Raw genomic sequence first — 144179 nt, 5'->3', positions numbered from 1 at the left:
TTTGCTGTCTGTGACTGATTTATTTCTGATTTTTATGTTTATCTCAGTGCAGTTTTTAGGGCCTATTATCATTGGTGGATTTGTTTATTGGTTTGGTTGCTCTCCTCTTTTTTTATTATTATTTTTTTATTTTAATAATTACTTTTTATTTATTTTTTTCTTTTTTTCTCCCTTCTCTTCTGAGCCGTGTGGCTGACAGGGTCTTGGTGCTCTGGGCTAGTGTCAGGTCTGAGCCTCTGAGGTGGGAGAGCCGAATTCAGGACACTGGACCACCAGAGACCTCCCGGCCCCATAAAATATCAATCGGTGAGAGCTCTCCCAGAGATCTCCATCTCAACGCTAAGACCCAGCTCCACCCAACGGCCAGCAAACTCCAGCTCTGGATGCCGAATGCCAAACAACTAGCAAGACAGGAACACAACACCACCCATTAGCAGAGAGGTTGCCTAAAATCATACTAAGTTCACAAACACCCCAAAACACACCACCAGACACAGCCCTGCCCACCAGAAAGACAAGATCCAGCCCCACACACCAGAACACAGGCACCAGTCCCCTCCACCAGGAAGCCTACACAAGCCACTGAACCAACCTCACCCACTGGGGGCAGACACCAAAAACAATGGGAACTACGAACGTGCAGCCTGCGAAAAGGAGACCCCAAAGACAGCAAGTTAAACAAAATGAAAACACAGAGAAATATGCAGCAGATGAAGGAGCAAGGTAAAAACCCAGCAGACCAAACAAATGAAGAGGAAATAGGCAGTCTACCTGAAAAAGAATTCAGAGTAATGATAGTGAAGATGATCCAAAATCTTGGAAATAGAATGGAGAAAATACAAGAAATGTTAACAAGGACCTAGAAGAGCTAAAGAGCAAATAAACAATGATGAACAACACAATAAATGAAATTAAAAATACTCTAGAAGGGATCAATAGCAGAATAACTGAACAGGTATTCAGATAAGAACAGAAGAACAGATAAGTGACCTGGAAGATAAAATAGTGGAAATAACTACTGCAGAGCAGAATAAAGAAAAAAGAATGAAAAGAATTGAGGACAGTCTCTGAGAACTCTGGGACAACATTAAACTCACCAACATTTGAATTATAGGGGTCCCAGAAGAAGAGAACAAGAAAGGGACTGAGAAAATATTTGAAGAGATTATAGTTGAAAACTTCCCTAATATGAGAAAGGAAATAGTCAAACAAGTACAGGAACTGCAGAGTGTCCCACACAGGATAAATCCAAGGAGAAACACTCCAAGACACATATTAATCAAACTATCAAAAATAAAATGCAAAGAAAAAATCTTAAAAGCAGCAAGGGAAAAGCAACAAATAACATATAAGGGAATCCCCATAAAGTTAACAGCTGATCTTTCAGCAGAAACTCTGCAAGCCAGAAGGGAGTGGCAGGACATATTTCAAGTGATGAAAGGAAAAAACCTACAACCAAGATTAATCTACCTAGCAAGTATCTCATTCAGATTCGACGGAGAAATTAAAACCTTTACAGACAAACAAAAGTTGAGAGAATTCAGCACCACCAGACCAGCTTTACAACAAATGCTAAAGGAACTTCTCTAGGCAGGAAACACAAGAGAAGAAAAAGACCTACAATAACAAACCCAAAACAATTAAGAAAATGGTAATAGGAACATACATATTGAAAATTACCTTAAATGTAAATGGATTAAATGCTCCCACCAAAAGACATAGACTGGCTAAATGGATACAAAAAGAAGACCTGTATATATGCTGTCTACAAGAGACCCACTTCAGACCTAGGGACATATACAGACTGAAAGTGAGGGGATGGAAAAAGATATTCCATGCAAATGGAAATCAAAAGAAAGCTGCAGTAGCAATTCTCATATCAGACAAAATAGACTTTAAAACAAAGACTATTACAAGAGACAAAGAAGAACACTACATAATGATCAAGGAATCAATCCAACAAAAAGATATAACAATTGTAAATATTTATGCACCCACCATAGGAGCACCTCAATACATAAGGCAAATGCTAACAGCCATAAAAGGGGAAATTGACAGTAACACAGTAATAGTACGGGACTTTAACACCCCACTTTCACCAGTGGACAGATCATCCAAAATGAAAATGATCAAGTGGGGTTTATCCCAGGAATGCAAGGATTCTTCAATATACACAAATCAATCAATGTGATACACCAAATTAACAAATTGAATGATAAAAACCATATGATCATCTCAATAGATGCAGAAAAAGCTTTTGACCAAATTCAACACTCATTTAGGATAAAAATTCTCCAGAAAGTAGGCATAGAGGGAACCTACCTCAACATAATAAAGGCCATATATGACAAACCCACAGCCAACATCGTTCTCAGTGGTGAAAAACTGAAACCATTTCCACTAAGATCAGGAACAAGACAAGGTTGCCCACTCTCACCACTATTATTCAATATAGTTTTGGAAGTTTTAGCCACAGCAATCAGAGAAGAAAAAGAAATAAAAGGAATCCAAATCAGAAAAGAAGAAGTAAAACTGTCACTGTTTGCAGATAACATGACACTATATATAGAGAATCCTAAAGATGCTACCAGAAAACTAGTAGAGCTAATCAATGAATTTGGTAAAGTAGCAGAATACAAAATTAATGCACAGAAATCTCTTTCCTTCCTATACACTAATGATGAAAAATCTGAAAGTGAAATTAAGGAAACACTCCCACTTACAACCAAAAGAATAAAATACCTAGGAATAAACCTACCTAAGGGGACAAAAGACCTGTATGTAGAAAACCGTAAGACACAGATGAAAGAAATTAAAGACAAAACAAACAGATGGAGAGATATACCGTGTTCTTGGATTGGAAGAATTAACACTGTGAAAATGACTATACTACCCAAAGCAATCTACAGATTCAATGCAATCCCTATCAAACTACCAGTGGCGTTTTTCACAGAACTAGAGCAAAAAATTTCACAATTTGTATGGAAACACAGAAGACCCCGAATAGCCAAAGCAGTCATGAGAAAGAGAAATGGAGCTAGAGGAATCAGGTTCCCTGACTTCAGACTATACTACAAAGCTACAGTAATCAAGACAGTATGGTACGGGCACTAAAACAGAAATATAGACCAATGGAACAGGATAGAAAGCCCAGAGATAAACCCATGCACAAATGGTCACCTTATCTTTGATAAATGAGGTAAGAATATACAATGGAGAGACGATAGCCTCTTCAATAAATGGTGTTGGGAAAACTGGACAGCTACACGTAAAAGAATGAAATTAGAACACTCCCTAACACCATATACAAAAATAAACTCAAAATAGATTAAAGACGTAAATGTAAGGCCAGACACTATAAAACAATTAGAGGAAAACACAGGCAGAACACTCTATGACATAAATCACAGCAAGATCCTTTTTGACCCACCTCCTAGAGAAACGGAAATAAAAACAAAAATAAAGAAATGGTACCTAATGAAACACAAGCTTTTGCACAGCAAAGGAAACCATAAACAAGACAAAAAGACAACCCTCAGAATGGGAGAAAATATTTTCAAACGAAGCAACTGACAAAGGATTAATTTCCAAAGTATACAAGAAGCTCACCCAGCTCAATATCAAAAAAGGAAATAACGCAGTCCAAAAATGGGCAGAAGACCTAAACAGACATTTCTCCAAAGAAGATATACAGATGGCCAACAAACACATGAAAGGATGCTCAACATCACTAATCATTAGAGAAATGCAAATTAAAACTATAATAAGGTATTACCTCACACCAGTCAGAATGGCCATCATCCAAAAATCTACAAACAATAAATGCTGGAGAGGGTGTGGAGAAAAGGGAACCCTCCTACACTGTTGGTGGGAATGTAAATTGATACAGCCACTATGGAGAACAGTATGGAGGTTCCTTAAAAAACTGAAAATAGAACTACCATACGACCCAGCAATCCCACTACTGGTCATGTACCCTGAGAAAACTGTATTTCAAAGATTCATGTACCACAATGTTCATTGCAGCTCTATTTACAATAGCCAGGACATGGAAGCAACCTAAGTGTCCATCAACAGATGAATGGATAAAGAAGATGTGGCACATATATACAATAGAATATTACTCAGCCATAAAAAGAAATGAAATTGAGTTATTTGTAGTGAGGTGGACAGCCCTAGAGTCTGTCATACAGAGTGAAATAAGTCAGAAAGAGAAAAACAAATACCATATGCTAACACATATATATGGAATCTACAAAAAAAAAAAAAAAGAAAATGGTTCTGAAGAACCTAGGGGCAGGACAGGAATAAAGAGCAGACGTAGAGAATGGAGTTGAGGACACGGGGATGGGGAAGGGTAAGCTGGGACGAAGTGAAAGAGTAGCATTGGCATATATACACTACCAAATGTAAAATAGATAGCTAGTGGGAAGAAGCTGCATAGCACAGGAAGATCAGCTCGATGCTTTGTGACCACCTAGAGGGGTGGGATAGGGAGGGTGGGAGGGCGACGCAAGAGGGAGGAGATATGAGGATATATGTATACATACAGCTGATTCATTTTGTTATACAGCAGAAAGTAACACAACATTGTAAAGCAATTATACTCCAATAAAGGTGTTTTAAAAAAATTTTTTTAAGTAAAAAAAACCCCAAAACAATAGCAACAGTCACTTAGAATGTGTGAAAAGCCCAAGCCCTAATGATGGATGGCAATTTAATTTGAAATATCAGAAATACATTCTATGTTCATTTAGAAAATTGTGACTGGGTTACATATCAGGAACATTCATCTATTCACTCCACAAAAATTTATTATCTATTATATGCCAGTAGACCATGGTTCCTGCCTGTGTAATAGTCTGTCTAGCATATGAGAAAGTTTTGTTGTTGTAAACATCTGTGATTATCATATGTTAAATGGGCACCACACTTTAAGAAGAACATAATAAAAATAATAATCATTTTTATTTAGTAACATAATTTCCAAAAAAGTTCATATATATATATTCAGTGATAGTATCCAATATATTTACTGACTGGTACAGCAAGGCTCCAACAAACCAAAATGTAAATAGAATAAGATTGATTTTGGAAGAAATTTGTGGAGTACAGAATCTCAGCCATTATGTCCACTTGTATGTGTGGTTTGAAAGTTTCCACAGAGCCAGGGACAGGACCTTAAAATGGAATGTGTCTCCACACCATAAGCAAGATGAAGGCTAACAAGAAATCATAATATTGGCAAATAGAAATTGATCATTAATTCATATTTACTACATGTATACCATGTGTCAGAAACACATTTGGAGGTATAGAAGAAGTAAAATAAGTCCTAGGATGATAGCAGGAATTTGGAAGGAAAGAAACAGGATGATCCAGAAGGAGAAAGAATAAATGAACTTCAAGGAGATGTTGTGAAGGACATTTTTCACAACTATCACAGCTATTTCCTCTGTGAAGTAGTCAAGGTAATCTGTTAAGAGAAAACAGTGCAGCATTAAGTGCAAAAGTTGTTAAGAGTAGTAAAAAATTACCAGCATAGGGAATGGGTAAGGATATGTTAAGATTTGCTAGACAATACTGAGAGTCAGTAGTTGGAAATCATAAATGTATAAGGCAGGCAATCAACATGGTTATATGATTTGTTTCAGTATTACTCAATGCCTAGTTCCAGGATCAGAACAAACAGATGGTTAGATTATTCTAGAATTGAGGATTAGGATAATGGAATAACAAGGTCATATGAGTGTTGAGAACTGAGAGCACTGGTGAGAGAGATTCAGCTGAAGTACCATGGGTTGACAGCTGGATTGAATAAGGAAATGAAGCCAAAGGAGGCTTATCGATCAAGAACATATGAAGCAAAGAAAGTAGAAGAATCAATGAGAGTGAAGAGCAGCTGCTTCCCTGCATAAAACCTGCAGAAGGGCATTCTGCGGCCTGGAAGAAGAGTTTAATTTACTTCTGATAACAAGGCTTTCTATAATCATGTTTGCCTAGCCAGTTCATTTCTTATTCCTTCCCCCAAATACTCCCAGGAATCCACATGTCCTGGCATACCCAATGACTATGCTGCTTCCTGTTTTCAAGTCACTGCTGTTCTTTCTGAAGAGCTCCTTCTCTTCTCCTAAATCCCCATTCACCTGATGGACTTCTCAGCCTTCAAGACTCATCTCAAGAATCTTTTCCTTTTTAAAGTCTCCTGTGGTAATCTGTCTGCAAAAAAGAGCTGCCAATTTTCATCCCATCCCAGTACACTCATGCCATTACTCCAACAAAAAACCCTTGATTATGGGCAGGCCAATAGAATGCTAAAGAACTGGCACTGTACCAGTTCCAGCTTAACACAACTAGCATGCTATAAATTTCAGGCTATCCTGCATGGAGTACAGACATCATGCAGAGAAGAAGGCCAAGGGAGGAGAGTTGACATATAGCACCCATACCCCCAGACATGTAAATAAGACCTTCCTGGCCCTTCCTGCCCATTTCAGCCACCAGTTGAATGCAGGTGGAGCCCAGTCAACCCACAGAATGGTAAGAAATAAATCAGTGCTATTTTAAGCCACTAAATGTGGGGTTTTAGTTATATAATTATAGATTAATGATATATCTCCCATTTTCAACTCAAGTGCAACTGCTCAAACTTTCCACTGTATCACACTACTGTACCTAAAATATATCTCTATTATTTTACTTATCACACTAGGATTGCAAAAAATGTTTGCATATCCACTCCCTTCCTATTCTGTGAAATATCTCAGTACAATTTTGTGTGTATATATATATATATGTGTGTGTATATATATATGTATATATATATATACATATATATATGTATATATATATACATATATATATATGTATATATATATATACATATATATATATATGTATCTCCTAAATCTTAGCACACAACATATGATAGATACTCAGTATATGATGTGAACTAAGTTGAATCTAAATTGAGTTAGTGGGAGGGAGAGAGGGAGAAATAAAGACGCTATGCTCAGTCACTGGAATTTCATGGTTAAATATTTCACAAGTGGAGCAGTTTCTAGAAAAATATGGGAACATGTTGGAGGTGAAGTTGGCTCAGGTACAATCTAGGAATTGAGGTAAGAGTGGGTGCATCATTGAGGATGTGGACTTGTGGCCTAGTATGATGATGGAATTTGTGTAGAGTGGAAGATGGTGATCCTGAATGGGGAGAGATTGTGAACTTCAGAAAAGGAGAGGCTGTGAGTGACATGTTTTCACAATTCCAACAATGCTCTTAAAGCAACAGTGGACAATTAAGATGATGAGGGTCCAACCTTCTGCCCAAAATACGCTCAAGAGAGAAAAAGTAAATCTGTACTCCACAAGCGTATTATAAGTAAGTATATTATTCTGGTTTTCCAATCAGCCATTTGAGTGCACCTTCTCAGTCTCCTCCCCCTGAATCCTTTTGTTCCATAGCCACTGAAAGCTTTCTGCTCAATCCTCTTCCCTACACCTATTCTCTGGGCTATCTGAGTCACTCTTATGGCTTCAACCATCACTTAATCTGAACTTTCTCACCCCATATCTTTCATGAGCTTCAGGACTGTTATTTCCAATTCTCTTCTGAATATCTCCACTCTCTGGTCTTTCGGATATATCAAAGTCAAGACGTTAAAGCGCAAACTGATTATTTTCTATTCAAACCATGATTTTCCTCCTGTATTTCCCAGCCCAGTAAATGGCATCACTGCCCACTTGGTCAGTACAGAAAGAAACAGCACAATGGTTACAAGCTTGGGTTCTGGGATTAGTCAAATAGAATGTGCTTGAATCTGTCCTTCATAGATTACTACCCACATGATAACTGGCAAATTACTTAACTTTTCAAAGCTTCAGTTTTTGTCATCTGTTATAATCCTCAAAAGCTTGTGAAGAGGATTAAATAAATGCCTATCCAAACCCTCAAAACGAAACATGCAAACTAGACCTCTTGAAGCCATCCTTAACTTTTTCCCCTTCCCTTAGCACCCGACTCTCCCAAGCAACTGACCACAAAGCTCTATTAATTGCTTCTAAAAGGTATCTTGGGACTTCCCTGGTGGTCCAGTGGGTAAGACTCCAAGCTCCCAATGCAGGGAACCTGGGTTCGATCCCTGGTCGGGAACTAGATCCCGCATAAATGCCGCAACTAAGAGTCCGCATGCCACAACGAAGATCCCGTGTGCCACAACTAAGACCTCGCGCAGCCAAAATAAATAAATAAACTTTTTTTTTTTTTAAATAGGTATCTTAAAATATGCCTTTGTCCATTGTCACTTTCACTGCCCTAGCATAATACTGAAACGTACTTCAAATGTCCATTACTAATCTAGCCTAAACTGCCTTTCACACCAGTGTCAGAGATAGCTTTTCAAAAATACAAATCATATCACATCCTTGTCTTCACCTTCAAATTTTTTCAATTGTTCATTTCCCACAAAAGTAATGCCAAACTAAAAAAAAAAAAAAAGTAATGCCAAACTCTTTAGAATCTTATATTTGCCATCTTTCCCTGATTTACCTTTACAGTCTAACTGTACATCATTTCTCACCATTCCCTAGATTTTACACTGTCATTCTCCAAACATACTCTTCTGCCTTCATGTCTATTTCCTTTCCTACATACTCAGTCCTCACTTCTCCTCTGAGAATTCTTGCTCAGGCTCAAATATGATTCCCTCTGTGTTGTCTTCTCAGAACCCCCAAGGACATAGATTGCTCCCTCATCTGTTTTCCCTTAGTACTGTATACAAACCTGTCATAGCCTTTATCACACTACAGTATAGCTATTAATTCATTTGTCTATCTGTCCAGCTATACTCTGATCTCCTCCTCAGAGACACGAATAGTGAAATATTTATTATGGCATCACCAATCTCTAACATAGTTCCTGGAATATACCAGTACATGTGAGATGCTCGATAAATTGTTGAGAGAATGGATGAATGAATGAATGAACAAAGAAACTATGTAGCCTGAATGGTTCTGGCTCTACATTATTTAAATATGAATTAAATCCAAATAGTTCCAGTACATAAAAAGAGAAAATCCTGAAACTTAGGCACTAACTTGAAATACATGATCTACAAGTATTTTTCCCAGCTCCAAAATTCTGTGATATTATCATAAACTGAGCTAAAGATTTTCTCCAGGCAAGTAGGATTAGAATTTTGTCTGGGACACACAAATTTGTAGAATGAGGTCTAGTGAGTTGTTTAGGGTGTGTTTCTAATTAATTCTATCATATTACCGTTAATAAATTATGTTTTGTGAAGTTTATACTTTTCAATTTAGCAAAATTGAATTATGCACAATAGTTGATATTTCAAAATGATAACATAGGGAAGAAAGTGTTTTTTTTCCTAAAATCTTGTCAGTTTGAGTGACATGTGAGTACCCAGCACTGAGCATCTGTTGGGGAAATCTTATTGTTCTGTGTCTGTCACTAGAAAATTGCAACAAACGTTGCAAGACCTACACACTGAAAATGTTATGATGTGTTTTTAAAACTGCTTTCCACAGAAGGTCCTTTATTTTATTAGAAAATTATAAGCAAACAAATCTTGTTTAATGGCTTTCAAAGTATAAGCACATTTCATGTCAAAATTGTTTTACTCTCAACTGCTTACTTGTGTGAGAAATCTGTCAAGCACTGGTGCCCAAGAAAATAGGGTACCATGGCAGAAGATTTTTTGCTGAAGGAAATAATGTATGCTCAATTAAACCAATACAGCGTGTGTAATGATCTGATTCCATCTTAGGAAGAACTGTCAGCTTTCTGTTCTGGGATCAGAATTTTCCTAATGCCTGGACTTTTGGTGAATTCTATGTAACAAGTGACACAGTCTTGAGCTTGTATCTCAGAGAAAGTTGGGCTCTTATTTTTTCTCCTTTCAATACTCAAATATTCTTGGGAATTTTACCTTTCTTCCTGATATCCTCTCTGTCTCTACTCCTTTTCCATACTGTTTTTAACTTGCTAAATATTTTAACAATTAAATATTCAGCCAGTTTTTCAGGGGAATCAACGGTTGGTTGTGGTGTTATTTTATTTGAGAGTCATTCCCAAGTGCTTTAGCTCTTCAAATATCAAAAAATGTATGCTTCAAAATGAATAGATGCTAATAAAATATGGTGAAAAAATCCTCGAGCACCCCAATGTCCCCTTACAGTCTATGCTATTTGACAAGTTTATACCAATCTGTTTCTGTAAGCAGAGATCATTAACAGAACTTTCCCGCAAAAAAGATGACAATAAATATATAACACTTAAGATGCATGTTTTTCTAGATAGTCTTTAAAAAAGATGACTTCTAAACATAACATAATAATATTTTATGTTACTAAACTGCCATCTACTGTGCTTGTTCACCCAGTACACAATACCATCTTTTACAGGCTTGCCTTTTTCAATGAATATGTGAATTTATCCCCCAGCTGTTTCTTGACATTCTTTCTTTCCCTTGTTCTAGCCATGTGTACTCCTTAGAGACCAGGAAAAAAATTATTTCAACTAATTATAGTCCTACCAAAGCCTTTCACATCATTTAAGACTCTGATTATACACAGTGCCATGAAGACGTGTCAGTTTGAGACAAGAAGAGGTTTAGAGAGGTTTACACTTTGCAGAGTGCCACCTGTCTCCAAAGGGCACAGTCATTAAGAAGCTCCAGGTGCACGTTGTGGGAGCAAAACAGCATAATGAAGTCCTCTGCCTCCTCGTGCACCTTGTGATTAATAACATTCCTCTTCAGTTGTAGCAGATTGTGCACCATGTTCGCTGCAAGAAACCTGGAATACCAGTCTACTTTTCTATCTTTCTCTAAATAGAATAAATTGCCATTTATCTATGACATGAATCAGAAGAATATACAAAATAGGGTATTTCTGATACAATCTACTTTTATAAGAGCAGCTAATAAGCCAACTGAATGATATTTATTCAATAAGCAACATTTAATATGTATCACTGATCGAATTCTACCTGATCCTTTTTATCCTATATCCACACACGTAGAAATATAATTGATATCTGTACTGATAACCCGAAGGCGTTGTAAAATTCCAAGTTGCTTCATGAATCATAGAAATGGGAAAGAAAACTGACATTTATCAAATACCTATTATTTACTAGACATTTTCACTAGCACTATCACATTTTATCCACATAACAGCCTGGTCAGGTAAATATTGTTATCCTCATTTTCATGATTGGATGGGATTGAGGCTCAGAGAGATAATAAGAACCAAAACTTATTGATTGCTTACTATTTTCCTGGCATTGTGTTTATTAATTTAAAGGTATTGCCTCAATTAATCTTCAGACCCACATTATGGAGTAGATGCTATCATTATTCTCCTTTAATAGGGGTGACTCAGAGAAGTTAAATAACTTGCCCAAGATCACACAAATAATATGTAGTAAAGCCAAGATCTGAACCCAGGCAAACTGTTTCCAATGCCTGTACCATTAACACCAACATTATGTGTGTGACTGTACTTTAATGTTAAATGAGTTATATTATTATTTTGTTTTTGAAAATTGGGAATACATGTTTGGTACACGTGGTAACATTCAACTAATCTAACTCCCCTACTAATAGCTATTAATACTTGTTCCTTATTATGCATTTACCGTCAAGCATTTTACATGCGTCATCTTGTTTGAAATTCACACACATATGTAATACTATCCCCATTTGACTCTGATAAAACTGAAGTTTGGAGAATAACAATAAGAATAATCACAGCAAACACGTGGCACTTACTATGTGCTAGACACTCTTCTCTCAAAGAGTTTAAAATATAGTACTTATTTAATTCTGACAACAACAAAATGATGTATTATTATTCCTACTATACAGATGAGGAAACTGAGAGGTAGCATTTTGACCTTTGCTGTGAAAGTGAAGAATTGGTCCCGCTGTGTTTTTTAAAATTACCTCTCCCGTATCCACCCTGGGGCCGTGTCACGTTGGGGAGGGGGAGCCATTGGTGCAGGGCCAGTTTTGTCAGCAGAGCAGAAATTCCAGTCCCAAAAGCCCATGATTTTAACCACTACTCTAAACTGTGGAACAATTTAAAGTAGTCATTCCTTGTTTATTGCAGCAAATGTTAGCAACATGCCTTAACTATAATAGCGTTCATCACAATCAAACATTTTGTTGGATACCCAGTAATATAAATTATGCACATTTGGTATGGAGTGGGAGGGAATCAAGCCTATACAATTTCACACTGGTCAGGCTTGTGCATAGTTTCAATGATGGCAAAAATAAAATTCCTTTCTTCATGTGTTCTACAAATATTGAGTGCTATGTTCCAGGTACTAACATTAAAGAAATAAATAAGATTTACTCACTATCTATGAGGAATTTGGGATACATAAAACAAATAGGTAATTACAACCTAAAGGGACAGTTGCTAAAATAGAGTTTTGCTTTCTAAGCCAAAGCCAAAGCCACAAACCACTATGTGTTACGTTGCCACACAGCCCCAAAAGAGGTTACACACAGGACAGAGCTGGCAAAAAAAGAGGAAGGTAGAAGAGCGTTCCTCCATACTGATAGGGTAAGACAGTTAAAAATACTGTTATAAAATGGTACAGATGACCGGTTTGAAGGGCAGAAATGGAGACACAGATGTAGAGAACAAACGTATGGACGCCAAGGGGGGAAAGTGGCTGGGGGCGGGGTGGTGGTGGGATGAACTGGGAGACTGGGATTGACATGTATACACTAATATGTATAAAATAGATAACTAATGAGAATCTGCTGTATAAAAAATAAATAAAATAAAATTCAAAAATTCAAAAAAAATACTGTTTTAGCAGTTGCAATCATATTTAAAGTTCCAATAATGTTTATGCGTGAACTAGAGGTAGAATTCACTTTCTCTCCCCGTCCCTTACCCACCCCCGTTTAATTCCCTCCATCTATCAGCTCTCATTGTCTCTCCTTGACTTCTTTTTGTGAGTGGGTTCTCTCTATATATTGGCTCTCACACTTCCATTTACCAGCTTAGAAACTCAAATGGAGACAGAACTTCTCTCTCCCAACATTCCTAATCAAATCCTAGGTAATAATTCTGACTGGTCTTTCCTGATGCACATATTCATTCTTCAACCAATCACCATGACCAGGCAAGCTAACACACAGGATTGGCTTATCAAATCAGACTCACACAAATCAGAGATTTTTACCTAGCATCAAGCTTTACTAAAAATTCCAAGAGTACAGGCAATCAAGAGACAAAGATAAAGCAGTGAAAGGTCTGGGACATTCTTGCCAGGTCCTTCCTATCCACTAGCCCAGAATAATAGACAAGACCTGTGTGAAGCTTTGCAGATTGTTATTTCACAGAGTGAAGCATGTAATTTCTAAAACATCTCCATTTTATACCTCAGAGAGTTGTGCAGCTTACATAACATTCTCTTGGGAGGCCACGTCCCATAAATCAATAGATTCCAGATCTACTTACTGTAAGCAATCCTTACCAAGGGAGAGCCTACTCAGGGCATTCTGCGGATAAGGCTCCTCCTCCTGTCTAAAATCATTACTCTATTTACCTGGAAGTCCAGTTGAGGAGATTAGACCAGATCACCTCCCTTCTTTGCTTTTTCCTAGTGCTATCTCTCAGGTCAAGTAAGGGAATGTCACAGGCCAGCTACTTTACTTCTTCCTCCCCTTCAGGAGACCGGGCATTCTGATTGCATGGCCTGGGACAAGAATCCCACACTGGGCTTGGGGTTAAGGGGAGCACCATGATTGACCTTCCCCCCCTAGAAGCACCTGGAGTATGAGATTGCAACAGGAAAGCACATTAAGCAGATATAAACTGTGACTGCTTTGGTCCGGTCTACTATCTGTCCAGATAACAGACTTTTAAGATTTCTAGCAATGTACAACTTTCCTGTTCCAAAACTTTATTTTTCTCTAGATTCTAGCTGTGAAAAACTCTCCAGTTATATCCTGTGGCTCACTGAATGAAGGCAAAAGAACAAGTAGTGACAGCAAAGAATGGGAACAACTAGACTCAATCTTGTGGTCTGTGGGAAAGTCGAAGAAATGCCTAATAAAGCCTCACAAGGAATCTTACAAAGAATATCTCAAGCAAGTATTTTCCATCCAATTCTCTTAATGTCCTCACATCCACTTGCCTACAGAAATTCTAATACAGCAACTGAATTTCTTTAACCTTAGGCAGGGGGCAGAAACAGCTACCCTACTGACTTAATACTCCAGCAGGCATTTTTTTGTTTGGCTAAAACAGTATTTATTTTTAGGTTAAATTGGAATGTCTCTGAATAGTCTGTCACAGTCTCTTTCACTACCTAGTGTCTTACACTGGCCTGCTCTACTCATTTATGCTACTGCCTTGTCCCTGTAAACATTTGAGGTTTTTTTTTTTTTTTTTTTAATTTATATATTTTTATTTATTTATGGCTCTGTTGGGTCCTTGCCTCTGTGCAAGGGCTCCCTCCAGCCGCGGCAAGCGAGGGCCACTCTTCATCGCGGTGCGCGGGTCTCTCGTTATCGCGGCCTCTCTTGTTGCAGAGAACAGGCTCCAGACACTCAGGCTCAGCAACTGTGGCCCACGGGCCCAGCCGCTCCGCGGCATGCGGGATCCTCCCGGACCAGGGCTCGAACCCACGTCCCCTGCATTAGCAGGCAGACTCCCAACCACTGCGCCACCAGGGAAGCCCCACATTTGAGGTTTTTGAGCCATGGTTTAAGGTCTTGACTTCGCTAAACTGAAAATTCTTTTGAAAAGAATGTATACTTAAATTGTTTTTAGTTATTTACATCAGTGTAATGCCCATAATACTCTCTAATTATGCCCATACTACACTTACAACACTACTTCTTAACTATCTCTTTACACATCTGTATTCATTTGCAGTCTGTGAGTTCCTTAAAGAAAGAGGCTGTGATATCGTCCTCTTTGTAGCTACATCTAGCCTTGTCTTGTTGAGTGAATGCATAAATTAATGAATGAATATGCTGTTAGCATCAAGCATCGCATTCCTCCTGTGACATGGGACACCTGTGAAGTCCTGTGTCAGCTAAAATATCTTTGTCATAGATTGATGGTAGACTAACAAATTTTTATTCTGATATGACTTTTCCCACAAATTTGCATGTAATCTCAGTAATTACCCACTTTTTTTTTAAACACACGTGGTCTAGAAAGTATTGCATTAAACTTGCAGCTGACACCTTATACTTGCTTTGCCTTTCAGCCTCCAGCAGGGCCAGCCTCCTTGACCTAATTAGATTCTCCACTCCCACATAGCTAGTAAATACTATAATTAATTTATAAAGGACTCTGAAACACCAGCTGGCAATAATTTCCTATTGCACAGAACAAAAAGAGTATTTAAATTGTAGGATATCTGTGAAATGTATATGTGTGTATACTTACATCTTTTAATCCACTGAATTTCCAGGAATGTCAAATTGTAAAGTGTACTAAGTAAACAATGTTTAATAATTTCGTCATTTCTTTCAGCACATTAATTTTAAATTGTAGAAAGAAATCTGTGCGACAAAAAATTCTTAGAGACGTATATTTGGGGTATGTGAGATTTGCATGTCTATGGATATTCACACACATCCCAAGCACTATAATAAACTATGTTGTTCTTAAAAGAATGTGAAGGAGAAAAAGGTGGACAGTTAGTTTAAGGATTTCTCAATGCCTTGAGATAGTGATGAGTGTAGTGAACATCTGCTGGAGTATTTGGCTGTTCAAGAGCTGTGGTAGGCAGAATCTTTAAGATGGCTCCTAAGATTCTTGCTCCCTGGTACACATGCCCTGTATTATACCCTCCCTTTGAGAGTGGGCAGGACCTGTTAATGTGATGGCATGTCACTCCTTTAATTTGGTATACTATAGAGCAAAGGTGATGGAATCATTTCTCCCAAGATTACATTATGTTATACAAGACTACATTTGTGGTGATGGTGGTAATAGTAATGGTAGTAGCAGGAGCCGCAGGAACAGATTGTAAAGAAATTCTCCTGCAGGCTTTGGCGAAGTAAGCTCCATGTTGCAAGAGGGCTGTGTGATCAGGGCCTGAGGGCAGTCTCTGAGAGCTGAGAGAAAATCCTGGCTGACATCTGGCAAGAAGACAGGGACCCCAGTCCTCTAGCTACTAGGAACTAAATTTTATCAACAACCTGAATGAGTTTGGGAGATGTCCCTTAGCCTCAGATGAAACTGCACCCCCAGCTGATACCTTGATTACTATCTGGTGAGACCCTAAGCAAAAATAAGGCATACTCAGACTTCTGACCGACAGAAACTGACAGATAATGAACTGTGTTGCTTTAAGCTGCTAAGTTTGTAATTTGTTAACACAGCACTAGAAAACTGATATGAAAACCAACTGCCACCCCACAGAGGCAAGTCCCAGAGCTTCTCGGGGACCTGGTGGATCCCATGCACAGTAAGAGGGGGGTATTGTCGAGAGGGTCCTAAAAGGGAGAAACAGGGACTGAGGCCAATAAAATCCTGGTACAGATTTAGGGTGTCCTGCCCAGAAGGGCCTGCTAACCTGGCCAGTCCCCAGCAGACAATAGAACATTTCAGGGCTTCCATTTCCAGGACCCACACAAGATTAGGTTCTGCCTCCCAGGCCCTGCCAGATGGTCCCAGGCACCACAGAGGACTTAGAACATTTGGAGGAAGGTTCTCCAAAGTGTCCCCCACACCCCGTCCCCCAGAGGTGCAGGGATGGGTTAATAGTCCCTATTGCTCAGGTCTAAGGGTGGTAACTGCATCTGTCTGTCCTGGAACTAAGTAGCAGGGGAAACTGGTCCGCAAAAAGAAAATTATGTGTAAGCAGAGACAGCGACAAGAGAGGAGAAAGCACACTGCTTGGATGCGAGATGACTTCTTTTAGTCTCCTTCTGAATCTGTGCTGTATTCTTGCCTTCCTATTCCATCAAATACCTTTTCTTTATAATATTAATTCCCTTCCCCCTTTCATGATTTAAGCCATTTTATTTTTATTTTTGTTACTTGCAAGCATACAGAGCTCTAATACAATATTCGAAGCCAGATTCTTAGCTTTGTAGATTCGGAAACTCAAGTTTATCATTTCCACCAGGGCACATTAACCTCTTGGGGATCAATATGTTAAGAGGACACATAAGAAACTAATATGCACCTCAGAATGTCAATTTATCAATCTATAAAGAGAGCTGTATCTAGAAAGAAAAACTTGTATGGAGAATTCACTCTGGGTATTTCACCATGGTAGGTTAAATGCACTCAGGAGAGGAAATTACCAATCACAGGGTTGTTTGGTGAGCATACACAGTTGTCCCCTGGTGCCCTCGGGGGCACTGGTTCCTGAACCCTAGGCAGATACTAAAATTGGTGGATGCGCAAGTTCAATAGTTGGCCTTCCCGTCCACATCCGCAGATTCAACCAACCTGGGTTATGTAGTAGTGTGTTTATTGAAAAAAAATTTGTGTATAAGTAGACCCGTGCAGTCCAAACTCTTGTGTTCAAGGGTCAGTGATAATGAGAAGAGAATGAGTAGTCTTGAGGGATTTTTCTTTCAAGTTAGGATAATTGAAATTCCTTCTCTACTCTAGGAATATTTCTCTTTGAAAAGTTAGCTGTAGTCCTTGAACTCAAATAGCTTTCTATTCTGGTCATTGCCAGATATATTCTTATATTTTGTCTACTGTTATCCTAGACTTATCTCAAGTCATCTTTCTGTTGACATATGATTCTCCCAGAAAAATTTTACTAACTATAGTTGATTAACTTTTTGGAACTTTAACTGCATGTTATTTACCACCTCTGGCATCTATTACTTGTGAGCCTTTAATTGAATAATAATAACCATTATTTATTGAGTTCTGTTTATCAGGCACCTAAGTGAGCTTTCTCACTTAATCCTTTTAGCAATTCTAAAATACTGATACTATTATCACCGTCTCTGTTTCCTAGATGAAGAAGCAAAATACAAATAGTTTAAGTGATTTGCCTAAGGTCACATAGTTAACAAGTAGTAGAGCTGAGATTTGAACCCAAGAAATCTGACTCCAGAGTCATCATATATTACACCTTATGGCCTTTCACAAGGTCCTTACAGTTTCTAAACCTTGATTTCTTATCTGTAAACAAAGGTAATAATATCTTTCCTAGGGGCTCCCCTGGCAGTCCAGTGGTTAGGATTCCATGCTTCCAAGGTGGGGGTGGGGTGGGGTCAGGGTGCGGGTTCCATCCCTGGTCGGCTGGTCAGGGCACTAAGGATCCCACAAGCTGTGCAGTGAGGCCAAAAAAAAAAAAAACTTTTCTAAAGACTGCTGGGAGTCTAAATGTGACAATGGATGTAAAGCTCTTAGCACACTACCAAATATACAGTAAACAGCTATTATTAAAGTAATTCCCTTGGGAATATGGATCAGATTTGGAAGAGTCCCATTCACCTTAATATCACAAACACAAACCAGATTTTAGAGTGAGTTAATTAATTCTATTTTCAGATGGCTGATCTAAACAGTCACATGCTAATCCTTCCAACCTCAATTCCAAATGATACTTTATTACCCAATTTCTAGTTCTGAGTGCCTTCTGGAGGCCGCAGCCACCCAGCCCTCCATCTTGCAGACTGCATTTATTGCTCTAAAACTCAGTCACAACTTCACACACTCCCCAACTTTGCCTAGGGTAACTGCTGTCCTAGTGACCTAAGAAGTGACTTTCACTTTCCACAAATTCCCAGATTAAAATTAGAGAATTACTTAGTTATGAGTATTAAGTTCACAGATTTATTTATTTACTTAAATTCCTTGTTCTTCTGAGTAAGACCTACTTACTTCAAGAACAAATATCTTATGGTTGCTTGTTAAGTTATAATTCCAGATATTTTATAACACAAGGATTTATATATTATAAATTTTTAAAAAAATTCTGGTCAGTTAAAAAAACATGATTTTAATATATTTCAATTGTAACTCATGCAGTGAATTTAAGATTTGGAACTTTATAAAGTTATTTTTCATTGTTTTTGAATAGCAGATTTTTTGCCTGCATGTGTCTGAACATGCAAGAACAAAATCTGCTTGATTTTTCTGTATTTTAAGAAAATTCTCTTAGTTTAGAAATGTAAACCTCAAAAGTTAGATCATTGCCACCTCAAACCCTCAGTTAACTGTAAAACTGAGAACAGATCTTTTCTTAATAGATTTGTAACACATCTTAATATGAGTTATGGCAGATTCAACATCCCAACTGTAAGAAACCTCAGTCGCCATTAGGGCCAGAAGGTATCCATGTATCAATCATACTCAGAATGTCACAGGGGGGTCTGTGATCACTCCTTTTGCCCCTAAAGTTAGTACAATATTTAGCCAGGATCTACTGGATGAGAAGGATAGGTGAGATATGGTGAAATGGGCAAATTTATTTGTTTACACTTATTGAAGTTTTAAGAAAATGCCTAAACCATAAGTGCCACAGTTAAATGAATTTTTATAAAATGAACATACCTATGGAACCAAACCCCAGACCATGACAAAGAATATTACCAGAACTCCAAAAAGCTCTTAATGTCCCCTTTCAGTCATTATCTCCTCCCCACTCCCTAGGGTAACCATCATCCTAGTTTAGTTTGGCCTGCTTTTGAACTTCATGTAAATGGAATCACATAGCATGTGCTAGTGTGTATCTGGCTCTTTCAATTCAATATTTTTGTGTGTGTGTGTGTGTGTGTGTGTGTGTGTGTGTCTAATAGCCATACTCTTCAATGTGGCTGCGATTTGTTTATTGTCATTGCTGTATATAGAATTTCACTGTGTGAACATATAACAGTTTATTTACCCAGGCTACCATTTATAAGTAATTAGGAACTTCTAGTTTGGGGCTATTATGAATAGTGCAGCAATGAACATTATTATATACATCTTTAGTGAACATATGTGCATTTCTGTGGGGAACATACTACTTGGGAGTGGAATCTTATGGTCATAGGGTATGCATATGTTCAGTTTTAATAGATTCTGACAAACATTTTCCAAAGTAAACAATCAACTGACACTTCCACTAGCAGTGTATAAGAATTCTAGTTGTTCGACACCCTCTCTAACACTTGGTATTGTCTAAATTTTTCATTTTAATCATTCTGATGGATGCATAGTGGTAATTTGTATTTCCTTGACTTGCAGTGCCAGCCAAAACGGAGTAAGACCACTACCGCCTATCTTTCCTACTGATTACAACTAAAAGTTCAGGGCAAAATACAAAAAGCAACTACCTGAGGACTCTAAAAAGTAAACAAAAACAGGCAGATTGGGGAGGAGAGTCAAAACTTAGAAAAATGCCCTGTGTGGTTTTTTTTCTACTTTCTCTCACAGCTTTGACCTGAGGTCTGGCACCCAGTGAAACTGTGGTTTCACAAAGTAAGCAAAAACAGAAAGACATCCCATATTTCTAGTCAGATGAATGGGGAAAGGGAGCTTCTGTGAGCTAAAGTTTGTGGGGGAATACTTGGCTTTTTTTCTCCTTTTTTCCCTCTGGGCTTGACCTGAGAGTTAGGGCCTAGGCTTGAACAGCTACAGCACCAAGAAAAACCCTGTCTTTCTAGACAAGGAAACTGGGAACAGGAGCTTCTGCAGTCCAAAGAATTTGGAGGGAATTCATGTTTTGTTTTGTTTTGGTCTTTTCTCTCACCTCTTTGCTCCAGTGTGGGCCCTAGTCAGAGGCTGTAGCTATGGCACAAAGCTAAAACTCCAAGAGAAACCTCATATTTCGAGCAGGAAAAGGAGACCCTGCAAAACAAAGAATATGAGAGGAATATCAAAAAGGGGTGAGCTGGAGAAGGGAACTCCTTAATTCTATGTATGAATCCACATAAGTCCTGTGCTCACACCTGAACTGACCATCTGCAGGGCAGACAAAAAGCTGCACAGCCAAAGATATGTTAACTGAACTACAATTTAAATTACTACCCAAGTTCCAAAATATTCCTGAGTGTTCTATGTATAGAACAGACTCAAAGCAGCACAATAAAACCTTTGAAAACCGAACTGATATGGAACCAGCACCCAGACTCAACTTGAGATACGAACCGAACTGGATTGACAGCCTCCTAAGACAAAACAAAACAAAAATCAACATTCCCCAAAGACTTTTATCAGGACCCAGAGTCTATGCAACATAAAATCAAAATGTCTTGGAGAAAAATCACAATTACTCGGGAATTCCCTGGCAGTCCAGTGGTTAGGACTCTGCACTTTCACTGCCAAGGGCCTGAGTTCAATCCCTAGTTGGGAAACTAAGATCCCCAAAGCTGCGTGGCAGAGGGGCGGGGGATCACAGTTTCTCAATATATAACAAACTGGAAAAATATGGCCAGCTTTTAAGGGAAAATCAACAGCTACCAACCTCTGGATAACCAAGATGTTACAATTACCAAAGACTTTAAAGCAATTACAATTAGAGTAGATGAAGACATTGTCTCTAGATATATGCTGTACTCTAGAAAAATTCTTACATTTTTGTATCCGAATTAATGACAAAACCTGTGAACCAGAAGGGATTAAACTGTCACACAAAGTAACATTGTATAGCAGTATATATACTGCTAACCAGTGTATAGCAGTAAAATTAAGTACAGCTACATACAAATGTATGCAACAACCTAGTATGATTTAAAAGCACATTGCTGAACGAAAAAAAGTTGCAGACGATTACATAACAATAAACTATCCTTGTAAAGCTCAACCGTTTATCAAAGTTAACATACATGTACACAAACTAAATTTTTAAAAGCAAAGGAATAAACCCAAAATACACGAGAGTGTTACCTCTGGAGGAAAGCAAGGTAATAGAATGGGAAAAGACAGGTAATTTTAACAAAACTGGCAATATCCTAGTTCCAAAATTGCTGGTTGGTTCCCATGTGTACAATGCTTATCTGGTATACCTATTTACGTACCCCAAAACAATAAGTGTCTAAACGACATCCCGTGTCCATGGTGACAGAACAGAGTTCTCGAGCCTTTAGTAAAATAACTTCTCCAGAAACACGAAGAGCCCACTACACCTCACCCTCTTAGCGCAAGCCGAAGAACCCGCCTTTGCCAGCGTATCACCGTCACTTCCGCCCCCGCCTCCCTAGCTCCGCCCATCTGAGCAGAAGTACTTTCCTTTCGGGTCCTCCCGCCTGTAGGGGGCTCTCCGAGGCTTCTAGTGCCACGGAGGCCTCCCGCCTAGGCTGTCCCGGCGGCGCCTGTTAGTTTAGCTCAGAGAATTTATTTGCATTGTAAGTCTTTCGGCTAGGAAAAAATCTCACAGGCATCTTATTCTGGAAAATAACGTTCAAACTCAATCCCGGCCGAGGGTTTTCACTGTCAAACTCTGTCGCAGTGGTGGGAAGGAGTCAGGCAGCGTGGGGACAGCCGCGGAGTGCCAAAAGTCCCCGGCCCGCTTCCTCTTGTAAAGACGCAGCTGCGGGAGGCTGTGGTGGCGGCGTCCAAGATGTCGACGAAGAATTTCCGAGTCAGTGACGGTGACTGGATTTGCCCTGACAAAAAGTGAGCTTATGAAGGGTCCCGAATTGGAGCGGGGTTGATCGGTAGAGGCTTTCTCGAGTCGACTGGGCATCTTCCGTTTTTACGGTCTCTGGTACCACCAGCCGGGTGGAGGCGGCGAATTGCCGGCTCCCGGGCGGGAAGGAGGCTCTTAGTCTCCTCACTATGAGGTCTTTCGGGAGCCTTTGTTTTGAGTATGTTTCCAGCGTCTCCTAGATCGTGTCTCTCCAAGTCAGCCAGTTGTTTTCGGGAGCGAGATGGCCGCCCTTTTGCCCCACACTCCACCCCCCGCCCCCGGCCAGGTTTCAGCGGTAAGGAAATCTCCCTAATCGTGGCCAGCTCGGTGTCTGATCTCCCCCACGTGACTTTTCCCTGCAGAACTTGACTGTTGTTCGCGGAAAGCGTTCATTTCTTGAACTCATGTTTTTGTTTCTCATAATTCACCTTTTTTTTTTTTTCCCTCCAATTCAGACTTTCCGTACTGTTGATACTTTTTCCTCCCGAACACTATCCTCTTTTGGTTGGGGACATTCTGATTTTTTCTTTATTGACCTTTAATTACCTCACCAAAATTAGACCTTTCGCCTCGTTAGAGCCGAAACACATGAGCCTTGTGTTTTTGCCTGCTCAGCCCTGGAGAATGCCTGCTTCAAAGAAGCACGTGTTTTAGTAACTCTGCTGAAACCGGTGTGCTCTATTAAATTGTTAGTACTATTTTATTGATGGGTCCTCAAGTAGGTCTACCTATTTGGAGAGATACGAAAATTACTACGGAAGGTAATTGTCAAAAAATTGAAATGCACAACTCATGTTCCAAAAAAAAACATTTGATTTCTTAAGCTAGCCACAGATAGCATGTGGAGTTCATGGTAGTAAAGTAAAAATTTTGAAGCAAATAAACCTAGGTTTAATTCCAGTCCTATCGCTTATGGATCATGGAACTTTAAATAGGTTATTTAACTTTGCTTAAAAAAAAAAAAAAACTAAGGTGGAAGAGCTCCCTTACAGTGATATAACATAGACTGTATGTGTAGAGCAATAAAATGTAGCAAATACTGGTTGATAGCTATGGATAGTAGTTTTGAAATCAAATGTCAAAGGAGAGTAAGTCCTTATTTCCCCAGCATTTGCCTTCTATTCATATTTTAAGCAGTTTAAATGAAACATCATGTTTTTTTACATAAAAAATTGATGGCTCTCGATTGCATAAAGATTAAGATGACTTGAAGGGTCTCGAGTCTAACCATTTTGAATAGAACAAACAAGTGATTTTGTGTTGTTGGTTATGTGTAGAATAATGTGCTTTTGACAGTGTCATTAATGACAGTATACTCAAATATTTGAGGTAGGTTTTTGTAAGAGAGTACATTTCAACTCAGTTACAAATATATGAACAGGGTAACTTCAACAATTTGTATAAATCCAGAAAACATTTTCAGAATATATTTTCAATGCTTATTGGAGTCATAAAGATATTCTTTAGGGGGGAATAACAACCTCAAAATTAATTGGAGTGCTTCAGTTTAGTGTCCATTGCATATTTCACAACTTTATTTCATACTAGTATAACACCTAAAAAATAATCAGCATTTTAAAATTTAATCTGTACATGTTATTCAGAGCATTTAGCATGCTTTTACTGACATGCAGATGCACTGTGAAGACCATGTTAGTGAACCCAGTAAGTTTTTTGTTTTTGTTCGTTAAATATTGGTATAAAGTGATAGGTTACTTGATGTGTTGAGATTATTGGTTGTAGTTTTTCAACCAGGTTTCAGAGGTTGATAAATATCCCCCAAAACTCAGTTTTCTTTTAATTATTGAACCTATTTATATTTTTAGTCAGTACAACCTATCTCCCTTTGTTTTTTACCATCCCACCTCCTATTTCTAACAAGAGTATTTTATGAAGATCTGTGAAGCCGTATCTGACTTAACCCATTTTCTCCCCCTTGGTTCACCCTTAGGATTTTGTATTTCTTATAATTCTTATTGTATCATCTTATTTTCTATACGAAGAATTACTTTAAAGTTTTATTGAACCCCCGGTGCTTCATCAGTAATTGTTCAAGTGGACTCACATCTCACTTAAGCTTTGTGAGGGGATTTCATTATAATTAATGATATGTGCTAATAGGACACTGAGGCACATAGATCCTAAGTGACTTACCAGGATCACATAATTGGTGAGTGAAAGATTGGAGTTTCTTATCCTCGACTTGTGACTTCAAATCTTGTATTTTTTCCATCTAAATTTTGAGGGTTGGTTTTTGGGGGGTTTTTTGTTAACATTGACATTAACATGAAAAGAGATGGTGGTAGAAGTTCTGGACCCAGGTATATAGGGAGGACACATTAAAAAGTTGTGTAATAAGATTTTTAAAATTATATAAGTTTAGTAGATGTCTGTATAAATATTTTTTACTTTATTTTCAGATGTGGAAATGTAAACTTTGCTAGAAGAACTAGCTGTAATAGATGTGGTCGAGGTAAGCATTTAAGGAAGCTTCCTTTAAGACTGTGTATACAGATCATTTCTTTATTTTCTCAGATTCATACTTCATTTTTCTATTCTTCAGAGAAAACAACTGAGGCTAAGATGATGAAAGCTGGAGGCACTGAAATAGGAAAGACACTCGCAGAAAAGAGCCGAGGCTTGTTTAGTGCTAATGACTGGCAGTGTAAAACGTATGTGTTTCAAATTATCGTCCTCACTTTTTCCCATAATAATATATCTAGCCACTACTTGTTAATATTACCTACTCTTACTAGTCACATTGCCAAGCCAAAGTAACCTTTAAATTAAAGGTCTGTTGATTATTATTGTCTATATCTGACATAGTATAAAGAACTTTTAAATTCTATTTTTTAATGGTAATATTAGTTGTTACTAAGATGAATTATGTATACCAGTAAACAGATGCTTAAGGTGAGCTAACATTCAAAAAAAAAAAAACCGAGAGAAGGGTATTTAAAAGCACTAAAACCTATTTCTTTCTGTTAAAAAATCTCAAAAACTTTTAGCCTGTATTATTAATGTGAAATATACCACAAAATTTATTTTGCCTGTTTGCCCAGTAATTTTAGAATCATAACTTGCATACCATAGATAATTATTCCTAATTAGGTAGGTTTCTTAATATTTCTGGTTTTCACATGCTGTATTGATTTTTCCAATATCCATCTTTTCTGTTAAGCAGATGAATCAAATACACATGAAAGAAGACTGAATCGGAAGAGGGTCTTACACAAATTTCTGGTCTTACAGATACTAAGTTAGTATTAGATAACTTTCCAGCAAGATTAGTTGTTGAATTTGAGATCCAGTGCTTGAACTGATTCTGCAAAACAGATTTTTTTTAACATTTGGAAGGTATAACCTCACTCTTGAGGTGAATTTGGAGACTGGGAAATTAGTAGACCCTTTCGTTTAAAGTGGTATTTTTTCCCCCCTATGATGGCAGACTCTATAGATATAATTTGTCATTGATTTCTCATAAAATGACAAAGGCAGTCTTCATGCTATATAGGTTTTGCTTCTCTGCTTAAGTAGTTCAGTCTGTTGGTACCATACTCTCTCTTCAGAATACATACATGGGTACATTTTCTTTGTAGCATCCTTAGTACACATTCCTTTATGATAGTGAGTTCACTCTACTTTTTATTTTAAAATTTTAAAAATTTACTATTTGTCTTATGTTATAGTCTACTAATTTGATATTTTTCACTTTTAAAGTTGCAGTAATGTGAATTGGGCCAGAAGATCAGAGTGTAACATGTGTAATACTCCGAAGTATGCTAAGCTGGAAGAAAGAACAGGTAAGATTCAAACGCAGTCCAACTAAATGATTTTAAAAGAACTAAACATTGAAATTAATAATTATACCACCTCATAAGAACACAGTAAATGAAGATTGTTTATTCTTCCCTTTTTTGTGGGGGCGGGGGCCGCTGCTTTGGGTCTTTGTTGCTGCACGCAGGCTTTCTCTAGTTGTGGCGAGTGGGGGCTACTCATCGTTGCGGCGCGCAGGCTTCTCATTGCAGTGGCTTCTCTTGTTGCAGAGCACAGGCTCTAGGCACACGGGCTTCAGTAGTTGCAGAGCGTAGGCTCAGTGCTTGCCGCACGCAGGCCCTAGAGTGTGCAAGCTTCAGTAGTTGGGGAGCATGGGCTCAGTAGTTGTGGCTCGCAGGCTCTAGAATGCAGGCTCAGTAGTTGTGGCACACAGGCTCAGTTGCTCGGCATGTGAGATCTTCCTGGACCAGGGATCGAACCAGTGTCCCCTGCACTGGCAGGCGGATTCTTAACCACTGCGCTAGCAAGGAAGTCCCTGCCCTTATATTTTTTTACCTTGTTTTTTTTCCCCTCATCCACAAAGTCATCTTTTGTTTGATAATTTCACAATTTACAAAGTACAGCATCAGGAGGCCTTATTCTTACAAGTAGTCAACATTAGGATAGTTTTAGAAATGCTTTATTCCTCACTCTTTCCTCTGCTGGTCTAAATGTTTGTTATTAGTAATGATAGGGTAGTACCATTTTTTTAATTCATTTGATATCCTAGTATGACAAAAAAGAGCATGGGGCACCATTTAAAGTAATTGTCTAAAGTTTAGGCAATAATTATCAAATTTGGCTATACATTAGATTCATTTGAGAAACTCTGAAAATCCAGATTCCAAAACAGAGCTATCAAAGCTCTTTCGGGGTGAGTCCCAAAAATCTGCAGGTGATTCAGATAGTGTTTGGTAATCATTGGCCTAAATAATAACCTGTCATTGGCTCTGTGTGTTGTCAGTGGTGGGGTGAAACTATTTGCTTAATAGAATATAGTTTTCCCATTATCATCAATTATTGTAACCACATTATCAGTGTACTTCACATCTGATTTTATCATTCAGCAACTTGTACAATCAAAGGCTCCATTCTGTATGTAGTCACCTTGTCAGACCTAGACTTAGTAAACTATCTCCCTGTTTTCTTTTCCTCCCTGACTTTAGACAATTCCATTCTCTGTATAGACTAAGACCTAAATAAGGGTCTCCCTTTTTTTCCTTCCCTTATCTCTTTAAGGTTTACATTATTTCCCCTATATTTTTAATCTATCCCCCCCACACCCCTTTGGTTCTTTATTCTGTCTCCTTTTTGGTTTTATTTTCGTGGCCACAGAATGTTGGGGTTCTTCAAGGTCCAATTCCTGAGCTCTGTTTTTTGCTCTATATTTTCTAGGCATTTTCTTCTAAGCCCTAAGTTTAAGTGAGCATTGGCACACCAGTGAGAACCAAATTTATGTCTCTAGCTCAGACTTCTTTGACCTGTATATTCAGCTGCCTATTCAACATCACCCTGTAAATGTCAAACTCATTATATCCAAACTGAATTCATGATTTTCCCCCAGGACGTGGCCCTCTTTTAGTGATCTCTTTCTCATGATTAGTACCACCCACCATATGCTTGTTACATAAACCAGAAACTTAGGTGTCCTTCTTAATAACTCCTTCATTTCTCCTGTACCCCCAAAAGTCTTTTCCATCATTACCCTAGGCAGAGATACCACTGTATCTTGTTTCTTGGAAAAAGAGCCATCTTGTTGGTGTCTGTACATATTCCCCTCCTGCTCAGTTGCAGCCAGGGGTTTTTTGTTCCAAACTAAAAACTCCATTTGTGTAAAACCATTTTGATTGCTTTTAGGATAAAGTCCAAAATCTTTCAACAGTTAAAAATTGTTATTCCTAAAAGCGTTTTATTTATTCACATTCTCTTTGACCTATTTTGTGACTTCTTTAAAAGTTTCACTAATGCAAGAGCTATAGTGTAACAACTGAAGTTGTCAAAGTTTGTTTGATAACCTCACTTTCCTTTACTCATTATCTTTTTTCTGTCATTCTGGCGTCTTGACTCTTTCCTATTTCCCCGTATATAAGTAGTTGTCTTTTGCTGGTCACTGTTGAAGATGTGAGCTAATACATACTGTTGCTCTCTAGTTTCTCTTTACTATTTGTTCTGTTTACTAATTAATCAAAATACAGAATCATAGAGTTTTCAAGTTAGTATCTCACTTCTTCCTTTGAAGTACATGTTATATTCATCCCCTTTTCTCTCTTCATTTCCATTGTCACAACCCTAATTCAGGCCAGTTTTAGATCTGTGTTTGATCCTTTACTGGTCCTTGCTCATATTTTTACATTTTTTGAGACAAATTTTAAGATACGATTTTTATTTTAACACTTGCTAAAAACATACGGAGATTCTTGGTTGCTTGTGTCATCTAAATTGTATTATAAAGCCTTTTAAAAAAAATCAAAACTCATTCTTTAAATGGTACCAGAATTGTGGCGTTTCCTATACTAATATATTGAAGAAGTATTTTTTGGCCATTGGGCAAGGTGCTGGGGATACTTGAGTGAGCAAAACAGACATGTAAAGGCAAGGATTAATGAAGTCTTCTTTGAGAGAGCAATGTTTAAGCTAAGAAGTGAAAGTAGCAAGTTGAGAGATCATTCTAAGCAAGAACAAACAGCTTGTGTGAATCAGGCCCTGAGACTTGAAAGAATTTAGCATATTGGATGAATTCCTAGGAGCTCCAGAAATCACTTCAGAAATAGGCAAAGGCCATGTAAATCATGGTAAGGAGTTTTATTTTATTCTAAATATAACGGGAAGTAACTGAAGGATTTTTAGCAGGGAGTGACACGTCTAATTTTCTTTAAACATTACTGGTTTATGGAAAAAGAATTAGGGGGTGGGAGTGGCAAGAGTGGAAGCAAGAAGACCAATTTTTACAGTATTCCCTGAAGAGCTTCAAACTAGTAGAATGAGGGAAACACACATAAATAAGCCAGTTATTCCTCTAACTCACTTATTATTCAGTAGAAATGATGCTGAAGTGTTTTTTATGATAGAGCTGCTATATTTCCCACGTATAGGGAAAGAGTTCGTGAGGTGTATTTGTTGTGTGGGTTCATACAGCATACCTTAATAATCTCTTTATTGTTAGCAGATTGTTTAGGTTCTTTTTCTATGGCCTATGTGAGAGAACATGAAAATAGCTTTGTATTTGCTATCAAACTCACTTTAAAGTAATTTTACTTAGATACCTATGCAAAATCTACCTCTATGAGTTACTGTTCACTTTCTAAATCTTGGTATAATTGATTCTTTAGCTCCCCATATTTGCCATACCATTTTTTAGCTTTAGATTGAAAGCCTATTGATAGGATTGTTTTAATATGTCTACATTTCCACATATAAATAGTCCAGTTTATCAGGCGTTTTTCTGCACTGGCCTTAAAAACAATCATTCTGTTGTATCGTAGTTTTTCTTTTTTTTTCTTATGCGAATCATTTTCTATCTAGATCCCGTGAATTTTTTTGTCTTAATTTTTCACCAACTTCGAAGTATTTTGAGGTTTAGGTCTTTACTGTTAGTCATCTCTTACAATTTGTTTATCAAACTACTCGTACCTTAGTCTCAGGACATACTGATACAGTATTAAACATATATGTAGAGACAGGAAGCTGTATTGTTGAATTATAACTTTCTGCAGTGTTCATATTCCAAAATTAACATTGAATTTGAGCTGTTTTGAGGTGAACATATACCCAGTTGTACTTGTTTCTGTTTCTTTATATTTGATACTCTGAAAAACTAGAGCCAAGATTTTACTAAGGAAAAGTTGTTATTGGTATTTAAGACACTTTTCACTTTTGTATCATATGCATAGAAACAAAAGGAAATTCTTGGATATTACAGTTGGAGTCTATTTTGTCTCCAGAACAAGGTAGGAGGAGGAGGAAAAAAGGGATGATATCTAGTGATATCCAAGGATAAACACTGATACATTGCAGTTTTCACTGGTACAAAGTACAGTGAAGAAAGGAAGGATTTTGTATTAATGTGATTTTTTTTTTTTAAGAAAGTTAATTTTATTACATTATTTTGTTGGGGCAATTACATGCTCTCTACTATTTGTTTGTGGCTCTTTTATGAAATGATGAGAGGGTAAGTGATGAGTTTTTTTAATGTCCGTGATTGACAGATTTAAAGTCACAAATCTTGAATTTTTAAAAAATACTTTTTTGTCTATAAGTTTATTTAACATTTTGCTGGTTCATTAAATCCAGGAATCACTCTTTATGTGCTGGTACTGTTCTGAAATATGAGGTAGTTAGATTATGTTACTCTTAACCACATCTCTGTTTTTTTTTCATTGGGAGATATTTTCAGAATTTCTCATCTCATTTTCTCTAAAACTAACTCACTTTCTTATTCCAATCTCTGTTAAGCCTACATCAGAGATCTTTCAGTCTAAATTGTAGATGTTAGTTGTGACAGCAGACAGTAATGGTTGCTGATCCTGATTGCTTTTTAGTAGCATATTTTCAGTTGAGAAGTTACTGGCTTCTTCAGAAAACCTGAGTGACTTTTAACTGTATTTAAAACCAATTTGGATGTCCTTTATTGTGTCATTATATTTGTCTATATAATTAAAAATTTTCCAAGCTCTAGCTACACTTTAGCCCAGCAAAATTTCAGTGTATCAAAAGATTTCAGACCATTTTCAACTAGTAAACAGTAAAATTTGATAGTTGGTTCTTATTGAACCCACTTCTCCCAGAAGAATTAGGATAAACTACAGAGGAAAGTCCGTTTAAAACTTGGTTATAGCAGAGGTTTAAGGAGATGTTTTCCACCCATATGTTCCGTGCATTACTAAAGTCATACAGGACATTTTGAAATTGAGAAGAGCTATAAGTGTAGCCACGGGACTTCTCCAGCTATGGTATGTAACTTTGAGACTGTTCTCTATAGTGATTTGGTGGGGGGTTTTTTTGTTTTTTTTTTTAGACCAGTAATTTATTAAAGGGATAGACAAATGTCTGTGATAAGATTTTCTTTTTTTCTATTGCTTGTAAGTGATTCTGACATGTTTTTGTTACTTTGATGAATTGTTATAACAGTATATGCCCCCCCCCTTTTTAGGATATGGTGGTGGTTTTAATGAAAGAGAAAATGTTGAATATATAGAAAGAGAAGAATCTGATGGTGAATATGATGAGGTAAGCTATACATTAGTGTGCAGGTTGAAAGCAACTTAGAGAAACATGTTAGAAAATACCTTGCAAAAGGAAAATATTAAATGTATCTCATTTTTGTAAGTACACTTTGAGTCTTTTACAGCAGCTTACCATTTTGTAGGAAATCATAATGGACTTAAACATATAATTGACATAAAAATGTATATTAACCTAAATATATACAAGTAATTTCTTTGAAAAAAAGTATTTATTTTAACAGTTTCAGCTAACAGAAATATTATGAAACTTTTTCTATAGTTTGGACGTAAAAAGAAAAAATACAGAGGGAAGGCAGTTGGTCCTGCATCTATTTTAAAGGAAGTTGAAGATAAAGAATCTGAGGGAGAAGAAGAGGATGAGGATGAAGATCTTTCTAAATATAAATTAGATGAGGTAAATTATTTCCTTATATTTCCCCGTTGTCTTATTCAGGCTATGGGATAACATATGAATGTCTTTGACAACCTTTGGCCCATGGTGAAGATGTGTTCTCCAATGTAATCATTTGTTTTCACAAAGATTTTGAGCTTCTGCTCTGCCAAGCATTATTCTGACTCTGGAGATACAATAGTGACTGAGACACAACCACCCTTCTCTTAAGGGAACTTAAATTCCAGAGGGGGAAAGACATAAATGAACAAGATAATTTAGATAGCAATACTGTGGTGAAGACACATGATGTGATAGCAGAGCATTAGAAGAGCTACTTTGGTTTTAGTGGATGGGGGATTTCTGAGGCAGTGGAATTTGAGCTGAAACTTGAGTGACAGAATGATATGAAGGAGCCTGCTGTAAGAGCTGGGGTCAGAGCACTTTTAAGGCAGGGAGAACAGCAAATAAAGTTTCCCCTAGCAGGAAACAAGCCAGCACCATCCAAAAAATCATACATAGGCTAGTGTGGTTAGAGCAGAGGGGAGAATGTAATGAGGGAGTCAGCAGCCACATTAGGTCTGGTGATGTTTTTTCTGTGGGGCCTGAGTGTAAAATTTTATGGATGAATAGATCCAGATTAAGGGTACTTTGGGGACTGAGCATAGGATGCCCTTGAATGCAGCTGAACAAATCAATGTGAAACAAGTTTTAAAAACAAACAAATGAGATATTTATCTGATCTGTGTTTTAGAGTGATGACTGTCAACATATTGAGATACTTGGGAGGCAGAATGGATTCGCAGTTAGGGAGACTACCTAAAAGGTTATGGTAGTATACTAATGAATGAAGTTCTGAACTAAGACTAAGGGAGCTGGATTCACGAACTTTTAAGGGAGTAAAACTGAAAATTTTTGACAGCTCATTTGGAAATACATTGTGATGAAAAAGAAAATGAGTATGACTTCTACATTTACTTCTTTAAATGTCTGAGACAGTCATTAAGTCTCTTTAGCTGAGATGAGGAATGTAGTAGTCAGATTTCAGGACTGAGAATGAATTTGCTGAGGTGTTAGCTATATAATAAATCCATATGGAGATGTCCAGTACACAGAACTATTCATCATTCCTAGATAGCATGGATATCTAAATGTCTAAATATAATTGACTCTGAGTTTCCGTTAGGATGAGGATGAAGATGATGCTGATCTCTCAAAATATAATCTTGATGCCAGTGAAGAAGAAGATAGTAATAAAAAGAAATCTAATAGACGAAGTCGCTCAAAGTCTCGGTCTTCACATTCACGATCTTCATCACGCTCATCCTCCCCCTCCAGTTCAAGGTCTAGGTCCAGGTAAACGGGTACAGGTCAAGGGTAACACCAGTCAAAATGTCAGTATCTAACTTCTTTACTTATAAATTTTGTTTTTCTTGACTAAATAAGCTTTCCTTTTATTTCAGAGTTTTCATTCAAGTCATCTTTTATAAGATAATTTTTTCTGTCTTAGTGCCGTGAAGTTATTGTCCTGTATTTTCAGAAATACAAAATTTTAATATTAAACTTCCTTAAGTCCATTTTAACACCATGCCTTTTATTAAAATAGACTTTAAAAATTCAATTAAATCATTATATATAGTGATACTGAGTTATCTAAGGAGATGGTTTACATTTAGAAATTTTAAAGTAAAGGGAAGATTTATATTTCCCACTAGTACAAAAATTTTCTAGGCATTTAAGTTGTTGCTTACTACACAGTGTTTTATTTGGTATATGTGTTCTGAATAAAGAAGCAAATTCAGCTGTATTCTATTGTCTTAATGCTCATACTTAGAGCTGTCCAGGAATAAATTAGAAGATGTAATTTGTGTTGTACTTGAATATTATTTTGTTAGTAATGTAAAGTTTTAATTGAAAAAATCCCTCGTTGTGCAATCGACAATAAAAATGAAGTTTTGGTTGAGAAAAAGCAATACCTTATGTAAGCAATCTTCCCTTGAAGAACTCCTATTTAGTTAAGTGAAACTATGTGCCATGAATTTTAACTGTATTTGGGAATAAAATATTAGCTAATTGAGTAATTAATAATTAGATAATTGTTAATTGAGTACTGTAAAGCCTGAAAGCTTAAAAGAGTGATTATAAAGATAATTTTAAGGTAAAAATTATTGTTTTTCTGCAGATTATTATTTTCAGGGACAAATTAAGTGTATAAATTAGTAAATGAAATTTATTTCATTTGTTGACTTTTTAAATTCAAATGGACCATATCTCCCCTATGTCATTTTTCAGTAATATAATTACGTAAAACAGTGACAGGATTGTCAATGTAGTTTCTCTTTAATTCTCTAACCTTTGAGTAGACAGAAAAACCTGTAGATTTAAAAACGTACACATATCAACATTTAAGCTTTATGCTAGATAGTGACTAAGAAAATAGAAGGATTTTTAAATTGGAAAAGGGAAATTGATGGAAATATTTCACAGAAGTTAAATATAAACTTCAACATCCAGTATTCCTGGATGTGTAAGTCCCGGGATACTTTTAAATATTTGTGAACATATAAAGTATTCAGTGTTAATAAAGTGATAATGCTGGACGTTTTTATTTGTACAATCTCGAATGATTTTTAGAGAAATTTTGTCAAACTTGGAAAGTAATAGTTGATTATTTTCAAAAATTAATCTATTACCTTAAGTTTTGGCATAAGTGTTAATACAGAATAAAAGTTTAAAATAAACCTTAAAATACTGTATTTTGAAAATATATGTCCCAAATAGTATTCTTACTATATGAAAATGAATTCTAATACATATTTTTCTTTCAGTGTTCGTATCACAAAGCTTAATTAAATGGTCCTGGAAAAAAAAAATCCTTCCATGTTGTTCCAGGTCCCGTTCAAGAAGTTCTTCCAGTTCGCAGTCAAGATCTCGTTCCAGTTCCAGAGAACGTTCGAGATCTCGTGGGTCGAAATCAAGGTGAATGAGGTAGCATCTCTCTGTAAAGCAGAGAGAAAAAATATTTAAAGGCTGCAGAAGGCGTTGCTTTTTTTTCCTCTTATTTTGCTTCTACTTGTCAATTTTATTTTAGCATTAGAAAACTAATGCACTTGCCTCAGCTTAATTTTCTCACCGTGAGACGTTTCCATTGCCAGCAGTGTGCCAAGACATTCCCATGATTGAATTAACATGGTTATTTTGCATTATGCAAGGTTTGCTATTTTTGTGCTAAACTGTGATGAAGTAGGAAGATGGAGCCAAGTCTTATCACCAAATGTCTGTTCATTAAAGTTATTTTGCAGTAGTAGTTAAAATAAATTGAGATATGCAAATAAAAAGTTTACTCCATATTTTAAAAGGAAGAAAAATAACTGCCTCAAAACAGATTTTGTTTTGCATGGCAATTGTTTCAATATTTATAGAAATAATTTTGTCATTTATATTAGATGAAGTTTCTGGAGGGTTTTACTTCCATTTATCTGTAATATAACAATATTGTACACAGTATGTATAGTATGTAAGAAATACAGACACTTCTTAAATTCCACAAATTAAATCAAGAAGTTTGGTTGGTTAGTCTAGGTAGGATGTGATCTTAAAGTAAGCATTCTTGTTAACTTCAGGTTGCATTTAGTTAGACCTGCAGAGGGAAAATAATTTGTAGAGAAGCAAGTGAGAAACTAGCTTTTAGTCTCTTGAAGTTTTTTCTAGTCTTGGTCAAAATATACTGCCTTTCTTTTTTAATTTAATTTGTTTATCTATTAAAGGCAGCTAACATGAATAAGAGATCAACGAAAATTCCACTTGTGTGGAAGTACACTGAAGTGTAGTGGTAGCTATTTTAGTAAAAATAATTGCTTAACAGCTTATTTTGGAGCCAATCTGTAGCATTAGAGGGCAACTGTAATTTGAGAACATTAAGGAGAAAAGAATGATATGCACACTTGTATTAAGCCAATACAAAATAGAGAGCAAGTGAGATTATTGTTATTATTATGTATTATCAATGTTTCATTTCTTTTATTTGAGTGCTTCTTAGGTGAAGATCCTTAAGTCCTAGTTCCCTTTGGGAAGCACTTTAATTAAGGTTTACAGAACAGCCTTCATATTCTTTTCAAACATTTTTTTCATTGCTTATAACTTTCCAAAGAATTCTCCTTTTGGGCTTTCTGATTTTATTTTAAGCCCAAAGGTGAATTTTTTGGGAAGTTTGAGCTAAATTACTTCAACCAAAATATGTAAATGAAGAAAAAAATTGTATTTAAACATTTGCGCATTTACCTCTGCCTGAAACATGTGAATGTCAACACTTCATACTTCATGGATAGTAATCCTTCATAAAAATAAATATTGTTAATATAAATCAAGTTTTAAAGTTATTCATTTTATTTTCCTTTGAATACTTAGCGATTTAATAGCTACTGTTCTTTGTCATTTTGTCCCCCTATTCCTGCTTTTTCTACAGCAGCTTAACTAATAAGTTGCATAATTCCACAGCGAATTGTTATGCTTACTTTCCTCAGGAAGTTGTATGATACATATTTTTTCCCCAAATGGAAGGATGTAGTTTCTAGACAAAGTCATGCAAATGCCCACCTGTTAGCTTTGCTATTTATGTATACTTTAAAATGAAAGCCTTAAATTTTAAAAGAAGAATTTAATTCTACTTTAAAACATTAAGCTGGTTTTTAATTGTAAGTAATGAGCACTTATCTTAGAATTTTTTAAAGTGATAAAATTAAAGTAAATTATTTAAGTAGAATTATTTCATGGTTGAACCAGAAGTCTTCTGTTGAGTAAGCAGTAAGTATTCTTTCTTATAAAATTTTTATAGTTATAAATTCTGTTTGTTTATTTTTGGAGCTATTAACTAAACCATCTGCCTGATTTCTTCTTTTAATGAAATGTTTGATTTGTTTCTCAATCAATGAAGATCCAGCTCCAGGTCCCACAGGGGCTCTTCTTCCCCACGAAAAAGATCTTACTCAAGTTCATCATCTTCTCCTGAGAGGAACAGAAAGAGAAGTCGTTCTAGATCTTCTTCATCTGGTGATCGCAAAAAAAGACGAACAAGATCACGGTCACCTGAAAGGTTTGGGTTTCTGTAGAAATAAGAATGGGTGTTCTTAAGTGTGTTTAATAGAGTAACTGAACTTCTCAGTCAAGGATTAGATTTTCATTATCTCCTTCGTTCCCACTTCAAATTATTCTTTACAACTTTGGACTTCAAAAAACAGATAATTACTTTGTTTATCCTTTGTGCTTTGATCAGGTTGTTTAGAAAAGATCAAACCACTCTCTTCACTATTTGATCATTTTGTTTAAATTTTTATTTTCATATATAATTATTATAGCCAACTCTCGGTTATTTCTGTCTCTTAAGATTTTAATTCAGAAGCTGTGTGTTGACGTAATTTAGAGGTTGATTTTTATAAGTATTAATTTATGCTATTGATTTTACATTAAATATTAGAAACCGTAGGATTCTAGGGCATCTAATAAGAAAATTAACTATTACAGATCATTGGAAATCTGTCCTAATTTAAATATGTATAAATGCATTTCCACAACAAATTATTGTTTCGTGCCCTTTATAAGGAAATTGTTCTTGTAGCTAATACATTTTTCATCTTTCAGTCCAAGTCCTTTTTTTTGTAGAGAAAGACCTTTACTAGATTACTTTATCTGTGTTGACATTTTTAAAAGTGGGAAAGTGTGTCATCTGTCAGCCTTTTCTGCAGCAGGCTAATTAATTATTTGGATTTATTATTTTTCTCTTGGTTCTGAATGTCTACATAGTCATTTTAATGGCTTCCTTAATAATCTTTGCAAATTTTTATATCCTTTCAGCTTGTGAAAGTAAGGATTAGATAAAATCTGATTTTTGCTGTGTTCAGTGCTAGGATTACCTCTACTTGTACATAATGACTGGTTTTGCATCTTCCCATTTTGGAGTTTAGATGTTAAGGTTACACACAAGTAGTCTCATTTCTGTGCATTTGTTCCTTTGTAAGAAAATTACTCCATACTTCAATGAAACTCATTCTGTTGCTTTTTTTCCACGTCTGCAAATTTTTATCTTAGCCACATATAATCCCCCTAGTTTGTTGTCATCTAAACTTAATGAACATGTTCTCTATTCCATAAGCCAGGTGATTGGTGAAAACACTAAACAACCCTGAGCCCAGGGCCAACCCCTCGGAACACCACTACTTTACCCAGGTTGATATATTGCCTTATTCATATTAGCTGCATGAATATAATCCTGTAACTAATTGTACAATCATCTTGTGTGACCTAGATTTCCAAAACATAATTATTTATGGATATATATTTGCATACACAGAAGCCTTGCTATATCTATTTTACATATAGACTTACCACATTATATACAGTGTATCAAAGAGAACGATTAAGTCACGCTGCCATCACCAAGTTTATATGTCTTTGTTGTATTAATCTGTAGTTTTATACAGTTTTGCAAGGCTTTCTTTCATTACCTTAAATAATTGAGAGGTGGCTATATCTTGAGAGATTTTTAAATTATGATTGCACTGCTACTGGGCTCATATCCAAGGTCTAAGTACTAGTTAATTTTATGTGTATAAGTTTATATCTCAGATTTTAATTATTCCTCTTACCAGTGTAATGAGGTTTAATTTTCATATTCTCAAAGTCTTATGAATGCTGATATTCAGCTCCAGCTTACCAGATTACCTGCTTTCTCCATTATGTCTTACAGGCACCACAGGTCACCTTCTGGATCATCCCATTCTGGTTCCCGTTCAAGTTCAAAAAAGAAATAATGAATTAAAATTTACATCTTAAAAAAAAAAAAAGTCCAGTACAGTGCATGAAGCATATTTTTTAAGAAGTTGGTGTCTTACTTGGTCAGAAGTGCTAAATCTGCTAGTAGAGGTGCATGCCTTTCATTGCTTTTCAGAACAATACAGCTGTGTTTATTTGTGAAATTAAAAGTAAATGGTATTTTAAGCCATAATGTCCCAAAATAGATGCTTTGTTTATCATTCATTATTTACAACCATTTGCTTCATTTAAAACCATCTCAGCTATAACAAAGTACTTTGTTTTTTAATTTGAACTCTTGGTTTTCTCATCTCCAAATATGAGCATTACCTAGGCTTGTCTGGACTTTGGGCATGGAAGCAAGACTGTGGTAAAGTAGTTGGAAACAATCTGTTTATGTTAATCCGGGAAAAGGAGTCAACCTGTTTATGTTAACCTATGTGATTCTTATTAACTAGTTGTAAAACAGTCAACTGGAAATTTCTTTATTTTGAAATTCCCTATGTTAAGGGTGCCTTAGAATCATTGTTTCTCTTTTATCCAGTTTTACTTTTTGCACCACCAAGTTTAATTTTGTGAATTGGAGAGGAGAAAGGTGTTATTTATTTCTCCTTTTCTGACACGTAATTTTGAGCAAGAATGCCAAACAGTTCATCTCTTCTCTACTAATATGGTTGATGAGAAAAACATCTTAGTTTAAAATGTTTAATATTTTTAGGAGCTTTGTGTGATATCCTTTAAAAATCTAGTTATCACATTATAGGCTAGACAGAGTTAAATCATAGTTAATGAGGAACAGATTGAAGAAAGTTTTTGAAGTATATTTCTCTTTGGGTGAAAGACCAACAGACATTGTGAATTTAAGTGAACATTTGCTTTGCGATGTTTAACTTTAAACACATTGCATAAAATTTTCTTCTGAGTAACAAATGAATGCTTATTTCCTCATGACATAAGCAGAAATAATTGTTCCTATTCACTTGAAATTACTTATGGCTTAAAATACTTTCAAGGTTTTTTTCTCAAAATTAAAATCTGGTCATTTGAGCTCTGTTCTGTCTTCTGGTTTTAAAAATGGTTTCTCTTAACAGTATCTTCAGTGACAATGCAAGGTAAGTATATTAAGGGAAGTTGACAGTTGTGCTTGGGAACTTTTGTCATGGGGATCAGTGTCCACATTTTTTGTTTTGGGCGGGGGGGTTGTTTGTGTTTCCTTAATATTAATGTTTACTGCAACTAAAAATTAAAATGTTTTAAGGTACTTAGTAGACAGACCAAAATTATATTTGTTTTTATTTTAAAATGAGTGATTTTTCTCTTCAACTCATCTAAAGATGAAAGTGAAATAGCTTACGTAGAAATATTTTGATAATATTTTTACAATGAACTTCCCCTGCTTTTTTTATGTCTTAAAATTTTCTTTGCTACATTTACTGTAGGTTGCACAAGAACTTTTACTCTCTTGTAATTGTGCCTCAGACTTCTTGAAAGTCCACCTTCTAAATTGCCCAGATGATCTTCTAGATTCTACATGTTGTCGTTGGTTTATTCTTGTGCTTTCTGTATTTAAATCTTTGGCTGTACTAATAAGTAAATGCAAGGTTATAAATTTAGCTAATAGTAGTTTACAGACAGTTCAAATGATTATGATTTTATTTGGTTTAACTAAGCTGTACTAGTTCATTTCGTAAGGAAATGATGCTGTAGACAAATGTAAATAAAGCTTGTGAGTCGAGCATCAAGTGGTGTTTGTTAGAAATAAATTAGAATTTTTAAGCTCTGATTTAATGTTCATTTTTAAGCTATTTACAGTCTGGTTTGTTACTTTTGATTGTGCATCTTAAACTCCCTATATTCACTTACCCTTTATGTAAGGTCACCTTATTTTTATATATGAATGCTTGGTTTAAAACATTCCAAAGCCATGATCACTATAACCTTGGACACTGAACAATTTTTGTGACTTTTTTTAAACAGAAGTGAACCCAAATTAGTTGAATACTTTATACCAGAACATAACCTTATTTCATGTGGCAAAAAACATGCCATAGTGTGCTTCCATTAAAACTGTCACTTTATAGCACTCAACAAGTATCCCTTTTAACTGCCAAGGGTTCTTAAATTTCCATGTGGAATCCTTCATCTAAACAACATTGAATGGCTGGTGTCTGGTAATAAATGTCCAAGTTCAGAGCAAGCTCTAAGGATAAGACCATCTCTAGGCATACTTACCAAGGTAAAACTAATCTTTGATTTTTTTTTTTTTCTCATGTTTTCTTCTTGATATTTGGCATCCACAGCTAGTGTTGTAGATGCTGGTGAGAAGGTAGGGAATTTCTCCCTTCTGCCCTACCTAAAAATTTTGATGTAATCGTTAGTTGTTTTGTTTTGTTTTTTAATAGAAATATCATTATAGCTTTCCTGAACTGGAAAACAGTTATTTCTGGAAAACAGTGGAGAGTTTTAATTAAAGACAATTTAAGGTATATAATAGTGATTTGCAGGCTTATTCTTCCTGTCACCTTTACATACTATAGTATATCATCCCCTGTTTTACAAAAAGGAAGATTACAGTTTAAGGAAATTAAAAACTCGCCCAAGGGAGCCATAGGAGTAGCATAATGGGGATTCAACCCCAAGTCTAATGGCAGATTTCAGTATTACCTCTAATAACAACCAAATAACATGTTTGAGAAGATAAATGTTAAGCCAAAATGGTCAGATGTTTTTTAATCTGATTTAGTAAGAAGGTGTTAATTTCAGTCATTTATAGGTAGGTAGATTGGTAGACAGGCATACTATTTTGAAATAGTGGGAAACTCCCACCCAGTTTCCACCATGGTTAGCATATTACCCTGTGATTTTGTCAAAACTAAGAAACCAACATTCATATATTACTATTACTTACAATCCAGATTTTGTTTGAATTTCAGCATTTTTCTATTACTCTAATCCAGGATACCACATTACACTTTTTTGTCACATTTCTCCAGTCTCCTCTGGTCTGACAGTTTTTCATTCTTTCCTTGCTTTTGATGACTTTGACAGTCATGAGGAGTACTGTCTGGGTATACTTTAGAATGTCCCTCATTCTGAGTTTGTCTGGTTTTTCTTGTGTTTAGACTGGAGTTGTGGGGTTTTAGAGCAAATACCACAGAGGAAAAGTGCCCTTCTCACCACGTCATGTCAGGGATACATGATATTCATATGACATCACTGGGGATGTTAACCTTCATCACTTGATTAAGGTAGGAATTGCCTGAAATCACCATTGTAGTTCATTTTTTTCCCTTAATTTATTCCATTCTTTGGAAGCAAGTTACTAAGTGTAGCCCACCTTTAGAGTACGGATAGGGAGAATTCAACTCTGCCTCCTGTGGGGGAAGGCTGTCTACTCATATTTGTAATTCCTCTGTTACAAAGATTTGTCTCCTATTTATTTACATCTGTATGGACTTCCGCATATTTATCCTTTAAGTGAAAGTTCAATGCTATGTTATTTTATTGCTCAAACTGTTCCCAGCTTTGACCATTGAGAGTCCTTTCGGGTTGGCTCTTTATCCTTTGACATGCCTCCATTCTCCAATAAAATGGAAGGAAGGGAAGGAAGAATTGTTGAAGCGGGAGCTTTATCATCAAGTAGGTGAGGGAATAGAATCTAGACCTGTGGTGGTGGTAGTAATGATAGCTTTGACCTTATAGTATCAGGAAGGATGAATCCAGGTAGCATTAGAGCCAAGTTTATAGTCACTGAGAGTGACCAGTAAACACAGTTGGTTTTTTTCCCTAGCCACATTGAACCACATGGATACTTACAGGAGGGTAGAGGGTGTTGTAGCATTGCGCACTTATTAAAAGATGAACGTGTGATAACTCATAGTTCCCAAATGCCTGTATTTAGCAAAATAAAAGGTACTAGCATAAGAAAAATATTTATAATAACTGGTAACTTCCTAAATACATAAATGAATGATTAAAGTGTGTCAAAGATGAAGAATGCTATACAGCATTATCCAAGAGAATAAGAAGACCTGGGGTTTGAAGCTAAAATATATATACGACAGCCCCTTTCCAGTAATCTCAAATCTAGTGGGGGAGTGCTCTTATAAAAATACTTCATGGTGGAAATAAAGTCTGCTAAAGTGGGAAGAAAGTCAGTCTTGTCTGAATGAAGAAGCAAACTCTTAAGGAATTGACTTGAGCAGTCTTGAAGGACAAGTTTATTGATGAATAAGGTGAGCTTTAATTTCTATCTACACTCTTCCCCTGGAGTCAGAGAACCAGATTTGAATTTTTACTTCATGGTACCTGTATGACCTGGGACATCTTTATGCCTCACACACAAGTATACAGCAAATATTGGCTATTAATTTCACTCTTTACTTATGTTTTCAGTTATTTCATATATACTAATACTCAAATGTTTATTTCCTACTTACTCCTTTCTACGGCACCAGATCCATTTCTCTCACTGCCTACTGTGTATCTCCTTTTAAATATCAAACAATTTCACCGTACCTAAATTCTCCCCATGCAATCTGTCCATCAAAACTAGTATATTTCACATCAATAAACACCATTATCAGTAACTTGGGGATCCTCTTAGATTTCTCTTTTGCCTCCCCACTCCATACCAAATAATTCTGACTTACCCTAGAATCGATAGTTCTTAACCTTCAAGCCCGCACTGCTCCATTACTGCTATCACTGCTTTGGTTTATGGGCTAAGATAACTACAGTTGCCTCCTAAATGGTCGTTTGGCCTCCAGTCCTGTCTGGCATATATAGTAGGTTTTCCACAGTATTTACTAAATGCTATTTAACCAAGCAGTGATCCTTTCATTACTCATACCAGGGTGATCTTATTAACAAGCAGTTTCTGTTCATGTAATTTCCTTGCTTAACATCTTTCCTGTGGGTTTCAGGATTAAACTGAAATCCTTTGTGTCACCATCCCTTCCCCCAGCCCTGCCAATTCCAGCAAGCTTGGGTACATAACCTGTATAGCTAGCCACATGAGCCATGCTGAACTACTTGTGATAGATTTTCATCCACGTACAGGTTTCCTATGCCTGAAATGCCCTGCACACTCCTCATTACCATCCCTTTTTCACTTGGCCTTCACGACAATTCAGAACACTAGGATGCCGTCCCTGGTTCCTGAGTTTCCATAGGAATTAGGTGAATTTCTTGAAAGGCCTTACCCAGTATTTCTAGACCTTTCAGTGTTCTCTCACAGCAAGCACTCGGTGTTTGACAAGGGTGTCAATATCTGTCATGTTTCTTACGAGGTTTTAATTTTTTTTCCTCCAATGCTACTAATAAATGCTTATTCTTTACTGGAAAACATTTGATTGCAGGAGTTTTTTCCTGAAGTTATATGACAGCCAGTTACCAAACAGGTCTCATTTTTTTTTTCTATTAAAGTTTAATAGGTCCATTTCTTCACAAGCTGATAAGGTTTGAATTTACTTATCCAGCTATGCTTCATTGTAGTATAGAATCTAGAAATTGCATGTAAACACTGTTCATTGTCCTCAATGTTCTATTTAAAGTATGCCAACTTAGGTTTATTGTAAACAGCTTAGATAAGGTTGGAAACAAAGCCTCACTGGTATACATTTTGAAATCTGTTTTAGTTTCTTTTTATATCACCAAGGACAGAAGCACTAAAAATTATTCTGGAAGTAAGATTTTTTGGTCAATTATTGGTTTTTTCCTAACATGTCTCTGCAAAAATACTAACCTAAGCAACTTTGCTTATGAATTGGTAAATTGAGTTCCTTTAGAATGTATGACTCTTGAACTAAGTGCATTGGGGTGCATCATATGCAAAATAAGCAGTGAATTTAAAAATTAGCCTTAGTGTTCTGGTGTAGGACCAGATAATAGAGGTCAAAATGGTTTAGTGTGTATTAAAATAACTGTCATAAATGTATTTAAGTCTTTAGAACAGTAAATGTATTATGTACTGGTTATAACCATGTTTAATAAGTATGGCTTTAAGGCCTTAAAAGCTTTTAATAGAAGAAAATAGCATAAAATATTATTCATTGATAACTACACCAGTGAAGTTCATTTTACTGGCAAAAATGATTTGGACATTTATTATGAGAAAAGTAAATTATAAGTTATTTGCTCATTAGTGAAATGAAAACCTGAAAATCAAAAATGGAAGTGATTTGGATGAAACGAGTCTGACAAATTAGTCTTTAATTATATTAATCCTCTTAGTGACATTATTACCTCTGTATACAATCTACCTGTTGACTTCAAACCTGCTGAAAATGTTGCCTTTTCAATGATTAAATATTTCACATCAGAATTCTGAGCAGGGAAGATAAATCATGTGCATTCTTGTAATTTGGAATCTGTGGCTATTAGAGCTTAAGAATTTTAATGTGATTCTAGTGACCATGATCAGAGAAAATGAAATATTTGCAACTCTGTAAATGGTGTGGTTGGAATCACAAAATTGCGTTGCCCTTTATTACACTGTTCTTAATACATTAGAATCACCAAAAAGGAAAGGTCAAAAAGTGTTTATTTTCTACCAGAAATGAAGACCACATAAGTACTTCTCAGGCTACATATTCAGTGCTGCAGTACCTGTAGTACTAAAACCCTACAATGGAAAAAATGCTGAGAGAAGATTGGGACGTTTCACTTGTAATAGTTATGTTTTAATATTTTCCCCAAATTAAATGAGTTTAAATCCTTTCAATTAAGTTAAATCCTTGAGTTTAAATGCTTCTCACAAAGCATTCCATATCAAGGTCTAAGCATAGACATGAAGAAAATTAGAGCAGAACTATTCATAATCAAATTGTTTAAAGCTTGTGATAAAGATGAAAAGCAGCCAGAGAAAAAGATGTTTACACAGAAATCATAAGAATGACAGCATTGTCAGAGCAGTGCAAACCAGATCGTGCAATTATCAGCCTACTATTGATATTTACTCCTTCAAGAATATAAAAATACAAATTTTTCAGCTTTTTTCAAAAGCTGAATCTCTAATACAAAAAGTATTGAGATTCTTTTGGCAGAAGAAAACTGGTATCAGATGGAAATTGGGTCTACACAAGTAGCACAGAAAGTGCTATGTAGCTAAATATAGTTATGGGTTTTTTTCCCACTTACTATTTAAGTCTCTTTAAAAGGTAATTGTTTAAAGCAAATACACTGTGAGACTTTTATGTACGAGTAAAATATGCAGCAAAAATTGCTCACAGGTCCAGAGGGGAGAAATGGAAGTGAGCTATTGTAAGGTTATACACAAAGTTGTAGGCATCTTGAAGGTAGTCTGATAAGAGAGATGCTATAAAAGCAACCACTGAACATAACCAAGAGTTATACAGAATACACTTATAAAGGAGGGAAAAAGTGGAATCACAAATAATGCAAAAGGAGGTAGAAAAAGGAAACGTGACAGAAAACAAATAGGCTTGTAGGTTTAAACCCAACCACATCAATGATTGCATTAAATATAAATGATCAAACACCCCCAATTATAAAGTACTGATTGTCAAACTGGATAAATGAAGCAAGACTTACATGATCTTACAAGAAACCCACTGTAAACATAAAGACAGGTTAAAAGTGGAAGGGTGGAAAATATAATTCTAGTAAAAACAGTGAAGAATAGAGGTAAAGAATGTCACATCATAAGTCAATCACAAAAGCATAACAAACGTTTATGAATGTTCTAGTCTTCAAAATATATGAAGCAAAAATTGATAGAACTGCATGGCAAAAATAGGGAAATCCACAATTAGAGATTTCTACACTTCTCAGTAATTGATAAAACAAGCAGGAAAGTCAGGATATAGAAGATGACAAACTATCAATCAACTTGACCTAGTTGATATTTATAGAACACACTACCCAATAACAGAAATCATTCTTTTCAAATACACGTGGGACATTTATGGAGATAAAGTAGAGCACAAACAAGTATATACATACTGTATGATTCCATTTATATGAAGCTCAAGAACAGACATTTAGCTGTTGTGATGGAAGTCAAAATAGTGATTACCTTGTGGGGCATTGTGCTGGTTATTGATTGGGTCGGGGCACAAGAAACCTAGGTTGCTAGAATTGTGTATAAATCTGGATGGTGGTTACAACTGTGTATATATGTTTTTAACAATCACTGATCTATAGAGTTAAGATTTTTGCACTTCGTGTATGAATATTATACCTCAAAATAGTATTCACCTAGAAATACAAATAGCGTAATAGAATAGAATAAGAAATTACAGAGAAGAAGACACACCTATATAGGAGTTTTTCCAGCACCATTTGTTGAAAACATTTTTCTCTATTGAATTACCTTAACACTTTGCTGAAAATTAATTGAATTTGTATTTATGTATGTGTGTATACATATCTTTGTATCTATATCTCTGTATATCTATATTTGTGTATCTATAAAAACATAAATATACTAAGAAACAGAAGCAGCTGTCTATCACAGTAGAGAAAATGTTGGCATTTTGAATCCAGGCACTGCCAAAAGAAGCCCCCCAAATCAATAATCCTCAGAAGAAAAAAAGTGGAATCCACGGTCACTACAGTATATGAACTTCAATGTCCAGTTTTCAATTAAAAATTACTAGGCATGTAAAGAAACAGGAAGAAAAGTTTGGAGAAAAGGCAGTCAATAGAAAAGGACTTAGGGTACCCAGATGTTTGATTTAGAAAAGACTTAAAGCATCTCCTTTATTTTGTTGAAGTGCTAATTATATTGATTAATGTTTGAGTGCTACATCTACCTTGGGTTCCTGAGATAAATCTTATTTGATCATGAAAACTGTACATATTTTTTCCACTCTCATGAAAACTGTACATTGTTTTTAAAATTGTGTTTCTTATAAGATCCTACCTCCATGGCAAATCACAAAAGCCACTGAGATTAGCATTCTTTCTTCTGTTATTTTGGGTAAAAAAAAACTCAAGAGTTTTGCACTAAAATATAAACTCCATAAATGTAGAGACGTTTGTGTTTTTCTTTTGTATGCCTAATGACTAGTATAGTGTCTGACATAGAGTAGGTGCTCAATATTTATTGAATAAATGACTTAAAAACATGCTGAAATTAGTAGTTGGCTCTGTGGAGTAAGAATTGCAGAAAAGGGCCAGATTGTATGAAACTAGTTATTAATTTTTTTATCTATTTTAAGATTTCTTAATAGAAGTTCAGTAGAAGTAAATAGAATAAACTCATCAACACTCGCTAAATATTGACATATGTCGTGAATTTTTAAATGTAAGATACAAGAGGGGATTTAAATTTATGGACTAAAATTACTTCTAGGGCATAATATCAGTTAAAAATATATAATGGGTGAATACATTAAAATCTTTTAAAAAGTTTTTGAATATGTGGTCTTTCAATTATCTGACTCTATAACTTTAATCCTCACTGGTCTATTGATTAAGCAGACACTCGAAGACAGGATGACCACAGTTACATATTAATGATTTAGGCCCCTGCGAAAGATATCAGAGGTCCCTAAGCAAAGCATATATTTGTTATTTACAAATTGCATAGCATGTTATTAACCTTTTGGGCACTAGAGGGTACTGGTGTTTCAGACCAACACAATTCGGACTTTTTCTACTCTGACACCAAAAAAATGGCAATCAGAATCCAACTGCCAGCATTCTATTGTGTGCCTCTTCAGTTCCCCCAAATTACTTGTTTGCAAGGTGAATAGCTACAGCTTAGGATGGGGTGAAGCAAAACACCAAAAGGAGGAAAGTGTTACACAAAAGATCTTAAATGCAACACATTTAAAGCATTGGTGTAGAGGTGAGTTAAGAGAGGCTAACAATTCTTCGATAACTGTATGTCCTTATGCTTGTATCTCTTATGAAATCTAATTTGTGTATATTGCAATGGGGGAAACAAAAGTTTCAAAGAAGTCAAATATTCATAAATAAAAATGGGAATAATTTTTGATGTAACTGGAGATTGGCTTTGCTTTCTTTGATGTATGAATCATAAAAAGGTCTTAAATTTTAAAATACATAGTTACACTAGAATTTTATTGCTGTAACATTAAATTTTGATATGTACTTTCATCCCATTGTTTTGGATAAAGCTTGTTTCTAAGAATACCATCAAAATTATTTTACTTTTCAAAGGACATTTTAGAAAAACATTTTCCCAAGTATGGGTTTGAGAGTAATTAAAACTAATAAGATGAAAGTTTGGGGAAAGATTTAAAAGGTAAACCACTTCATTCCTTCCTAGCTATTCTCATTAGAAACATGACATTTAAAAGAGAAATTTCAAAAGTGTAAAAAATTTTAACAGTAAAACACAAAGTGAAATTAGTGATATGATTAATGTATGTTGTTAAAATAGAGTTTACATTACATTTTTGCTTTTTTCTCCTTTAAAAACTATATAGCCCTATAATGTTTCTTTTTTTTTTTTTTTTTTCAAACTCTCATACAGAATCAAAACAACACCATAGAAAGAAAGAATGCAGGGGAACATATTCCATTCTCATTTCCTACCACTGATTTACACCCAATAACAGTATCAACATGAAGAACTGAACTGACCGGGGCTTGCTCTGAAAGTCAAGCTGAAGTCTGAGTAATGGTCTTCATAGTGCTATATGATTAGGTCTAATTTCTTAAATATGAGGAAAAATGAAGTTTGTAAATAATTTTTAAAATCTTTTCATTTCCCGGTCAAGATGAAGAGGCAGAAAAACCAGGCTTTCCCTAGATTTGAGAACAGCTGGTCTTACCACTGATTTTCACCTGTTGAGAGTGGTTATGGTACCTATGTAAAGTACACTGCTTCAAATAAGAAGATGGAGACTGGAGAATTGCTGAAAGACTTGGGCACATCCTTTAACTTCATGGAGCCTCAGTTACCTCACCTTAAAAGGGGAATAATAATAGCAACAGGACCTTGGAGGATGTCTGGAAAAAAATGGGAAAATGGTTGTGAAACATAAAATATTGGCTTAGTAAAAGATGTTACTAGGCGATTATGCCCATTTTCACTAAATGTGAAGGCCTACATAACATCTAAATGCAATTTCCAGTCCTAATTGCATAGAAATGGACCAGGGGTGGAGAAAGATGGTTGGAGACTTTGTAAGAACTTGCCTTTTTCCTACGCCCCACCCCGCCTTCACTCCCAAAGGCAAGCAGCCTTTGATTTCAATATCTCAGATGCACTGAGATAGTGAAAAAGAGTGAGGTAGTGAGTGGCTGCCACCTGCCTCTAGCCACTTTTGCCCTAGCTAACTTTTTTTTTTTTTAATGAAGGGGAAGAATTTAGGCGGGGGATGGGGGTAGGTTGGTAGTTGGGATTTCTTTATTTTTGAATTCGACCGTCTGATTTTATTTTGTTCTCCTGTACCTATCCCCTTAAATCTCGAGGCACTATTTTATAGTTTCAGTGCGCCCCTGGGGACAGAGCAACTTGGCCCGCTCATGATCATGCTAGAGTTCCGAAGCAGAAAGGGAAAAATGTTCGGGCTCACCTATGCAACGGGAGAGTGGTCCGCTTAGATTGCGCAGCGTCAGGTGAATGACACTTGCCAGCGTTACAAAAGAGCTTCAGGAGGAAGACCTGTTCCTTGCACGAGCGTCTGTGGATGGAGAAGGAGGAGGGCCGGCGCTCAGGTCCGCCTTGGCAACTTGGCTGAGGTGGGGTAGACCCGGGAGACACTGTAGCCCCCGCCGCCCACGGACGCTCCTCTGGCAGAGAACCGGAGGAGGCGCGGAGCCGGGCACGGCGGCCTGGCTGGGCGTCCGCTCCGGCCAGGAAGGAGTTGGAACATTTCGAGAGGAGTCCTCCGGGGGTTTTGCCGAGCCCAGGCGGCCAAGGCATTGGTCGCGCAGCAGCCGAGAGAGGCGCTCAGTTTCTGCCGCACCCCCTCCCACAGCACTTTGGCCGACACCCAGGGGCGCCCCGCCCCCCTCGGGCTTATAGAACCGGCCGGGCACCTCCGCACGCCTGGGAGCCGGACGCTTCCCTGAGCCGACGGCGCGGCTGCCTGTGTCGCCTGAAAGCCCCGCCGCCGCCGCCGAAGTGGCGAAGTGAGGCGGCGGCCGAGCCCCGCATCATGGAGGGCAGCTCCGCCGCGGCCCCAGCCCCAGCCCCGGTCGCCACCGACAGCCGCCGCCTCCCGCGTCCGGTCTGCCGGCTCTCGTCGCTGCTCTCAGGGCTCCGTTCCTTCCTCACCTCGAAGACAGTATGAAGGAGACCCGGGGCCACGCGAGTGCCCCTTTCTGCACGCGCCTCAACCACTCCTACCCCGGCATCTGGGCGCCCGAGCGCTCCGCTGAGGCGCGGAGCAACCTCACGCGTCCCGCGGGGCCCGGCGAGGATTGCGGCTCGGTGTCCGTAGCCTTCCCGATGACCATGCTGATCACTGGCTTCGTGGGCAACGCGTTGGCCATGCTGCTCGTGTCGCAGAGCTACCGGCGCCGGGAGAGCAAGCGCAAGAAGTCGTTCCTGCTATGCATCGGCTGGCTGGCGCTCACCGACCTGGTCGGGCAGCTGCTCACCAGCCCGGTGGTCATCGTCCTGTACCTGTCCCACCAGCGCTGGGAGCAGCTCGACCCGTCGGGGAGGCTGTGCACCTTCTTCGGACTGACCATGACCGTCTTCGGGCTCTCCTCGCTCTTCATCGCCAGCGCCATGGCCGTCGAGCGGGCGCTGGCCACCCGGGCGCCGCACTGGTACTCGAGCCACATGAAGACGAGCGCCACCCGCGCCGTGCTGCTCGGCGTGTGGCTGGCGGTGCTCGCCTTCGCCCTGTTGCCGGTGCTGGGCGTGGGTCAGTACACCATCCAGTGGCCCGGGACGTGGTGCTTCATTAGCACCGGGGCAGGGGGCAACGGGACTAGCCCTTCGCACAACTGGGGCAACATTTTCTTCGCTTCCTCCTTTGCTTTCCTGGGGCTGTCAGCGCTGGCCGTCACCTTCGCCTGCAACTTGGCCACCATTAAGGCCCTAGTGTCCCGCTGCCGGGCCAAGGCCACGGCGTCTCAGTCCAGCGCCCAGTGGGGCCGGATCACGACCGAGACGGCTATCCAGCTCATGGGGATCATGTGCGTGCTGTCGGTCTGCTGGTCGCCGTTGCTGGTAGGTAGTCCCAGGGCGTGGGGAGTTCGGGGTGGGAGCGTGCGCGCCGGCGGGCAATGGAGACTTTTGGAAATGGCAGCACCTGCGGGGATGTGTTTGCAAGCACAGAACTTTGGAGAGGGCTCTGCCTGTGCCATCTTGGTCGCGGCTTCAGAGCTGAGCTCCTCACTTACTTGCTGAGCACCTTCCAAGTGCCAGGCATCGCATTAGGCTCTGGTTGTACACGCATGGAGACCACAAGGCTGCTCACGTTCTAACTGGAGAGAGTAAGAGGATACCCAGGTATCATTTCAGTGCTTGTGCAGAAATAGAGGTTTCTCCCGGGTGCATTGGGAGCAGGATGGCGATGACAACGGTAGCTCGGTGCTCTGGGTTTTCTCCTATTTCAAATACCTCTCGCACGCTGAGTCGATTTTCAGCCTGCAGAAGTACTTTACCTGCGACCCACTGCAGACAGGCACAGCTGTCTTGCAGTCTCTGAGCCACTGCTTGCCCTCCCGGAGCAGCCGGCGCTCACGTTGCTTACAGGCTCACTCCTGAAGGGAGGCAGGAGAGTGAAGAAGCATCCTGCCGCTCGGGCAGCCTCAGCCCTTTCGAATTGTGCTGCACCGTCTCCCTCTAGGAAATGCTTGAACCGACAGTCAGCCAGTGGGCCCTGAGACCTGGTAACTCCCCCTGACCGGCCTTTGCTTGTCCTTGTGGCTACCGCGCAGGGCTGATGGCAAGGCCAATCCTGGGATAGGAAGTAGAGGTTTGTGCACTTCCCGGCTCCCCACGAGGGCCACAGCTCGGGAGCAAGTGAGTTTCCACACGCTCCTAGTCTAACGCTCTCTCTTACATTCGTACTTTCCATGTTTTCCTCTGGGATACTTTTAGCTAGACATTTTGTATAAGTGCTGTTTACTAATTCCTGATGAATGGTTGCTTTTTTAGGCCCCAAGCAGCCTGGCTTAGTAGATGTTCCTGAAAGAGCGATCTGGTCACTGTGACAGGGTTATAACATGATATATTGGACCTGGAAATTTATTAGACAGTTGTGAAAAACTCCTGAATCCCATGGCACGGTTTTCAGAACCCACCCACGTATATTTTTTATTTTTGTTTTCTTTTCTTGTCTTCTGTTTCTTAAATTTTTTGGACGGGCCCAGCAGCACCCAAGGTCTTACTTCCCCCCACCAGGGATGGAACCCGTGCCCCCTGCATTGAGACCATGGAGTCTTAACCACTGGACCGCCAGGGAAATCCCGTAGTTTTCTTTTTTTAATTGTGATAAAATACACATAACATGAAATTTGCCATTTTAATCACTTTTAAGTGTACAGTTAAATGGTATTAAGTACATTAACATTGTTGTGCACCATGTATAGTTTTAAATCCCTGGTATTTTATAAGAGAACTGTAGTTCCTTTTCCCCCTCACCCTCCCCTGCATTTGACAACAAAGATATTACAAAATACCTGTATTTAACTGGTATAGTATATTTAGAGCAGGAGTCTTGTCTCCCAATCAGTAATAGGTGGTGACAAGGAGAGTTATGTTGGAACCTCATAGCCCACAAATCGCTGTAAGGTCTCAGTTCTGCATTCTGGGAGCTAGAACTTAGGCTGATGTCATCACCATGACTTATCAAAGCCAGCACCAATTTTAGACATATTTACTTCTGTGGTGTGTAGGTGACCAAATAGAAGGAAAAAAAGTTCTAAATAATAAGCACTTTGCTAAAGTTGATAATTAACATAACTTTAAAGGCAAACAGAGTATTTGAATTTTTCACAACAGTCATTTGAGTCCGACATATCTGAGTTTGTTCTATCACACTCTTTATATCTGTACTCTATATATCCAAGAAAAAAGGTAAATCATGCAAATAAAATGCTTACTCATACAGTTAACCAGACTTATAGTTGTTGATTTTTTTTTTTAAGTAGAAGAGAAACTATGTAGTGTGGTTTTTATTTCAAAACTTTGATCCTAATATGATGAGCATAGCAGCCTTAGGAAGACTTTAGATCAGTTCTGAAAATTGCAATCTAGGATGGCCAAACTCACTCTCTTAAGAAAGACTGTATTTGGAATTCATCTTATTTAATTTCAATTAATAGCTGCAATTAAAATATTTGTTGGTTTGCTGCATTTTATCAGACACTTTATGCATTCAGTTCTCATGAAAACATTAAACTTAAAATAAATTCAACATGTCATCATATCAAAGAGAAGAAATTCGTGGTTTCCAAAATAGGTATTTTTTAAACTAAAGGAAATTATTCTATCTTCTGTTTTGTGCACCATTGAAATTAAATCTCCACCTATCTTCAGAAAGATCTACAGTACAAAGTTGGAATTATTTCAAAGGAAAGAAACTGGCAAAACTGCTTTCTTAATAGGTTAGGGAAAGAATGAAAACACTAGAATTTAGTGAATTGAATTTTCAGTGTATTAATGTTGAAGTGAGAGATTGTCTTTTATACTTTTTTCCTAACTATAAAATATAGATTCCCTATTAGCTTTCTCTGAATTGGGCATAGGATACTAATCTAATTATCCAAACTCCTTACTTAAAAGGACCCTGAGTATATCTTATCTTGGAAAACTATCATGACTATAATAATATTCAGTTGTCATTGCTGAAAAACTTAGCAGAGTAGAGATACTATAATAAGCAAACATCCCAACTGCTACAAGTTCCTGCTACGCAAATACTTAAATTGAGGGTTTATCTATGGTGCAAACAAAAGCTTTTTTACCTTTTTTTCCCAGAAACTTTACAAAGTACAATAGAAAATGTGAAATTAAGTGAGACTACAGTGGGAAATGATGTCACCGTTGGCAGATGAACTACAGTTCTTAGTCGATATTTATGTGAGGCATCAAATTCTGTTGGAATCAGACAGTTGACTCAGCAATGCAATCTGTTTGACTTATTATTATCATTACATTTTTTTATGAACTACACTCACCAAATAGTCCAGTTGTTTGACATGATAGCCGAGTTTTCAGAAGCAGGAATAACCTGAAGCTGTTGTTCAGAGGAAGCCATGACTACATTTTATACTTTTGTACACCTGGTACTCCTCAAACAGGTAGAACGTGGCTAATACTGTAGCTGTCTTAAAAATTGTAGATATAAAGCTAACTATCAACATTGTGAAAAGAGAGGTATGAGGAACAGAGTTTCTTGTCTACAACTTTGGAACTGGATAAAAGCAATCTTAGAAACTTTTGCCTTTAATCTTGAACCAGCAAATTCCCTGCTCAACATCCACAGATGCCAACAGGGATGCTTTGATTCAAGGAGATATTTTGCAATATAGATGTAATTTTTCTTTTAATTTAAGGGTATATTTTGACAAAGGAAATTTGTCTTAAATATACTTCATGTGATAAATAGATGCAATACGTTATTTTACAGAACTAATGCTATTTTATAGTATTAAAAAGTATTATTAAATTGCTAATTTTCTCTGCCTATTAATTTCTGCCATGTTCAGGGTGTTGCTTCAGGGAAAATGATTAAACATGTGAATCAACATTATAGGAAAAAACTTCTATAATTTGTTTTTATAAGAATTGAGATTACTCAGACTTTATTTTAGTTTTTTTGGAGTTTACTACAATACATTTTAAGCACCGTGGAAGGGGTATTAAGTAGACTTATTAACAACTGGTCAAAGCGTTATAATCTGTTCAGAGAAGTAGAATTCCCACATTTATGAGTGAAACACTTAGAGAACAATACAAGATTGGATGTAATTAATAGTGCCTTTGGCTCTGGGAAGAAAGTCTCTCTGAATTTGCCAGAGTAGGCTTCCAGGAAGAACTGGGATGGCATAGCTTGACCTGATGGCTGAGAATGTCTGTGTCTGTGGACCCATCCCATGAGCACAGAGGGTGCACACTGGAACCACGAGAGGAATGGTTTGAAAAGGTTCCTGTGGCCGGATTGAGATAGTTAGGATGAACACAGGATGAGGACCGTGTTCTTTTGCCAGTAGTCCATGGAACCTCTATTTTGGGGTTTTGAATAGGGGAATGAGTTTTCAAAAACATTGGCAGGGCTGTAGTGTATGGATAGATTTGGACTGGAAAACGGGAACGTGAGATCAGTTACAACTTGCTTCTGCAGGTGGGTTAGGCTCTAAGGGTAGATACCATGGGAAGAGATAAGTCAGGGAAAGAAAGGTAAGAGAGAACTAATGCTGTTAGAAATTGTCAATTTAAGGAGTGATTGATTCACCAAACATTTCTTACACATCTACTGTGTCCTATTCTTTGCGGTAAATATTTTCACATATATTACCTCATTTAACTGCATGCTGTGAGATTGCCACTATTTTCTACATCATTCAGATGAAGAACTCAAGTATAAAGAATATTAGAACCAGATTTCTAATTCAAGATATCTGACTCTGAGTTTATTTTTAAGTTTTTGTTGTCATTGATCTGTTTGTTTAGCTTAGATAAAGGCCAGGAATTCTAGTCCTAATAGTACTACTGGGCAAGTTATGTATCCTCTTATCTGTAAAGTGCAAAAGTAGGGCTAATAGATATCTAAGGTCTTTTTCCATTTGTTATGCTCAGGAGAATTATGAGATTTGGGAGAATCATGGTTTAATGATCCAGAATGAGAAATTTGGGAAGGAGACTGCTTGGTCAATTGTTTTTTTATAGGAATGGGGGCTTCTAGGGTTTTTGGACACCATGCGTCTGGAGATGGCAGATTATCTAAATGATATATCCAGAAGCAAATATAACTTGAAAATTAATGGCATAAATCAGGGCTTACAAATGTAGATTTTTTAAATTTTGAGTTTGTCAGAGAGAGCCAAGAATTAAACAAATTCTTAAGCCATCATATTTGAAGAAATTCAGATGGTCTAGAGTTGTAGCATAATTGTGACTCATTGGCCTTTCTCTTTTGAAAAAGCTGTGAAGGTCAATGACTCAATTATGAAAGTTGCCATAGGATCAGTTTTCTGGGAATAACACTCAGGAATATGCACTACAGGCATTTGTAACAGAGGATGATTGATGATTCGTCTGGGAGAGCTGAGAGGTAGTAGTGAGGGGTACTGGGTGTCATGTTTCAGTTTTTAGTCCTTGCCTTACAGTGTGGGGAAGCAGGGAGGGAAGTCCTCCCTCAAACTCCTCACATATGGGTAACATTTTTATAATCCACCAGGGTTCCACATGCATCTCATTCTTGCCTTGCAACGCTTAAGATCTACAACTGTAGCATGTCGCATTCCGAATCCCCCTTTTCCCCTCAATTCTTTATCATAGAGGTAAGTAAGAAGTTTGTATTTCAACTCCTACCATGCTTCTTGAGGATTATTAGATGGCCTCTCAAGTCCCCCTTTTCCCTAGAAAATTCCAGCTTTCATAGATTAATGAAGGTAACCAAAGAAGGAACCTAATTTTGGGGATTCCTCTTATATCTTGTCTCTTGAGTATATGTCAACATTTTATAGTAAACACAGTAATTCATTCTTACATAGAAATGACAGTTGAACAGCGTGTGACTTTTTTCATGAGAGGGACACACGCACACGCAAGTAGCACTATGGAATGGTGAATCTGTTCCCTTTACTCAGAACACTTTTGTCTCCATTTTCCCACTTTACACTTCACCCCTCAATCATTCAGCTATTGCTGCCAAGCAGTCACCCATCGTGGACTGGTTAAGTTCCCAAGTTAGCAGTCACTTTGTTAGAGGAGCCTTGCTTGATCCTCTCTAGAGGATCTTACTAACTGAATATCTGAGCACATAAATCAAAAGACAGGGTCTGGTCCCAGTGACATACATAATTCATTTTGTGACCTTAGACAGTTTACTTGATATCTTTGGGAACTATTTTCCTTTTTTTTGTAAAGTAAGAGTAAAAACACCTACTCGGCCTATTTCACAGGATTGTAATGAAAACCAAAATAAATGTATGTGAAAATAATAGGGAATATTTCTTCCATATTAGGAATACTACTATGATGTTTTACTGGATGATAATGTTGACTTCTTGTCTTCAGATAGACCTTCCCCCCAGGAAACTGGAGAAAAGAGACAAGTGATGTTTCACAGCTTGATTAGTTATAGTTAACTGGTGGGGAAATGTGGTGGAGAATGTAACTTTTCAGAAAAAAATAAAATAAGAAAAATGGTGCATAAAGTTTTACAAGGTACTGTAATTCATTCCCCCTCTTCTCCCCCTGTCGCCATCACTCTTCTGCATTCTCTCAGCTCTGGAATGCTTTCCCCCACACAGCTGCCAGGTAACCCTCTAAATCTAAAACATGCTGGATCCCATCTCACGCTTCCCTTGAACCTGGAGGAGTGCCTACTACCTCGTGCTCTGAAGGCCTCTGTCTAGAATGTGTCTCTCGTCTTTCCAGTCAGGGATGTGGCGTGCTCAGACCTGTCCTCATGTAAATGAGTCAAATTAATTATGCATCTAGTTGCTGTCCTAGGTCGAATTATTCTGCAGACGTCTTAAGGATAGATCCTGTGCCTTGGCTGTCCTCATCTCTTCACAGGTGATCAGGAGTGTTGGGACTGCACAAAATCTCCATCGCTGACTCACAGCCCAGAACTGAGTTCACACAAGCCTTAAATCAGACCAAAGCATGAGAAACACAGAGCTGTAAACTGCCTCACAGTTAGACCAGGTCCTGACAAGACATTAACATTATTTGCAATCTGCAAGTAGCACAAAGTGTAATTTTCCCATCCAGTGGCCCTCCCAGAATTCTCTCTTTTTTTTTTTTTTTTTTTTTATTATAAACCAGTTTTATAATTTAAATATGTTAATTCATTTAATTTGCACAGCTCTATAAGTGTTATTATTATCCCCATTATACAGATAAAGTAACAAAGGCACAAAGCTGAGATTAAATACCTTGCCCAAGGTCACAGAGCAAGGGGTGAAACTGCAGATGGTGTGGATCTAGAGCCTAGACACTAACCATGGTGTTCTATAACTCACAACAATTAATAACACTTATTTCTACTATCAATAAACAACTGAAAAAATTTATAACTGCAACAAAACTATATTTTAGAGGAATTAATCTAAGAAAGAATTACAAGATATCTATGTGGAAAATTCCTTGAAGATTCCCAGAATTCTCTTGGGCAACATTTATAAGGAGGACATTTCAGTGGCTGATCTTGTCATTTATTCAAAATCTATATATTATTTTACCATACTGATTTTTATGATAGGTGTTTGAGGACTGTAAATCTAAAAATGAAAGATGGTGGCAGAGACAGAAGAGGAGGCTTGATTTTTCACACTTTAATTCTGTTACAAATAAGGAAATTAGATACTAATTAAGGTAAGAGTCATGTAATATAAGTATAGGATAAATTCTACACCAAATAGCATTACTATTTTTATAAATCTTGATAATATAAAGACAGAAGGCCAAATTGGAGCTGGAAGCCTATTTATTTTAAGCAATTATTGATCTAATAAAAATAAAGTATAATTTTAAAAATATACTTTTTACTAATCTTTTATTTCCTAAAAGTAAATTTGATTTTTCTGTCCCTCTTTCTGAATACTCAATGTGTCATTTTCTGTGGTTGAGAATATGCTGCTGTTGGTGAAATTCATGAAAATTTGGAAAAAGGAGTATGTTGTTAATGCTGAAAGAGAGATTCTGAAAGATATGACACGTCTTGAAAAATTCACCAGACAGTAGAGTGGAGCTTTCATTGTGGTCTTGATGTATGAAATTTCCCTGATATCATCCTGCTACCAACCACCTTGTTTGGGTCAAGTAGAGCACACACGTCTGTATTTCCCCAAATAGACTAGTGCCTCAGCAGTCAAAGGCACAAACAGCAGTTAGTGATTAAGTGACCTCTGCCTGTGTTTCGTAAGAAGAGCAAGAGAAAGTGGTTGCTTCCATGTCCTGGCTATTGTAAATAGAGCTGCATGGACCTAGAGTCTGTCATACAGAGTGAAGTAAGTCAGAAAGAGAAAAACAAATACCGTATGCTAACACATATGTATGGAATCTAAGCAAAAAATGGTTCTGAAGAACCTATGGGCAGGACAGGAATAAAGACGCAGATGTAGAGAATGGACTTGAGGACACAGGGAGGGGGAAGGGTAAGCTGGGACGAAGTGAGAGAGTGGCATTGACATATACACACTACTAAATGTAAAATAGATAGCTAGTGGGAAGCAGCCGCATAGCACAGGGATCACCTCGGTGCTTTGTGGCCACCTAGAGGGGTGGGATAGGGAGGGTGGGAGGGAAGGAGACGCAAGAGGGAGGAGATATGGGGATATATGTATACGTATAGCTGATTCACTTTGTCATACAGCAGAAACTAACACACCATTGTAAAGCAATTATACTCCAATAAAGATGTTAAAAAAAAAAAAAAGAGAAAGTGATTGAAGAAGCAGGTGAGGGCCATAGAATAAGGTGCTGGAAGGCAAGAGCCCAGGGTTCTCGTCTTGGCTTTTTTACCACAGGATAAAAGTCACTGTATCTTTCTGGTTTTCCCTTTCCTCATCAGTAAGATAAAACAGTTATCACTCTAACCTTCCTTCCGGTTCTGACTTCCTGTGGCTCGAAATAAATAAAATCGTGCCTTTTGGACATACTATATTAAATATGTGGGGGAACATACCCAAAGACTTCTTAAGAAAAATCATAGAAATGTATGCAAATGGACAGACTAGATCATGCATTCTGTTACACAATTATTCTGTGAATATTTACTGCTTGCTACGTGCCTGCCACTCTGGTGATACGGTGGTGACCAGGGCTGACGCGTACGGTTGTAGGTGCTGAACGGTTACGTGCCTCTAGGGGGCACTCTTCACATCATGTTCTATGTGAATGACAGTCCTTGTGGAGCAGGGTGCCATCTGTGCTGTACTTGGTAGCCCTGAGAGTGAGCCAAACGGACATGTTAGCTTCTTCCATGAAGCTTTCAATCCACTAAGGTAGACCGACAGTGAATAAACAATCCTTCCAATAAACAAATGTGACCAGTCTGATGGGTCATTACCCTGGTTGCTTTCACTGCCACGTGGTACAGCTTTTGCAGGTTGGCCTTGTCTGGGCTGAAGGGCAGTGCTGGTCCACTGCGGCTGTGAGGCCCTGATGGAGCACGTGTCCGTCCAGGCTGTAGTGGGTCCGTGCTTGGGCGCAATCATTAGAGAGCACCTTAATTCACACCCATAACTTCAGCCCTGAAGCTCACCAGCAATTCCCTGGAGCGCAACCACTGTGCTAGAGGGTAAAGACCCAGAGAGTAGCTGACCTCAGGCCACATACTGCCTGGAACCAGCCCTCGCTCTTGGGTCCTTAGGCTCTGGGTTGTACTCAGATCATCCCCTCACAAGTTTGTCTTTCTCTCCAGTAAATTTTCTTTTAAGGCTTTCCATGTCTTTTCTCTCTACTGAATGTAGCCAAAGTTACTGTGCTTTAAGTTTCTTGGCTTCAGATATTGAGAGAGGAGGTTAGATTTCTCAGCCTCTTTTATCCAGAAAATATGATGGTCTACCTCTTCCCAAGTGATCAGCACTTTATACCAGGTGTGTTGCATGGATTTTCCTTTGTTGTACCACAGAAGTTTCCACTGTGTAAATCTACTCATTCTACATTTATCAAAGTAAATGTTTCTTACTTCTGTAACATCTGCTCCAATGTGGCTTGCTCTGCCCACTTGAACAGAGAAGAGGGGGGCAGCTTCTGACATTCCCTTACATACATCATTAAAACAATGGGTGTGTTATGAAGGCAAGAAAAAGGTGCTTTGGGAAAGTGTCAAAGAGGACCTTCTCCTGATGCATTGTTGGATGCAGGGGTGGTTAAGGAGGGCTTCCCTAAGAAAATGTCACTTATGGTGAATCTTGAAAGATGTTACTTGAGGAAGAAAGAGCAGCTTGTGAAGCCATCAGTGTAGGAAAGAGCTGGAAGCATTAGGGTAACTTAAAGAGGGCCAGATGGGTACATTTGAGTGAGTAAAACGGGCGGTGACTTTAAGGTGAAGCTAGGGAGGTAGACAGGGCCAAACCATGTAGAACCTTGTCATTTTTGTTTGGGAGTTTATAGATTTTTATCTCAAGTATGATGGAAAACAACTAGCTTTGAGTAAGGGAGTGATTTGTTCTGTTTTGTGTATTAAGAAGATCACTCAGGTTGCCTTATGAATTAGAAAAATGAGGCGCCAGAGCCCTTGAGTACTGAGGTCAGATGGAGATGTAGAGACATTAATAAGGATAAACTTTTTTTCCTTAAGTGTTGCTTTGAAAGAAGGAGGGACATGGCTTGGTATAGAATTGGCAGTGGGAGTGAGAGTCAGTGCAGAAGCACAGAGGGAAAAATTGAGCCAGATGTGCTGGGAATGGTAAGCAAATCTGTTTTTGTTGAAGTATGCTTGAGAAAGTCAAGAAATATTATGAGTCAAATAGGGACTGAGGGATGAGGGAGGGCGGAGTGCGTTGATAGATTGCCTTGAAAATTAGAAATAAGAATTTGTATTTCATCTTGCACAAGTTGTATTGCTTGTCTGTACTTCTGTTGTATGTTTGTAAAATAAGAAGGTTGACCTTATAAAATCTCTTGGTTTATAAAAGGTCATTTAGTAAAACAAATGTTTTGTTTGATCTCTTTCTAGAATATTCTTGCTGAAATTGTCCAAGCTTTGTTTGAATACCTTTACTTATAGGAAATTTATTGCTTTTTAAGGGGCACAAAAAATTTCCTTAGAGGCAAGCATTGTGCTAGGCTCTTTCTTTCCTTCTTTCTTTCTTTTCCTTTCTTTCTCTCTCTCTCTCTCTTTCTTTTATGATCAAATGTAATAATATATGTAAAACACTTAAACATCATATCACACTAATAAGCACTTAATAAATGTTAGCTTCATTATCCCACTTCCAACTTGTGACAGATACTTCTTCTCCTCAGTTTCCAGAGGTAACCACTATTATGATTTTCCAGAACACTGTTTTAGTATTGTTTGTGTGTATATGACAAAATGGTGTCATATTATACATATTATTCTGCAGTTTGCCTTTTTTCAATTAGCAGTGATGTTTTGTGATTTATCCATGTTGACACAAATGAATCTAGTATATTCATTTTAAGTGTTTTTAATATATTATATAAAATATAAATATAAATACTATATATTGTATTGTATAATACAATATACACAATATAAAATACTACTGTGTATCATTTCTTTTTTTCTTCTATTTTTAAAATTTATTTATTTATTTATCTATCTATTTATTTATTTTTGAGGATCTGGAAACAACATTAGGCACACAGTAAATTCTCACCCTCTAACATATTCTTCTATTATTATTATTAATTTTTTTCTTTTTACCTTTTGACCCATTTCTCTCACCCCCACCCTCACCTCTGTTAACCACCCATCTGTTCTCTCTGTCTCTGAGCTTGGTTGTTGTTATTTTTTTAGATTCTACATATAAGTGAGAACATACGATATTTGTCTCTCTCTGACTTACTTCACTTGGCATAATGCCTTGGAAGCCCATGCATTTTGTCACGATTGGCAAGTTTTATTCTTTTTTCATGGCTGAGTAACTGAGTAATACTCTATTGTGTGTGTGGGTGTATCTTCTTTATTCGTTCATCCATCCGTGGGCACTTTGTTTCTGTATCTTGGCTAGTGTAAATAATACCGCAGTGAACATGAGGGTGCATATATCTTTCCAAGTTATTGTTTTTGTTTTCTTCGATAACTACCCAGAAGTGGAATTGCTGGATTGTATGGTAGCTCTATTTTTAACTTTTTGAAGAACCTCCATACCATTTTCCACAGTGGTTGCACCAATTAACATTCCCACCAACAGTGCACAAGGATCTCCTTTTCTTCACATCCTCACTAGCTCTTGTTAATTCTTATCTTTTTGATAATAGCCATTCTAAGAGATGTGAGGTAATATCTCATTGTAACATTGGTTTGCATTTTTCTGATGATTAGTGATGTCGAGCATCTTTTCATGTGCTTTTTGGCCATCTGTATGTCTTCTTTGGAAAAATGTCTATTCAGATCCTCTGCCCATTTTTAAATGATTGTTTATTTGCTATTTAGTTGTATGAGTTCTTTATATATTTTGAATATTAGTCCCTTATCAGATATATGAATTACAATTTTTTTTTCCATTCAGTAGGTTGCCTTTTCATTTTGTTGATGGTTTCCTTTGCTGTGAAGAACTTTTTAATTTGATGTAGTCCCACTTGTTTATTTTTGCTTTGGGTGTCAGATTCAAAAAATCATCACGAAGACCTATGTCAAAGAGCTTACCACCTATGTTTTCCTCTAGGAGTTTTATGGTTTCAGGTCTTACATTCATGTTCTGGGCTCTTTCTCACAAATAATTTTCTTTATTTCTTACAATAACCCTATGAGGTTCCAATATACAGATAACGAAGAAACCAAAGCTAAAAGAGGTTGAGTGATTCATTCAAGGTAACACTCAATGTAAGCAGTCAAACTGGGAATCAATGGCCAAGCTCTTTTCTCCAAGTCATGGTGACTCAACGTAGCCCAATTCATCTTGAGTTGTTCTTTCTATTAGAAAAATTTAATTTCCCTTATATTGGTTGAATTGGAGTGTTGCTAATTCTAGTCCTTGGTTTATGTGGAACAATACTAAATTTAATTAGAGGTATCTTTTATTTTTAAAGTTATATGACACTACTAAGTTAGGTATCAAGGAGTTCTACTAAATCAATGTAAATAAACAGTAAAATAACAGGAAATTATCTTGACAATGTCAGGGGCAGGAGCCATGATGTGTTAATTCATTTAAGTGACACTTTATTGAATATCAGTTGTGTGCGAGGCACTGTGCTACAACCTGACAGAACAATGGCATGGTCCTTGTCCTCAAGGAATGTGTTGTTTACTGAATGATTCCCTGGAGAAACTTGAGGTTGTGACTCAAAACAGCAACATTATTTGCCATTGTCAATTTTGAATATAGGAAAAAAGCTGGGGACCATTCAGAATTTATCCATTCATGCATTCAGTGATTGTTTATTGAGTAACTACTATGTGTTAGGCACAGTTCTAGGTGCTGGAAATATAGTAGTTAAATAGGCAGACTAGTTTCCTGCTCTCAGGGAACATGCATTCTAGTGGAAGGAGAAAGTCAATCACTAAATTAGATGAAAGTCAGATTGTGATAAATACTGTTGAGAAAATAAAGCAATGTGATGTGATAGAGGGAGCCTGGGAAACTTTTGTAGATGGGGTCTTGAGAGAAAGGTGCCTCTTAAATGAGAGGTAACATTTAAGCTGAGATCTGAGTGGAAAGAAAGAACCAGGTATGAATGATCTCCAGGAAGAGCATTCTAAGCAGAGGGAACAGCAAAGGCCCTCACCTCAAGGTGGGCTCAAGGGATAGAAAGAAGTCCAGTGTGGCTGAAGTGAGATGAGCAGGGAGAGAGTAGAGTGCCATGAATTGAGGTCAGAGACCGTGTTGGGGGCCAGATTGTGTGAGGCCATGCAGAGGAGTTTTGATATGATTTTAAGAGAACACTGGAAGACTTGAATCAGGGGAGTGACATTATTGGATTTACATTTTTAAAAGATCCTTCTCAAAGTTGTGTGAAGACTGGATTGCAGAAAGGCCAGAGTGGGAGCAGGGAGACCAGATAGAAGGTGTTGAAGTTCTCCAAGTGAGGGACGATGACAGCTGAGGTTGGAGTGGAGAAGTGGATATATTCACATAGAGCATTTTGGAGATAAGAGTTTACAAGACATTCTGTGATTTCTCTAATCCTTGTCCTGTAACTATGACAAGGAATAGGGTCTTGTCTTCCTCTCTGAGCCTCTAGTAGGGAGGTGGCTATCTGTCCACAAATGACTTTCCATGTGACTCCTTAAAATGGAAGTGACCGCTCCAGGCTTACACAGCTAGCAGTGGGCAAATTTAGGATTAAGTTCTATCTAATGGGCGCTATTTTTTTTTTCTGAGATGTGAATTGGAATAGTCAGAGAGAAAGAGAAATAAGCGAAGTTTGCTTATACAATAGTAGGATGTTATAAGAATCATCATCCCCAAAGAAGATCCAGACCAAGCTAAAGCAAGCTAGTTTAAGAAAAAAAAAGAGGGGGGGGAAGATTTCTTGATTTACATAAATTGCTGGGGGTGCCCAGAGTGGAGGTGGCCTTGTGGAAGACAGAAGCCAGGACTCTCTCTTTTTGTATCTCTCACTTTGACTTCTTGCCTGTGTCAGCATCTCCAATTCAGGCTCTGCTTCTAAGGAACCAACCTAAAACATAGCTTCGCAGCTCATTGGCCAAGTCCCATATACTTTTTTTCAGAGCTTTTGGTTAATAGGTTTATATTTACAGCCTGCATGTAGGGGTTTAATTTTGCCTTTGTAGCAATACAGAATTTCAGTGACTATGTCTTCTTTTTTTTTTTAATTTATTTATTTATTTTTGGCTGTGTTGGGTCTTCGTTTCTGTGCGAGGGCTTTCTCTAGTTGCGGCAAGCGGGGACCACTCTTCATCGCGGTGCGCGGGCCTCTCACTATCGCGGCCTCTCTTGTTGCGGAGCACAGGCTCCAGACGCGCAGGCTCAGTAGTTGTGGCTCACGGGCCTAGTTGCTCCGCGGCATGTGGGATCTTCCCAGACCAGGGCTCGAACCCGTGTCCCCTACATTGGCAGGCAGATTCTCAACCACTGCGCCACCAGGGAAGCCCGACTATATCTTCTTGAAGGACTGTTTCAACAAATTTCTTTTCCTTCCTTCCTCCCTCCCTTCCTTCCTCTCTTTCTTTCTCTCTTTCTTCCTCTCTTCCTCCCTTTGGCCCTCCCTCCCTCACTCCTTCTTTCTTATTTTTTTTTGTAAGTACAAGAAACAGTTATACATGACATAAAGTTTCAGGACCGCACTTCATCTTCAAAGACTATTGTGAGTTTTGTTAAGCTATGATAAAAGATTTAGGCTCAGAGAGTTGTCCAGAAGTGAGTTAAGAGTGTAATGTGACGTTTCCAATGGAACAGAGGTAGCTGTATAAGGCTCTGAAAGCTCACAAATACACCATCAACACCACAGTGAGGCAACAGGAGAAGAAAAAAGAAGCTCTTTCTTGATTTTTCCATAAAGGGTGAATTGCAGTCTGGGTTTGATGTTAATCTGGCGACTTTCTCTTTATAAATCAGTGGATGTGCTAACAGTCAACAGGCTGGGTGGCATATTTTTGAATTTACTTAATGGTAATAATTTCCTCCAGAATAGATTAAGGATTTGCCTGGATCCGGAAGTAAATTTCTTAATTTCTTCACTTTTGTTCTATAAAAGATATTAGGGAACATCTTGATTATTTTTTCTTTAGCATCTATTTGTAATTAAATTCTGCTGTAGATCAATTTCAGGAAGTGCGGGAATATCCTCTGACATCAGATCTCTTGTCTTCTCCCTCAACTTGATTCTTGGTTGCAAACAACAGAATCTGACTCCAAGCACAAAGGGCCTATGTGAAAAGGATATTGGAGGGAAAGCTGGCAGGCCAGGTTTGGAAGAAGCAGGACACAGAGTATTCTAGATGCTGAGCATCAGGCCACACTGCCAAGATCCTGCTGCAAAACAGTTTGCTGCGTGCTGCTAGGATGAACTACGAACTCCATTGCTCTTTGTGTCTCTGTGTCCTGGGGGCAAACCTGACTGCTTTTTGCCCCCCAGCTATATGAAGGGGTTACTAGAAGAAGGCTCAGGCACGTGCAGCAACTTGTTTTTGAAGTAGGAACTGATAGTGAGAGGTATATGCCGAGATTTCTCTCCCACCCAGAATATATAGAAAAAGTTCGTCAAAATTGGGGCATTAATAATAAAAGATGGGAGTTCACTGTTATCATCTAATTCGTCCTTAGAAACATTATGACAGTAATGTTGTATCTTTCAAGTCCTGTGTGTGTTGTGTGTATGTGTGTGTTCATGTCACTTATTGAGGAGTTGGAGTGTAGTGAGACTGGCGGAGAGGAAGCTGAAGAGACCCACAAAACAAAAGGACATATTTATTGAATGCCTACTATAAGTACTTGAGAATTAGTTTATTATCTCATTTAATCTTCACAAGTTTATCAGTTTGGTATGTTTATCCCCATCTTTCAGTTGCACATACTAAAATTTAAACAATTAAAAAATTCTCCCCAATCCTACCCCTAGAAATTGGTAGCAGCTAGATTTTTTTATGCTGTAATAATCTCTTTCACGTTGGTTGTCTTTTCTTTATTAGTTTACTAAAACGTTTTCAAGTCACTTCATTGAAAATGTCACACGAAAAAGAACAGATTGATTGAGAATAGTCAATAATCACAGAAACTGGATGGGTCACATGATTACAGTGATTAAAGGTTTCCTGCAGTATCTTCGTTCATTCATTAATTGATTGCCCTTCTTAGGAGCTTGGGTTTCTAGAGAAGATACTGTCAAAATCCCTGTAGAAATGACAAGAAATTTTGCTTGTCCTACAACAGACTGTTAAAGGATTCCATTCCACATGATACCTACAATTTAGGAGGTTTTTTCTGTTAAGGGGCAGCATCAATTTCATCCTGTCTGTCTCTTCAGGTTTAGAACACTCACATACAGTGGTAAAGTTTTGCTAGGCAAACATTTTTCAGCTAGTACAATTCACAAATATTATTCTTTTTACTCAACTATTTATAAAACAAATAAAACTGTTTATTGAGTTCTCATTGCTTAGTGGGAAAGTGTTTGACTAAAGTCAAAATTAGAAAATCTGTTTTGACAGTCTTAAAACTTCTAGCATGATACAGTACAATTGGGATTCTTGCAAACCTGCTTTTGTCTTTTTTTTTTTCTTATAATTATAGAGAAGAAAAAGAGCCTGAACCTTACTGAACCTTAGTGTGTTCACAGTGACTCTCTAACATGGAATTCAGGCATGTTTCCATCCAGCACCCTCTCACCCAGATTAAAAGGCTTCAGATTCCTTAGTTTAATCCTTAAGATCTTGGATTTGGCCACATTTACCACTCATTTTCCATTGCTCCCCCAGCATCCCTATCTTCAGTCATAGAAATCAATCTGAAGTTCCTAGAATGACTCGCACAATTTCACACTTAGAAGTGTGAAGTCCGTATTTCAAAACTCTCCAGAAGCTTCTGCTGTTTTAAGGGACAGAGCTTCCCTAATCCTGGAGACTGATTTAAATGCCCTGCTTCTATACTCCATAGTGCATGCACATACCCTTTTTACTTAATTATGCACAGTTATATTTACAATTGTTGTAGTGTTTATTATGACAGTGAGGATGACTGCCCACAGTAAAGTGCTTGCTTTACAACAGGCACTGAGCTTAGCATTTCACAGACATAATCTCATTTTCTTCTGTCAACAACACTACAAGAGGATACTGTTATCTCCTTTTTCAGATGAGGAAATTGGTTTTGTTATGTTAAGTAGCTTTCCCAAGGTCACAACGTTAACAAAAAGCAGAGCTGACCTTCAAATCTAGATTTGTCTGACTTTATAGCCTATGTAATGAACCTAAAGGAGGCTAAATGAAATGGCCTCCCTCTTGTTAATATCCATTTATTCGTCTGATGTACTATAAACTGTAAACTGCTAAAGAGCAGAGACCTTGCCATATTTGTCTATAAATCTTCGTGGCCCATAGCAGGCACTCAATAAATGATCATGGAATGAATAAAGAAATGAAGTTGCAATAAACTGAAGAGGATGCTAGATGTGGAATCAGAAAATTGAGGTTTAAATTTGGCCTTAAGAGTTTTACATATGTTACATGGTTTTTAATCTTCACATAAACTTTTCAAGGTAGAAGATATTTATCTATTTTATTTTATTATATTATTTTTTCATTTGCTGGGTAAGCAACTTGCTTTAAGTCCCACAGTTGGTAAATGGTATTGAGCAAATCAAACCCAACTCTTTTTTATTCCAAAGCCACCAGTGCAGCTTGTATCTAATGAATAATGGTACTAATTTATACAGTAAAACTGTGAGCATTTTTTAAAAAACATTACACCTTTCCGTTTATTTGTTAACGTTTACTGTTTCCACATTGTTCTTACTAATAAAAATTCTTAGAAAGACTGAAAAATACAAGGATGGGGGAAACAGCATTGTTTTTGTAAAACAAGAGAGAAGTTAATTAGAAGCAGTGGGTAGAAGCACTAGAAAACAGCTGTTCTAATGCCTGGTATCCAAAGAAGAAAAAAACAGAAAGGATATTTGGAAAGGTGCCCTGGGGATAACAATTAAACAATGAGGAATTTTAGCAACAATAGGGAAACAGTAAAGCTAACAAAGGAGGGGAGAAACATGCTTCAAAATATGCTCAAAAGTTTCAGTATATTTATGTTGCCCTCAGTTGTTATTAGAGATGGTATAATACGGTGTCTTCAGAATAAAAAACGTAACTGCAAACGCAGAGTTGGGGCAGCCTTCAGAGTTGATTAATCCAGAAGCTCAGCATTGTCATGAAGCTTGCCCCTTCTTTTGCAGTCTGGCCTCATCCTATGGCTTGTTCCCCTCAGGTAGTAGGATGGTTGCTAGTACAGGCTTCCTAGTTCACCTCTAGCAGGAGAGAGAAGCCGTGTTTTTTTCTACGGCGCTCCCCTAAAAATGAAGAAACTTTTCCCCAGATGTCCTTAGGGAACTTCCTCATGGGACTCATTTCCTAGTATGGGGTCATATCATCGTCCCTGATCCAGACACTTCCAGTAGCTAGGGATGGGGTCAGCCCTGAAGCACTTAGTCTTCAATGAAAATAGATGTGCTGGGAGAAGCGGAGATGGGAGAATGGATGTTGAACAGGCAACCAATAATGGACACTATAGTGATGACGTCTATGCAGTTTAATTGAGAGAATACAGTTGGAAGGCCGTCAAAAAGTAGAAAGCACTAGACCTGCACTGTCCCATATGGTAGCCTGGAGCACTTGGTTATTGGGCACTTGAATATGAATACTCCAAATTGAGATATAAGTGTAAAATACATATCAGATTTTGAAGATTATGTACAAAAAGAAAGTAAAATATCTTATAATTTTTATATTGATTACATGTTGAAATAATATTTCAGATATATTTGATAAATTTAAAAATATTATTAAAATCAATTCTACATGTTTCTTTTTACTTTTTAAAATGTGATTACTATAAAACTTAAATGCGTACATGTGGCTCACATTTGTGGCTTGAATTATTTTCTTTTGGACAGAGCTGCATTAGACCAATGATCTTCCAATTGTTCTATCTGGGAAAATTACTTCAATAAGTATCTTTAGAGTAACATACAAACAAAGCTGTTCTGGTTCAATGGGGTGGGGAGCTGGCTATTTCCAAGTCCCAATAATATCTGTTCACTAACTCCTGCAAAATTATTCTTGAAAATATTTACATCAAATATAGGTTTTTAAATGAAATCAACAAAAGTCCCTAAGATAATAACAGGAATAATTTTACAATTACTCCTATTAATTTTTTAAGATCTCCCCTGGGAAATTAGTACTGCAATAAAATTCCTCTCGGAACTCACAGGTTAAGGAGAGAGGGAGCTAATGGATTCAAGTGTTGGGATCTGTTTATCTTCCATAGAAGCCTATAATTCTCATAAGAGTTTGGCATTTGAGTCATGGGAAAAATAGATTTCTTCCTCATGTTTGCTTGATTCTGGTTCCTATTATTTACTTTGCTGTTGGACCAAATGGTATGAATCCAACTAAATCAACAGATGAGAAAAAAGCAGCCGAATGGAGGAAAACATAGAAGATGAACAGGTTACAAGTTTCCATGTTCCTGCATTACATATAATATGAATTTAATCTTCTTCAAACTTTGCTCAAATCTGGTAAAAAATTGTAAGTGTTAACTATAATTTATGTGATTTTGTAAAGTCTGATTTCCTGCAAATGGAAAGCAGAATCTTTTCAGAAGAGCATTTTGAAAAATAAAGTTTATCATTTGTAATGCAAGTATCACATGGTACTTGATGGTGTTCATCTGCCATCTACATAGTGCCTGAAAGGAAAGAGTGATTGTGAAGATGTATTACAAGGCTGCTACATAAACCTTAATGGATGATGGAGTCAAAAAGGGACTTGTATCTCTACTGGACATGGAAAGTTACCATTCTGTCGTGTGTCATAGCCACATTCTTCCTCATTGGAATTCATGTACTAGCTAAGAGGTGACAGTGAAGGGACCTTTTATGCTTCCTTTTATTATATTTAACATCTGAATATTAACAATACCAAAACAATAACTAATACTTACACAGTACTTACTATAAGTCAGGTTACAATATACGTCCATATCTGTTAACACAGCAAACCTGGAAGGTGAGTGGGTTGCAGGAATCAATGTCTTCAATGCTGCTACTTGGACACCCAAAAGGATAGTCATCAAAAATTTTGGTTGTCACTTTCCCCGCTCACAAAGGCCAAGCAATAAAAGTGGAAGTTAAACCCAGTTAACACAGTTCTCTTTAAAAAGGTTGAGGCATTGGAGGCTGAGCTTCCTGTCACAGTCAGGAAATCATAGAAAGTTCTTCTTAATGTCAAAGAAAAAAGGATGCCACTGTGTGACACTTTACTCCCCTCAAGTTGTGGATCTGGCATTGCACAATTACCTAGCCCCTATTTATAGTCAACAGAATGAGAGTTAACTATAAAGAAAGCTGGTAAATGTTATGAGGGAGTGTTTTGTGTTGGGAAAAAGAAAATAATGTCAAGAAGTTCCCATGCTAATACTAAAAGAATATATATATTCTTTTTCAGATTCTATTCCGTTATAGGTTATTACAAAATTTTGAGTATAGCTCCCTGTGCTATACAGTAAGTCCTTGATGGTTATCCATTTTATATATAGTAGTGTGTATATGTTAATCCCAACCTAATTTATCCTGCCCCTACCCCTTTGGTAACCATAAATTTGTTTTCTTTGTCTGTGGGTCTATTTCTGTTTTGTTTTTTTTTATCTTTTTATTTTATATTGGAGTATAGCCAGTTAACAATGTTGTGATTGTTTCAGGTGCACAGCAAAGGGACTTAGCCATACATTACATGAATCCATTCTCCCCCAAACTCCCCTCCCATCCAGGCTGGCACACAACATTGAGCAGAGTTCCCTGTACTATGCAGTAGGTCCTTGTTGTTTATCCGTTTTAAGTACAGCAGTGTGTACATGTTGATCCCAAACTCCCTAACTATCCCTTCCCCCCATCTTCCCCCCCTAGTAACCATAAGTTCATTCTCTAAATCTGTGAGTCTGTTTCTGTTTTATAAATAAGTTCATTTGTATCTTTTTTTTTTTTTTCAGATTCCACATATCAGTGATATCACATGATATTTGTCTTTGGCTTACTTCACTTAGTATGATAATCTCTAGGTCCATCCATGTTGCTACAAATGGAATTATTTCATTCTTTTTTACGGCTGAGTAATACTCCTTTGTATGTATATATATACCACATTTTCTTTATCCATTCATCTGTCTTTGGACATTTAGTTTGCTTCCATGACCTGGCTATTGTAAATAGTGCTGCAATGAACATTGGGGCGCGTGTATCTTTTCGAATTATAGTTTTCTCCAGATATATGCCCAATATTGGGATTGCAGGATCATATGGTAACTGTTTTTAGTTTTTTAAGGAACCTCCATACTGTGCTCCATAGTGGCTATACCAATTTACATTCCCACCAACAGTGTAGGAGGGTTTTCTCCACACCCTCTCCAGCATTTATTATTTGTAGACTTCTTTGATTTTTATTTATTTTTATTTTTTATTGAAATATAGTTGACATACAATATTATGTTAGTTTTAGGTGCACTATATAATGATTTGACATTTGCATACATTAGTAGCCATCTGTCGCATACAAAGTTATTACAATATTATTGACCATATTCCTTATGCTGTATATTACATCCCCATTACTATTTATTATATAACTGGATGCTTGTACCTCTTAATCCCCTTCAACTATTTTGTGCTCCCACCTCCCTCCCTTCTGGCAACCAATTTTTCTCTGTATCGATGGGTCTGTTTTCTATTGTTTTTTAGTCTCTATTTCATTTATTTCTTCTCCAATCTTTATTATTTCTTTCCTCCCAATAACTTTGGATTTTGTTTGTTCTTTTTTTTCTACTTCCTTTAGGTGTAAGGTTAGATTGTTTATTTTAGATTTTCTTTTGTTTATTTCCTGAGATAGAATTGCATTGCTATAAACTTCCTTCTTAGAGTTACTTTTACTATGTCCCACAGATTTTGAATTGTTGTATTTCTATTTTTATTTGTCTCCAGGAATTTAATTTCCTCTTTGATGCTTCAGTCCCCCATTGGTTGTTTAGTAGCATTTGTTTAACCTCCATGTGTTTGTGTTTTTTGTAGCTTTTTTCTCTTAGTTGATTTCTAGTCTCATTCTGTTGTGGTCAGAAAAAATGCTTGATATAATTTCAGTTTTCCTAAATTTATAGAGACTTGTTTTTTGGCTAGCATGAGATCTATCCTGGAAAATTTTCCAGGTGTGCTTGAAAAGAATGTGTATTCTGTGACTTTTAGATGGAATGATCTATATATATTTATTAAGACCATCTGGTATAATGTGTCATTTAAGGCCAGTGCTTTCTTATCAGTATTCTGTCTGGCTGGTCTATCCATTGATGTAAGTGGGGTGTTAAAGTTCCCTACTATAATTGTGTTACTGTCAATTTTTCCCTTTATTTTTGTTAATATATGCTTTATGTATTTAGGTGCTCCTATGTTGGGTGCATATGCATTTTCAATTGTTATATCAATCCCTTTATCATTATGTAATGTCCTTCTATGTCTCTGCTACAGTCTTTTTTTTTAAAGTCTATTTTGTCCCTTTTATAAGTATTGCTACCCCACATTTCTTTTTGTTTCCATTTGTATGGGATACCTTTTTCCATCCCCTCACTTACAGTCTGTGTGTCTTTAGATCTGAAGTGAGTCTTTTACAGGCAGCATATATATGGGTCTTTTTTTTTTTTAATTCATTCAGCCACTATATGTCTTTTGATTGGAGCATTTAGTCCATATACATTTAAATTAATTATTAATAGATATACTTGTTAATTGTTTTCTGGTCATTTTTATAGGTTTTTTTTTTCTTTCTTCTTCTTTTGCTCTCTTCTGTTGTTATTTGGTAACTAACTTTAGTGTTATGTTTAAATCCCTTTCTCTTTTTTGTGAGTGTATCCATTATCGGTTTTTGGTTTGTGATAGCCACAAGGTTCATGTTTATTATGTTATACATGATTATTTTAAGTTGATGATCTCTTAAGTTCAAACACATTTTAACAACCCTGTACTTTTACTACCCTCTACCACTTTTAATGTTTTTGACATCATATTTTACGTCTTTTTGTTTTGTGTATACCTTAACTACTTATTGTGGATATAGATGATTTTACTACTTTTGTCTTTTAACCTTCCTACTAGCTTTATAAGTAGTTGATCTACTACCTTTGCTGTATATTTGCCTTTACCAATGAGATTTTTCCTTTTGTAATTTTCATGTTTCTAATTGTGATTTTTTCTTTTCTTCTTAGAGAAGTCCCTTTAACATTTCTTGTAAAACCAGTTTAGTGGTGCTGAACTCTTTTAGCACCACTAAACTCTTTATCTCTCGTTCAAATCTGAATGTTAGCCTTTCAGGGTGTAAGTTTTTCTCTGTCATCATTTTGAATATATCATGCCACTCTCTTCTGGCCTGCAAATTTTCTACCGAAAAGACAGCTGATAGTCTGATGGGAGTTTCCTTGTACATACCTGGTTGCTTTTCTCTTGTTACTTTTAAGATTCTCTCTTTATATTTAATTTTTGCCATTTTAATTATAATGTGTCCTCATGTGGACCTCTTTGGATTCATCTTGTTTGGGACTCTCTGTGCTTTTTGGACTTGAATGTCTGTTTCTTTTCCCAGTTTAGGAACGTCTTCAGCTATTATTTCTTTAAATAAGTTTTCTGTCTTTTTCTCTGTCTCCTCCTTCTTGGACCTTTATAATGTGAATGCTGGGATGCTTGATGTTGTCCCAAAGGTCTCTTAAACTATCTTCCTTTTTTAATTTATTTATTTTTATGGCTGTGTTGGGTCTTCGCTTCTGTGCAAGGGCTTTCTCTAGTTGCGGCCAGCGGGGGCCACTCTTCATCGCGGTGCGCGGGCCTCTCACCATTGCGGCCTCTCTTGTTGCGGAGCACAGGCTCCAGAGGCACAGGCTCAGCAATTGTGGCTCACGGGCCCAGCTGCTCCATGGCATGTGGGATCCTCCCAGACCAGGGCTTGAAGCCATGTCCCCTGCATTGGCAGGCAGACTCTCAACCACTGCGCCACCAGGGAAGCCCTATCTTCCTTTTTTAAAATTCTTTTTTCTTTTTTATGTTCAGCTTGAGTGATTTCCACTACTCTGTCTTCCAGTCCACTGATCCTTTCCTCTGTATCGTCTACTCTACTCTTGATGCTTTCTAGTGTATTTTTTATTTCAGTGATTGTATTCTTCACCTCTGTTTGGTTCTTCTCTGTATTTTCTAACTCTTTGTTAAAATTCTCACGGTGTTCATCCATTCTTCTGAGTTTGTTGAGCATCTTTATGATCATTATCTTGAACTCTTTATTGGGTACCTTGCTTATGTCCACTTCTTTCAGTTTTGTTTTTTTTTTTTTTTTTGAAGTTTTGTTTTGTTCCTTTGTTTGGAATATATTCTTCTGTCTTCTCATTTTGCCTAACTCTCTGTGTTTATTTCTAAGTATTAAGTTGGTCGGTTACATTCCCTGATCTTGGAGAAGTGGCCTTATGGAGGAGATGTCCTATGGGGCCCATCAGCACACTCCCATCTGCTCACCAGAGCTATATGCTCTAGGGGTACCCTCTCTGTGGGCTGCGTAGGCTCTTCTGTTATGGCAGGGCCCACTACCGTGGGTGCACTGGTAGGCAAGGCTGGCCCTGACCCAGGTGGCTGCTAGCCTGCTGGTGGCAGGACCAGGTCCTGGGGCTGCTGGCTGTGGGGGACTGGGGTTGGGGGGGGGGTGTCTGGGCTGGTGCCAACACACTGGTGGGCAGGTAAACCCCTGGCATTAATAGGCAAAGAGAGGATTCCAAAATGGCACTTTTCAGCACCCGTTTCCTTGTGGTAGAACGAGCTCCCCAAAATGGCTGCTGCCAGGATCTGCTTCTGTCCCCAGAGGGTGTCCCCGTTGCCTCCTCCCTCTCTGGGAGGCTCTCCAAGATCAGCAAATGGGTATGACCCAGGCTCCTTTCAAATTCCTGCCTCTGAGCTGGGTTTTGGAGGGTGTGAGATTTTGCATGTGCTCTTTTAGAGTGGAGTGCCTGTTTCCTACAGCCCTGTAGCTCTCCCATACACAAGCCCTGCTGGCCTTCAAAGCCAGACATCTGGGTGCTTATCCTCCCAGTGCAGGACCCCTGGGCTGAGGAGCCCTATGTGGGGCTTGGACCCCTCAATCCTTGGGGAGAACTTCTGCAGTTGTAATTATCCTCCTGTTTATGGATCACCTACTCAGGGGTGTGGGTCTTGACTGTACTGCATCTCCATCCCTCCTACTTGTCTTGTTGTGGTTCCTTCTTTATCTCTTTAGTTGTGGAAAATCTTTTCTGCTAGTCTTCAGGCAGTTCTCATAGATAGCATCTCTGTAAAAAGTTGTAATTTTGGTGTGCCTATCAGAGGACGTGAGCTCAGGGTCTTCCTACTCCATCATCTTACCCACACCTCTGTTTTATTTTAAATATTTGCTTCTCCTGTTGATTTTATAGACCGACTCTCCAGCCTCTTCCAGGTTACTGCTGTAGCTATGAACATTCTAGTTAAAATTATGAGTAATATGGTGTGCTTAGTTCTATTAATACCTAAATTGAAGCTGTCATCTTGGCTAATTATAATAATAGAAAGGGAAAAAAAGAGACCAGAGTCTTGAATAGGGATAAATATTAGTGAAGTTGTTCATTAGGTGAAACTAAAATCTGTTACCCACAAATGGGTAGGATACACTCTACTATTATTATTCATTCATTTGTTAATTCAAAACTATTTATTTTTTAAGGTTTATTTATTTATTTTTGGCTGTGTTGTGTCTTAGTTGCGGCGTGCAGGATCTTTGCTGAGGCATGCAGGATCTCTCATTGTGGCGCGCAGGCTCTTTGTTGTGGTGCATGGGCTTCTCTCTAGTTGTGGCGTGTGGGTTTTCTCTTCCCTAGCTGTGGCACACAGGCTCCAGGGCACGTGGGCTCTGTAGTTGTGGTGTGCGGGTTCCAGAGTGCATGGGCTCTGTAGTTTGTGGCACGCGGGCTCTAGTTGAGGTATGCGAGCTCAGTAGTTGTGGTGTGTAGGCTTAGTTGCCCTGCAGTGTGTGGGATCTTAGTTCCCTGACCAGGGATCGAACCTGCAACCCTTGCACTGAAAGGCAGATTCTTTACTACTGGACCACCAGGGAAGTCCCTCAAACCTATTTATAAATCTACAGTGTTAATATATTCTGGGCTAGGCCTGTCCTGAGATATACCTAAAAGGATAGAAGTAAGCCCTACTCTTGTAACAATTTTCATCTTCTAGAAGAGGCTGGCAATTAAGCAACAATATAAAGTGTGTAGGAGTGATAAAAGTAGTCAAGAATTTTGGGAGTACATATTACGAATTATCTGCTAGGCTTTTGGCAGGGGAAACAGCAGATAAATTGATATTTCAAATATACACAAAAAATAAGTTGGAATTAGTCAAGAAAAGAAGAGAAGAGTGAGAGTTATAGGACCTAGGGATCCACATTTATAAAAGTCTAGAAGAAAGAAGAACTGGCACTTTTAAAGAACTCAAAGAAGTTCAAAGTAATTGGAATATAGATGTGGGAGTAACAAATGGTGAGAATTTAGGCTAGAAATCTCTACAGGGGCCAAATGATAATGAGCCTTCAATGCCCATTTTTAAGGGTTTAGACTTTATACTCAGGGCAATTAAAAGCCATTGAAAAAACTTTTCAAAGTGGAATAACACAGTCAAATTTTCATTTCAGGAATATCTTGTAAACAGCACGGCGGGGCCCAGAATGGAGGCTAACGAATCATGTAATAGACTACTGTGGTAATTTATATAAGAGATGATGATGGTCTGAATTTAGGGTCAATGGGAGTGAAAATGAAAGAAGTGATAGATTTTAAAAGTATTAGGAAGTTAATTGGAGAATTTGTGATTGATTGGATGTGAGGAATATGACTAATGAGGTGGAATGAGAGAGAAAAAGCTAGACAGAGAGGAACATACAGAGATAAATAAATCAAGATGAACCAAGGATAACTCTTCAGTTTCTGTTTCAGGGGACTGGGTTTACTGAGACAGAGAAGATTAGTGGAGGAGCAGCTTTGAAGAAGAAAATGATTTCAGTTTGAACCTGCTGAATTTGATGTGAGACATCTAGGAAGATCTGGGCTTTAGGCAGCTAAATCAATCAATCTGGAGCTCAGAGAAGAGGTACAGCCTAGAGCACATAGATGGGTTTTGAAGTCATTGGGGTAGAAGAAATCACCCAATGAGTTTATGCGTAGAAGCTCCTTCCCATTATATGATATAGGACTGAAAAATGCTAACACTTTCAGGATGGATAGAGAAATAGGAGCCATAAAGGAGACTGCAAAGGGGCATTCAGAGAGGTACCAGGAAAATTAGTAAGAAAATCAGAACAAATGGTAATCTGAATATTTGAGAATATTTGGGTAATGGCAACCTGAACTTATTTGGCAACTTGAATCTTAGGGAAAAGAATGTTTCAAGAAAGGCTGGTAAGTGTCTGGTGGATTTCAAAAAGCCCTTCTTGAGGATTTATGGGCACTGAGGTCAGGCTATAGTAGGTTTAGAAATAAATTTGAAGATAAAGAGGGTAGACAACTCTTTGGAGAAGTTCAGCTGTAACTTCTGGAGCAGTATATGTAGGGAGGTAAGAATTCCACAGGACGTTTTATTTTCTCAAGGTAGGATAAATTTAGATATGTTAAAATGATAATGGGAAAAAGCCAAAAGTTAAAGATAAAAGAGGAAGGAGATAATTGAGAAAATAAGGCTTCTAACATTCATGAAGGATAGGATCCAGGGCACAGACAGAGGTTGGTCTTAGCTAGGAGACGGGACACGTCTTCTGTTTGAACAAGAGGAAAGGAGGAATGGAGAGCTACAGATGCTGAATTTGGTCCTAAGAAGGTGAAAGGACCCTAAACAGCTTTTTTTTTTTCTGTGATGTGAATTAGGACAGTAGAACATGTGTAAAATAGCCACTGTGGTGAATGAAAGAGAGAGAGAGAGAGAGAGAGAGAGAGGGGGAGAGATGAGCTAACTAGGGAATGAGATAAGGAGGTTGGGGATTTGGGGATCATGGATACAAAAAGAGATCCCAGTGTGTGCATATTTACCCAGTGCCCATCCCAAGTACATCATGCGTCTATTTGGATCCCCTTATGAGGTGAAGTTCTCCCACAGCACAGATCTAAAACTGAGTGTCATTTTGACACGAAACAAAGTTAAATAAGAAGTTATATCAGGTTAGAATCACAGTATTCGCCTGTGTTGTATACTTACTGTGGCACAGGAGGGGATTCTTTTGCATATCATGGCTGTACTGTCCATGAATCTCAGAGGCCAGGACTTTACCACTAAACATCCCATTCCCTTTAATAAACCAAACTGAATTTGTCTATTAAGTTAAATGTTTTGACCCATTATAAGAGTGTCAGACTGTTTACCTATTAGTTGTTAAATTAGTCACACATTGACTACCTAAGAATTCAACTTAAAATGACCACGTGATGGTTCTAGGATGGATTGTGACGCTAAAATTTTGCCAATAAATTATATAGGAGGTTATTTTTTATACCTAAGCTTTCAAGTACTCTAATATAAATGCTTCTTTTCGAAGTGTGAAAATAACACATTTGTTGTGGAGAATTCGGAAAACAAAGAAAAATGTAGATAAGAAAATAGAAATCACCCTAATTTCCTACTCAGAGTTAACTGCTTCTAGTATTTTTCTATATATACACACAGAATTGTTTTTTTAAATGGATTATATTATGTAATAAACATTTGTTTCCACTTTTCACATCCTGAACATTTCTTCACGTTATTAAATATTCTTCAAAAACATGATTTTAAATGTTAACATTGGAAAGCATACTATATATTATGCACATTGAGAGATGTTCCATAATTTGAACATTGTCCTTTTGTTGGCCATTTAAGTTTTTAATTTTCTTTTATATTGAGGAGACTATCCCTGCACACAAAACTTAACCCACATCTCTGATTCCTTCCTTAACCATTTAGCTGCTCTTAATCGTCACTAATACTGTGGTTCTCTCTGAGTGTAAGATAGTAGGATAGAGCATTTTGGGTTTAAATGAAACTATATTTTGGAAGGAAAAAAAAACTATCCTAATTCTAAACATTTTTAAACATTAATGTTCCTTAAACCTTGACAAAGACATATTGTCTAGACTTTCTCTTGACACCTGAGATACAAAAGTTTGAAATATAATAAAGATGCCTCTTCTGACATGAGTATTACAAAGCTAATCTATCATCCATAATCCAAAGAATGAATGTTTTTATAGAGTAGATTTTGCCCTCCCCCTTTCAGCCAGAATTTGAATACTTGTTACTGACATTTTTTGACTATTCTAATAGAAAGATAAATATTTATCTAGACATAGGTACTGAGCTATACTGAGCCACACAGATTTTACAAATCATACTAATTGAGAGAAGAAAGTAATTCCTAGGTACCAAATAATGTGGTGGCAGGCTGAGGCCTTCTTTACAATTTTGAGTTCCCCTGTGTAGTGATTGGATAATAATTCTGCATTACCAAATATTTTTAAAGTGCAAATTTGAAGGTTTTTTTTGAAATAACTCTACTAGGTAGAAATTTAAGGAAAGCAGACTTATAGATCATACATTCATTTCCTTGCACTATTCCCCTAAGTGTCCCCTATTCTTTCTTTGAACCTCAAAGCATTCTGTTCTAGAAACCTATACAATAGCGCAGTAGCCTGGGGCTTGGGGAGAGGTATGCTCTGTAGGTTGAAGATGTTAATTATCCTTACCTCATTTTAATTTTTGCAACTGCATTACTAGATGGAGAAGATGCTTAGTAAGCATGTATTAATCATGTTTTAGAGAAGAAGAGAAATCCAGATTCAAAGTTAGGTAACTTGTCCCCAAACTAGAAGCAGAGCTGAGTCAGATTTATGGCAGGTCTTTAACTCTTTTTTTTTTTTTTTAATTTATGTTTTATTTATTTATTTTTGGCTACGTTGGATCTTCGTTGCTGCACACAGGCTTTCTCTAGTTGTGGTGAGCTGGGGCTACTCTTCCTTGTGGTGCACATGCTTCCCATTGCAGTGGCTTCGCAGCATGTGGGATCTTCCCGGACCAGGGTTCGAACCCATGTTCCCTGCATTAGCAGGCGGATTCTTAACCACTGCGCCACCAGGGAAGTCCAGGTCTTTGACTCTTGATCAGTGTGTTTGCCTAAGCCTGAACTTCTAAAATATCTCCTCCTAAAGTTTCATGAATTCTTATCCCTTGTCTTCTTACACTGTCCACTATCTAACTTTGTAGCTTTCCTCTCTCTTCCATTTCCCAAAAGACACATTTGGGGTTTTCCTGCAGAAGAGTTTTGTCTTTTCTTCCACATCTTTTACTTTTCGGTTTCTTTTCTTTTTCAAATTAAATCCTTATTCATTTTCCAGTTTTGCCTCAGAATTCATCAGAAAAAATTTAGCCATAGAAGTATATGTAAGAGACCATCCAGTCGAACCCCATGGTTTACTAGTAAATTTAATAAAGCACAGCGAGTGAATGACTTGCCTAAAGTCATAATTGGTGGCAGAGCCCGGGTAGGATTTGCTTCTTCTAATTCTTAGTCCATTGTTGTTTTGAAACATTTAATAAAATTGCGTAATAGTAAAGATGAAGTAATGCAACTTCTAGTTACTTTTCTTAATGTGTATGAACTGTTTATTTCCAACTTTTCCAGATTAGATAAAGAGGAGAAGCTTCTGAAACAAAGTCTAGAATGCTGAGATGACTTGGCAATCTGAGAACAGAGTTGTAATCAGATTGAAAAGACTACAATTATTTCTTAAATCTGCAGTGAAACTTTTTCTCATGAAAGTCCTTCAAATTATGTAATTAAGTGGTTCAAAGCTCCCAGACTGGTTTCAATGTATTATAATGCAGCACATTTATCAAACTATACAGGGAGTTTCCAGTGGAGCAGGTTATTCTCCCATAGCCTGACAACCGGAGATTATGGAAAAGAAAATCATAAATAAAAATTGGCTGTGAGGAAAGTTCTCTTACACATTATATTAATAATAATCTGGAAATGCATAAAAACCACATAATGGAGCCTAAGGGAAAATAAAAATTTTATTCCCTCCCCACAAATTAATTTTTTTGGGTTTTCTCATTTATCATCTTCAAAAGGTATATGTAGCCTATAGCCCAAGGCATTTTTGAACCAAGAAATAAAGTACTGAAGGTTTTTAAATGTGTACTTTTAAATCCTACTGCAGTCAAATAAAATCCAAATGCAGAATATTAAAAACAATTTTCCAGGGATTCCCTGGCGGTTCAGTGGTTAGGACTCCGCACTTTCACTTCCAGGGCCCGGGTTCAGTCCCTGGTCGGGGAACTAAGATCCCACAAGCTGTGCAGTGTGACCAAAAAAAAAAAAAGTCTCCCTGGTTAGTGTTTTGTACATTTAAAATATCATTATCACTGGGGAAGGGACAAATTGGACAAATCTTCCTTTAGGATGGAGAAAAGTAATTGCCCTTGACACTAGGCAGGGATGGAGAATTTAGGGGTTACTGATGTAGTTGTGTTCCTCGCTATCACGGTACAAAGAGAACTCTCTCTTCCTGCTGATAACCGGAGGAGAGGCAAGAGGCCTGGGAGAGTCACATGGAGCCTGGAGAAGATGCTGACAGAAGAGCGGCAGCTCTGTTTAACCACAGCTGGTCTCACGGCTCCCTTGACAAGATTGTTATATGAGGCTGTTTAGAAGGAGCAATTGTGCAGCGTGTTTGCTGAAAAAATAGCTTCAGTGGTGGCCAAGCATCCTGGTTTCTGTTTGTCCCTTCTCCCTTGTGGAATGGGACTAATAGGAATAATCTACCAGAAGTCTATATATTGATGCCAAAGTTTTTCTCGCAAAGTCTGATCGTCTAAAAAATATTTGCAAAGATTGTCATCACTGATCAGCTCCTTAAATAGAAGGACGTCTAATACAGGACAACTAATATCAAGGTGTCCACAGGGCTCTATTCCCTGATGGAAGCTCTGCAGGAGCATCGGAGTCTCCTTTCCTTGCTTTTTTCATGGATGTTAACTTGCATTTATGTTTAAAATTAAACAAGGAATTAAGAGTTCTCCTTCCATCCCTGCTGCCATTTGGAAATGACAATATCATGCTCACTGCCTCTAATTCCAATTATCTTCATACTGCACAGCTCATGAGTTCTGGGAAAGCTCAAGTGTCTCTTCCCATGTGCCAGCTATTGCTTACAGAGCTTGGTTTCATAATTTCATAATCACTGCATTGTCAATAGGAAATTATGGGAAATTACAGTGGACTAGCCAATGTAAGGCATATGAAACCTGTATTAGCCTAATAAAAATAATTTTAAGTTATTAGCCTCATAAAAATTAATTTTTAAATAATCAAGGAGGACTGTGTAAAATGACTGAAATCCCATTTTAATAAGTAATTTTGTGAATTTTCCTGATTATAAAAAGTTGGAGAAATCCAATACTTTATTTTGTAAAAGAAAATGAAAATGTAACTTAAGTGAGTTTTTAAATCATTCTAGATGAGGCTCAGAACACTTCCTGAAAGATGGTAAGTGGTCAAATATATTTAATTATTGGATGAGGTGAGGGACTGAAAGAGTTAGCACCAATAGCTTATAAAAAGAAGACGAAAGAATTAATAAGCACGTGTTTTTCTTAAAGGCAACTGAACTGAAAATATAGTTTTATACCTTTTAGTCAAAGACTGAGATCTAACTGATGTAACTTGAATAATAGGAATGCATTTTTACATGTTGCAAATATAGAAATTGAGATAATTTAGATAAGAGTTAGGATGAAGTTTACTTTTACTTTATTTATGTTAAAAAAAAGTTTCCTAAGAAAGTGCACAAAGTAAGGAAAATTGCTAGGATGTTTTATCTGTGAGAGAGAATAAGTCGTTTTCAAGCTCATACCTCCCCATCCCCTTTCAGCATTTGTTGAGAACTCACTCTGTGGGTGTATTAGTTTTTTACTGTAGCTCTTTAACAAATTACTACAAACTTGGTGGCTTAAAACAATACAAATTTATCTTACAGTTCTGTAGGTTGGAAGCCTGACATGGGTCTCACTGGGCTAATATCAAGGTATGCGCAGGGCTGCATTACTTTCTGGAAGCTCTAAAGAAGAATCAGACTTGTTTCCTTGCTTTTTTTTTCTTTTTCTTTCAATTTCTAGAGGCCGTCTGTAATTCTTTAACTCGTGGCTCCTTTCCTTCATCTTCAAAACCAGCAACACTGCATCTCTCTGACCTTTCTTCTGTGGACCCATCTCCCTCTGACCGCAGCTGGAAAGGTTCTCAGATTTTAAGGATCTGTGTGATTACATTGAGCCTACCCAGATAATTCAGGATAATCGCCCCATCTCGAGGCCCTTAACATTCATCACATGTGCGAGGTAGTGTTCAGTTCACAGGGTTCCGAGCCAGCATCAGAAGATACTAATGTAGATATATTTATTTTAAATAATTTTGGTGTATAATAATTCATATTTATTAATAAAGGGAATAATCAACTCCCTTTAAACAAAAGACTTTCCTAAATTGCTTGAAATGTTTTTATGTACATAAAAAATTTTAAATAATTTAATAATTGTTTAATAATAATAATTCCATTGCCTTCTGCAAGTCTACGTATTTTACATAATTTAATTGTAATAACAATATAATTTTATATACATGATAGTATCTTACATTCTATTCTTTTCACTTACTTCATATATCTATTATTAGGCAAACAGGCTGTATTTTATTAAACTTTACTCCTGATACTAGAGATTTATCTGTTTGCAGTTTCTTACTAGATTAGATAATTCTTCACTGAACATTCACTTATTTGTCCAGCTTTTTCCTTTTATTGAATAAATCCCTTGGAAAAAATTTCTTTGAAAGAAATTACAGAGTCAGAATATATGCCTACCCATTTTTCTCTTCTTATTTGTTTATAGAGCCATAATTTTGTTCAGGTATTAGGTGGTAAATTGGTCAAGGACCAGGGTGTAAGCCCCAGAGAATGGATTTGCCTTATAAGCCAAACCTGGAAATTTCCATCTCCTTTGCCAGTGATTGGTTTAAGAATTACCTGTGACTCAATTCTGTCCAGTAAGACTAAGCTGACGTTTTTATAGCTGGTGAGGATTTGATCAGAGCCGAGATTTAGAATGCCGAATCTGTGTCGTGCTGACATCTATTTGCACCATCGGGGTGTCTGTTATCACTACAATTCAGATGAGAGGAGGAGCTGAACTAGGATGAGACTGGAACAAGAGCAAACGGCAGTGCAGACGACAAGGCAAAAGAAGGATTCGAAGGTGACCCTGATGTGTTGAGCCAGGGTGACTGTGTAAGAAAGAAAGTGCCATTGTTGGGATAGTAGGTTTGTGGGTGTTTGGGATGCCCAGGGATGTTGGGACCCCTTCAATTTGGGATGTGTGACCTGAGGACAGAACATCCAAATAAATGTGAGCCTTAAGAGAGAGACATTTTGGGTTCAATAGAAATGTACCGTGAGCAACAAATACAAGCCACATATATAATTTTACATTTTCTAGTAATGTCATTTTTTAAAAAGTAACAAGAAACAAGTGATGCTAATTTTAATAGTGTACCTTATTTAACACACTATATCAAAAATATTATCATTTCATTAGTCATTACATATCCCAGCATCTCAATTTTCTCCAGCCATGTTTCAAGTGCTTAATAGTCATGTACGTCTAGAAAGACCAGTTTAGGAGCTGGTAATAAGGTCAGCACCTTTCTTTGTTTGCAGGCGTGAACCCATGTTTGGGTTGTTCCTGCTTGTTTTTTGCAGTTATGAACAATGCTGTAATGAAGAGTCATACACACAACTTCTGGCGCAGGAGTTAGGGGCAGCGTACTCTTGGGAGTGGACTTCTGCACAGTAGCAGTGGAGATGGGGCCTCGTTGTCTTCCGGGGTGGCCGCTCCAGCTCGTGCTCCTGCTGGTAGTATGTAAAAGCATCCACATTTCTCCACACCCTCACCGACATTTGGAAAAGTCACGTTTCATTTTTGTCAAACTAGTGGGTGTAAAATGGTTTCTTACTCTGTCATCATATTCATTTCTCTGATGATTAATGAGCTTGAATGCCTTTTCAGATACATTTGAATCTTCATTTTTTTCTCTTCTGTGGAAATCACAAATATTTATTCATTCAAATTAAGTATATTTATATTATGTATGTTATAGATGTCATATATTATATTTGTATATGGGTCATATATTCATTTTTTACAAATGGTTATTGAACACCCTCTGCTAAATACTGGTCTAGGTACTGGGAATGAACTAGTGAGGAAAAAAAGATATAGTCCCAAATTCTGCCTTCATTGAGTTTACATTCTAGTGTGTGTGCAGTGACCAGGGAGAGACCAAAAAAAGGTAAAATGCCGTCTGACGTATGTTAGTGAACCTGGGTTTAAGTCTGGCTCAGCCATTTTACATCATTAAACCTTGGTTTCTGCCATTGTAAAAAGGAGATGGCAATAATATTTATCTTCTGTTGTTTATTAAATGCATATGAAGAACTTGACACAGTGTCAGGCAAATTGTAAGGATTCGGCAAATGCTAATGACAATAAGAAGAAGAAGAAGGAGAAGGAGAAGGAGAAGAAGAGGAAGAAGAAGAAGAAGAAGGAAATATAACTACTACTTTCCCCTTTCTTGCTTCTATTTTTTCTTCTAGGGTTTTTTTTCTTTTTTTCCAGTTACAACTACTGAAGTTTAAGATTACATATGTTTTGGTTTTTTTGAAGCATTGGCTCTCATTTAGGTGTCAACCTCCTGGTATTTTCTGCAGCAAGACAGACGACTTTGGCTAATTTTGAGATGTGTTGTTTTCCAACTTCTTAAATCCCAAGAACCAAGAGCCTGAGTACATGTACTTTTAAAAAATCTGTATCACGTTGAATAGGCAAAAATGTGGGAAAATCCAGAGGAATATCTTATATAATTCAGGGTTGTGTTCTGTGAGTATAAATGTTGCTTGAGTTAATCATTTCAATCCAATAACCAATTTATTGTTAATTTATGTGCAAAGTACCATGTAGGGGAGATGCATATGACTTTGTTAATCTTTGGAATAATAATTTGTCCCTTTTTCTTAGATAATGATGTTGAAAATGATCTTCAATCATACATCAGTTGAGCACTGCAAGACGTACACAGAAAAGCAGAAAGAGTGCAGCTTCTTCTTAATAGCTGTTCGCCTGGCTTCGCTGAACCAGATCTTGGATCCCTGGGTTTATCTGCTGCTAAGAAAGATCCTTCTTCAAAAGTTTTGCCAGGTAGCAAATGCTGTCTCCAGCTGCTGTAATAATGGAAAGAAAGTACAGACTATCTCACTATCCAATGAAATAACACAGACAGAGGCATGAAAGAGAACTCTTAATCAACTTGCATGTTCACAGCTTTCGGCAACAAATAGCCCTAAACCATACTGTGAATTTAGGCATCTCTGGCATGCCACTGTTTATGCATTGAAGTAGAATTTTTGATATAAGGCTAAATGGTCTCAGAAGCATAGATAATCCCCTATGTGCCAGAAGTATTCAAACACAAACAAAGGAAAATAGATAAATAATAGTCTAGTGTTTGGGGGACTCTGTCATTTGTAGCTGAATATGTGATTATTTATTAGGTGAAGACTTTTTTTTCTATATAAATGATCTTGGTCTGTGATGGGGGTGGGATGGGAATAGTTAATATTCTAGTATTCTGAATACATGGGGAATTTAACGAACAGATCGTTGAAGACAAGGTTTGTCTTTGCTCAAAGACCTTGGCCTTCTGCTTTCTCTTTTACTCTCTCTCTCTCTTTCTCTCTGTGTCACTCTTATTCCCCTTACAGTTTTTTAAAAAGTTGAGTTAGGATAAAAAAAAAATCTATAACGTATCCACAGTGTTCATTGGTACTGATGTTATTTAAATATTGCTCAATATGTAAATTAGCTGCTAACCTTACAAAGTTTAAGTTTTGGTTGGGTTGGTAATTAGGTTTACTCATTATCTGAATAAGAGTCAATTCCATTTATTTCAAAAATGACAGAATTTGTGACCATCCGAATTGCTAAATGTTCTTCCTTTTGATTACATTTTTAATTTCTATAAGTCTGCAGAAGATTCGTAAAACTGTGCTTGGGAGTCAGTGAAGTGATTTTTCAAAATGCTATTTAAGGACTGATTTGAGCACTAAATATAGGTACTCTGGCTAATTATCTTCCCTGATTTTCCACCAAAAGTATTCTCTTCAGTATTTTGGGTATTTAAATTCTAACTCTGATTCTAAGACCAATAAATATTTTGAAGCTTCCATAAAGACTTTCCATAGTTTGGCCTATTTATAGGATTAGGAAATTAATAATATTGATCCCTCACAGCACTTTCTCTGCCCTCTTCTCAGAGTAGCTCTATCTAAATATTTATTCTTAAAATGTTTCTCTCAGGGTATACATGTGTACAAACCTTGATAGCTAAGCTTGATATCTTTTTGGCACAAGTAGGTCACTACATTAAGTTTTGAGAATTACACTTAAAAAAAAGATTTCCCCAACAAACACAACAATCTTTCAAATCAGACCTACATAAAATGTTCTTCATACTCTCTAGAGCATTCATTTTGCAAACTTACTAACATTTTCTCATGAAGATTTTAATTTGCTTTTTCCTTTTTTGCTTTCCTAGTTTTTAGAAACTTGAGATCTATTTATACTCCTTTATAGTAACTACATTTGTGTTTGTGTTCAATAAGCATTTGGGGGAGAATTAATTTTAAGAGGTACAAAATATCTGTTAGATTAATATGTACGCCACTCTAAGTCAATCAGGAGGAATCAATTTAAATGACCATGTCAAACTGAGTGAGAAGGTAAGATCTGCTGGGAGCAGAAATAGAGACACAGATGTAGAGAACAAACGTATGGACGCCAAGGGGGGAAAGTGGCGGGGGGGTGGGTGGTGGTGGGATGAACTGGGAGACTGGGATTGACATATATACACTAATATGTATGAAATAGATAACTAATGAGAACCTGCTGTATAAAAAATAAATAAATAAAATAAAATTCAAAAATTCAAATAAAAGAAAAAATATCTGCTGGGAGCACTTTTGTAACTCATGATCATTCCACTAGTCTAAGTTTTGGAAAAAATGATGATAAATAACCTATACTAAAACCCCATTATAAAATCTCTCTATGCCATAGAATTGGATTATCCTACAGGTCACCTCATGGAGGATGAAACAAAACTACATACTTTTTTTTTCAGGAAAAAAGTGCACTTATATGATCTTATAGTGAAGAGGTTTTACCTCTTGAGTGGTCCTCAGACCCTAGGTTTAGATATACACATAGTATAGATTCAAGTGGTATGAGCTTGATTGGGTTACTTCTTCCAGCACCTAGTACAGCACTTGGAATATAGAAAGTGTTCAATGACTATTTGTTCAGAGAATGAATGAATCATTATCTGCCAAAACCAAGTGCACATCGGTGGGGCCCCACAGTATGGTTGAAGCGCTTCATGCCATTACAGACCATCAAGCTGATAAAGTGAATGATCTCTGCTTGTTTAATTACAGAAACACAAATTTATCTTCAAATGTGCAGTGTCATATTGCTGCATAACAAAGTGCGTTATTTGTATTAATAATTTAAGAGACTGCTACTCCCAAGTGGTAATTGAGATTATTGTCAAAGAAATATCACTTTTCATCAAACCACAGAAATGCATAAAGACAAAACAGCCTAAAACTCATACTTAACTACAAAACAAATTCCTGCCCAGGGATACATGGTAGTTGTGGATGATGGCAGTTTTTGAACAAGCTTGAAAAGGAATCTAAAAAAAAAAAAAAAAAAAAATGGTTCTGAAGAACCTAGGGGCAGGACAGGAATAAAGACGCAGACATAGAGAATGGACTTGAGGACACGGGGAGGGGGAAGGGTAAGCTGGGACGAAGTGAGAGAGTGGCATGGACATATATACACTACCAAACGTAAAATAGATAGCTAGTGGGAAGCGGCCGCATAGCACAGGGAGATCAGCTCGGTACTTTGTGACCACCTAGAGGGGTGGGATAAGGAGGGTGGGAGGAGACGCAAGAGGGAAGAGATATGGGGATATATGTATATGTATAGCTGATTCACTTTGTTATAAAGCAGAAACTAACACACCATTGTAAAGCAATTATACTCCAATAAAGATGTTTTAAAGATGCTTAAAAAAAAAGAATTAATGAATAGGTAAATAATTGAAACAAGTAATTCTGGAAGAAAGATCTGGAGATAAGAGGCTATCTTTTTAGTAGAGACTTTAAAATATAATATTATTGTCAAAAAAAAAAAAAAAAGGACATGGAAAAGGAAGAATTACGTAGACAGCATGTGAGTTTTGTTATGTAGGCAGCCATTTGTTAGTACATGGAAAACCTGATAAGAAATATAAGTCCTAAATGATATCAGCCTTTGGATGATAGTTGAGGTTAGATTTCAGAGATGTTGTTCAGAGGCCCTAGATGTGGTTAGGAAGTAAACATCTAAAGTCACTGCAGAAGAGTATGTCAGTTTCCACGTTTAAGTTCATTGGCCTTTAAATTCACTCGCATATACTTAGTTTATCCGTGCATATATCTGAGCAGTAAAAAAATGCATGCAAAAATTATGAGAATTCCAAAACTTCTCAGTATTGGTTAAGAAAAAAAGAGAGACCTAGGAAACTAAATAGAAAGTAGTGAGTGAATGCAATGTAGAAATATATGTAAAGTCAGCTGTTGTAGATTTTACGAAGCAGTTTTGATTTTCCAAACAGTGAATTTATACCACTATGTTGTGTCACAGAAGAGAACGATGACACGTCAACCAATTAGAACAGTTTACTTTTCAAATAAAATAAGTATGGTGGATATCTTTAAAATATTTTAAATTGAAGAAACAAAATGTGTTATCCCAAGATTTATCAAATTTACCTAATGCTACATATGAAGTTATTTTAAGTAAGCGTAAACATTTAATCATGCCAGATTTAAATGATTGTCAATTTAAAAGTACACATATATACTGAACACTTCTTCATTATATAAAAGACCTCTTGACCATGTTATGGAATAAAATTGTGGAAGCTCATATAAAAGTTAACTATAAAAGACCCTGTGGCCACACTGGCATTGAGTAATAAACAAACTAAAAACTTTGACAAAACAGTATTTTAATAAGGTGGACAATCTGTGGCAGTATTCTAATATTAAATTTTCAAGAATTAGGAATTTTATTTATTTAATACTTTATATGTTTTTGTTGGTTTTGACCCCAGATTAGTGATCTGCTTTCAGTCTTCCCCATGTCAGTAATCATAGTTCTTTGTATTGGGATTAAGTCAGCTACAGAAAATAGAAAAATTTTGTTTTTTGAAATTTTAGGCACATATATTGCCCACTTATTCTCATATTTTAACCCCAAAACTTCTCTTGAAATATACAGATTACTAGAAGATGAGTGACACAGAGAGACTTTATTACTACAGAGAGTGTTTATTACTACAAACATATAAAAAGCTTAGTATGGAATAATTAAAATTTCCATGATTTACCTCTGTGAAAAGTTTAGGTCACCAACCATGCCCAATCTTCACAACTGCTTGTTTATTGCTAGCTTTGTGATTGTGTTATGTCTCAAATCTGCAAAAATTGAGGTCTAAATAAATGAAAAGAATTGTTCAATGAATGAGATTATAACATTTTTTAAATGAAGAGTAATATTGTGGCTAAATTGACAGAACTGTTTTCTGAGTTGCAGTACAATGCTAATAAGAGGTGACATAATCTGTGATGTTTCCTAACATAGGTTATGATAGAGTCTATTTACAAAATTTGGAAATCAATCTAAAACTCACATGCACATTGGTTAAGAAGCTGCTATCAGTTCAGAATTCTAAGACTACTGACAGGTGGTGATTACATATGAAGCATGAAACAGAGAATTAGGGAAAATTCAAAAATTAAAACTCCATTATATTGGTATCATTAATATAGTTACTAATTACATGTAAAAGTTCATTTCCCATGGATTACTCTCATGCAAAAGGTTTCAATTTTATAATGATTCATGTTGTAGTTATTAAGTAAAATCTTTCACATGCCTTCCCTGAATGCCTTTTTTGGATTGAGTCCACCTTGAATAAAACTGAAGAAAGTAAAAAGAGTAGTACAGGGTGACTTTGTTCTCAAAGTGACAAAGGGAAAACTGAAACTATACATATTTATGAAAGACTTCAACAAGTCTAGAAGTGAGGCATTTTTTTTCCAAAAGAGGTCGACGGTTAGTTTTTAAGTCAGATGGAAATACATCTTCAAAGCATGCTACTTTACATTTCCTTTCCCACTCTTCCCTGTTCTCTACTCTTTTAAGTAATGAAAGAGCACAGAATTTTTATTTTATGTAGCCTCTATTTTATAATTCCTAAAGTGAGGATTCTATTTAAAGGCTTATAATTTATACAAGTTGAGTTGTAAACCATTACATTATGATACCACAGGCCAAGTACATTTTGATTCTCTAGAAATGCAGTTCAATCAGATATATACCATATTTATTCATATATAAATCAAACATTTTATCTATTGAGAATGAAAATTATTTTATTTTCAGAAGTTTTACATCAATCTGTTTCAAATCATAAACAACTCAAATATCCACTGGAATGCTTATTTCTTCATTAGGAACGAGACTGTTCCCCCAGTGCCCTTGCCTCCAGCCTGTTTTTCCATTTTCTCACGGAGAAAAAGTAACAGAAATATTTACTATGGTGAAGCTGGGATTGCTTTTAAGAGAGAGAATGGTTTCACATTTCTAATATGCTAACGTCCTAATATATGAAGCATCTGAGTCTGCTTTTTAATATATGCTTTGATGAAATAATTTTATTATGGGAGTAAAGATAAGAAGGAAAGAGATTACCATCAGATACAAATCAGCCTTTTCAGGCTTTTTGAGCATTTTAGAGATGATAGCACTTCTAAATTTTTTTAGAGCAGATCTTAAATTCTTTCGTTAATTGTTTTAGAATTAGAATATTTTGGCTTTTTAATTAAAGTGAATCAGATATCTAGCCAAAAGCTAGCCAATCACCAGACTTTAATAGTTATTTGAAAATAGTTTCTTTCTATGATTTTCAGTTTCTGTAGAAATCAAAGCTGTAATGTTCAGCAGGAGAAAATGTGTATGACTTACTGATGAACTTCAATGGTCTTTCAGCTTTTGAAAGGACACTCATATGGAACAGGCATGGAGGGTGGGACAGAGAACAAAGAGAAAGAGGTGAAGGAAAAGCTGTATATTTCTAACTTGTCAAGATTCTTCATCCTTTTAGGCCATTTCACAGACGCAAGGAGAGGAAGAGGCCACGTTTATCTTTTCATAATTGAGCATCAGTAGGACAAAGCGAGGAGTGGCCAGTGTTCTTTTCTGTAAGAGTGAATGTTAAATTCACTCAAGTCATCACTGACTGCTAAACTCTTTTTCTTCCCAATCTTCCTGCATATATATGAAATATCTTACCTTCTCCCTCTTCTTTAACCAAACAATTTTGTACAAATAACATAAAGTTGAACATTTCTTTAAGCAAACACATTAAAAATAGGCACTGATTATTTTGATCTGTTTACAACAGATGAATATATTATTTTCAAAATGTATCTAAGTAAGAATTGAAATCATTGGCACTTTAATCAATCATGTAAAGCTCAGTATATAGAAAGTGTACATTTCTCCACCTCTCCTACTCAGCATGCCATCCCTACACACGTGGTTAAATGGGAAGATATACTGTTGTCACCTTTATGTAGTTAGTTATCTTAAGTGTATTTAAACATATCTTCCAGTATGTTTTAAAGAGTAGTCTTCAATATGGTGGGGACAAAAAATAAAAGAGACTATGAAAAGTACATCAGAATTTTGATGGCATTCTAGTCATAGCTAGTCTGTGTACTTAACAAATGTACATTATTTATGTTGTGCTTGTCAATGGAAAATAAAGTCAAATGTTCTGAAATGTCCCTGTCTTTCTTTCCTGATGCCAACTCATGTCAGGAATGTTTTACTTATAATCACATTAAGTATTTTGCTAAAATCCTATTTGATGTGCTTTGCCAAAATAACAGCACAATGTAATGCAATAGCGTCATCCTATCTGTAACATTTAAATCATTTTGTTTTATATTCCATAATAACATATAGTACAAATTATCACTGATGTGCTATAAACTCGAGAGGTGCTTTTCAATATGATACCTAGTCATGTTATAATCTCAGAATTTTTGTTTTTAATACAAAAGCACATTTATAAATTATTCTAAACTTAGTTCTCCTACTTTCTTGTGGATTTGAGTATAATCTACAGGCAGCCAACATAAGAATTGGCCTTGTTCATAGTCAGCTCCTTTAGCAGACTTGTACCTGTGTATTGGTGTGACCTGATTACTGGTAGAGATGTGTTGGGCTACCCCACTACCCTCTTCCATGTGCTTATTCAGCTCAACTCTACTTCTTCCTCCCTCAGTGATGGGAGAAGTTCTGTAGAACATAGACTGCAAAGCCAAGCTCATTATAAGTAACACGCCGAGCTTGCCCTCCTTCCTCCTAAGAAAAGACATTTAGGGAGAGCTCTGCCGTAGACCCCTGACCAGATCTTTTTTTTTTTGGCTGCACTGGGTCTTCATTGCTGCGCACGGGCTCTTTATTGTTGAGGTACGTGGACTTCTCTAGTTGTGGTGCACAGGTTGCAGCGCTCACGGCCTCAGTAGTCTGAATAGTTGCAGCGCGCTGGCTTAGTTGCCCCGTGGCATGTGGGATCTTAGTTCCCCGACCAAGGATCAAACCCGCATCCCCTGCATTGGAAGGTGGATTCTTAACCACTGGACCACCAGGGAAGTCCCCGACCAGATCTTATGACCTCTACAGTCTTTGTCTTGTAGCATTTGAGGTAAACATCATTATGGCTATCTTCTGGTACACCAAGAATTTCCACTCCAACGCTGATGAACCTACATGCCATGGAATGACGTTGCCCAGTTTCATGTTCTTGGAGGACAAGGAGTCAGGCATCCTTAGATATCTTGGGGGTTGTTGTGCTCACCTAAAACAGTCTTGAGTAAACCTATTTTGGAGGAAGGTACTCAGAATCCAAGCCAGTCCTCCAGACTTGTTCTTTTCTTCAACATATATTTGTTGTGTACCTATTATGGGCTAAGCATTCTGGTAGGCACTAAGACACTAAGGGATTTAAAAAACAAACAAACAAACCCAGCTTTCAATGAATTTATAATCTAGTAGGGGAATAGGAAATCATTTGAACAGAGCTGCTATTGGGGTAAGCCTATGGTAATGAAAGCATATGCGGGAGGTGATGCTGAAATAGGTAATAGTTTCCCGTAGGAGTTGATATCTAATCTGCATTTTGGAGAAAGGGGTTGGTATTAACCAGGAAGGTGGAGGCACATTTTAGGATATTTTTTCACTCCACTCTGCCCAAAGCAGCACAATTTCCAAGGCATTCAAACTGACTAAATTCTAGTGGCCCTGTAAAAAGTTTGGTCTGAATCGTGTATACCTCTGTAATCTCACAGAGTGGGGAAAAGTGACTTGGCCTTAGGGCAGAATTTCTGAACCATGGAACTCTTGACACATTGGGGCAGATAATTCTTTTTTGTAGGGTGTTGTCCTGTATGTTGTAAGCTGTTTAGCAGCTACTCTGGCCTCTACTCACTGGATGCCAGTAATACCGCCCTAGTTGTGACAATCAAAAATGTCCCCAGACATTGCCAAATGCAGCATGGAGGACGTATTGGCCCCTAGTTGGGAGCCGCTGCCTTAGGGCAAGGGCCATGGCCACTATGAGGAAGCGAGGTGTGTGAGGGTTTGCAGGACAAAGCCATCTGTGGGATGTTGGTCCTGACAGGCACCATTCTGGCATTTCTCAAGGAAGCAGGCATTAAAATGCCAGTTTGTGTCTGACCACACAAAAATGTGGCGCTACCACTACAGCAGTGCCCTGATCACCATGGGCCCTGATCCACTTCCGTAATCACATAAACCTATTCACAGACAAAGAGGTACAATTTCTTAGAAAGTATCATCTTTCTATTGATGCCTCCAATCCCTATTTTGTTCTTGATAAGAGACCCTAGGGTTATATGTCTCTCAAAGGGATATCTAAAGATGGTCCATTTCTCTCAGGACCTCGAAAATCTGTTATAATTCCTCTTAATTAAGTTCACATTTCCAGGCAAGGTGCCTTGGTAAGAGAGAACTAATTTACCAAATTCTGTCTTTAATGGAATTTTTGCATGTCTGATCTGTGTTACAGAGTTGTAAGAGCTTTATTTAATCTGAGACAGAATTTTTATCAAAGAGCAGGCAAATCTGGGGCAAATGTCTCTTTATCAGCCTGTGCCTTTCTGAGTTCATGCCAGTCTGCAGTACCTCAGGTGTAGAGCTATTACCATACCTTTTGCTGACAGAGTTCAAGTCATGATCTCTATAACTGACATTTAAACTCTAGTTTGCATGAAATGGGAAGTTGAAAAACTTAAACCACAAATCTGACCCAAAATGAAAATGAAAACAAAGGTACTCATTAGTTTACTGTAAATTTCTGAGGCAAAGTAGGGAAGGGCTATGGATAATCAGTGCTTATACCTAATGTTATTATGCAATCTTTTAAAAAGAAGTCTTTGAATATAACATGCAAGGTTGTTTGAATTCAGTTTTGAAAAGAACATTGGAAGAAAATAATTCTGAAACCATTACCACCCATTGAAGCCTTTTAAAATTAGATTTAACTAGAAGTACCCAGTGGAACCCTGGTTCTTAAACACTGTGGGGTCAGAGACCCCTCTGATAATCTGGTGAAAGTTTTGGATCCCCTTCTCACAAAAAGCACAGAGAATTTTTTTACAGTGTCAGAGATTGTGCAGTCCTCCTAAAGTCTGTCTACAGATGTCTTGGAAATTTATACACACAGGTTAAGAATTCTCACTGTGAGAGAATCTTTGTGATTCAAGGAACCTCACAAGTGTCCATGTTTGGTTTGAAAACTAAAATCGAAAACTGCAGCTAAATCAACATAATTACTTCCCTGTGAATGCCAAAATTCCTTGACATCTCATGTCAAGGAATGACATGCCCATAATAGTCAATCAGCATAATGCCCATAATAGGAAATCAACATAATGGGAGGTAGAATTATTAAAAGGAACTGCAATCATTTTTAAAAATTGCCATCATGTGGGGAAAAGAAACAACACAATCCCAAACAGAAGAGGAGCGATATAGGTTACTTGCCAAAAACAGGTTGAAAAATAAAAGGACAATTTTTGAAAAAGAATTACAAGTTATCCAATGACATATTTGCCTTACACAGAGTTTTAGTTTTGCCTTGTGTTGATCCAGCAAGAGAGATTTAAAACCAACTATTAAAATAATCAATTAAAAAAAATAACACCTCACCTGAAAAATGCAATGTCTAAAATGGTTAGAATCTAACTTCCAGTTACTTTCTGTTACATGACTTTATGTTATGTTATGTATATGTATAAATATATATTTACACTTCTGCATGTACTATAGTTTTGTGTTGCTATTTAGAATGAAAGCAGCAAGGAGGACCTATGGATTGAAACTTTCAGTAAAAGGCAAGGCATACACTTGCAGACCTTCTTACAAATGTAAAATTAATGATGCTTTAAGCCAATGCTTGAAACTATTAGTGGAATGCAGTATTGATGTTTATAGTTTGTACTTCTCTAGAGGGAAACATCTGGAGCAATTAATGACATTTATCTTTGCATTTTTCTTGCCTTATTGAGGAAAAAAGTGCCATCTTAGAGCACTGAAATATTTATATTTTGGAAACCCCACACTTTGATACCAGAGCACCCTACATTCTGGATGTGTGTATGTGAATTGGACAGCTGTACATAGTATGCATGAAATTGCAAGTTGATTTTCATAAGTCAGTGGTTTGGAGTCTTCTCCTTAGAAGATCCATGAAAAGCCATTTTTAGAGGAAGAGCAATTGCTCTTTGTTACTTATTTTCAACATTCCTTGACCATTAAAAAAAATTTTTTTTTTTTGCCTGGCCTCTTTATTTTAAGAATTGCAGTGACAGAATTAATTTTTACTTGAAAAATTTTGGAGAAATAATATTCATTTATTGCCAAGCTCTGAAGGGGAACCGCTGCCTTAAATGTTTTGCAGCCCTAGTTAGACATGCACGGCTCCTCTCCTTATGACAGATTTTCTCCCACCATAGCCATTTTGCATATTTCTGCTACTATGCCTTCAGCAGAATTGTCATTGAAACCTAAAATAATTCATTTATTAATTTAATTAATTAATATTTGGCCACTACTAAGAGATTGCATGTTTAAAATATTTTAAAGCATTTTTAAAGCAACGTCATTTCTCTAAAATGTTCTCTAAAGTTTAGTGGGTTAGTTCATTTAGTTCATTTCTTTTTTTTAATGAAAAAGAAAAACTCCCAGTGTTGGACAAGGAGTCAGAACACTTAAAAGTCCGTTTATCTAATCTGCTATTCAGTGGTTGTTTGCCCTTGACAATTTAGTAAATGTCTCTGAACTTGAATTTTCTTATCAGCACGGGATTATTAGGATTAAATAAGAATGAAGATAAGGACACTTTTGAAAGCACTATACAAGTAGATAATGGTTAATATTATTTTATTATCTGGATTTCATCAATGGAACATTAAATTTAATTATGATTTTTCTCATCTCAAACCACTATAGTACAGTCTGGCTAACTTAGTATTGGGCATTCACCAGAACACACAAGTAATATTAGAAGTCTAGTTCTGGTCCCACATAGGGAAAGATACATAGCTTCTTTTAAGTTTATTTGCCTCATCTGTACAATCAGAGGGTGGTTGATCTATGTGGTCTCTTCTAGCTGAAAAACCATGATTTTCCTTTCTCTCTGGAATGTCATGCAGCTCAACTTGTCAGCTAAACACACACAAGTTTTTCTCTTTTGAATTTTGAAAAATAGCTCATAGGAAATCTCTAGGCAACATAGGCAGAAATGCCTATAAAAGGTTTCTGTTCCTTTTCTTCCTAAAAAGAATTTTTAGTTTCCTAGCCTCCTTCTCCTATGAGATTGTCCTCTTACCAGACTGGAGGATAATTGAATTCAGGGGCCATGCCTTCCATTTCTTAACTTTTTCTGCCTCCTTTCCTTTTCCTCCTCATCCAAACTACCAAATCCTATAATATTGATTGTTAGATGATAGATCTCATTTACTTCTTTATTTTTGGCTCAGGAAATATTACAAAGATTAAATTGTGTAGACTTGGGCTTATCAATGTGTGTGTGTGTCTGTGTGTCTGTGTATGGGATGTCCATTATATCTCAAATGTGCATTTCTTTTCTTCAATGTTTCATTTTTAATCACAATATTACGTTCACCCCTTTAAAAAGTCAAATGGCACTTCATGCTTATTATGACAGGTGAATGGATAAAGAAGATGTGATACACACACACACACACACACACACACACACAATGGAATACTACTCAGCCATAAAAAAGAATGAAATTTTGCCATTTGCAGCAACATGGATAGACTTGGAAGGCATTATTCTGAGTGAAATAAGTTGGACAGAGAAAGACAAATACTGTCTGATATCACTTATATGTGGAATCTGAAAAATACAACAAAAACTAGTGAATAAAACAAAAGAGAAGCAGACTCACAGATATAGAGAACAAACTAGTGGTTACTAGTGGGGGGATGGGGGCAATATAGGGTTAGGGGATAAATAAAAGGGTTATGGGATTACATGAAATCATGTATGTGAAACTTTTGAAAATTGTAAAGCACTACAGAATTTAAAGAACCTTTCATTCAGTTAAAAAAAGCTTATTATGATACCCACACTCCTCATTCTAACCCCCACCCACCAGCCTGCTCTCCAAACATCACTACTTTCAGCTTTTTTTCAACATTTCTTCTGAAATATACCATCATATTTCTAAATAACTTATTTATGTTTTTGTATCCTGCTTAATCAACTTTGGACCTTGTAGGTTGATTTTCTATTTTGCTGGATTTAACTCTCTCCTCACGCGTTGTCCCATTATGGTTCTAACACAATTTTATTAAATCAGAATTCAGTGTTTGCATTTTTATGATAATGTAAATATTCTTAACTGCAGAATCAGTAGAACTGTCGTCATGTTTCTTTTCTTGGACACATTTTTTTATTTTCTAGAGTTAAGAACTTATCAAGTTAAATTTGCTTAACTTTCTTTGTGCTAATGACCAAATCTTAACAGTTTTCCAAGTGCTCAAACCTATCAGATAATCTTTACCTCCTTTAGAGCCTAAGATTTTTTTTAAAGTTTCTCTTCTATTCAGCCTATTGCCTCTTTTTTATTAGATACCCTGTTTCCTAGATTCCGTGTCTTGATGTATTTCTTGAATAATTCACTCTTTTGATCACACTGGCTTTAAAATGGGCTTTTTAATAGAAAAAAAAAAAAATGTAAGGAACCGAACTCCTAGAAAAGAAAATGATTTTAAATACACATGAACACTAACAATAATAGTGATAATAACAATAGTGGCAGATATCATTTTATGAGCACCTATATTTTACGTATGTTATCAAATTCTCATGTCAATGCCACAAGGTAGGTGTTATTACCACTACTTTCCAGATGAGAAGTCTGAGGCTCGGGGAGGGTAAATCACGTGGCCAAGTCCACGGAGTTAGTGAGAAGTGTAGTTGGGATTCTCACCTGATTTCAGGTTAGAATGTAATTGTTGTGAATTCACTTAGTGAAAACTACTACTATGATTATTTTCTGAAGCATCAAGTTTATCTTGGAGAAATCCTCTAAGGCCCCATGAAAGAAAGGCTTTGACTCTGTTCTGATGCCTGGGCATTTTTCCGCAGCCAGAAATAATCTTGGGCAGCAGTGGGAAGGTGGTTTTTCCAACAGTACTGATTAGATTCAGCAAACAAGATTTTCAGCAAAAATGTAGTCCTTATGTCCAATCTAGGCGTGTGCACACTACTGAGAACATTCAGACCCTCCCTGTTGGATGCAGGGCCGCTTCTGCAGTGGAGAGAATATCACCGCCGGCAGCAGATGGCTGCACAAAAAGAGGGCACTTCCGCTTGCTGCCCAGGCGTGTGAGTTTTGCTAAAAACTAAGAGCTTATCATGATCTGGGTTACTAAGTATGCATCTCTTTCAGTCCTTTTGTTTTTTTTTTTGTTTCTTTTTTTGTTTTTCCTTTCATACTTTCTCTCCTGCTTGTAAGGTAACTTAGGATCGGGCTTAATGAGAAGGTGTTTTTGCTTCCTAATGACACAGGGACTCCTGAGAGAATTTGTAAAATTCAGGACCGGCCAGAGGGAGAGCGGGCCATTTGTCTGCAGTGAAACCATTCTGTTTATCACCTCCTCCTGTTTAATTTTGAAATTTGCTCTAGCTTCTTCCTGCAAAATACAATGCAGTTTCAGAGCGGAGCATATTTTATCTTTGAGAAAGAGAAAAGCTGTCCCCAGTTTTTGAGTCTTTCTTCCCTTGTTGCTAGCAAGCAAAATCTATTTGGTATATTTGACATTTTATTCCTTCACCAGTTTTCTCTTCAACTGGCTGCTCTGTTTTCTTCAGAACTGGTCAGGCTGATTAGAACAGTGCAGAACATTTTGCTCAAGGGAATAAAATCTCAGCAGCTCCAAAACTTGAATTCTGTGTTTTCAAATGAATGCAAATGGCAGCCTACCTATAGCAGTTTAACTTGAAAAATCGAAAAAAATCAGTGCATCTTGGAATTTATCTTTGGTCTAATTTTGCACATTATCTCTACTATTTCAATTACAACAATAGTCAGCAATTCTCAGGCATCTCAGGGGTTGATTAGCATCTATTCAGAACAGGCTTAACCCAATTACACGTAAACCTTTATTAAAATTTTTTTTTTTTTTTTTTTACTGACCCGGGAGTTAATTAAACCAAATCAAATGAGTCACAGCTTAGGGCAAATACTTGAAGGGTAAATTCCCTCTGCCTGCCAACTTCAATGTAATTTGCATGAGAAATGGAGACTGAAGATCTTCATAATGGTTTGTTGTTAATAATAATATAACTTTTAAAGTAGTAATTTACAGACCTCATTTCAGGAAAGTAAGTTTTAATGAGAGAATGGGTTCAGAAAAAAAAAATGTAATAACAGTGGATGATTACATTGCTTGAAGTTTCTTAATGGGAAACACCATTCTCCATTTCATTGGATGGAGAATGATACACTCAAACTTAGGGGATCTTTCTTATTTGCATGAGACAACCATTTGGAAGGGAGAGAGTGATATCCTTGGAGAAAGACAAGAGGCAACTAGGATGCCAACTAGATTAGTAGGAACTTCGTTTGGACGAGAGGTGTCATGGTCAGATTACCTTCAGGGGTATGAAAGTTGTGTTTTGGAGTCAGACCTGGATCAAAGTTTGGGTTAATAGCTATGGAACTTGAAAGTAATTCCTTAAACTCTCTAAGATTTTGAATCCTTATATGAAGAATTGGGATTTTTGCACTTACTTTATAGGGTAGCTGTGAAGATTAAATGTGTAAATATTCCAGAAGAGTGGTGGGTATGATAAATATGCAGGGGTCGTTGTTATTGATGCTGTATTAATAGTAGTAATAGTAGCCACAATAGCAATTTTTTTTTTTAAAGATTTATTGATTGATTGATTGATTACTATGTTGGGTCTTCGTTTCTGTGCTAGGGCTTCCTGTAGTTGTGGCAAGCGGGGGCTACTCTTCATCGCGGTGCGCGGGCCTCTCACTGTTGTGGCCTCTCTTGTTGCGGAGCACAGGCTCCAGACGCGCAGGCTCAGTAGTTGTGGCTCACGGGCCTAGTTGCTCCGTGGCATGTGGGATCTTCCCAGGCCAGGGCGCGAACCCGTGTCCCCTGCATTAGCAGGCAGACTCTCAACCACTGCGCCACCAAGGAAGCCCCACAATAGCAATCTTAACTGCTTGAGGAATCCATAAACCATACTGGGAATGTGGAAAAAGACATCCCAACCTCTGTACTAATTCCTTAATATTATTTTGGGAGATCCAAGCATATAGCATTGTGTTTGAGAGGATGGGAACTGTTATTAGACTAAATTTGGTGGCACATCCTAGTTCTGTTAATTTATTAGTAGGCTGACCTTAATCAAGCTAATTAACCTAAACTTTCTAAACCTCAGTCTCTTTAACTATAAATGAAGATAATAATGTTATCTAAAGTTTAACAGATTTATTGCAAAGATTCAATGAAACAATGCGTGCAAGTGTTTACCTAGCACCTGGCACATAATAAGCATTCAATAAATGGTTATTATTATGTTATAAATTATTATCACTAATATCAAAATCAAGCTCAGTTTCCAGCTGAGGCTGAATGTCTTCACAAGCATACACATTTTATTCAACCTTCTCAAGACTTAGGGTAAGAAAATAAGGATGTGAGGGAATTCCCTGGTGGTCCAGTGGTTAAGATTCCATGCTTTCACTGCCAAGGGCCGGGGTTCAACCCCTGGTCAGGGAACTTAAGATCCCACAAACCACACAGTGTGGCAAAAAAAAAAAACATCCTTTGTCAAAGTGATTTCATTGCATGAAACCGGTTATGAAATGGCTAAAATATTTGAAATGGTAGAAAGAAATTTGTCTGAATTTAGCTGTTGAGCCATGCTCTGCTTCAAACCCCATTCTTATGTGCTTTATATTCTGCCTTATATGACACTAACTGAATCATAGTTGGATCTAATCTCAAAGCCAGCCTTTCGAGGTCTCTGTGTTTACCTTATTAGTTTACAACATTTTTTGAAAACTCTACTCAGGAAAACAAGAATGTTATATTAAAAAAAAAAAAAAAGCAACAGCAATTATTTTCCCATTAAATTGGAATATCTGGTGGCCTTATTAGCAATGATTTTATTGCCTGGAGTATCTGATTGTCCTCATTAAATATGAAAAACTGCCAAGATTATGAATTTGGTCAACGTCAGCTTGTTACCTACTCTGATAATTTTTTACTATGTGTAAAACATATATTTTAGAAGAATAAACTGAGCATGAATAATATTCATCAAATTTTTGTACATGACCAATCCTACTTAGTGTTTTTTTTACGTTTCTTGACCAAGAAAAAAGAGAAATATACTTTAAAATATAGAAACAAATGATTCAGTAGGTGTTTAAGGAAGCTTTTAAAATTTGAAATAACTATAAAGAATCAATACAATTGCATCAGTAAGGAGTTTTGTTTTGTTTTTTAAATCAACAGAGGAATTATTCTCAAAGAAAGACTTTATTTCATTTTCAGAGGGTGGGACAGAATAAGTCATGTTTTCCAGTTAAACTTAAGCCTAAAGGAAACATATTCCTTATTTATTCAGCATGATCCTTAACTGGGTTAGAAATAGTTACATCTTTTTTGAAACACAGAATCAGACACTGCCATCCTTGCTGGAAGTGTTGAAATCACTGGCAGCATTAAGTGCTTCCTGAAGACATCATTTCCATGTGCCACTGCCACCTGAAAGGTTTATACCATCATCAATGAGAAAGCAGTAGGCAGCCTTATGGAAAGACTTTGGGGATTCAAAGACATAGATTTGCAGCCTAGTTCTTGACTTAAAGGCTACGTGACTGGGGAATTTTTTAATCTCTTTCTGCCTCTGTTTACTCATCTGTAAATTGGAAATAAGGTTCCTATCTCACAGTATGGTGAAAGGAAATAAGATAATACATGTACAAAGCACAGTAGAACTCAATCACTTATAGCCAGTATTGACATTAAATAACACTACTTGCATTTGCAAAAATGCATTTATGCTACCTTCAGCAATAATATTAGTTGTAAGTGGTAACAATAAAATAATACTAATAATTAATACTTACAGAATTCTTTTATAATTTCTAAAGCATTTTAGCATATGTAGTTTTATTTGATCCAACTTTTAGGTAGATAGAGAAGTACTGTTATTATTATCACTTTATAGGTAAAAACTAAGACTAAGACTGGATGGGTATAAGCTTCCAGTTATAAAATAAATAAGTCATGGGGAGGTAATGTACAGCACGGTGACTTTAGTTAATAATACTGGAATGTATATTTGAAAGTTGCTAAGAGAGTAGATCTTAAGAGTTCTCATCACAAGAAAAAAAAATCATAACTATATGTGGTGGTAGATGCTAATTAGGCCTATTGTGGTGACGATTTTACAATATATACAAATATAAAATAATGTCTTACACCTGAAACTGATGTAATATTGTGATCAATTATATCTCAAAAAAAGAAAAAAGGACTAGGTGCAGTATTTGGACTTTGAAGTTAAGCTTCAGTTCAACTACCACCTCCACACTTGCCTAAGAGTGACTTTCATGCCCTTTCTAAGCCTCAGTTTTCTTATTTGGATAGTGGAGATAGCAGCAGTGCACTCAGAAAACCTTTGATGCTTTCCCAGTATCCACTGTACAAAGTATGAATGTTTTCACTTCTTCAAAGCTCTCATTAAGCTAGTCCCAACCCACCTTTCCAGATTTATCTGGCAACACAGATTCCCAGCCTTCTGGGAATCCTTTCCTCACACACATTATGTACTTTCACAGTTCTGTTTCTACGTTTTCTTTCTTTTGCTTGACTGGTATTCTTCTTAATGGAAAAAATTCTACTCATTCATTAGGGCCCAGCTTAAATGACACCTGTTCTAAAAATTCTTTCCTAATGCCTCATTTGGAATTACTAAGTCCCCCTTTGTGCATCTATAATACCTTATTTATGCCTCTGTGATTACGTCTCCCTGCTTGACTTGTATTAGAGTCAGCTATGCATGCTTCTAGCTCTCCTACTGGACTATTAGCTCCTTGAATGAGAGACCACAACTTTTTAATCTTAGCGTCCCAGGCACTTCCATTTCCTCTCCTCCCACAAACTTTGAACTGTAGACACATAGTAGACATAGAAATATCTTTTAGATTGATTTAAACGACCACAGTACAAATAGTACAAATCAAAAATGCAAGGATGTCCAAGGAGGGGTTTGAAAAAAATTAAGGCTTACATAACTTACCACAGTGCTAGATATACAGTACATGTTTCAACAGATATTTGTTAACTACATTAGGGACTGAAATTAGAGATGATAGCATCCAAACTTTTGGCATACATGTCATTCAGAATGTCTCTTATTCCTTCCCAGTAAAAGGTCCCTTGGTGCCACCATTGGACAAAATATTAAATTGGAGGGACCATTAGTCTCAGTGGGTGCAACACTTCTTATACTCATGATAAGCTTGTAAGGTAACATGAAGGGAAAACCTTGCCTGTGTTGATTCATCTGTCTGTTGATTCATCTGTCTGCGGAATAACCCAGGGAACGGGCCTGCTGAGAGACAATCGTCCAGGCTGGCAGAGAGAAGAGAAGGCAGCTGTGGTTAGCAGGATGGTATGAGGGGCAGAGCAGCCCTTGGCTTCATGGTCTGAATAGTCTGAGCTTTGGATCCCACACGCTTGCTCCTAGCCCTTCTGGCAACACAGCTGTGGAGTCAGAGGCTGATAAAGAGTGAAAGAACACTTTCTTTCCAAGAATGGGGAGCTTTTCAAGAGAAACAAATTCTGATGAAATTCTCCTTTTGACCTGCAAGGAAGCTGAACTGGGAGCTATCAGCCCAGCTCCAAGGCTTTGTTTGGTTAACACTTGGAAACGCTTTTCTGCTTCCTCTCAGTACTCATATCACTAGACCACAGTTTCCCCATCAATTCTACTTCTCACTCACTCTGTCTTTCATTCACCCACTCACTTCTCCTGTCTGCCTGTTACTGTGCTGGACCACACAGGGATACAGATTGCCCTCAAGGAGCAAAGCATGAATGTCACACACGTCAAAGACTGAAAAATCCAAAAGCACACCTGAGCAGCCTCCATAGGTCATTCCTGAAAAACTCTGCCCTGAGCCCTTCAGACAGAGACAGCAGATCTTACTTCCACTAATGCTCCTCAACCACACCCAGGCTTATTAAGGCACTGCAGCAAAAGGAGAGTCTGTTGGATGTTCTAGCCTAACCATACAAAATGTAGATTGCTGCCTAAGACTGGCTCACTTGGCAATTCGTAGTGAATTTCTAAGAAAGCGAGCATGGCACTAGCGGTCCTCTAGCTCAGGTGCCAGAGGTGTGTTCACCAGTGACCCACGTGCAGGCAGGCGCTTTACAAAGCAAACCAAAACCACGGGATTTTCCTTGGTTTCTCCAGGATCTTTCCCTTTAACAGAGACATCATCTGTTATATCTTCTGCTTTTTGGGAAGAACACGTAACAAAGGTAGGACAATGATACTGAAAAGTAAATGAATTAAAGACAAATGTGTCCCACTGGGCAGAAAGGAAGGGTGAGGTTCTTTTTTCTCTTTTTAAAATATTTATTTATTTATTTGGCTGTGTTGGGTCTTAGTTACAGCATGCAGCATCTTCTTTGTGGCATGTGGGATCTTTCATTGCAGCGTGTGGGCTCAGTAGTTGCAGCGCATGGGCTCAGTAGTTGTGGCGCGTGGGCTTAGTTGCCCTGTGGCATGTGGGATCTTAGTTCCTCCACCAGGGATCGAACCCACGTTCCCTGCATTGGAAGGCGGATTCTTAACCACTGGACCACCAGGGAAGTCCCAGGATGAGGTTCTTAGAGGCTACCTGGAGGTGGGAAGGAAGTATATCTAGCTCTAATATCTGCATTTGCTGTTAGAAGAGGGAGGAGTTCAACACTGAGGGGCTAAATATGTACTTTAATTGAAGTAAAAGAAACAATAAAGTCAGTGGAATTTATTTTCAAGTATCTAATGGAATTAATCTCAAAGAGTTCTGCCCACAGTGATGTTGGAGCTATTTACGTTGTGAGCCTTGGACATATTTTGCTATAATATTCAACTCAGCCTCAATGATCATTCATCAAATGCTTCCAAGATACCAGTCACTGTGCTAAGTGATTAGAAACTGCATTTCTCATTCCTGTTTCCCTGAGTGGGATTCATAGCATAGGGTGAGGCTTTAAATGAATATTTCTTTATTTGCTTGAGCCCTAAAGGAAATCAAATGAAATGATGAAATGCTTGCTTTCCCTCTTTTCTGACTCTAACTTGGGTTGTTTCCACTTGAGAGCACTGCAGAGAGGAGGGTATATTTTGAGATTTTACTGCTAGGTGTGTCTACACAATTGGTTGCATAGAATCCTACAGCTGGAAGAGGCAGAAGAGATTGGGAGTCAATAGAATTTCAGTTCGGTTCAACAGAGTCCTATCTACAGGGATGACCGTGTGTGTGTGTTTGTGTGTTTGTGTAAGGTAGAATTAGGGGCAAGGGGTGATGGGTTGGACTTTGAACAGTATGACACCAGCTATTAGTATAGCCTGAGCTCAAGATCTCTCTTTTGTCTGTCATGTCTATTAAGCTTCTAATTGGAATTTCATTAAAAAATTGTTCTGCTTCTAAAAAAAAACAAAAACAAAAAAACACTGTTTCTTTTACATGCTACTCTCAACACTTATGACACCAAATATGAGGGTTTTTTCCCCACATCAATTTTTCAACACCAGCTGGGTATCCTGCAATTCAATTATGACACTAAAGATTTTAAAAAGCTCTCGTGACCCTATAGGACCCATCATAGGATCTAAAATCCCAGAATTATTATTCCTTTAAGCAAGAACATGGAAGACCCCATCTTAGGAAGTAAATGCATTATCTGGGTCAAAATAAAATAGTAAAGCACTGTCACTCTCTAATATCTCAGAAACAATTATTTCCTTGGGCTCTAATTACTTAGTAGAGCCTCACAAGAATGATACTTAGAACACCTAAGCTTTATGATGAACTGGGGATAGGATTTCTTTAGAAAACTGAGGAAAGCCATGAGGGCTAAGAGGGGCCAAGTTTGTAGGGAAGGTACTGGGGAGAGAAAACATATGCCTGAAACAAATGTGGCCCCTTTCAAAATCCTCTCCTGGGCACCCATCAGAGACTGAGGCACAGGATGAATCTCCCTGCAATTCCCAGAAAGGACTGGGGCCCAGTCTACGTGTGCTCTCTCCCTGGGTAAGTCGTCCCCTCCTTTCTCACTCCACCTACATCCCCTATTCCCTCACCTTCTGGCTCAGATACTATATTGAAAGTCACAGTGAAAAAGAAAAGAAATAAAGCAAGTTTATAAGGGAAGACAGAGTTTGGAGAGGAGCCAGGACAGGGGATGTCCTATCAGTCAGCCTTGATGATGGTGAGCAGCAGGTGGGTGGGTTTTCAAAAAAAAGCAGTTAGATGACTGGTCAGTTCCTCTTCTCGCATATGTTTCCTTGTACTGTTAGCTCTAAAGTATGAGGCCAGGGCCAGCCCCCGAGTTCATGTCCTTGTAGAGTGTCTCATTTTTCAAGATCATATTGAAGAGGGAAGGTTCTAATGGTGTGTGTGTGTGTGTGTGTGAGAGAGAGAGAGAGAGAGAGAGAGAGAGAGAGAGAGAGAGAGAAAGCAAAGAGAGGGAGAGAGGTGGAGTTGAAGCAAGGTGACTTTCACTGCTAATCACATGGCAGCCCCACTCATCTAGTTTGAATTGGAAGGGAGCCTATGAAGTGAATCACAATCTGGAAGGCAGTTCTTGACAATCAAATTCAAATAAGCTACTTTCTTTTGAGCAAGAAGTTCAATCTCACTTTTACTACCTGTAAAATGGAATTATAACCTTTGTTATTTTGCTCCATGTAGATCTCAGATAATCTAGTCTTTTTATTGTTATGAACTTTCTTGCTATATAAATAAGATAGTGGTGTGGTATACTTCAGCTAGTTAAATACATTGATTCTTTGATAGTTCAGAAAATGCTTCAGTATTTTGTAGGTCCAGAGTCATTTTTATGACCATTGATAATTGCTCAATGCTGTGAAACGTTCTGCTATGTGAAACGCCTCGATGCTTAATTCCTGGTTAAAGGGAATTTGCTGCACAGAACACTTAGATTTCAATCAGTAAATGATATATTTTAACTGCGCAGTCTTCTGTAATTAGTTAATAAATTTATTTTTATTTTCAATGTCTGTCTAAGTGCTTCTTACATGCTGGTTTCAAAAGAAGCAGTTGTTAAGTTAGCCAAACACCCATTCCCAATAACATCCTTTTAGCTTAAATACTTGCATACATGTAGCCCTTAAAAACTCAAACATCGTAAAAACAAATTTTTTTCTACAGAATCATGAAAATGAGATGGTTAGAGAAAGGAAGTTAAGGTGGGAAAAGAGTCACTTTCTAAAGTTAATTATCCCAGAAAGTTGAAAAGAAAGTCCCTCTCCCAGTGAAGCTTAAGTAAATACCAAAATGATTTTAGTAACAATAACGCTTTGACATATACCTATTTCATTTGATTATCCCGACTTCCCTATGGGGAAAATGGGGCCAACGTTATCATTATCCCTATAACATAGACAAAGAAATGGAGATTTATAAAATGTAAATAAGCTTGTCCAGGTTTAGAGTGAGTTAGGATTCAAGCCCAGCTTTTATGATTTCCGTTTCTGAGCTCCTTCCGGTGTCACCATCTGTGTTGTAAACACAGTATGGGGAAGGAGCAGATTTGAATTATGCAGGCTTACGATGCTATGCCACCTTTTCTCTTTGAAAATGCAGAAATACTGTACAAATTTTGGGAAAATTACCTGCAAATAATTTGAAGTCATCATTGAACTGCTGGGTACAACCTATGTTAGGGCCAAAAAATTCAGTCTCATCATGTCAACTCCTGAAGCCTTGAAGATTGCACATTTTAGATAATGGATTCATCTTAGGCTAGACATGATGAAAGCACTATTAATTTCCTTTTATTAGTATGCCTTCTCTCTGCACTACTTCAGGTTTTCTCTTGACAATTGCCTAGAATTTACACTGGCTGATGCGATGGCTTTATGTTATGTATGTTAGGTTTTGATGGGCTGCAAAAAAAAAAAAAAATCTAAAATAACAATAACTAAATAAAACATAGAAGGATATTTCTCTCCTACTTATATAAACTCTGTATATAGTCCGTCCCGGGATGATCTGGCCATTTCCTCATCGTCAGAGATTGATGTCATTTTTAGCTGTCATTCTTAGTGTACCGACTCATGGCCCAGTATGGTTGCTTGAGCTCTAGCCACTAATCTGCATCCTCCTTCCTGCTTTCATATAATTGGCCAGAGTTTAGTCACATGGCCACACCTAACTGGGACAGAGCTGGAAATGCAGTATTTAAATTGTTTCTCAGCTAATAATCAAGATTCTATTATAAAGAAGAGGAGAGTGGATATCTGAAAGCAACTGGCAATCCCTGCCACAGTCAAAGAATGGTTCCTTATTTTTATGTACCTTTAAAATTATTTTTAAATTTTATATTTATTGAAACATATTTGACATATAACAAAGCATAAATTTAAGGTGTACATGTTAATTTGATCCATTTATATATCATGATATGAGTGCCATTGTAGCAATAATTAACACCTCCATCACACTACATAATTATCATTTTTTTTAATGGTTGTAATAACTAAGTTCTAGTCTCCTAGCAAGTTTGATGGTTATAATACAATAGTGTTGTCTAGTACACTATACTGTGTATTAGATGTCTAGAGCTTGTTTACTACCTGTTGCAAGTTTGTACTTTTAAACAACATCTCTCCCATCCCCACCACCACCATCCCCTGGTAAACCACCACTTTACTCTCTGTTTCTATGAGTTTGTCTATTTTAGATTTCACATATGAGTGATATCCTACCATACCTTTCTCTGTCCGACATCTCACTTAGCACAATGTCCTCGGGGTCCATCTGTGTTGTCACAAATGGCAGGATGTCTTTCTTTCTCGTATTACATGACTTTCTAAATGTCTTTTATGTGTATTGGTTATTTTATGTAAAAGAATCTATCAAGTTTCTGCCCGAGGATCATAGTTATTATATTATTCTACTATATTATTATTATATTACTAAGAACAAAAGAAGCTGAATACTAAATAATTTGCTATATTATTTTGTATTTAAAGATAAGCAACTGGCTTTGAAACTACTTTTATATAAGATCCAGATTCCAATTGGCCAAATTGTGACTAATGAGACTTTAACCATTTTTCTTTGCTGTCATCACTTAAAGAAATGGGAATATGTCAAGAATTTAGACTTATCATAACCATTAAATATGTATGACTTACACCACATAATGAATACTATTTAATTATATACAGCTTATAACATTTTTATTGATGAGTCAAGGTTTTCCTTCAATGCCTCGCACGGTGTCGTACGCGTAGACGATACGCAATCAGTGAGTGCTGAATTGAATTAACCTTCACTGCTCTGTGGAATTTACTCGCCTGTTGGATAAAAGACCCTTGATAGCTTCTGCTAGTATCCAATCATTAGCCTCATGACAGTGTTATTCTGGTGCTGATTTAATTTGATTGTATTGGATGGTTGTGGTTTTCCCTATGCATAGAAGGGACTGCAGGTGATCAGGTAACTTCATAAGAATGCAAGTGTTTTACCTCAGACAGTGACCACACCTGTAGCTTCAGGGACTAGAAAATCCTCCGGAATGCCCAAGTGCATAGAGATCAGGCAAATCAGCTCTGAACTGGAGGATCAGGATTAATTCATCACAAAATCCATTACTCAGTGCAATTACCATATTTATGATAGTTTTTAATCTTATTTAATCTTTCACCGCTATCAATTTGGTAATATACGATAAGAATGCATTCGATTATTTTCTTTTTATTTGAGCCATATGTCCTGTGACTTACCTTTTAAAAGCTGGATGTAAAATTGCAATGAGACCTTCCATTGACTGTCTCTGATTATAAGTTATACAACAGAACAACACTTGCAACTATTATTAGATTTAATTTGTCTTTAGTTGTATACTCCTGACTTGTTTAGAATTAGGATGGGCTTCTTTTATTAGTCATCTTGGGCACTGTTTCAGCTTCCTTCTTCATCTCCCTTATAATGCCTTAAACTGGAAAACAAAGGCCCATAGTCACAGATTTAAAAGGTGGTCACTATATTTATTTAGTGCTATTTGCATTTGTTTGGCTCTTGGAGTCTCTACTTTTGCTAAAGGCTGGGGTGATAATTGTACAGTCTAAACTTAGGTATTTTTTTTAATGTCTTTAAAAATCTTCTATACAGAACAAAACTTCCTTACAAGTCTATGTTCTCTGCTGGCTGGGTCAGGGGCTGGGAGGTGGGACAGTAGAGGGTAGGTTCTTAAACTTACAGTTGAAGGTATGTTGTCCATCTGTTTTCTCAGTTTGTATTAACTCAGTCTCTTTAAGGGATGTGTTCTTTCTTCATGGTTTCTCCCAGCTCCTTCTTTCCTTAGCCAAGATGGCATCTGTGTGAAGGAAGAAGCTTATATTCCCTCATGGCAATGGGGGCAGATAAAGAGAGGCAGCTTGTCCACACAGGGGACCTGGTTCTGTCCTCTGGGTCCTCCCTACCCTCCCTAGAGTTGATTTTGGTCTTCCTGGTTGCTGGGTAGCTGCTGGCATCCCCCGTTGATTCAGGGCTGGTGAAGCCTGTGAACTGTTTCCTCAGCACATTTGAGCCCTGTGGTCCTACTTTGCTGACTCAGCCCCATTGCTGTCTCACTGGCACAGCAGACCCTCAAGGCTCTGCCACTTCCTTCCTCTGGAAACTGCTTTGGGCTGTCCAACCCATAGGAACTGCTATCTCTGCCAGGGTGTCACTCTGGTCCTGAACATAGCAGCTCCATGGCAGCTCCTCTGGCGTTAAGCTTTCCTCTCTTTTCCATGAACCCCAGGGAGACTCTGGGGGACCTTCTCTACCATGTGAGGGCTGGGGGCACCCAGACAATCATCATGGCCTCTCTCTGCTATTCCGCTTCTCCAGAAGTGTCCATACATGTGTACCAGGACACACTCTGAGACTGTGTCCTCAGACTTGTAACCATCCCTTCTTTCTACTTGAGGTTTCTCTTCTTTTGTCACCCTCCCACTTGTGGGGTTTGATGCTGAGGCAGTTGTGGTGGAGAAGTAAAGACATCTCTCCTGCTTCTCTTCCTATATCATCCCCGCCTCCTAGCACTAGAAAGGCTTTTGCCTGCCTCCATGCCATTTCCTCCTTCTTAAAATGGTCCCATTTGCCTGGGGCTATGATGATGGAATGGTTTCCATGGCTGTGGGGAGGAAATGGGAAACAATACTTTTACTGATCCGAAAAATAATTAGGAGGTATTTAAAGCTTTAAAGAATATTGTTGTTGTTTCATCAAAATACTTTCCCTATTTTTCTGAACTGCACAACTTCATTTTTTCCCATCTTTGAAAAAATAAGTTTAAAAAATATTTTCCCTTTCAACTGGAGAGTAGGTTGTGAGTTCCTAGGTTACCTTTATTTTCTTAGTAATTTTGAAGAGTTAAAATAATTTTGTTATTTTGATCAATCTAAATAATGTTATTATTTAAGTGAATTAGCAACATAACAGATAGCTACAATAGCTAAGCCATGCAGTACTGTACACCCAGTAACAACAAGTTTTCATTATTCAAACCGACAATTATGGGCATTAATAGGCCTCTGGCCAGCTCAAGTTCTCCATGACAATGAATCCCTGCAGGCCAGGATTTTTCAGGAGCCAGGCTCAGATTAAAGTCTATGTCTGGGTATAGGGCTATATCCTCCTGGTTCTGAGAACCAGAAAACTGCAGATGTGGAACAAACCAACCAAATTCAATGGATCAGAGAGCAGCAAGGATGGTGTAGGAAAGGGTTAGTCTCTAGTCTACTATCTTGTTGATGCCAATCAATTGTTCTTCCTTTTGCATGGTTTACCTTTATAGACCTGGGGAGTGCATACAAGATAAGGCAGGTTGTGAATTTGACCAGGTGTGCATGGCTATCACCAAGCTTAAAGAAAAAGAATCTCCCTTATACATACATAGTGCATCATAAGTCAGCCAGCAAATACTAACTAGTGCCACTCTGTGTCATACATCATGCTGGGCTCTTTGGAGTTGGTTAGAGAGTATTTATAGTACAGGCCCTGCTTTTAAAGAACTAGAATCTTAATGAAAAGATCATGCATTCATTCATTCACTCAGCAAATATTTATTGAGTTCATCCTTTGTTCCAGGCACTGTGATATGTGGGCATGATGCAGAAACAAAATAGGTGTGAACCCTGCTTCCATGGAACTTACAATCAGGAGATACTGATACTTCTAAGTGACTTCGGCTATGTCCGAACAACCCCAATTCTAGCCAAATGGAAGGAAGAATGTTGCAGCCCACTCACAAATGATGTTCCCAAAGTGGGAGGCAAAGTGTAAGACTGTAATAATTTATCTAGCAGCTCTGTGTGATTATACACATTGCTGTAAATGTACCTGGTAGAATAATTTCACTGAGGAAAAGTTCCTCCTGAGTTGGTACCAGAGGCAGATGTATGGTTAAGCTAATGAAGCTCAGACCTCAAAGCCCCTCATTTCACAGGCCTTTTCCGAGGTCTGGTTTTATATTCATTTCATTAAGGAAAGTTGTATATTCTTCAGGTTCTGCAAGCCTGGATCCAGTGCTGTCTGGTATGGTACCCAGGTTTGCATGGAGAAAGTGAGATCTGACCTAGCTCTTGAAAGAAAAGTAGGCTGTGCATATTCCCCAAAAGAATGAGAGCCCAACGTATATACAATGGAATATTACTCAGCCATAAAAAGAAATGAAATTAAGTTATTTGCAGTGAGGTGGATGGACCTAGAAACTGTCATACAGAGTGAGGTAAGTCAGAAATAGAAAAACAAATACCATATGCTAACACATATATATGGAATCTAAAAAAAAAAACAACAATGGTTCTGAAGGACCTAAGGGCAGGACAGGAATAAAGATGCAGACATAGAGAATGGACTTGAGGACACAGGGAGGGGGAAGGGTAAGCTGGGACGAAGTGAGAGAGTGGCATGGACATATATACACTACCAAATGTAAAATAGATAGCTAGTGGGAAGCAGCTGCATAGCACAGGGAGATCAGCTCAGTGCTTTGTGACCACCTAGAGGGGTGGGATAGGGAGGATGGGAGGGAGATGCAAGAGGGAGGAGATATGGGGATATACGTATACGTATAGCTGATTCACTTTGTTATAAAGAAGAAACTAACACACCATTAAAGCAATTATACTCCAATAAAGATGTTAAAAAAAAAAAAAGACCCAAAGCAGCCAAAAATAAATAAATAGAAATTAAAAAAAAAAAAAAAAAAGAATGGGAGCCCACTCAGGATGAGGAGAATTGTAGGGACAGTGTACGGGGTGAATTGGAGGGCGGTGAGTTGATTGATGGGCAGTAAGAATTGCTAAAGTAGGGATCCGATTACCAACTCATCAACTAAGGTGTCTGCAATGGCCAATGTTGTTATTTAGTCTCTTTGCGATGTAAGAAATGGAGCACCACTCAGGTTAACTCAAGCAAGGGGAGGTTTATTATAATGGAATATCATGGCCTGGAGTACGTAGGCTGGAGTTGGAGGGTAGATCAGGATCCAGAGAATCAACTGTTGGAATAAATGAGTTCCTTGCTAATCTTCCGCCATCATTGGACCTAGCTATTTTCTACCTGTTTGACTGTGTTTCCATTACCAACTGCCAAGTCTTTCTCTCCACTGTCAATATAATTTCTTAACTTTATAATTTTTCTTTACTTACAATATCTGCTTCCTCATGGCACTGGTCCTGCTGCTAACTTCCTGATTTTTTCAACATTTCCAAATTCAGATTCTCAAGAGAGGAAATATCTGCCTTGTCAGCTCATTGTTCCTTGACTGGCAAGGCTATATGTCTTAGGTTTGTATACCTTGTCCAACTGGGTATTCCTGGGATATGCAGAATCCTTGTACAAAATATGGTAGCCTGTGGATGTGGATGCCCCTTCAGTGGGGCTGTGAGCAGAGGAACTTCCCTTATAAGGGTCTGTAGGTGCAGGTGGTATAACGAATGACATGCCCAATGTAGCTGAAATAGCTGATACTTCCTGAGAGCTTATTCTGTGTCAATTTCTGTTTTAAGCTCTTCCTATACATTCTCCCTTTTAATCCTACTGATAATATTATGGGGTAGAACTACTGCTGTTCCCATTTAACTGAGGAGGCAACTGATGCCCTGCAAATTCAACTAACTTCCTCAAGGTCACACAGCTAATAACTATTGGAACCAGGATTCTAACCAGGTATGTTTTAGAATCCATTTTTTTTCGATGCCATAGGCTGAATGTGGGATTTTATGAGGGCTGGGTTATAGCAGAGACTAGAGGCAGAGAAATCACTTAGGGGACTAAAGAAGGTTGCAGTGACACTGTGGGTGGGTAATAAAGGAGGAACTAAGAAAGATGCAGAATGGTTAGGGAAGAAAGGATTTCCCAGATACATTAAAAAAAAAAAAACAAAAAACAAGAATCACTTGGATTTGGTGATAAGTTGGAATTGGAATTTTGAAATAAATATTCAAGTAAAATGCATTATAAGTGCCCTCCTAATGAAAAAAACTAGTTGGAAAAGAGATTTAAATTTTCTTAGCAGTGGAAAAATGACTAAATTGGCTCTTGGGAAGTATAGTATCCAAAGATTTTATCAAATGCTGTGGAAGAAACTATTATATTCTTCTTACAGAGAAGTAGTATTCAGTCAAAATTTCCCCACCTCTGGATATTACCCACAAAAGGCTGGCTAGACTTCAGCGTATTGAGAAAGTCTCGTATTTCATTTACATAATGTAAGCCAGATTTCTGAAGGGAAAACTTTCCCCCCTGCTTACTTTGTAGCATGAAATAAAGAAAACTTCGGGGGTGAGGTACAACCTCAGTGTTGATATTCCAGTTTCTCAGAGTCTCCTGAGAAGCCAGATGTGAGAGCAGATGTTGCAGGCACTGTAACAGGTGTGGCAGAAGGGTGGATAGTATTCCCTGGGAGCCAGAGGCTAGAGCAACCATTGCTCCCTGTAGAGTCTGGGATGCTCCTCCCAGAATGGGATTTTTTTTTTTTTTGAATTTTTGAATTTCACTTTATTTTTTTATACAGCAGGTTCTTATTAGTTATCCATTTTATACATATTAGTGTATACATGTCAATCCCAATCTCTCAAGTCATCCCCCCACCACCATCCCCCCACCACCAGCCCCACCACCACCATCCCCCCCATCCCCCCCCACCATCCCCCCCGGCCACTTTCCCCCCCGGCCACTTTCCCCCCTTGGTGTCCATACGTTTGTTCTCTACATCTGTGTCTCAATTTCTGCCCTGTAAACCAGTTTATCTGTACCATTTTTCTAGGTTCCACATATATGCATTAATATACAGTATTTGTTTTTCTCTTTCTGACTTACTTCACTCTGTATGACAGTCTCTAGATCCATCCAAGTCTCTACAAATGACCCAATTTCGTTCCTTTTTATGGCTGAGTAATACAGAATGGGATTTTTAACATTTAGCCTTCCTTCCTGCATGAGGTTTCTGGCTACCAGTTATCAGTCTGTAATCCCCCAAATTGTGTCAAAGTCTTAGACTTCTCTGAGGTGGGAAGCCGTTCTGCCTCCTCAGCTGCTGCCCAGCTTTACCCAATCTTAGTCCTGAAGTGAAGTGCCCATTACTGCCAGCTGCACTTGTGCTTTTCTTTCTTTCTTTCTTTTTTTAAAATTTACTTATTTATTTAATTTTGGCTGCGTTGGGTCTTCGTTGCTGCACGTGGGCTTTCTCTAGTTGCTGCGAGCGGGGGCTACTCTTCGTTGTGGTGCGCAGGCTTCTCACTGTGGTGGCTTCTCTTGTTGCAGAGCACGGGCTCTAGGCGCGCAGGCTTCAGTAGTTGTGGCTCATGGGCTCAGTAGTTGTGGCTCGCAGGCTCTAGAGCGCAGGCGCAGTAGTTGTGGCACACGGGCTTAGTTGCTCCGCGGTATGTGGGATCTTCCCAGACCAGGGCTCGAAACCGTGTCCCCTGCATTGACAGGCCAATTTTTAACCACTGCGCCACCAGGGAAGCCCACTTGTGCTTTTCTGACTCTTGTACATTCAAGCATCTGTCTTTGTTCAAGCTTTCCCCCTCCTCCCTACCAATTCTTTTCACACCTTATACCTCTTGATGAAACCTCACCCCCCTAAAACAAAAGCCACTTTTATTTCCCTTTCTCTGAATTCTTAGGGTTTCTACAATCTGTACTATTGTGAGGAAACCAGTGTGAATTACATTTAAGGTCTACTCTCTTTCGAACACATTTTAATGTTTTAGAAGGAGAAAAAGGCAGAACGCCTTTAAAAGACTAGGTTAAGACAGAAGCATTGGAGGTCACATAGCCGAGTTTCAGTGTAATATTTTTGGACTATAAGGCTGTAAAAACCCGAAGATGAAGTTCTACTGAGGAGGAGATTGTCAGACATTAGAGCCTTTATGTAGCCTTAGCTGCTCAGAGTCTCAGGGAGAGCATGAAGACCATCATTAGAAAAAAGGCGCTGCACCTCCCTCTTTCATTTCTCTGAGAAGAGAAAGATGAAGGGAAGGAAAGCTTTGAGGAGTAAGAAGCAAAACTGTTTCTTCTTCTTGATAGTGTGGAATAGGAGGACCCAGAGTAGAAGCGATGCCTCACTCCGAGACCAGCAAGTGCATAATGACCGTAGATAATGCACCAGCGGTACACATTTCCTTAGAATGTTGCTGAAGTTTCCATATCTATCTTTATCCCTTATACAGAATAATTAACTGATTTTTTAAAAATCAGAAAGCAATATTTTTACTGTTAAGTAATGAACTAGGAGCAAAAGGCCTAGTTTCTAGTCCTGGATCTAGGTCTAGACTTGAGCAAGTTACTTAACTTTGTTGAGCTTTCATTTTTTTTTTTTTTCATCTATAAAATGGAAACAATATCCACCCACTTGCAGGCATTCTATGTAAAAACACATAGAAATCATTCATTTAAACATTAAACAGTAATTAAGCTGCATTGTGGCAGGCTCTGGTCTAGTCACAGGGGGTGCATCAGTGAACAAAAACAGATAAAAATCTCTGTCCTTGTGGGGTTCACTGACTAGTATAATTGGCCAGGTCACATTTTAGTTTTTCACACTGCTCAGTTATCCACCTCTTTCTTTTTTTATGAAACAAGTGTTTGCTGAATAACTCTTATACTCTGGGGGTGTTTACAAGTGAATCAAACCTATAGATTGATTATGGGGCCTTATGATGGAACAGAAATAAGGAGGCTGAATTCCAGACAAGACTTTGCTGCAAGCTAGCTAGCTCTATTTTTTAGTTATAAAAAATAACTTTGTCACATATTTGCATTTCAATATTCTAAAATTATCTATATTTTTTCTCCTGGAGTAGGTCAAATTCTGCCCCTACTGACTTACATGTTTTACTTATTTCTTTGATCAATTAACCCCTTTTAAAAAAATTATTTATTTTATTTATTTATTTTTGGCTGCGTTGGGTCTTCGTTGCTGAGTGTAGGCTTTCTCTAGTTGCGGTGAGCGGGGGCTACTCTTTGTTGCAGTGCGTGGGCTTCTCTTGTTGCGGAGCATGGGCTCTAGGCACACGGGCTTCGGTAGTTGTGGCACATGGGCTCAGCAGTTGTGGCTCACGGGCTTAGTTGCTCTGCGGCATGTGAGATCTTCCCGGACCAGGGCTCGAACCCATGTCCCCTGCATTGGCAGGCAGATTCTTAACCACTGCGCCACCAGGAAAGTCCCCAATTAACCCCTTTTTATACATCATGAAAATACAACATTTAGTTCAGCCCTCATCAGAATGATTTGTTCATTCCAAATTAATGAAGTTTCATTATACTTGTATAAAAAGAAGACAATCTTGTAAATACTAGATCTTAGTATGCAGCATAGGTGCATCTAGCTCAAGTACTACAATACCAGAGATGATAGTAAATTTCAAAGTTTCCAAGAGACTAGTTTTACTGTCACTGGGATGAAATCCAATTATAGAGGAAATGTAGAGTGTAGTTAGCATGTATTCTGGAACCAGACTGTCTGCATTTGAATCCAAGCTCTGCCACTTACCTGTGGGTGACCCTGGACAAAGTTATTTTACCTTTCTTTTCCTCAGTTTCCTCATCTGTCAAGTGGAGAGATGATAGTAGTGCAAACTTCAAAGAATAAACACTTGTCAAATGTTTAGAACATGCCTGACAAAGGGAAAGAACTTTATAATTTGGGGCTGTCTTTTAGGAGGGAGTTGAAGGGAGAGGAAATAAGAGTAGCGGATATATCATGTAGAGAAGCTGGTGGTAAAGGGAGCAAGAGATTGGACCACACTTACAGAAAGGGGAAGGGACAAGCAGTCAAGAACAGGTGTTTGTGTGTATTTTATTTCCCAAGATAAGGGAAGCCTATGACTTTTGAAGGCAGTGGAATAGAGCCAGGGAACAGAAAGTTGGAAGAGGGAGGGTTAGCTATAGGCGCAGGGTGATCTATAACAAGGACACAGGTAGTTCGAGGTGATGGAAGGTAAGTAATCATCAAATAGTTTTCTCTGTGTTCCTCAGGAATTCAGCTAGCCTTTATAATATATTACACATCTGGCACTGAAATTCTGAAGACAATAGATCAGACCATACACCTCCGCTATTCAGGATCAAACAGTGGATGGGGAGAAATTAGTGAGATGATGCGAAGTAAACAGAGGGAACTTTAGCAACATGCTGAAGAGTAGTCTGCACTCTGTGGTGCAGCTGGGTCGTTCTGAAAGGAACCTCACAGACAGACTAACGCAGGGTTCACCAGACAGAGGCAGGGTGGCTCCAGGAACACAGGCATCTGGCATCCAGCCAAGCCACTAACAGCCAGGGTCCACCCACAAGCCATGGCAGCAGACCCAATAACTGGGTTGTGTTCAGGAGACTGGAGTGGCCACTCATACATCAATCTTTTTATCGCAATTGCCACAGGAAAATAATTTGGTCCAAGAGTCAAATGCAAAGTGAAGGTCACACACACACACACACACACACACACACAGATAGTCTTTTCTATCTTAACAGGAATATTTAAAAATATCCTGTAATAAGGCTGAGTAAATGAAGCTGCTTTAACTGAAAATCTTTGGGTTCTCATATCCGAGAGAGGACCAGCTTTGCTAGCAGCTTGGGTATTATACATATTTGGTAATTTGGGAAGAACACACAAAGCTATAAGCTTAGCTAAAACAAGAGGAAGAGGACTTATTTTGAGCTGGACATATCTTCATAGAGGTAAGAGCTAAGATGTCTAAGAGAGGCCCATTAGCACCTGTACGTCCTACACTCTCAGGAAAGACTCATACTTTGATGTGGATGAAATTCAGTGTCTTAAAACGGTAAAGCATTAAATGGATTAAACGTAAAAGAGTTTGGCATTGCCTGACATAAATATTTCTACCTTTTCTCCCTTCCACCCAAGGTAATTCCCTTTTAAGTATTGCTTCTCAATATAGATTAAGAAGTTTTATCCCTAGCTAGAGGGAGTCCAGGCATCAGTAGCAGGAGTGAAGAAGATTATTTTCAACAGGACACCCTGCTGAACAGAGCTCCCCAATCTACACACATGGGCAGTCTCCTCCACTACCAGCTAAACTTAACTTGCCAAATATTTGCTTGGAGTGTGTCCCACATGACTGGATCCCTACGCAGAACCTATCGGATCCCGTACACCAGTTCTATACCCATCCCCGGCTTCTGCTTGTTTTGCTGCCAATTGTTCACACCAGTACCTTCAGAGGCTCGCCCACAGGCAGAACCAGCATAACCTACGGGTTTTACTCCTCCCCAAAGCAGCAATGACTTATGGGTATGGGAGTAGGAAAGCCCAGACCCTTTGTCTAGAGATGGGATAAACTCTGAAGTGTAGTTTACACTCCAGAGTTTCCCAAAGCTTCAGACTGAGACTGGAATTACCTAAAATCTCACCACATCATGGCTTCTTCTCCTTCTCTGTCCTACTTTTCCACTCCCTTACTGTTTCTCCTGGGAGTACATCCTTAATAAGTCACTTGCATACAAGCCCTTGGCTCAGGGTCTGCCTCTGGGAATACTCAGCACAAGACAGTCCTTACTTATTATTCATTGATTCCTTCATTGATTCATTCAAAAAAGTGCACTGAGTGTCTAAGTGCTTTCATCCCAGTCCAGTGGGTTAGAGTGATATATAGTTAGGTGAAAGGTAACCATGGGTATTCTCAAGTATTATATGGGACATACAGAGACTACACATTTCTAGAGTCAAAAGAAACTTAAAATATGAACATATCATCATGCCTGATAAACTGATTTCTACCTAGTAGGTTCTTATGTGTGCCAAAAGATTTGGTTAGTCCTTGGCCTCATAATGTTGACCACTGAGGAGAGCCAATCATTTCTTAGAATGCTGTTTTACTCACAAACATTTATTGGGCTCCTGCTATGAATCAGAAAGTGAGAAACTGACACACTCATAAGTATTGGGTTTGCCAAAAAGTTTGTTCGGGTTTTTCTGTAAGATGTTACGGAAAAACCCAAACAAACGTTTTGGCCAATCCAGTACAATATAATGAGATAATTACATCTTGAATAATGTATACGATGCCATGGATATATGATAGAAGGAAAGATACTTTTCCAAGAAAACAAAAGACTGGATCTTGGAGGAAAAGTACAATTGATTCTGGACAGAAGTAGAGAGAGGCATTTCAGAAAGGGAATAGCAAACTCCATAGTAATTAGGTGTAAAAGAGCCTTGGCAGGTTTCCGGAAGTGTGAGTAGTTTACAGGATTGAATCAAGGGTCACACGAAGAGGAGAAGCAGGAGATAAACCCAGAGGGGGAGGTTGGAACCACTCAGTGGTGCACCTTAGGTACTTCAGAACTTTATCCTGTAGCAATGGGGAACCTTCAAAGATGTTTAGGATTTGCCAAGGTTTGCCTTGGAAACAATACGAAGGATGTGTTAGAGAAAAGAAAGACTCCAGTCAGAAACACTAGTTAGTTAGAAGGCTGTTATTAGGTTGAATCAGATATAATTTCCAATATCCAACCATTTTTGATCCAACAAAAATGTGAATTTCATATAGTTCAGATTGATACACTGCACAAGAAGAATGAGGGTGAGACTCTGAACAATGACGTGAAGACTGGAGAGAAGGAGTGAAATAAAAGAGGCACACAGGAGAGAAAATTGGCATGAAAGGCAGGGGCAGAGTAAGCTGCAGAATTAGGTGTGACCGTGAAGCAGAATTTTGTAATGTGAATGACGGAGTGAATCACGGAGAATGTCCATAAGGGAGATGGGTTCCACCAGGGGAGTGGTTTAGGGAGTGGAACAGGACACCATACCATGCTTCAGAACTCACGGCTCTTACCTTGCAGTGCCTCATTTCTCTTTAGTTCCTTCTTTTCCTGCTACTTGACATTGGACAGGCATATGATACCCAAATGCCTACTGTTATATTTGCTCTTAAAGTTGGGCCAACAAATAATGCAATCCCAAGTGTGTTACTTAGTTAAAGCAGTCCTCTAAATGAGAACCTGAGCAGCATGACATCAGGAAGAGAAACTTAGCGGTCCTCTAGTGAAGGGACCCAGTCTAACCAGATTGCTCTTTAACAGATGGAGGGTCTTCTCATACAGGGGCACCCAGGGGATTCTGAAAGTCTCAGAGAATGAAGAGGAAAACCTGTTTTGTTTTTCTTTTCTACTTTGACCTCGACTCTGACCACTCTTCCAGATCCACAGTGTTTCTATAAAAAGTGTCCCTGAACATCTTCTGTTTGCTCTGAAATAGATATTGGCCAAATTATATTTTTTTGTTGCAATGAAGACGTGTCATTTTATTGTCCTTCAAATAACCCTGCCTTCCTAAAACAAAAAATTGTCTATTTGCTTAACACAGTCAAGAACTGGAGAACCACATGCCTGTCTGGACATTTTATATAATGTCACGCCAGTTGGGTTGGACATGCTATTTAAGATGATCTTAACTATACTCTTGAGAAAAAAAGGACTCTAGCAATCTGATAAAAAAGACTGACTAAGGATACATTGAATTCAATTTCTTTTTGTTCTTTCTTATAACAATTTCTTATAAGAATTTCATTTCATTTTGCTAGTTCTTGTAAGAGAATTACTAAGAAATGTATAAAAAGGAAACATTTTTCAGGTATATTTTCTTTTTATGTATTTCAACTTTGTCGAAATGTGTATATTTCAATATTTTATTGCATCGAATGAATTTAAGCGATTATTTGTAGAATGCTGTTGAGGGACGGGCCTCAGGGCAAATTATGCAGCATTGTTCATTCAGGCCACAAATACTTACCGACCGTCACCTATGTGCCAGGTGCTGTGGTAGCTGTTGGAGATGCAGTGATAAGCTAAGCCAGGCATGGTTTCTGCCCTCATGAAGCTTGTAGCCTAGAGATAACAACTCGTGTTAAACAAATAATCACACAAATAACTAGTCGTTACAAACTACAATGAATTCTTGAAAAGAAAATAGTGGGTCACACAGTGGGAGACCAGTCCTAGTCAACAGGGTATTCTCTGAGGAAGTGATTTTCCAAGTTAAGACCTGAAGGACAAGTAGCAGTCAGCCAGGTGATGAGGGAACGGAAGAGCACTCTGGGTAGGGGAAGCTTCAAGTGCAAAGGCCCTGAGGTATGGAGGAGGATGACCTTGTTTGTGACATTCCTGGACGGCTAGTGTGGCCTGAGCACACGGTAGCAAAAGGTTCAAAGCAAAGCTGGAGTTGCAGCCGGAGGCTAGATCAAACAGATAACGTTAAGAATTTTGATCTGTACCCTAAGAGCAACAGGAAGCCACTGAAAGCTGGAGAGTGGTAGAATTAGATTTACCTATAAAGATCATCTGAAGTCAGTGAGCTTTCATTCGGCATTTAACAAATGCTGTGATAAATGCTCTAGGGCTCCCGAAGTCACATTAGACCCGATTTCTGCTCTCAAGTGATGTCTGGTGTGTCAGTGTGGGAAGAAATAGAATGTGGGTCAAAGCACAGAGGCGGGAATGGGACAGTTTCGGGGAGATAATATCTAAAACATCTTTGTTTACTAGGTCATAACCGATGGGCATTGATGTATAGATTGGGGCTCTGCTGTTTTTTCAAAGATGTTCAGGGAAGTGTCATCTGATGAAAGGAGTCATAATCAATAATTCATCCACTGAAACCCTCTGTCTGTTCACAGATCAGGCACCACACAAACAACTATGCCTCCAGCTCCACCTCTTTACCCCACCAGTGCTCCTCAACCTTGATGTGGAGTGACCACTTGGAAAGGTGAGATGTAGAAGCGGTCTGGATCTACAGCTAAGCCCTCCCCCATCTCTCTGTTCTGATCCGAGTTCATGTTACAAAGGCAGAATATCTCTAAGAATTAAAATGCAAACTAAGCACACACATCTGATTAAGGAGGACTAGATTCCCCAAGGAGCTACTGTTGTTTTTTACAACTTCACTTACATTTCCTCCAATTAAGAACTTTCTGAGACTGGCTCCAGGCTGCTCTTGGAACTGACCAACTCCATGTAGTGAAAGAGCCTGCACGTCACTTACTTTTCATAGTAAGAACAGTCTCCAGGAGTATTTCTTAAATTTTTTTAAAATTGAAGTATAGGTGATTTACAATGTCATGTTATTTTCAGGTCTACAGCACAGAAATTTATTATTATATACATATATATATTATATATATATATACATATATATTATACATACATATATATACATACATATATATTTTATATGTGTATATATATATATATATATATATATTCTTTTTCAAATTCTTTTCCCTTATAGGTTATTACAAAATACTGAGTACAGTTCCCTGTGCTATACAGTAGGTCCTTATTGGTTATCTATTTTGTACGTAGTATTGTGTACATGTTAATCCCATCCTTCCAGGAGTATTTTAACGCTAAGTGACCCCTGTTTTGCTTAGGCACCAGAACTCAGCATGTTCACCATATGTTTAGCACACTCTTACTTGACCTTTCGATTATATCTGTTTTGTATAAAACATATATTTCAATGAATGTACATTGCAGAAAGCAGAACATAATGCCAAATGTGATGCACGTTTGGTCAGACTAAATTTTGAGCATTAGTTTCCTCCCTCAAACATTTCCTTTCAATATTCTTGTTACTGACTGTAGTGTTAACTGAATGAATAGTCTTCTGTGTATCATTGCATTGTGTGATCTTTTTGTTTTAATGAGAGCATGTAAAAAGTTTTAATTTATTTTCAAAGATAGCACATGTCTTTTCAAATAAGTTGAACTCTTCATTTTTAATGGAAAGTCAGCATGTTCATTTTATTTCATTCCCTGGGTACAGCTGGGTACAATAGCTCCTCTACTCAATATAAGTTGTTATGAGAGATGTGGACATTCAAGCAGCTCAATTTCTTTGACCATTTGTTCTCCCATAGTGGCAGTAACTGAGAGATAATCACTTCTGTTCTTCAGGGCAAGATCTAAATGTGTTTTTCAATAAATATTGTGCAACAATGCCCAAAGGATAAGAATAAGCTGGTTGCTTCTGGAACATACCTCAAAAATCACAAGGCCAATAAAGTTTTTACTCAACTCACTTTTATGATCTTATATCCTTCCCCTGGATATCTGCCTGTAATATACATATTACAAGCACTGTTTTGCTATGAACACAGATCCCTTGGAAAACAAAAGAAGGGAAAAGTAGGGAGATACCCAGCTCCCATCTCATTATTGGTAGGTTCATACTAATCCCACTTTTAATTTTTTAAAGTAAATCTTATCATACTTCCCCTCATTATATAAATAAGCCAGGCTCTCTATAGAAACTTTGGAAAATAAGGAAAATTAGAAAGAAAGGCAACTTACTAAACTTTACTTCCACTACTCAAGAAAAACCCACCATCATTTTAGTATATTTCTCTCTTCATTTTCCCCTACACTTTCCTTGATTTAGTTTTACATACTTATGATAATATATACTCATTATTATTATTTTTTAAAAAAAATTTTTTTCTGCCTTTATTTTTTTATTTTTTATTTTTAAATTTATTTATTTATGGCTGTGTTGGGTCTTCATTTCTGTGCAAGGGCTTTCTCTAGTTGTGGCAAGTGGGGGCCACTCTTCATCGCGGTGCGAAGGCCTTTCACTGCCGTGGCCTCTCTTGTTGTGGAGCACAGGCTCCAGATGCGCAGGCTCAGTAGTTGTGGCTCACGGGCCCAGCTGCTCCGCAGCATGTGGGATCCTCCCAGACCAGGGCTCAAACCCGTGTCTCCTGCATTGGCAGGCAGACTCTCAACCACTGCACCACCAGGGAAGCCCTATACTCATTACTGTGTCTTGTTTTTTTACTTCATTTAACATAAAATAAACATTCCTCAGATTATTTACAAATTATTTTTAAAGTAACTTTAATATTTATGTAATAGCCTATTAAAAGAATATACTATAGTTTACTTAATCATTATGTGTGTTCAAATTTGGCACCGTGATGAATAGAGTTGTATCTATTACCCAAAGACTGAAATGCAGAATTAAAAAAAAAATTTGTGATTGTTTTTACCAAAAGTATACTTTAAAGAATAAATAATATATAAATTTTTAATATTCTTGAAAGATGCCTATAGTCTGCTTTCAAAAAGAATTACTAGAGATTTAAAATTTCTTCAGCAATGTGTGAGAGTTTCTACTTTGCTTTATTCTAACCAGCACTGTATATATCTTAAGACACACACACAATACTTTGTTGGTTTGATAGGAGAAAAATTGTATTTCATGGCTCTTTTAATCAGTACACTTCCTGATGCTTTTAGAGTGTGGTTATATACTGATTAGGGCTTGTTTTTAAGGCAAGATTATTTGACCATTCAATGTTTATACAATTGATATAGTTTTATAATTTGATTATTCTTCTGGATTACAATCTTGGAAACCAGAAAAATTGCTCAGAATGAAGGCATACACTTAGCATAATTAAATGATCCAGAGGTTTACATGATCCAAAATCCAGAATTATTTAAATTGTTTTTATTTACAAAACACAGATGTAATTACTTCAAACAAGAATGTTTTGATGTCTAAGACATATTTCACACTTACATCTTAGTCCTCACACCATACAAAAACAAAAGTATTCCTATCCATGCTTATTATACCTTTTTCTCTTTATTCTAACAGATAATGAAAGAACGGAGGTGGACTTTTTATTGCAATTCCTGCTTCCCTGAGTTTGTGTATTTCTTCCTACCTGAGAAGGAGAATTTTATATTTTGATTTGGATTGTTTCTTCTTTTTCATCTTTTTAAAAATTTTAATGTTTTTTCTTGTCAGTAATATCCACTGAGACCAAGTTTATTACTGCAATACGTGTCTTTGAGTATTAAAAATTGGTTTCTGGGACTGGATTTTGAGTATATATTTAAGAAGCTGGGCACGATTGCACAGATGGTGACTGGTGAAAAAATGAGAAAAAGAAAACCCCATCCTTCAGGAGTTTTCCCCCAGCTTCAAACCCTTATGTGAATCTCAACTGATGTGGATATCTTTACATTTTATCGTAGTTTTGATTTTACAATATGAGTTTGAAAAATCAGTAAAAGTTTTTGTCAGTGAAAAGTCAACTTACTGAGAGCAAGAATTCAATTAATAAGACATAAACTTCACGAGATAGAAAAGGATGCCAAATGAAGGCAGGAGGGTACCATGACCAAAGATATTTATGCAAAATGTGTGATTAATGTTTTGGAGATATGTTCTTCTGGGCTAAGCTGGGAACTAAAAGCCCTTAAGTCTGTATTCTTGTTATGTGTCATTTAGTAACTCAGGAATCAGCATAATTGTTATTTCTCTGTCTTTGAAGACTGAAAGGTGTGATGCAACGAAGGGCTGTCTTGATATGTCATAGAAAATAATAATGAAGCTAAGGGATGAATTGTTGAGTTGGAGCATTAAAAAATCCGGGTGCAGTCTCCGATCCACCACTATCAATTCAGCATTTCTTACAATTTCTTCTTGGGTGGCATACAAAAGACAAAATTAATAAATGACATAGTTATCAACTATCAAGTTTTGTTACTTTTTTATGAAATAAAAGGGTCTAGTTTGTCTGAAATAAGAAATTCTGTGAACTTTAAAAAAATACTTTGAGTCATCTACTATCTCTCAGCTAATGTGCCCTTACCTGCTCATAAATTCAACCAACATTTCTTTCTCTTGTCTTTCTTTCCCACTCCCTTCCTCCTTCTTTTCCCTCGCCCCATTCACTTAATTCAACACATATTTATTGAGTGTCCCTTCTTTAGGCACCTAAGGGCCATGCTGTCACATACAAGGATATCTTGGAAAGAGATGATAATATGGTATCAGTAGTTTTGCAATAGGAGCCTATACTGTGACTCCATTGTCATTTCTGTCAATGTGATGAAACCAAAATAGTTGAATCATTCTTTTTGGCTAGTTGAACCAGTGTGAATTAGCTGCAAACTACAATTATTTTCATTAAATATGTATTGAAATTCAAGCATTATGTAACTGGCACAAAACATGCTGTACACAATCCCTTTATTCAGGTTTAAATTCAACATATTTTATTGAGCAAGTAGAATTTGCAGACCATCATAGGAATATCCACACTCCTGTTACCTCTCTATCTGTCCATCATCCAGCTATGTGGTTGTCTAGCTGTCATCTATTTACTGTTTTATTTTTACAAAAGAGGGTAAGGTTTACAGAGGGTTTGCCCAATGTCACTTAGCTAACATAAGTAGGAATTCAGATCCAAGTTTAAGTTTTTTGATTCCAGGTTTACTGTTCTCCCTACAGCACAGTGGGATGTGAGACTTATTACAATGATATGCCATTTATAAGACAATGTGATCTAGTAATAAAAGCATGGGTTTTGGAATCAAACTTGGATTTAAATCTGGCTGTGCCACTCATTAGCTCTGTGAACTTGAGAAAGTTAATTAATTTCATTTGGTCTCAATGAAATAATCTGTAAACTAAAGACAGTAATACTTACCTGTGGGGTTATTGTGATAAGGTACGTCAAGTGAGTGTAACACAATAGGTACTCAATAAGTATTAACTGTGATTAATTCTTTATCTAGACTTACCTCCAACTGTATAATAGGAGCTCTCACTTTCAACTATAAACTGGCTTCCTGACTGTGTGGGTTGAAATGTCATGGACAGAATCAACATTATGTAACAACAAATCCCTGGATGCTATTCTTCTTGATTCTAATACCTCATGGTTACTTTTGCCCACACAAAACCTACTCATCTCCCACATGTTCGAATCTCACCTTGTCCTTAGACCTTGGACAATTTAAGTACAGAAGCCCCTCCTTATCTGCAGTTTCAGTTACCAGTGGTCAAGCACAGCCGGAAAATATTAAGTGGAAAATTCCAGAAGAAAACAATTCATAAGTGTTAAATTGTATGTCATTCTGAGTAGCGTGATGAAATCTCCTAGGGTTCTGCTCTGTCTTACCTGGGACGTGAATCATCACTTTGTCCCCCGTATCCCACTCATTAGTCACATGGTAGCCCACTCAGTTATCAGATCCACTGTTGAGGTTTTGCAGTGCCTGGGTTCAAACACTTAATATGCTTTTTACTTAATAATGGCCCCAGGGAATTCCCTGGTGCTCCAGTGGCTAGGACTCCATGCTTCCTGCCACCAGCCTGGGGTTCAATCCCTGGTCGGGGATCTAAGATCCCCCAAGCTGCAAGGTGTGGCCAAAAATAATAATAATAATAATAGTCCCAAAGCCCAAGAGTAGTGATGCTTGGCCATTCGGATATGCCAAAGAGAAATTGTAAAGTGCTTCCTTTAAGTGTAAAGTGCTTCCTTTAAGTGAAAGTTCTCGATTTAATAAGGAAAGAAAAAAAAATATGCTGAGGTTGCTAAAATCTACATAAGAAGAAGTCTTCTATTCTTGAAATTGTGAAGAAGGAAAAAGAGCTTGTACAATAACTATTGGTTATTATCGTTAATCTCTTACTGTACCTAATTTATAAATTAAACTTTAAAATAGGTACTTATGCATAGGAAAAAACATACTATGTATAGGATGCGGTACTATCTGTGGTTTCAGTCATCCACTAGGGTCTTGGAATGTATTCCCTGAAACTAAGGGAGGACTACTATGTCTTTGTTATCTGCTTACCTCTCTCCCCAGCTCTGAAGTTATACAGTGCTCATTTCGATAATTACTGTATTATTCCTTAAATATTTTTATTACGCCTGTCTTTTTCCCTTGACAAAATTCTATTTCATGGTTGACAGACACATTTCTTATATTTTCTTCATGGGTCTCATAACACTAGTACAGTATTTGACACCATGAAAAATGGGCTGTATACACCTGGTTCTTGACTACATATAGACCTATGACTTTTGCATTGGAAGAAATAAACTCCTGCCTACTTCTACCAACATTCTATTGCAGAGCCAGTGATTTCATTCAGCACCACTGCAACCCAGTGTGAAACAAAATAAACAAAAGCAAAAAAAATCCAGCTATGCTGTTCCCAAAAGAGATTGGGACAGGGTAATGTGAAGAGGCATGCCAAGCCATGCTGAAATCTCAGAGCCAGGGCAAGGAAAGGAAACAAGGAATATTAGGGTTAGAAGACTAAGCTTCCATCAGAAGTTATATTTATCCAAATTCTCCCAAGGAAGGAGGAGAAAATTAAAGTCATTATCTTTTGTATGTAAATGTGTATATGTATCTTATAAGGGGACCTTGGTCCACAAAATATATGGAAATTCAGACAGTGTTCAATTGGTCTACATTTTTAGTGTCTACAAGAACGACTTTTAAAAATTAAATAAATAACGAAAACTAGGTTATAAGGAAACCATATAAGCTACTTAAGAGAACAAAATTTTTTCCAACATCTTCAGTAGTTGGAAGCACATTTAAAAGAAGTCTATTGTTAAGATAATTGTAATTATTCAGACACCTTAAGGATCTGAATAAAATATACCTTGCTTGATATGCTTTTAATTAATTACTATGAATACTTAAATGTTTAACAGCTGTCTTAAAAAATATTTGTGCTTATGTATTTCATTAATCCAGGCTTTTACTAAATACTTTAATTCAAAATATGTCTAGGCTTACCCCATGGATTAAAATGTTTCTCTCTTTATTCATGTTCTAAGACTTTATTTTATTGTCATTATCTGAAATGCTTTTTTATATAAAAATAATTTGTACAATATGCATTTTTAAGAGCTTTTGTAGTTTTTTTTTTTTTTTTTTTAATACTCAACCATATTGTAAGCCCCTTGTGGGCAGGACCTCTGCTTTTGTACCTACAGAGCCTAGCACTGTGGTAAGCACATAGAAATTACTCAATAAAAACTTGATGGCGAGTCTAAGTGGCCAGACTGCAATCTACATGAGTGATGCCTAAGACACTAGGTGTGCACAATATGGGGAAAGGTAGCATTTAGTTGACAGTTGATTCTTTATTTACTTTTCCTCTTTGATGTGCTGTTTCTGTCAGTCTTTAAATCTGAGTGGTGCAGAGAGTCTTCTATAGACTTCTTGAAGAAAACAACTGCAAATATTTGTTGAATATGGGGCGATTGCTGTTAGAAAAAAAAATAAATGAGATAAATAGAAACTACATATAAAACTAACTTGTCTTTTGGTTAGCTAAGTTATTTCTTACGTTGGTGTATGAGCTGAATTTTACTACACTTAGAAGTAAATGAAGGTATTGCTGAAGATATATAGCCTGTGGAATAAAATGAACATAATTTGCACATATGAGAGCAGTAGAAAATTTTCATTTTATGACTTTTTTGAGCAAAGTATAGTGTTTTCCTTTTCGAAATAAGTATACCAGAGCCATAGTAAATGAATAACAGTCATTAGCTGATTTCTTAAAGAAAGTTAGTAGTTGCTGATCATGGTTTTTTATCAGTGTATTTAACTTATAATTGAAATATTAAATCTTTTTAAATGCTTTGGAAATAGACAAGAAGTACTTATTTAGAATTACTTAGAGAAAATAATAAAGAATAAAATTGCAAGTGTACATAGAAAACATGAGAACTTAAGTAATAAGCACTAAAATACTATGGCACAGGAAGGGCAGCAGAGATTATACACTAAAAAACCAAAATGCCATGTAAAATACAGGGTTAAACCAAACAGAGACTACCAATAGAAATTCAGGATTAAAACAAAAGGATGTAAATTTGTTATAAGACTAGACAAAGTATGATTCAGTAATAAGTGCTCCATAAATACTTGCTGATTGTTGGGGTGGTGGTGGGAGAGGCTCCTGCTTCTGCTGGTAAAGAATAGAAATAGATATTCAAGCAAAATTAAGTAAATGTCATACTAAGAGAATTTGGAGGGAAGAGGGAAAACATAGTAATATTTTTTAATAAGACTTTGGAAAAAAATTAAAGATTGAGTTAATCTTCTTTCTATATATCTAACCTTCCTTTAAGTTCTGTTAATCCTACCAGTATTTCTCAATTCTCTTCATCATCACTGCCATGTTTTAAATCTATGCCTCCATCATTTCCCATCTGAATTACCCCAGTAACCCATGTCCTGATTCTGGTCTTGGGCCCTTTAATCATCTTCCACATCTGCTGTCAGAGTAATATTTTGTTAATAAAATGAAAATCTGTTTATGCTATTTTCCTTCATAACATCTTTAATATTTTCCTATAGCCTTAGGGCTAAAGTTAAAACAACCTAACTTAGTCTATGGGGCTTTCCACAATCTAGTCTCTGCTGAGCCTCTGGTCTCCTCTTCCACATCCACCTTGTTTTCCAGCAATGCCAAACTGCTGTCCAACCCTTTTGTACTTTGCTCATAATGTTCCTTCTCGGCTGGATACTCCCTTCTCCTCTTCTGTACATGATTAATCCTAACTCATCTTTCATGAGTTTCAACTCAAGTACCACTTCTATCAGGAAACCTTCTTCTTGATAAAACGTCCATCTGTGTTGTAATTTGTTGGTGTATTTGCCCATCTTCTCTGCTAGCCAAGGCAGGGATATGTTTTTCATCCCTGAGTCTGGTGTATGGCATAGAACTGGTATTCAATAAGTCCTTGCTGGTGAAAGAAAGAACAGAAAGAAGATGTGAAACAATCAGCAATGAGACTTTGAGCAAAAGCAAAAGTTCAAGATAATTCAAAGTCCAAACTGTCTTTATGTTACTTAAAGCAGGTAATTAGCCACACTTTCTGAATAACCATCCAATTGTTGACTTTCTAGTCACAGAACTAGGTTTGTATTTACACTTGAAGTTGGCAGAGATTCTGTGGAAGTAACTGACAAAACTGAGAAAGAGTGCCACAACCTTATCTCACTTGACTGAAGTTTAGATGCAATCTTAGAAACTCAAGAAAAAAATAACAAATTGAAATATTGCTCTCCAACTTGATCCTGAATTTCTTCAAAGGCAGAATACTGTAGTCTTGTAGAGACAGCTCAGGCTTTGAAGTTGGATAGTTGGCCTTGAATCCTGACTGACACTAGCTAGTCATGTGACCTTGAAGATTCTATATTTAATCTCATTTAGCCTCAGTTTCCTTGTTTGTAAAAGAGTAACAAACACATTTTAGGGTTGCTGAAAAGATTAGATATGATATGTTTGAGGCCACTATTCTTAAGACCACTATAAATCCCCAGAGGTAAAAGATGGTCCAAAGAAAGCCATTTACGGGATGCCTCACTTTTGAGTAAGTGGCTGGAATTTGGATCTGAGGAACTATATGTGTACCAAAGCAGCACATGGGCATAGTTCGGCTCCAAACAATTTTACTACAAGCTCTTTGCAAATCACCAACCACCCTTTAAACAATTAACTTGAATTACCATCAACCAGCTGCCGAACCAATGAGATTTCCTCTGCAGGTGCCAGCAAGAATATTCCTGCCAAAAAAAAAGAGAAAGTGGTTTTGAAATAAAACTGCTAGAGTATAACTCACACTAAGTACTTGTGAAGTTAAAGAGGAAACAACCTGAGGCTAGGGACCCCATTAATATTGGAAGCAAGACATGGTTATGGGATAATAAGGAGCAAAAGAGAAGTATTAAAGTTGCCAGCAAAAGCTACATCACCTGGGCCTATTTCAGTGTGGGCTCTGGACTATGTCACAGTACCAGGGCCAGTTGGTATTAAGAAAGACTTGTCCCAGGGCATCTGTCCGTGAAGAGAAGTGCAGTTCTGTTGTTGGCCTATAGGCAGTATCAATAGATTAGGGTTACAGAACTCAGTGATTGTGCTATTCTTAACTTCTCGTACAACTATTGCCATATTGCAAAACCCACCCATTGGTACCATGTGGGAAAGTGACAGATGCAAAAAGGGAATTCATGAAGACCTGGTGCAGTGTTTCTCAAACTTGCCTAATCATACTAATCACTCAAAGTTTATTAAAATAGAAAATATTGGTCCCTTCCCTGGAGGTTATGAGTCAGAAAGTTTGGCATGGGACCTAGGATTTTGTATTTTTAAAATAAGCTTCTCCTAGGTGATTCTTCTCAACAAGCAGATGTGACAACATTGATGTAGTCCAGTACATCGCTAGACCAGTGCATTAGCATCACCTGGGAATTTATTAGAAATGCAAATTATTTGGCCCCATCTGACCTACCGAATGAGAAACCCCAGGGCTAGAGCCCAGCAATCTGTGTTTTAGAAGCCCTCCAAGTGATTCTCACACACTAAAATTTGAGAACTCCATATGTCAAATGTGGTCCAGAGAGCTGGAAGTTGGGAGTGTAGCTGCAGTTTAGGAAACTCACTTGATCCAGATTCTCTTAGGACTAGGACTTCAATCCCGGTGCTGACTGCTGCTTTTCGCTTGACATCGGTCCTCCTTTTCTATTTTCTAAAGACTAGTTTGATTTTGTGGATTCCTTGGTTTTCCAAATGATCAGGGTAGTGCTCCTCTCTCTTTCCTGATTACAAATATACTTCGTTATTTATTTTCCTACTTGAAATCCTCCTGTTGCTTAGCTCCCCCCTTAAAAACACTGGCTGAATGCCCAGTTGGCTCTAACTATTTATGACTGAGGCTCACACTTCTATCAAAATGCTCTTCAATGTTAGTATGTACCCAGCCAGGGGCTACAATATTTTTTTGGAGGAAGGTGTAAGCAGATAACAAACTGTCTTCTTCTCTCTTCTAAGTCTCATCTTTTTTCACCTTATGGAAGGCCAAGGCAATGCTGAAAGACATTGTCCTTTTTTTTAAAACATGTCCATCATTTTGAAGGCTAACTGGGAACACCACTAATGTGCAAAATATTCTCATTTAATGTATAGGAACAGAGATAAAAAGGGAATCACTAATCAGCCAAGGAGACTATTTGCTGCCGCAGCAGTGAATAAGGTGTATTAGTTGGCTAGGGTTGCCATAACAAAGTACCATAGACTGGAAGGCTTAAATAACAGGATTTATTTCTCATAGTTCTGGAGGCTGGAAGCCCAAGATCAAGGAGTTGGCAGTGTTGGTTCCCTCCATGAACTGTGAGGGAGATTCTGTTCCATGCTACTCTCCTAGTTTCTGGTGGTTTGCTGGCGATCTTTGAATCCCTTGGCTTGTAGACACATCGCCCCACGTAACGTTCTCCTTGTGTGTGTATCTCATGTCCAAATTTCCCTTTTTTATAAGAACACCAGTCATATTGGATTAGGGGCCTGTTCTACTCTAGCAGGACCTCATCTTAACTAATTGCATCTGCAATGACCCCATTTTCAAATAAGGGCACATCGTGAGGTGCTAAGGGTTAGGACTTCAACATATGGATTTGATTGGGGCAGGGGGAACAATTCAACCATAACAGAATGGTTAGTTGATTTAGGGAGGAAGCCAAATCTAAACTTCAAGATCACAAGACCTAAATGATGTTGCTTTGGGGATTTAATGGGTTAGTAATAAATATCTCAATGACACATGCCAGCCCTGGCTCCAATTAGGAAAGACAATTCAAAAGTGATCATATTTCTGACACTGAAATATCTGGAAGTTTTTCCTATAAATAAAAAGAAACAGTAAAAAGCTCATAAAACAAGTGGTGGGAAAGATATTTGTTTTTGTACCAGGTTTTAAATGAACAAATTAGATGAAAGTCAAATTGCTCTATTTATGTTGGGAAGAGTGGGAGCTTGTAAGAATTCCTGCACTTATGTTATCAACTCAGATTGATTTCACTGCTTTGAATAGTCACATTTTTACTCTGGTAAGTTCTAAATCAGAGCAATATACTTATCTAGAGGTTGAAGTTTGAAGGGAAACCAAATGCTACTCATTTAAGAGAGGATAATTAAGGATTTACAAAGTCATTTGAACAAGTGGGCATTCAAACAGGTATATGATATTATTACTGAGCCCAGAGGGTAACGGTGGTCCAGCTACTGCCTTCTTGAGTCAGCTTGCTTATTTGGAGATTTTTATTTATGATTTCATGCCTGTGCACAGATAAACCTTCAAAGGAGCATCACAAGCAGTGGTACCTCTGTTTTATCTGCTAATTGAAATCTCATCTTGGGTAGAGGGTCAAGTGCTTGTCCTAGTCTCTTTGATGTGTAGGTCTGACTGTTGACACCAGGTCATGTGGGTGCTCTGGAGGTGTCTAAAAGCTATTCATGATCACACAGAACATTGTTCAGTGTTAATCTAATCCTGACTTACAGGTTGTGCCAGTAAAATTCCATTGGCTGTACTTTTTCATTTCATCGCTGTATTTATGTACGCCCCAAATAGTTTAAAAAAAAGAAAAATAGTGGTTGAAAAGACATGGACTTATGTTTCTGGGAAGTGATGCAATAGTTTTTGGAAAAATAATGAAACTTTCAGCATATTTCTAAAGTTCTTTTTTGTATCAACACTTCTTGCTCTGTTTTCACAGTCGCAGTGGAAGATTTTGCCAACACCCAACTGTGTTACTAATCTAGTACACAGCTGAACAAATCATTTTCTTGAAATGGTTCCCCAGTAAAACCTAATCGTAAATGCCTATAATATCCTAGGGTATCTGTCTATATACCAATGATTGTCGGAAATAGAGGGAACACATTGATATGATCCATTTGACAACACTCACCACGTACTTAACAATTTCACATTTCACATTTCAGACTCTGAAACTGTATGAGAAACTAAGTCTTCTTTATGGTGGAGATAACTGCCCAAACCCACAGAGGTTCTCCTATTAGGTGAAGATGGAAATAGCTACCTGAGGTGGCATAAACAGTTCAATTTCAGCTAAGACCAGTCCTAGACTGGGTACTGGGAAATTCCTCTGTCTCATAGGTTTACATTAGGTATCCGGTCAGTTGTTTGAAAGACAAATGTGTAATTGTGTATAGTGATGAGATTAGCAGCCCTAAAATATATTTCTGAGAAAATTTCATCCATTAATAAATGACAAAATCAAACACGACTAAAAGTCTTTCAAGCAGGAGGTTCTGCTTTTGGAACAAAGGACCAGTTTCTAGTGATATTATCAGAAATGTTATAAAGAGGTTTTATATCTCTTATGTCTCTACTGGGGAAAGAGGCCAAGGGCAGGATAACTCCAGGGCCTTCCAATCTCTGCTGATAGAACAATATCAGACCATTCAGAGAAGGAAAAGTATCTCTACCTTATTTTTGAATTGTTTTTCTTAATAGGGATTTTTCTTTCATTCCCTCCCTCTCTCCCTCCCTTCTTTCTTTCCTTCCTATATTTATTAAGTTAATAAAATCTTGACTGTGTGTTACTTGGGAATAGGAATCAGAGAACAATGTGAATCTATATGATGCAAAGGGAAAAGAGAAGTAACATTTTCTAAAATTTACAATATATAAATGCTTTCTATTCACTATCTCATACAATACTCACTACCATCCTATGAGAATGTTAATGTAAACTTCTATTTTAAAGATGAAAAACTTGAAGCCCATCTCTAAATTAGGATTTAATTACCTTGCTTTCCCAGCATATTAGATGATCAAACCAGTGTTCAAACCCAGGCTTGCCTGGCTACAAATCTTGTATTTTCATTGTATCTTTCAAGATGTTTCCAGTGTTTAAAATTGATTGGGAAGAGATAGAATATTAGAAATTATATTAGCCACAAGAAAATAATTATAGTTTCTTTTTTTAATATAAATTTATTGATTTTATTTATTTATTTTTGGCTGCATTGGGTCTTTGTTGCTATACATGGGCTTTCTCTAGTTGGGGTGAGCAGGGGCTACTCTTCATTGTGGTGCATGGTCTTCTCACTGCGTTGGCTTCTCTTGTTGCAGAGCATGGGCACTAGAGTGCAGGCTCAGTAGTTGTGGCACACAGGCTTAGTTGCTCCACGGCATGTGGGATCTTCCCTGACCAGGGATCGAACCCATATCCCCTGCATTGGCAGACGATTTTTAACCACTGCGCCATCAGGGAAGTCCCTATAGTTTCTTAAAGAAATGATAGGACTTTAAAATTTTGCATCCTTCCTCATTTCCTTCTCTTTTCATTCATGTAGGAAGAGATGAAAATTCTCTGAAACTATGGGTATTATTCTCAGCCAGAACAAATTGCTATACAGGATACCTCACTTGAATTTTATTTTCAAGAGCATGTTTATAGTTTTTTTGACCCTGATGTGTCTCCTTTCAGTTACTTTATAAATGTAGAAAGCATAATTTCACATTCCCAAATATATGACGAAAAAGAAATATCTTCATTTTCTAATAGCATGTGAGCTTAAAGTCAAGAGACATTATCAAATTTGCTCCTCCAGGGACAGAAAAAAAACTGTGATAGTAAAAAGGAGAAAGTGTGTTAGAATTGAAACCAGAGGTACTGGTTTTGGATATATACTCCTCCGCTTCCCCTCTGTGTGGATTTGGTAAATGATTTAAAAGCTTTACGCTTTAGTTCTATCACCTGCAATGAGGCTTAACGTGGAGATAGCATGTAAAGGCACTGCAAACTTTCAAGTCATGCAAACACACAGTACTGGTCCTGCCTGTCCCTACTCCTGAGCCCACGGAAGACCCTGCCAAACTATCATGGTCCTTTTCCCAGCAGATTCCAGACAGACTCATAAATGGAAGCCTTATCAAAGCCTTCTCTAAAGACTACCCAGGAGACCTACCTGGCTTAGTGGATCTAACAAGTTTGGGGAATCCTCTCTGCCATCCTGGGTTTGGGTGAAAGGTACCCCACTGCTTTTCACCTGAGTAACATGAGATGAATACCATGTTGGAGCTTTAGTTTATTAACTCAAGTTATTTCCTGTTAAAATGCAGCTATTTTAATGAATGACTTAATGAGTGATACATACCTTCCTGGGAGCAGTTTGTAACAGCAGAGTTGGAAGAGGGCAAAGAAAGCATCAGGGTACACAGAGGGACAGAAAGGCATGCTCATGACTAGGAAGAAGCTTGCAGGGGGAGAAGAAAGGGGAAGCGAGGGGATAAATGGCCATTGTCCCCCCATTTCTGCAGTCTCTTCAGATTCAGTCCTGCCTACATGGGTATACCCTTCTAGACCGTTAGTCTATTTACCATTACTCCTCCCCAAAATAGCTATTTTCATTGAACATCATCTATGGTTTGGCATCCTGCTAGGCACTTGACATATTAAATTGTCATAGCACAACTATGCTATTATCTCTTTTTTACAGCTGAGAAAAAGAAGGCTCAAAGAGCAGTAAGGTACAGAGACTGGATTAAAACCAGATCCATTTCAATCCAGACCTCCTCATTTTCTGCCAACGGTACTGTCTGTCATGCTTCTCTAATTTGGAACTTTGTATTTTCCTTCATGTCAAGAATGTGAGGAAACCTATAGCAGTCAAAGAGATGAGGTTATGCAGCAGCAACAACAATACACCTTGAAATCTTAGTGTCTTAAAACAGCAAAGCTCTTTTGCCCTCATACAACATGTCTGTTGAGGGTTAGTTGGGGGGAGTCTCTGCAGGTCATCCTCATCAGGGACTCGGGCTAACAAAGGCTCTGAATATCACTAGACCCTGCAGTGGGGGAGGGGAGAACTGTATAGCAGCTCCTAGCTACTTCCAGAGCAAGGATTACGTCACGCCAACCCAAGAGGACGAGGAAGTACAAGCCTATCATGCACAGAGAAAAAGGAGAAATGGAAGTACTGGTGAGCAGAATCTCAACAGTAAAGGTAGAATAATAATAAAAACCAAAACTGCAGAAGTACTGAGTTTATGAAGAGCAAGGTCCTTTCCAGCTTAGCTTTTGAACCCAAACCTGCTTATTTCAAGCCTTATTCACGTGTTGATTTACTTGGCGAGGTGAGAGAGTATCAGCAACCAGTCATTTTAAATATGGGCAGAGACAGGCATATTTTTATCAAAGCTGGAAAGAACAGTTTGGTCACTCAAATTACCCAATTAAGACTTATGGTAAGAACAGCATATGGTTCAGAATTGCTACAGATTGCTGCTTTAGTCAATAGAAAATTTTCCACATGTATGGGGATAAGTCAGCACATCCTTGGAAGAAATGCAAGAGTATTTTGACATTTTGTACAGAAAAAATATATTGGAGTGCTCGTAGAATGCGGTGCCCCTTTCAGATGAAATGAAGTTTTGGATTTGCGAACTGAAAATCTGCAAACTGTCCAGGTAATTAAAGAATATTCTAATTCAAAATCATTTGACTGGCAAATGCTTCTACTTCTAGGACTCTATAAAGCCTACATTGACCTTGA

General features: G+C 37.6%; 2 protein-coding genes and 2 long non-coding RNA genes across 6 annotated transcripts in view; 2 read left to right on the top strand and 2 right to left on the bottom strand.

Moving 5' to 3' along the window:
- The window catches only part of LOC132366949 (uncharacterized), a 46944-nt gene extending 24624 nt beyond the window's left edge, over nt 1–22320 (bottom strand). The window contains exons 1-2 of the long non-coding RNA XR_009503623.1: nt 21987–22320; nt 20720–20817 (exon numbers count right to left, since the gene is read on the bottom strand). This is a non-coding gene — a long non-coding RNA (uncharacterized LOC132366949). The remainder of the gene's footprint in view (nt 1–20719; nt 20818–21986) is intronic.
- Nucleotides 22321–22472: 152 nt separating this feature from the next.
- Nucleotides 22473–40609, top strand: ZRANB2 (zinc finger RANBP2-type containing 2). 2 transcript variants are annotated; one of them, XM_059924411.1, is made up of 11 exons: nt 22473–22584; nt 25018–25070; nt 25161–25269; nt 26318–26400; nt 31563–31639; nt 31916–32050; nt 33213–33382; nt 34919–35005; nt 36960–37118; nt 38175–38248; nt 38769–38855. In XM_059924411.1, exons 1-10 carry the CDS (start codon nt 22529–22531, stop codon nt 38206–38208), a joined length of 963 nt encoding a protein of 320 aa, XP_059780394.1. In that variant the 5' UTR covers nt 22473–22528; the 3' UTR covers nt 38209–38248; nt 38769–38855. The 2 variants fall into 2 exon arrangements, with proteins under 2 accessions (XP_059780394.1, XP_059780385.1); XM_059924402.1 differs by lacking the exon at nt 38175–38248 and having other exon boundaries at nt 22474–22584; nt 38769–40609.
- Nucleotides 34678–41344, bottom strand: LOC132366953 (uncharacterized). The gene is made up of 3 exons (XR_009503624.1): nt 41066–41344; nt 38736–38800; nt 34678–35025 (listed from the first exon to the last, which is right to left on the bottom strand). It is a non-coding gene; the product is annotated as an uncharacterized LOC132366953 (long non-coding RNA).
- Nucleotides 41345–50029: 8685 nt separating this feature from the next.
- PTGER3 (prostaglandin E receptor 3) lies at nt 50030–134856 on the top strand. Of its 2 annotated transcripts, XM_059924387.1 has the most exons (4): nt 50057–51959; nt 88455–88634; nt 127654–127745; nt 130641–134856. In XM_059924387.1, exons 1-4 carry the CDS (start codon nt 51066–51068, stop codon nt 130642–130644), a joined length of 1170 nt encoding a protein of 389 aa, XP_059780370.1. In that variant the 5' UTR covers nt 50057–51065; the 3' UTR covers nt 130645–134856. The 2 variants fall into 2 exon arrangements, with proteins under 2 accessions (XP_059780374.1, XP_059780370.1); XM_059924391.1 differs by lacking the exons at nt 127654–127745; nt 130641–134856 and adding an exon at nt 94599–95394 and having other exon boundaries at nt 50030–51959.
- The last annotated feature ends 9323 nt before the right edge of the window (nt 134857–144179 follow it).

This window comes from Balaenoptera ricei, chromosome 1 (genome assembly GCF_028023285.1).
Source record: "Balaenoptera ricei isolate mBalRic1 chromosome 1, mBalRic1.hap2, whole genome shotgun sequence".
NCBI classification, from domain to species: Eukaryota; Metazoa; Chordata; class Mammalia; order Artiodactyla; family Balaenopteridae; genus Balaenoptera; species Balaenoptera ricei.
Note: the sequence above shows the minus strand (reverse complement) of the source record. Positions and strands in the feature narration are given on the sequence as shown.

Coding starts and splice junctions, on each gene's coding strand:
- ZRANB2 (XM_059924402.1), top strand. CDS start 22,529: ATGTCGACGAAGAATTTCCGAGTCAGTGACGGTGACTGGATTTGCCCT. Junction 35,006..36,959: donor TCTCGTGGGTCGAAATCAAG/GTGAATGAGGTA, acceptor CAATCAATGAAG/ATCCAGCTCCAGGTCCCACA. Junction 37,119..38,768: donor AGATCACGGTCACCTGAAAG/GTTTGGGTTTCT, acceptor TATGTCTTACAG/GCACCACAGGTCACCTTCTG.
- PTGER3 (XM_059924391.1), top strand. CDS start 51,066: ATGAAGGAGACCCGGGGCCACGCGAGTGCCCCTTTCTGCACGCGCCTC. Junction 51,960..88,454: donor TCTGCTGGTCGCCGTTGCTG/GTAGGTAGTCCC, acceptor CCTTTTTCTTAG/ATAATGATGTTGAAAATGAT. Junction 88,635..94,598: donor TTCTTCAAAAGTTTTGCCAG/GTAGCAAATGCT, acceptor ATGGTCTTTCAG/CTTTTGAAAGGACACTCATA.